The sequence below is a fragment of the Urocitellus parryii genome, chromosome 7 (genome assembly GCF_045843805.1).
Source record: "Urocitellus parryii isolate mUroPar1 chromosome 7, mUroPar1.hap1, whole genome shotgun sequence".
Classification (NCBI taxonomy): domain Eukaryota; kingdom Metazoa; phylum Chordata; class Mammalia; order Rodentia; family Sciuridae; genus Urocitellus; species Urocitellus parryii.
The window spans coordinates 167,990,362-168,134,540 of NC_135537.1; the positions used below are offsets into that span (position 1 = coordinate 167,990,362).

A 144,179-nucleotide genomic window follows, 5' to 3' on the forward strand; every position below is an offset into this window, starting at 1 on the left:
GGGATGAAATTTCAAAAATACTTAGAGGTAAATGTGAATAACAACACAATATATCAAAATTTCTGGGAGACTAAAGGCAATTCTAAGAGAAAAGTTCATTGCAAGGAGCTCATTCACTGAAAGAATATAAAGTCACCAAAAAATAAACTAACATTATATCTCAAAGCCCTTGAAAAGACAAAAATCAACAAGAAAAGCAGTAAATGATTAAAATCAGAGCCAAAATCAATGAAATGAAACAACAAAAAGCAAAAAAAAATGAAACAAAAGTTGGTTTTTTGAATAAATAAATAAAATTGGTAAACTCTTGGCAAACCTAATGATGAGAAAGAAAGAAAACTAAAAAACTAAAGTTTGTGTGTGATGAAAAGGAAATATTACCATAAACAATATTGAAATACAAGTGATAATCAGAAACTATTTTGAATCTATACTCCAGTGAAATAAAAGATCATGAAGACATCAACAAATTTCTAGAGACATATGACTACCATAATTTAATCAAGAGAACATAGAAAATTTAAATAGATAAATTTCCAGCAATGAAATTGAAGATGCCATCAAAAGCCTACCAACAAAGAAAAGCCTTGGACCAGTATGATTCTCAGCTGAGTTCTACCAGACCTTCAAAGAATAACACCAACATTCCTCAAACTATTCCATGAAATAGAAAAGGGGGGAACCCTTCCAAACTCAGTTTATGAAGCTAATATTTTCCTGATATCAAAATCAGAAAAAGACACATCAAGGAAAGAAACTTCAGACCAATATCCCTGATGAACATAGATTCAAAAATTCTTAATAAAGTACTGGCAAATTACATGCAAAAACATAGTGCACCATGATAAGAAGCGTTCTTCCCAGCAATGCAAGGTTGGTTCAACATACAAAACATAATTTATCACATCAATAGACTTAAAAGACAAGAATCACATGATTATCTCAATAGATGCAGAAAAAGCATTTGACAAAATGCAGCATCCATTCATGTTCAAAATACTAGAAAACTAGTGATAGTAGGAACATATTTCAACATTTCAAAAGCTATATATGCTAAACCCAGGGCCAACATCATTCTGATGGAGAAAATTTGAAAGCACTCCCTCTAAAAACTGAACAAGACAAGGGTGCCCTCTTTCACTTCTTCTATTCAATATAGTCCTAGAAACTCTAGCCAGAAAAAAGTTGGGCAGAAGAAAGAAATTAAAGGGATATGAATGGACAGGGGAGCTCAAACTATACCTATTTGCTCAACACATTATTCTATATTTAGAAGACCCAAAAAATTCACCAGAAAGCTTGTTGCCTTTTAGAGAGTTTAATTTTATGGGATTATGCGAGGTTTTTTTAAAAATACTCTTTATGTAACATTTGAAAATTATTTAAACAACTGGAAAATGCTTTATATTATATAGTTAGATACTCCTTTGCTCCTTTTAACCCAGACTATCAAAGGATAAGCAACTTTCATCCTCTGTAGCCAATGGAAAAACTTTACTAAGAAAGAAAATAAGGAAAGTGGTAGTTTGAGAAATTTTTAGAAGAATTGAATACAATAGGTTAAAAAAAAAAAGAAACAAAGGAATGTCAGCATAGTAGAAACTATTGAAAACTGTCTCAGGTGTTAAAAATTGTATAACTTGTCAAACTAATAATTCTTAATTCAGATCTTCAACTTTTATTGGCCAAAAAGAACATATTTATTCAGTAATTCTTTCTGAAATTAGGAAATATATGTACCATTTTATAAGTGTCTATATCACAGTTTGTTTAGCATAAAATATGCTTTGAGTTGGAAGTGTGCTTTGCTTTGTAGCTTCTGGGAAGATCTATAAAAACATATTGCTGAATGGTATAATGTCTTTCAAAGGTGAGTTACAATTTGAGATTTAAGGCTTAAATTATATTTTTAATAATTAGCAACCTACCCTTTATATGAATTAATTTTTAAATTCATCTTCTTTCATGATAAATATATTTTCTTGAGTAACTTTTTTTGTCTTTGTAAAAGGTCTACAATCTCTCATATATTTATTTTAAAATTAAGCCCTCAAAGTATAATTTGACTTATAGGTAGATAGAAAAATGTTAAGACAAAGAAAGGTAGCTTTTCTGAAATTAACAAAAGAAGCAAAGAGAACCAAAAATAATTCCTGCCTATTTTAAGAAAGATTAAGTATTATTTTCAAGTAGAATTAAATCCATTAAGTTTCATTATGGTTTCTCTAATTAGAATATATTTTAGTGCTTCTATTTTTTTCTCCTTTCACTCTTCCTAGTACATTGTCCAAAAATAAAAGGGAATGGAGAATATGAGGAAAAAAATTTAGAAGCCCTACTAAATGCCTGTTGAGAGGAATCTCTGTGCACAGGAACAATGCCTCCTGGTGCTACTAGGCCTTTGGGAAGAAATCAGTAAGATTACTTCCTAAAAAATTTAAAAAGTGTAAATTACCCAAGGTACTTTCCATTTTATAATTTTCTCTGTATTATTATCAACTAAATTGAGTGTCACCTTAAAAATGAAACATTGATTGCCAGAAGCTCCATTTTTCAATTTCTCTTGTAGTCTGTTTTCCCATATGTCAAATGGGAGCATTTTATCTAACTTTTATAATCTCTAAGTCCATGTTTTATAGTTTACATAAATACATTTTCTTTCCAAGCTCCAATTCTTGTTTCAGCTTCACACCATTTTTGACTTAAGTCTTTTCAGATATTATCTGAGGTAATTGATAGAGAGATGTATGTATATAACATTATATACATAATGTTACATATATCTAATATATATCATATATGTAATGTATTATTATTTCTTGTTCCCTGTTTTGATATCTTTGCAGTAGCTTTCTATCTTAAAACAATCTATACTCATAAAGTATCTTCAAGCATGGATAAACCAAGTCTAGAGTAATTTCAACATCACAGAGGAAATTAGTACTAGTTTTCTTAAATTCCTCTGTACTATACATTTCATTGGTTATCTTTACCTCCAGTTGCAAAATTGCTGTATAAACTATTTCCTGGATATAGTTTCACCAAGACAAAGTTTATCCAAAGTCAGTCATTCATGTTTAAAGCAGTATTTGAACTGAAAATTGAGGATGTTTTCCTTTACTCTGAATTTTTTCACTTTAATATGACTAATGTTTCTAATATTTAATATCCTTCTCATATTTTGATAATGTTTTGCATTCTCTGTGCCTTTTTCTAAGGGGGAAAAGTTAAACAAAATAAAGTGAATACTGTTCTAAAAAACTTGGAAATAAAGCTCTCAGAAAAGGAGCTTAAACAGCTAGCAGACTATGTACCAGTTAATGGTGAGTAATAACTGAGGTCATTACTGTGCTTTTCTGCAGAGCTCTTGCTTGTAAATTTACTGCATTGAACTATCTGCATTCACTTGTATCTTACTGAGTTTCTTTCAGATCATTATCTTTTCAAGCAATTCATACATTTCTTTTTCTTTAGGGTCAGTTACTAGAGAATAAATATTACATTACAATTACATTATATTACAATTATATGCCAACATATGTGATAGCTTTATAACATGGTCTACATTAGAGAAAGATCTTCTTTTCTGAGAAGAAAGTGTATTAAGTCATTGATGGATGATATATTCTATATATGTCTGTTAGGTCTAAATTATCAATTTTATTTTTTACTTCTATATCTTCTGTATTTCATTTTTGTTTGGAGGATCTATCCGGTGGCGACAGAGGCATATTAAAGTTACCCAGTATTACTGTGTTGTGGTCTATTTGATTTTGAGAATGGTTTGTTTGAATGTATGTGGATGTTCCATTGTTTGGGACATAAAAGCTATGCCTTTAAAATCCTATTCTTATTCTTAAATATCTATGATTGTTAAGTTTTGTTGATGTGTAATTCCCTTAAGCAGTATGAAATGGCCTTCTTGGTCCCTTCTAATTAACTTTAGCTTAAAGTCTACTTTTTTCTGATATGAGGATAGAAACCCCTGCTTGTTTACGTGATACATTTGAGTAATATATTTTTTCCCACCCTTTTACTTTCAGTCTGTGGCTGTCTTTGCCTATTTGATGAGTCTCTTTGATTCAGCAAATTGTTAGGTCTTGTTTTTAAATCAATCTGCCAGACTGTGTCATTTGATTGATGAGTTTAGGCCATTAATATTCAAGGTTATTATTGAAATATGATTTGTATTCCTGGTCATTGGATTTCTAGTTTTTAATTGAAATTACTTTCTCCTTTGATTGACTATTCCTTTAGTATAGTTCCTGTTTTCACTTTTTTTTTTCATTTCATCTTCCTGAAATATTTTGTTGAGAATGTTCTGTAGTGCAGGCTTTCTAGTTGCAAATTCTTTTAACTTTTGTTTATCATGGAAGGTTTTTTTTATTTCATCTTCAAATCTGAAGCTTAATTCTTCTGGATATAAGATTCTTGGTTGGCATTCATTTTCTTGCAGAGCTTGGTATATTTTATTCTAGGACCTCCTAGCTTTGAGGGTCTGGGTTGAGACATCACCTGAGAGCCAGATTGGTTTTCCCATATATGTAACCTGATTTTTTTTATTGGAGCCTTTAAAATTCTATCCTTATTCTGTATGTTAGGCATTTTCATTATAATGTGCCTTGGTGTGGGCCCATTGTAATTTTGTATTTTGGGGTGTTCTGTAAGCCTCTTGTATTTGATTTTCCATTTCATTTTTTTAGGTTTAAGAAATTTCTCTGATATTAATTCATTGAAAAGATTCTGCATTCCTTTGGTTTGTATCTCTGTGCCTTCATCTGTCCTGAAAAATCTTAAATTTGGTCTTTTCATGTTATCTCGGGATAACGGGTCCCGCCCGTGCTAGGAAGTTCTTTTCATGGTTTCTTAACATCTTCCCTCCATGGTCAACTCTGTTTTCAAGAGTAGATATTTTGTCTTCATTGCCTGAGGTTCTGTCTTCCAAGTGGTCTAGTTTGTTGGTGATGCTTTCTTTTGAATTTTTAATTTGGTAAGTTTTTTCCTTAATTTTGAGGATTCTGCTTGGTTTCTTTTTTCAGAACTTTTGCCTCTTTACTGAAATGATCTTTCACTTCCTACATTTTCTCTCGGTTTTCATTTTCTATACTATACTTTACTTCACAGATAAATTTAACTATGTACATTCTAAACTCTTTCTCTGACATTTCTTCCACTTTGGTGTCAATGGATTCTGTTGTTGGAGTATCTTGGTTTGTTTGGGGTGAGTTGTTCCCTTGCTTTTTTATGTTGTTTGTATGTCTACCCATCTAACAGTATGGATCTGAGACAGTAAAGTTTGTACCCTGTGGTGTACCTTCAGTGTCCCTGAAGGTTTCTAGTACTGCACTGTTTAGAGGGAGACAAATAATAACAACCACCAATACAGCATTAAACCAAATAGTTCCTACTATGATATCTATAATGTTAATCATCACAGTAAACAGAAATGATATGATCAGTTATTGCCTACAATAAAAAAAGCAAGTTTGCAAAAAGGTTTATAATTCAAATGGTAGACAAGAGAATGGAAGTGATATAGACTGTGATAATTATGAGGAAGGAGGAGAGAAGAAGAAAAAATTAAAGGAAGAGTGAAATAGAGAACAATAGAGATTGGCTGTTAGCAGAAGAAAAGAGAGAATCAAAGGGAATTGGTAGGAGAAAATAAAGTTAAGATGAAAAAAAAATTAAAAATAAAAATAAAAGAATACAAAACAAAACTAAAATATACTAATCAAACATCTTGGTTCATAAAAAACTAACCCATAAAAAATAACCGGCTTCAAAAATGCTAGCAATGAGAAAAAACAAATATGAATATGTATCAAATTCTATGTACCATTAAGGTCACAGTTAAACAGAGGAAAAAAATTAAAGATCTTGATGAAAAGCTGAAGGATTCTTTCTATTGGAGTTCAAAAGATTTTTAGTTTCTCTTCTCAGCTGTTTTAGGTGGGATTGTCTGGAGCCTGATGCTCCACCCTCTGGATTGCTGGAGTGAGAGAGATAATCCTGTAGGTGGAATTCCTGGAGGCAGATTTTAGGTTTAGGTGGGCTCCAGACTCTTCACAGAATACCAGTTGGTCTGGAGATTTTAAATCAGCACACCTCCAGTGCTGGTTCATGCTGAAAGACTGTACCCTAGGGATCTCCCCTGGGTTCAACTCTTGTGGTAGGGGACCCAATTCTTAGTCCCTTACCTCAACTTTGGACCCCACATTTCCTGGTTGAGTGTTCAGTCTCCAAAGAATCTCTTCTGCCCTTGCCCTTTTGAGTTCCCAGCCAGATATGTCTCTCCTAGCAAGTCCTACAATCATTTGGATTGGAGGAGGAGGGGTAGAGCCAGAAGGGTTTCCACGACCAGTTGTTCCCTGTATAAACCTCTCTCCATGTTTTATTTTCTCCTGGTTGCTTAAGCACACTCTATCTCATGCAGTGTGTGTTTACTGGGCCTGGATTTCGAGCCAAACTTAGTTTGCCAGGAATCACCCCCTCAGCTGCCAGCCCCCACACAGCGGGCTGCAGAATGGTTCCTTCCTTTGTCCTTCACACACCACCTGGAGAGATGGCAGCTACTTTCTTTCTTTCTTTCTTTCTTTCTTTTTTTAAAATTTTTTAGTTATTGCCGCGTCCCCTCGCCAGCAAAGGAAACACGACACAGGATTCTTCCTTCAGCAGTTTATTCAGGCCTTTGTTTAGACATGTCTTTTAGCTTGTTTCTCTCTACTACTACTACTCCTACTGCTACTCCTACTACTACCCCTACTACTACTCCTACTGCTACTCCTACTACTACCCCTACTACTACTACTACTGCTACGTGCCCCAGCCTTAATAAAGCAGATAAAGCCCCAATGCACAACTGCCTCGTGGATCTTTCTCATAGGGTGTTTTACAGCTATGTGCCAACTCTCCCAAAATAAGGAGTTGTTTATCACAGGCCACGGCGCTTATCAGTGCCATCTTGTAATGGCGGCCACAGTACACAGAAACGGCTCACCACAGTTCCTCCTTTTTTGTTTTACTAAGACAATACAGGCGAGAGTAGAGGTCCTATCCCACTGTGCAGAAGTGGCTGCATATGGTCCAGCCCTAAGGAGGCGCCTTCCCCAGATCCGGCTCCATATCAGCCGACGCCTTTTTTCGTGGGGCGGGGCGTGGACATCCAACCCGCATGCAATAGGACATGCTCTCCTTGAGGTCCACTTCAAGGATCACTCAAGTGCAGTGCCTTGCCTTGCATCCTGTATCGTGATGATGGTAGACGAAGGGGGACAGCTGAGGCTATCTTCGTAGTGCAGACAAAATTAAGTTGGCAACACCCTAAGAGAAAAGCACGGACAGTAGAGAGGGGGAGAAATTCGGTTGTGACATCTGCCATTGTTAGATAAAGGTCAAGACGTTCCCGTGGAGCACATATGTCATGGCCCTGTGAGCTGGCCACCTTGACATGCAGAACAAGGAATTTGGGGCTGGGCCCCGGGGGCCAGGGAAGGCCTGCTACCAGCAAGTCCCCCTCTTTTGTTTTTTGCATGTCAAAGGGAATCAAGTAGCCCCTGTCTTAGGTCGTCCCTGCACTGCTTACCCGTCTCTGGGGAGGCCCCATTCCCCTGGCTTAGGTTGCAGTGCAAGCGTGGAAGTTGCCCGTCACTGGGTACTACAAGATCAGCTCAGGGTGTTGTGGCCAACAGGACATTGTTATGGTAACCGCCTCCATAAACAGGACCCATGACCATCACCATCAAATGGCAGGTGTAGTTGAACCGTAAGATTAGTTAGTAAAGATCCTAGTGCAGAAAGGCAGGGAGGAGAGGTATGCATAGAGGAAAGATATAGTAGAAGTTCCAGCACTAGAAGAGTGACAAAAGAAGGACATGTCGATCCCAGTGCAATGTTATAATAACTTGGGGTGCAACGACCATGTCAAAGGTTTACTGTTTAAGATGCGCAAGCCAGACTTGTGGCGAGTTGCCATTTTCTAAAGCAGCAAGAGCTTGGACGTGCATTGCCTTGTCCCGAGCATTGCGAGCCCTGAGACGACAGAGAAGCCACAAACAAAGAATCACACCAAAGCAACACATAGTACCAAAAATGCCTACTCCCACCCACTCCTTAAAAAAGGAAAAGGCAGATGACAACCAATTGGTAAATTGACCCAAGGTCACTGGATCGACACGGGTGTTATTCAAAACAGCAATCTGAGTTAGTTGAGACTGGATCAAGTTTTCTGCTTCCATGGACCAGGTTCCGGATAGATACTCTCCGATGATGCATGAGGCATTTCTGGAATCATAAAATCTGACAGAGGTTATACATAAATATGCTCGTTGATCAATACAACCCAAATGTACTAGGTCAGACAATTCCTCAACTTGAGCTTGAAGTAACTCTATCCTTTGATTAGCAGCCAAAATCCCAGATAAAATGTGTTGATTAATTCTACTTTGAGATTTAGAAATTACTTGATTGTGTTTTTACTTAAAAGCAAATTTATAGTAAACACATTTATCTCAAATATCTGTAACTGAAAAGGCAGAGTATCTGATAAATGTAAATATAAAACATAAATTATGGGTTTTCTGTTGAAGAAAAACAATTAGGCAAATATATATTAACTAATTAATTAGGCATGTACTAATTAATTTATAGATTAACAAATATAGGTTATCTAAATATCTAAAAAAATATATATATATTAAGAATAAGAACATGACTTATACTTGTATTAACTTTATGTAACCACATGGTCTTAAAATATTTGGATCCATTTTAATTTATTTTTAACTAGGAGTGCACTCTTCTATGTGACGTCACTTGATGTAACTGAAATAAGATCCTTGAGTATACATTTTTATTTTTATAGTTAGCAATGAAAATAAGGATTTTTTGGTCATCACAGGAACTTTGCCGGCTTGTTCCTGTGGCGAGCAAATGCATCCTCATAACCTTCAAAATTAAAAGTAAAATATAAAGAAGCATATTTGATATCTCTCATCAATAGAACATTATTTAGTAACACAACTATAGAGAAAAAGTCAGGTTATTTAACTTAGAACTAGCTTAAATTTAGGACTGTAACATAGAAACCTGTGGAATTAAATTTTGTCTGAAAAAGATATCTTTCATTAGCATTTACAGGTAGGCATTTTTTTAAAAATACAGGCTCTGAGCAGCTCCGGTAGAAATCTGAAACACAGCAGTACAGGTTAGTGGCTGGAAGGCGGGACTAGAAGTCCTGTCTGAGTGACTGTGGAAGAACCAATGAGAATGAAAAGTCCTCCCAGAGCCTTGGACTCCTCCCACATACGGGGGCAGAGCAATGGGCGGATCTATGGGTGGAACATCAGGTATAGAGTCCTCCTCTAGGTTCTCAACTTCCTCCCCAGAACTGGATTTATAACCCTTCTCACAGCAGGCTTTTACATCTGTTGTTTTCCGTTTTTTCTTTCTTATCTTAGTCTTACGTAATTGTTGTAATAACTTGTCCAATTCCTCAGAACTGTCCGAGCTACTTGTGTCCTTGGGAGTTTTTAACTCAGTCAAGTTAAGAGCCTTCTCCTCTGTTTAACTTCAGACTCCCTTGTCTGTTCACCACTTTTACTCCTAATACTTTTTGCTACTTCGCTATGTGACCCCTCCGATTTTTCTTCATGCAACTGCTCAAGAACGGACTGACCTTCGCTCACAGCTTCTTGGCATTTACCATCTGTTATACATCCTCTAATTAACTTCCAAAGTAGTATAACACCATCCTTCAAGATACCCTGCTCACGAGCGAAATCCAGGTCCTTCCCTAATTTGTCCCATCTGGGTCGCCAACTGCCGCGTCCCCTCGCCAGCAAAGGAAACACGACACAGGATTCTTCCTTCAGCAGTTTATTCAGGCCTTTGTTTAGACATGTCTTTTAGCTTGTTTCTCTCTACTACTACTACTCCTACTGCTACTCCTACTACTACCCCTACTACTACTCCTACTGCTACTCCTACTACTACCCCTACTACTACTACTACTGCTACGTGCCCCAGCCTTAATAAAGCAGATAAAGCCCCAATGCACAACTGCCTCGTGGATCTTTCTCATAGGGTGTTTTACAGCTATGTGCCAACTCTCCCAAAATAAGGAGTTGTTTATCACAGGCCACGGCGCTTATCAGTGCCATCTTGTAATGACGGCCACAGTACACAGAAACGGCTCACCACAAGTTATTCCTTTATTTTTATGTGGTGCTGAGGATCGAACCTTGGTCCCGCCTGTGCTAGGCGAGTGCTGTACCACTGAGCCACAATCCCAGGCCTGGCAGCTTCTTTCTTTACATGGTTATTGTACAGCATGTCTTTCAGGTTTGCTGGGCAATGTCCTTGATCTCTATACTCCATACTCAGTCATGTCTCCGGGCCTCCCAAAAATGGGGGTTCCTTTAATTCCCTATTGCTCCACTATGCTCATGGAGGGACCACTCTGGCTGTTGCTTCTGGCCTGTGTCAATGGTTGTATTGCTGGGGGTTTCTTCCTCATTTTATTATATCCAGCCTCCTGAGTCCCTGATCTGCTTTGAATGTTCAGTTTAAAATGCCAGTATAGTCCCCTGCTTTTTTATGTTCCCCCACCTTCCTGAGAAGCTGCCTGTTTGCAGAAGCCAGGAAAGGGACCTGCTCTGTTCTGCCATCTTGAAAACCTGTGAAGTATTACCATCTTTGTGACATTAGTTTTTGCATTTATTTAGGCTGTCTTTAATTTCTTTCAACAGTGTTTTATAGTTTTCAATTTTCAAGGCTTGAACTTGTTTTATGAAATTTATTCCCAAGATTTTATTCTTTTCTATTCTATTATATGTAGAATTTTATAATTTTTATTTTATATTATTCATTGTTTATATACACAAAGCCATTTTTTAACATTGATATTGGATCTTACAACACTATTGAATTTATTTACTGCTCTAATAGTTTTTAACCTGGATTGTTTAGGATTTTCTATATACGTCATTATGTCATCTACAAATAGAAGTATATTTGCATTAGTTAGAGCCTCTAATACATGTTATATAGAGGTTGAGAGGATAGACATTCTTGTTGTCATCCTAGACACTTTATATTAGCCATGACTTTTTGTAGACATTTTTTATGATATTAAGGAAGATAAACAATTTATTCAATATTTTTATTATAAAAGCATATTTATTTTTGTCAAATGCTATTTCTATGTTGATAGATTGACCATGATCACGTGGGTCTTGTACTTTATCTTTTAAATATTGGGTATTTCATTGGCCAATATTCATAGGTTGAACCAACCTTGCAATTTCTAGGCTATAGCCCACTTGGTTGTGGATTATATATAATCCTTTTTATATGTTGTTGCATTCTGTTTGCTTATATTTTGTTTGGGAAACTTACATCTAAATTCATACAGCATATTGGTCTCTAGTTTTTTGTGATTTCTTTGCTTGGTTTTGATATCAGAATAAAATCGCATCATGTAATAAATTGAATAGTATTCCCTCCATTTCTATATTTTGAAGAGTTTGTGAAAGATTGGTTTTAATTCTTTTTTTATGGTTTGGTCAAATTAACCAGCAAATCCATTTGGGTGGATTCTAGGATTTTCCTTGTGTGATGATTTTTGACTACTGATCAATATCTTTCTTATTAGAGATGTATTCAGATTTTCTGTCTCTTCTTGATCCAGCTTTAACAGTTTTGTGTGCATGCCATTTATATTATCTAATTAATTGACAAATAATTTTTCATAATATATCTTTATTATCCTTTTTATTTCTGTATCATCCAGTTGTATGTTGATTATATACTGTACCTGAATGCAATATATGTTAAAATATTTAGAATGAATACCTAAATGTTTTTCTAAACATAATTTTTCCATTACTGGGTGCCTTTTCCCTACCTCTTAAATTATCCCACAGTTTTTTAACTAAATAATTTACATTCTTGCTCAGTATACCTTTCTGAGTCTTTCCTGACTCTATGGGCTACATTTAAGTATATCTAACTCAGTTTACTATTTTCACAAGGCTTTATGCCAGGATGCAAACCTAAACTATGACCTTGTTGATTTTTTGAGAGTTCCTTATTTATCTTTTAATGTCCATTGATTTGGCTTTAGGTCTAGCAAGGAGTAGGTCTATAAAACATATTTAATGGATGAGTAGATGAATGAATAAGTGGGTGAATGAATAAAGAAGTGAAGATTTTAAAAAGCACTCCAAGATTATCATAATAGTTTAAAGAATTTCAAGAAAAAAAATATTGGGAAGGAAGAGAATGATAAAATGTTTGTTACTTTTTGTTTCTTTAATACTATTACCTGAACTTCTTGGCTGTGACAGAGTTTGAATCAATCAACTTGGTCAGAGTTATTGTATAACTACTGTATTTATAATACAGGGTACCATCACAAAAATTAGAAAAGAGATTAGACTCTGCTACAGGATTATACTCCCTGGATTATACTCTGCTATGAAGAAAAGAGTGCCTTTTAATAATATACCATGGCTGGACATGGTGGCACACATCTGTAATCCCAGTTACTCAGGAGGTAAAGAAAGGAGGACAGCAAGTTCAAGGGCAGCTGAGGCAACTTAGCAAGACCATGTCTCAAAAGAGCTGAGAATGTAGCTCAGTGGTAAAATCATCATCATCATCATCATCATCATCATCATCTACTTGGACCAGAGTCAAATAAGTTAATTTGTAGACTTTCTTCCTTTGTAATGTTATTTATGTCTTATTGTATCTTTTCTTATAGTTTCTGGGAAGGTTAATTTTGATGAGTTAATGGATGGAGTAAAAATTGTCACAGGTGAGAAATGAGTTGCTATAAGTTGCTATAAATCCAAGATTTTAATTCTTATCACTAAACAATAATTATCTTGATGATTTCTGTATTCTCATCTTTTACTCTTGTTTTTATCTAATTGTTCAAAGTTTGAACTTGGATTTTACCCATATTTTTTAAATGCAGCTTTTAACAAAATAAACATTTTAACTTTTTTTTCATAATAATATTTTATTCTCTGCAGTAGTATATCTTTCCTACTATGTGCTTTTAAAAAATATCAATTCTAAATTAGCACAGTAAATTATGAAATAAAGTTTTGATTTAAAAATATAGGTAATTTGATAATCTTAATAATAATAAGACCACTGACAAATTGCAGAATTATTTCAATTATTTAAAATTTTCAAAATAAAATTATAAGCTTCATATATTATTATGTGATATATTTGATTAAATCATTATGAAGTAACCTAATTTTGATAGGATTAGAGGAAGAAATCCTCTTTATTTAAATTCCATAAAGTAGTTAGTTAGATGGATCTTGTGCTTTTTTTCATTTAGAAGTTGATATTAACATTGAGTAATTACTGATGATTTTTAAAAAATGTCTTCTAGTCACTAACTCATGACTTCTTCATATATTTTATATTTGTCTTTCTAAATGAAGGTGAAGAAAATACCAGACAAATAAAAAATATTCTAGAAAGTGTGGGGATAGATCTCACAGAGAAAGAATGCACAAAGTTGGTGAAAAATCTACCTGTTGATGGTAAGCATTTCAAATATCAGTATAGCCTTCAAAGTTTAGACCATATTTTTATTTATGGTAACTTTATTGACTCTCATTTTGATAGCCATGGAAACAAATTACCCAAATAAGCCTTATGAAGCAGTCCTATCTGTGCCATGAAACTATTTTCACTTTTAAAAATCAAAATAACGCTTCCACTGATATGTGGAAGCAGATCCACAATAAATGTGCAGAGGGAGGTATAGAAGTTCAGAGGATTAGACAAAGGAGAATTAAGGGAAGGGAGGGGTGATATTAAAAGGAAAGTCAGTGGAATGAATCTGACATAACTTTCCTATGAAGATATAGGGTATTCACCACAGTGAATTCCACCATGTGTACATCCACAAGACTGGGATCCTGATTAGAATAAGATATAGTTCATGCATGTATAATTTTGTCAAAATAAACTCTACTTTCATGTATAACTAAAAAGAACTGATAAAAAGGAAAAAAAATGTTTCCACATTAAAAAAATAAAATGAGACAAGGTAATAAAAAGGAATAGCATTGACTTGAATTTTCCCTCCTCAAGTGAATCACACTGCTCAGAATAAAAAGTTATTTTAGAAAATATTTCCAGTGGATTTCTCTTTAAAATTCTATATTATGGGACTGGGGTTGTGGCTCAGTGGTAGAGCACTTGCCTACCATGTGTGAGGCACTGGGTTTGATCCTCAGCACCACATAAAAATAAATAAAACAAAGGTATTGTGTCCATCCATAACCAAAAATAATTTTAAAAATATTTTAAATGAGTATGCCTTGCTTCCTAATATAGTAATCAATTCTCATTTAGTTCAATATTTGGATCATTATTTCCTATAGCTTTTGTTGTTATTGAGAAGAAAGCTATATACTTTCTTTCCCCATGTCATTAACATTTTCCATCTCTCTAATAATTTCTCTATTACTAGTTTTTAAGCTTTACTGAGATATAAAAAACTGCACTTATGAATGTACACAATTTAATGAGTTGGATACCATCACCATAGTCAAGGAGCTAACAGTATCCATCACTTCCAAAAATGTCTTTGTTTTCTTTAATGTATTGTGTGTGTGTGTGTGTGTGTGTGTGTGTGTGTGTGTGTGTGTGAAAAATATTTAACATGAGGGAGGAGGGGGAGGGGGAGGGGGGGAGGGGGAGGGGGAGGGGGTTTTGGAGTGGGCTTTTATAGGGGAACTCTAAATTCTTGGGAAATCCCATCCAATGAAGGTCAAGGTGGGCAGGGTTTCCAGGACAGGTGAGGTGATTGGGTCCCTGGGTTTGTGGAGAGGCGCGCCTCTACACCAGCACACCCGTACTGGAACCCTAGAAGAACCCTAGAAGAGCGGGGCAGTTTAGCAGCATGGCTGCTGCCTGAAGCCTCATCACCCAGCAGGGGAGTTAACTCAGTCAGGAGCGAGGGTGGTCTCCCACATAATAATACTTGTAGAAATTTCTCTTGATTTGTTTTCAATGAAGCATTTACTTCTCTGACAAATTAAGCAAATACATTTTTTTTCTGCCATTCTGTCAGGTCTCTAAAATTAGTAAACATTATTTTTTTACTAACAATTAAGATTATTTTATGTATCTCCCATTGATTTTATATGGATTGACATCATTTAAACAACTTTTTTTTAGTTTTTTTAATTTTTATTTTATTCTGATGACTTGATACGGTGACCACACATCTTGTATTTTCTGAGAGAGCCCTAATTTCAGATATTTAGTGGATCATCACTATAAGTATGCTAGAACTTATAGTGTTCCCTCCATTTTTGGTTCAGAACATACAGTGGCAGAAATCTTGGAACACCTGTGATTTTTTTTGTTGTTGTTGTTCTTTTTAGATATGCATGACAGTATAGTGTATTTTAACATATCATAAATTTGTATAATCTGTACATCAGGCTTTACAAGTGTGAATATATTTAAAAATTTTCCCCAATAGTCAACATTCTGATCTTTTCAAAGGTGCAAAGATTGATATCAATGAGCTTCAAAATATCCTAGGAACCACGGGGATTGCCCTCACAAAAGAGGAATTCTTAAATCTGCAGAAAACCCTGCCAGTTGATGGAGAGACATAAAAATGCTATTCAGGTTTTTCAGAGAACTTGATTTAGTGGGCTGTGTGAGAATTTTTTTTTTAACTTTTCTATTTAATTTTCTTTGGAAATTGCTAGTAATAGTAAATTCAGCTAGAAGACCTTACAAAAATGTTATACAAATAAAAAATATAGAGGAAAGTCTAGGGGATTGAGAAACTAATTAAAAAGAAAATTAAGAGAAGAAAAAATAAAAGCATGTATTCCAGTCATATAGAAGTTTATAAAATGTTCATGTGTATTTTACATGTTTGAGAACCACTAAGAATGAATTCAGATGACAGGTGTATCACATAGCAAAAAATTTCCATTCTCAAATTTTATTTATATTTGAGGATGACGCAGGAAACATGTGTAAGTAAAAACTTTTAAAAAAATGTCATGGAATATGCACTATTGTTTTTAATAACTTTTTATTTCTGGCATAAATTTTAACTTTTATTATAGATGCTGAAATGGATGGAGTGAAGTCTCTCAAGGGTAAGAAAATAAGAAGGCAGAATTTTCCTAAATTCTTATGGTTTATAATGTTTATATAGTTAGGTTGGGAGTCATGTTTCTCATTTATAAACCATCTCTTACTTAGGCTTTTAAAAAGGAATATATGTAATTTACTAAGTAGTGTCTTAGACATACTTTTGCATAAGGCCACTTTTGAAATTTTCCAAATATAACTACAAAAGTATTTCAGACTTTGGTATTTGAGAGGAAGAATAAAAGTTATATTTTAAATATGGTCAGCAGTAACTGTAATAACTGAAAGTTTTAGAAACATAAATAGGCCTTTATTGTTTAAAAGCATGAACTCAATTAAGACAAATTATTCAATGCTTTTTCAATATTCCAGTATGAGCTTGGCTCGACAAGTTTTAGGGGTACAGATTCTGATGCTAATTTTCCTATTAACTTTATATGTTCTATAGGGCAAATCAAATTGCATTTTTGTGATATTCATATTGTGAATCAAAATAATACCACAAATATATGAACCACACTGAATTTTTAATTTTCATTTTAATATTAGTGCATTCTCATTTAATATAACTATGGTATATAATTATTAAAATAATATTGAGTGTTTTGAATCATTCACTTTTTTATGTTTTTAACTTTTGTCTTTCAAAGGAGAGAAAGTTAATGTCAATAGCATAGACACTGTTCTGAAAAATATGGGAATCAAGCTCACAGAAGCAGAACTTAAAGATCTAGCAGAAAACCTACCAGTTGATGGTAAGCTTTATGGATGATCACTGTGCCTTTTGTTGTATATTCTTATCTACCTGTATAAGAATTTCTAAAATTATTAGTTCTAAAAATTTTTTGTTAAATAAAAACATTTGGAAAAAACAGAAAAGGAAATCTATTACTTCATTTTTAAAAATCTAAAGTCTACTCAAAGGAATTTCTACTTAAAGGAAATAAGGCATATCTTACAGTAAAATTGGCCTCACTATTTGCCGCCAGGGTCCCACCAAAAATGTTTAGGGAACAGAATAAATGTTGATAGAGTAAAAATAGAACCATCAAAAGGAATCATAATCTCAATAATTAATGTTCCCTTTAGCATTTTCACCTATGAGCTTCCAAGTCTGTATCTATCCCAGTCTCTACTCTTTAGTTTCAACCTTGCACATCTATATGCCAAGTATACTTAACCACTTGAATGATCTTTTAGGAACTTGGTCTTTACTTTTTCAAAAAAATCTAAATTCATTACCTTTCATCCCAATTGACTCTTAACTTCTACATTTTCTCCTCAGTTGATTTCAGACCACCCAACACCTGTTTATGCTATAGTATAGGATATGTAAACTATAATGTTAGTTTAAACTATACTATCATTTCCCCTACCATTCTCTTTTTTTTTTTTTTAAATAGGTCTCAACTTAGGGAGAGAAGATAGCCCCTAATTTTTGTAAGACTTTAAAAGAAGGAAATTTAATCTAGAATGGAGATGTCAGGAAAGGCTTATAAAATACTGTGATCCCTAGGCTGTGCAGCTTTACAAAAATTAAAAATTTCCAGGAAAATCATTAGAAAAAGGGCATTCAAAATGGATGTAATAGTATAAGCATAAATTGGAAGTAGTAGTAGTTCTCTCACAGGCCTCATGTGTATTTTTAAAATTTGTTTCTAAATGTGTTTCCTCTACCACTGACTTTATTACAAGTCCCTGTGATCTCTGCTTTGTACAACAGTAATGGCAATGTAATTGTTCTCTTAACATTTAGTCTTTATTTCTCTGTAGTACATTATCCAGTGAGCTGCCAGGGTGATTATCTAAAATCAGACCTAATTAAAAATGATAATCACATTATTTCTCAGTGACTTGTCATGGCCTTTCAGAGACAGTGCAACTGCTTTTCCATGGCATTCTAGGATCTCCAAGATATTCTTTTCCAGGGTCATCTTTTGCTCATTCTTTTGGCAAAATAATCAAATCCCTTAACAGTCTTTATAGTTCTATACATATGTAAGCCATTCTTCTTTTTACTTTTTAAATTATGTTCATGTAATCTTCTCCTCCTAGATGGCTCACATGCTTACTTCACTTGAAAAACTCTCATTTATTCTTGAACTCAGATCTCTTCTTTAGGATTCTGTCTTTCATTCAAATTAAATAACTATTCACTTCTATATTTTTTTGCTATCTTTAGATATTCTTGCCAAAAGTTGTTGCAATCATATATCTATATTTCTTTTCTTCTGGGCATAGTATACAATTTAACTCAAATATGAATGTATTATGTGGCTTTCTGTACTTATTGCCTAATGGAGTGCCTGGCCCTCATATTGTGTGTGCAGGAAATCTGTTGCAATTATTATTGTGTCACTTTCAAATCCACCAAACATTAATTTGGTTAAAAATGATTTTTCCTATTTGTGTCTTTGAGCCAGAGGTTCTTTTCACAATTCTTACAAAACAAAAAAGATAATTGCTTTTGTATTACCCACAGTCAATGGTTCCATTGCAAGACGAACTAAATCCTAGAGTGACTCAACCTATCTAGCTCTATAAATTCACCCATGTGTTCTCACTCTCTAGAGGAGTATATTTCCCACTAGGTAAGCTAAATTGGAATTATTCCCATCAGTCACTACCTTCATTTGAAGCCTCCACTCTGAGACACACAGTACCTGTTGTTGGTATTAGCTCACTGGTTGAACTCATTATCTCATTTTGGTAGGTTTTCTTTTCCATTTCTACCCCAAAATAAAATTTGACAAGGCACTGATTTGCCTTTTTGCAAATCAGTGATAAACCTAGATGCTTATGTCACCTATTTTTGCTTTATGAAGAATTCTTACACCAGCTATAGTCTAGCTAGCTACCATTTTTTTTTATACTGGGGATTGAACTTGGATACGCAACCACTGAGCCACATCCCCAACCCTATTTTGTATTTTATTTAGAGACAGGGTCTCACTGCGTTGATTAGTGCCTTGCTTTTGCTGAGGCTGGCTTTAAACTTGAGCTCTTCCTGCCTCAGCCTCCTGAGCCACTGGGATTACAGGAATGCACCACTGTGCCCTGCAACTGACTACCAATTATAATAATTGTCAGTTTACAAATATATCTTCCTCAATAATCTATGACATACTAAAAACAAGGATACCACTTTTAATGTCTAGCACCTAAAAAGTAATAATAAATTAAATACTACTACCCATTTATGCTTATACTATTACATCCATTTTGAATGCTCTTTTTCTAATGATTTTCCTGGAAATTTTTAATTTTTGTAAAGCTGCACAGCCTAGGGATCACAGTATTTTATAAGCCTTTCCTGATATCTCCATGCTAGATTAAATTTCCTTCTTTTAAAGTCTTACGAAAATTAGGGGCTATCTTCTCTCCTTAAGTTGAGACCTATTTCAAAAAGTATAAACCAAGAGATGATTTAGAAAAAGAGATATAGAATAGCCAAAGCAATTCTGACCAAGAATGAAAATGGAGGCATCATAACACCTAATCTCAAATTATTCTATAGAACCATAGTAACCAAAACAGCATGTTATTGATATTGAAACAGAGATAAAGACCAATGGAATAGAATAGAAAAAGTATTATCATTTTCCCTTTTATCACACAATGACAGGTAGGCTTTATGACTATAGCATAATTGAACAGGGTTATAAACTATGACCAGTATCATAAATAGTTTCTCTAATGTTTACAAAGTAAGGTGAATCTCAACAAATCAGAAGAGTATAATGTCTCTGTATAAACTCCATCATCTAGGACAGAATTTGTATTAAAAATACGTAATAAATATTTTAGACTTTTCAGGCCATATAATCCTCAACTCTTATATTGTTGTACAAAAGCAGGCATAGACAATACATAAGAAAATGAGTGTGTCTGTGTTCCAATAAAACTGGGGAATAGATCAGCAGTAGAGAGCTTGACAAGCATGTGTGATGCCTTGGGTTAGCCCCAGTACTCGGGGGAAAAAAAAACTGTGTTTATGGGTACTAAAATTTGAAATTCATGTAATTTTTATATGACACAAATAATATTTTCTTTTGAATTTTCAATGAGTTAAAAATGAAAATGCAGTATTTAGTTTATGGACAATATAAAAAATAGGTGCTGGACTGGATTTGGTCAATGAAGCATTTATCAACCTCTGGTTAGGGAATAGGAAACGTCTTGCTATTAGAGAATCCCTGAAATCCAGGATTTGTAAAATGAAGTTTGACATGGAGGGCACAATTGCAAAGCATGGACTTTCACAGTTTAGAGACTTCATACCTTAGTTTTCCATGTCTGGTTCATTTAAAAATACTTTTTAATTATACCAGTTTATGGGATATGAGGTGATAATCCAATGCATGTATATAACATATAGTGATCAAATCAGGGTAATTAATATCTTCAGCTCAGTAAACATTTTAAAAATTTTATTAAAACATAATAACTATACATGTATATGAAATACAGTGTGCTATTTCAATACGTGTACCCAGGATAATTAACATTTCCATCTTGTGATCATTCCTTTATGCTTAGAGGCTTTGAGCATCTCTCTTCTAGTTATTCATAAAATGTATAGTACATTGTTGTGAACTACATAGTATGCTCCCTGTTCTATAGAACACTAGAACTTACTGCTTCAATCTAACTGTATTTGGATACCTGTTATATAACATCCCACTGTCTACCCTGTCCCTACCTTTCCAGCTTCTAGTAATCAAATATTTCACGTTCCTATTGACTTTGTTTTGTTTTGCTTTTTGTTTTGATACTGGGGATCGAACCCAGGGGCACTTTACCACTGAGCTACATTCCCAAACTGTTTTTTTTTTTTTTTTTTGAAACAGGGTCTTGCAAAACTGCTGAGACTCTCACTAAATTGATAAGGCTGGCCTTGAACTTGCAGTCCTCCTGCCTTAGCCTCCTGGGTCACTGGGATTATAGGCATATACCACCACATCCAGCTTGTACTAACTTTTTTAGCAGCCACATGTAAGAGAGAACATGTCAAATTTATCTTTCTTCACCTGACTTACTTTACTTTATATAATGTCCTCTAGTTTCATCCATTTGGCTACAAATGATATCATATCATTCTTTTTTATGGCTCAATTATATTCCATTGTACTGCATCATTTATTCTCATTTTTACCTCTTCTTATAGCTAATGAGAAGGTTGACCTTGATAAGTTGATGGATGGAGTGAAAGTTCTTACAGGTAAGAAATTAATACAAATCTAGGGGCTGGGGATATAGCTTGGCTGGTAGAGTGCTTGCCTAGCATGCCCAAGACCCTGGGTTCAATCCCCAGTACCACCAAAAAAAAAAAAAGAGAGAGAGAGAGAGAAAGAAATTAATACAAATATAAGAGTATAAGTTTTATTCAGAATTATATTTTAAAGATTTTTTTATTTTTATATTTTGCCCTTATATCTTTTGTTTGATTAATTTTTAAAATCTAATGCCTTAGAATTATATTTTAGTAATAAAATTTCAGTTCTGTGTTTTGGTTTGCAACTTCTTTGTTGTTTAGATATGACATTAATATATTAATATATGTAGAGAAAAATAACAAATTCTAGATTAAATCAATGAATAGTAAAATAAAGCTTCAATAAAAAATATAGGTGATTTTATTATTAAAGATGTTCAGAAACACTATCTGATACTATAACATAATTATTTGGATAAGTCCTAATAAAATCCTAATTTAACAGGTAATGATACAAGCTCTTTTTCTTGTTCATTGATAGTCCCTACAAGGTTGCAACTGTGTTGTCTTTATTAATATGATATAGATAATTTTACTAATGTTAAAGAAAAGGATGTATTTATATGAATGCTATTGATTGTATATTTACATATATCACACTCTGTCTTTGCTCTTTTTCAAGTGGTAAAGTTCATGTAGAACAAGCTAAGTTTGTTCATATTTTGGAAGTAGGTCATCCTTAAAATTCTCATATGATCCTATTTTGTTTTTCTGAAGGAAGGGGGATTGATTTCAGTGATTTGGAAAAAGTTCTTGGAAACATGGGGATAAAGCTCACAGAAAAAGACTGGCTGAAGCTGCTGAAAAACCTACCAACAGATGGTGAGAATTTCAAATAGTAGTATATATCCTTTAAGGGAACTCAGTGAAAAGTTTTAAAATCATCTCTATATGATCAGGGAAGGAAGAACATGTATCTTAAAATATTAGCACAATCCTATGCTGCCTTAAGAAGTTCTGTATCTGGCTCGGGTTGTAGCTCAGTAGTAGAGCGCTTGCCTAGCATGTGTGAGGCACTGGGTTCGATCCTCAGCACCACATAAAAATAAAAAAATAAAAGGTCCATCAACAACTAAAAAATAAATAAATAAATAAAGGCTGGGGATGTGGCTCAGTGGTTAAATGCCTCTAGGTTCAATTCCTGGTGCCAAAAAAAAAAAAAAAAAAAAAAAGAAGAAGAAGAAGAAGTTCTGTAACAGTTTATAAATTAACAGATGGTAATCATGAATCCTGCCATCAGGGGAAAATATTAATTTTGTATTCCAATTTTTGGAGGCCAAAAATTCAGCTATAAATTTAAGAAACAGAAATTGGGGAGTACTTAATACATGTTAAGAAATAGATCAATTTTTAAAAATTGCAAAGAGAATAATGTTTCATCTTGGAAGTTAGCCAGCTGTAGTATTGCTCTTGGATAGGTGAAAAGTCTGTACTAAGAATTTTCTCTGCTACTTAATTTTATTATCTTAAATTGGATTCAGCTAGTATATATATTCAAAGATATCCCTTTAAAATTATGGATTTTATATTTTATCTGAATGAATCTCCCCGTAATATGTCTGTGACCTAAATATTTTACAGCAGATGGAAAGATCTGTCAAAACAGATTGATGGATGGGTTGAAGTCTCTCAAAGGTGAGTGAGATTCATGATGAAATACAAATGGATTCGAGATCTCTCGAATTATTTGCACTATTCCTTAGTCATTAATTTGTGAATATTGTCACTGGTCACATATATTGATTTTATACTCACTTCCATCCATGGATTAATTTAATTTGCTAAATTTTAAAATATATTTTGTGTCTTAGAAAGAAGTCCCTTAGACTGGGAATTTTTTGTACTTGGGAAAAAGCAACAGAGACCTATATTTTGAAATGTCCAAAAATCATGAGAATTGATTAATGCAGGTAATTTCATCATTGGCATAAGTAATCTGAAGGTTCAGTTAACAAAAATAAACTGTACTTATAGGATAAAATTACATAGATTTGTCAACTTGACTATTGAATTAATTGAATTAATCTAACCGTTTTAAAACTTAATGCTGTGTATATTAGTCCTTGAGACCAGATTTACATGAAGTTTCTATGGTTAAATCCACTATTGATTCTCTTTGTTATTTTTGCCTTATTTATTGGAACTCGGGCCTCAATCTTTACATTGAAAGTGATAATCATAACATAATATTAGAATTAATAACTTTGCCACTTTTTTGATTCCTTAATTTTTATGTATATGCCTGTGTTTTCACAAGAAGGGACAATTGATGTCAGTAAACTGGACACAGTTCTGGGAAATATGGGTATGAAACTCACAGAAAAGGAATTTAAAGATCTGACTCAGAATCTGCCAGTGGATGGTAAGTATTTAAATTTACTGAGCTCCTCAAGAGGAGAGGAACTTGCATGTTATTTGGAATCAAGAAGCCTTTTAGAAAAACTTAAAGGGAAAAAAGGCCTAAAGTAAGAATCAAATTACTCTCCAGTTATTCTCATCAAATATTGTCACTCATCATTACAGTAACTTTTTCCACTGTGTAGTTTAGCTCAAGAAAATCTCTAAGATTGCTGACATATAGGAAAAAAGAATAAAGCAGAAAATGAAGAGGAGAGTAAAAGGTGATGTAAATAAAATAGAATGAAAAAAGAAAGAATAATTATTATGGTAGAAAATTATGAAAATACCACTAGGAATTTTTTTAAGTAAATAATAACAGTCATAATTTCCCCTACAATAGGAAGTTATAAAGGATAGGGAGCAATGAATGTGACTCTCACTTCACTAGAGATGGCAACTACCACAGTGGGAGGAACATTGTGGTCATTCTAGAAAATGTATCATGTTTCCCCTACTTTTGAAACTTTATGGATTCTGATATCTCTGGGCAAGTCTCCATGATTCCATGCTAGTATTCAGGAACTCTTGATTGTTGCCTGAGAGATGAAAACAGTGAGGCTTTTCTTAACTTTCCTATTCACTTTTCAAAAACTGATGAGGAACATGCATATAATTTTTGCTGGCGTGTTTTCTTTGTAGCTAAATGTTATTCTGACCCAAGAAACAGACCTTGTGGCAGAAATTGGTATGCAGGTTTGTTGGGAATGCTTTCAGGACAACACATTTCAGGAATAAGCAAAGCAGGATTGGACAGAGAGGGGTAAAAGTTGAACTGCAGGGTTTAAAAGTTGCTTCAGAAGTCTCAGCTGATTCCACAGAGACTGGGCATTTGTATCCTACATCAACCATCATTAGATACAGGCACCTTCCAGAGGGGAAGGATCTCCCTCACGAGAAGTCAAATCCCAGAGAAGGAATAAGCAGTAAGTACTTCTGGCTGCTGGGAGAATGACTAGGACTACAGTGGAATAGAATCCACTATATTATTTTAATAAATTAATGAGAAAAGTGAATTTAGAAGTGGGACCATCTGCATCCAAGGAAGCAATCTTGATTGAAGGAGTCCTAGATTTGCCCCAGAATAGATTCTTCCTACAGTTCCTAAAAGCTAATAAAATTATAGTTGGTAATTATTTAAACAGTAGAAACTAATCAAGTGAAAATGGTCATTTTGTAATTTATTGTAAAATTTTTATTCCTTTTTGGGATTTTGACCAACTGAATTGTGTGGAGACTTGTGTAAGAAGGGGGAAAATATAAAACAAAAATTTAAACAATTCTCCCTAAGTTACTTGATTCCAACTCTGATATCAATTGAATTGCCGAGGGCTTAGAGCCCTTGAGCACACTCCTCCAGGAATGACTTCCTCATTAGGTGACTGTGTGGAAATTGCTAGATATCTATAGGTAAAAAGGTAAGATCCAGTACCTGAAGGGTAAGATTCATCACCTGAAGACAATAATACAAATCCAGATTGGAATAAACATTTTAATCCTTGTTCCTATCATCTTTCTATCAGTGATACCTATTTATTTTTAGTGACTATGAAAGCTAAAGTAAATTAGCACAAATGCTCCGCACATGATGACTTTCATATGGAAATTCATATTGGTCCAATTTGATTTTCAAGATACAGGTAGGAGAAAAAAGAACCAAAGATTCTTCTTATACATAGAAACAATTAATTATTAAGTGTTATCAACATTTAATGTTTTTATCTGGCTGGCTTTCTGATTCACTGTATATGTTATGTTACCTTTTAATTATTTATATGTCTCAGTTCACTGATATTATAGATTCAATGTTCATAGATATTAAGGTTTCCCACTAATATGAAATTTCTATAAAAGTTTTTTTGTAAAAAGAAAGAGTTTTAATAGTTTTGATGATAAAATAAACATTTATTAGCCATTTTTTCTCTTCCTAAATAACAATAATAGCCAACAATTATATAATGGTTATGTATAAATGGGGCACTATACAAAGATTATTTAATATATTACTTCATCTATTTCTCACAAAACAGTAAAATAGGTACTACTATTGAAATGTTGTTCAAGGGAAGATCTGGAAAATGCACTTTTATGAGCTAAATTTTTCTCTCTGTTGTACTTCCAATTTTGATGTCTATTTTAAAATTGATTTTTATATGCATACCAACACCACCAATAATATTCCCACAGCTAAATCTAGGCTCAGTTTCCATCTTGTTTGATAATCAGTAGCATTTAACACATTTGGTCATTTTCTCCTACATATCACCATTTCTATAGTTTGACATTCAAGAGCCCATGCTTACTTTTTTTCTAGATCACTCCCTGTTCTACTTTTGTCTCCTTTCTGGTTCTTCCTCACCTCTCAAAACATCTCATCTTTCACATATTCCAAGATTAAATCCTGGACCATTTCTCTGTGTGCACACATTCCCTTGATATTCTTAAATAGCTTCATAACTTTAAATGCTATATTTATACTGACAGATCCTAATCGATGTACCTCTCTGATCTGGACCTCTATTCTGAATTCCAGAATCATATATTCACCTGCCTACTTAAACGTATAATAGTATCAAAAATTTACATGTTTAAAACCAAACTCCTAATCTTCTTTACTAATCTGTCTTTTCCATACCAGTAAATGTCAACTCCATCTTTTCTATTGGGTTAGCCAAAATCTTGGAATCATTATGAATCCTGTCTTCTCACACAATACCTTCAATCCTTGAGCTATTAATATTGGCTGTCCCTCCAGAACTGTGACTCATAACCTACATTCCTCACTACCTCTAATACTTTTTTCCTTATTCATGCAACTGCCACTCCTCTGGATTATTATGGTAATCCTCTAACTATTTCACTTAAACCTACCTTTTCCCTTTGTCTCCACATAGTATCCACAATTATCCTGCTAAAATATAAATCACATTATGAAATTCCTGTACTCAAAATACCCAATGGTTCCCCATTTTTCTCAGGGTTGAAGTCAGAGTCCTTACAATGTCCTAGACAGTCTTATATAATTTGCTCAAGCTCTCTGATTCTTCTCCTACTACTTTTCTCTGCTCAGTCCATTTCAGACACACCAGTCTCCAGACATATGAATCAGCCATGCTTCCATCTCAAGCCTTTTTACTTACTCTTAGCTCTGCCTAGAACATTCTTCCCCCAGATATCTACCTGCCTCATTCCTCCACTTTTAAGTCTTCTCAAATGTCACCTCAGTGATACCTTTTGTAACTTTTCTATTTCAATTGCAGCAGTACCCCTTTGCAGCAATCTCTATTGCCATTTCTCAGATTTACTTTTCTTCCTAGCACTTAATACATATAATTTTTTCATTTAATTCATTACTATATCCTTAGTTTTTAAGACAGTGCTAAATGCATAACAGGTCCTCAATAAATATATGTTACACTGGATTAAATTTACTGAGCTTCTGTATATACAAAGCCCATCATTAAGCAATACAATTGGGTAGATTACACCCCAAATTACTTATAGCTGAAGTTTATATTACAAAGTATCAAATAAAGACTATAATGATAAAATAAATTATGAATATTCTGAATAGATAATTTCCAAAATGCAATTAAAACACTGGTATGCAATTTGAACTACTTTTAGGTTTTGTTTCATCAGCATATTAAATGGAAAAAATAAGGTGGGTGTGGTGGTATGTGCCTATAGTCCTAGCTACTTGGGAATCTGAGGCAGGAGGATCACTTAAGCCCCGGAGTTAGGAGACCAGCTTGAACAACATAGTGAGACCCTGTCTCAAAGAAAAAGCAAAAAGAAAATACACTCCAAAGTATCCAAGCAAAAACCCCCCAATTCCCATAGAAAAGACAATCTGAAATTCAACTTTTTTTAATTTTTGTGGTATTGTGGATTGAAAGCAGGACATTCTATATCCCCCAGCCCTTTTTATTTTAATTTTAAGCAGAGTCTTGCCAAATTGCCCAGGTAGGTCTTGAATTTATAATCCTCCTGCCTGAGCCTCCTAAGTAGCTGGGATGGGGTATAACACCACCTTCAACTGAAATTTAATTTTGTCTGCTATAGTATATGACTCAGAAACTTGAAGGTAGAACATCAAAGTAATATTGTTATTATAGACATTTTAGCATATAGGATTTTCTTTCCTTCTCCATAATCTTGAAAGAGATTTTTTTTTAATCAAATGAAATTATAAAAAGAATTCTGCAGCAAGTCTTGGAAAATTAGTATATTCCTTTGATACTTTATATCTTTTTTTAGTATTTATGTCTGTAACTTATATCTTATTTTATAGTTGATGGGAAAGTCACTCTTAAAACAGTGATGGATGAAGTAAAAAAATTCTCAGGTTAGTAAAAATTACTACAAAACCAATATGCTTAAGTATATTGTACTATTTTTAATAGGTTTTGTTTCATCAGCATATTCTAATTACCTAATCACTGTCTTAAAAATATGGAGATTTAATTTATTAATTGAGATACTCTATTGACTACATTTGAACATTAGGTTTTAACAATAGATCAAAGGACTACATCATGATAGCATGTTGTTTTAGTCTGTTATTCATTTTCTAAGAATCTTCAGAGCATTGTTTATCCAAACTTCAGCTATTCACATTATCCTCATAACTGTGAATTACTAATCACACAGTTCAGATCAAATGGTGTACTTCAGGGAATGTGAATGTTTTAGACTACCTACCTATGTTTTTCTAATCACTGGCCAATTATGGAACAAAAATTAATGTCTCCTAGACTTAGGAGATCTTATTCTTCAATAAATTAGGGAAATAATTTCTCTTTAGAGAGAGAAATAGTTTTCTGCCCTTGCATGTTTTTAAATTATAGAAGATTCTTAATAGATTTTCAGACATGAATATTTTATTATTTGAAATCACTAAGTGGGTATTAAAACTCTCAAATGTCTAATATTCTCATGATTTCAAAGGAGAAAAGGTTGATGTAAGTGATCTTCAAAACCTTCTTGGAAACATGGGGATTGAGATAACAGATATGGAATACTCAGAGCTGAAGAAAACCCTCCCAACTGATGGTGAGCCAATATATTTGCTGCTTGGGCCCTACAGAGAGGGGCCTGATTATTCTTTGACCTGAATTATATGTTTTCTTACAGGTGATAGAAAAACCTATCAGAACAGATTGTTGGAAGGTATAAAGACTCTTAGAGGTAAGAAAGAATCATATTGGGGACTGAATTAGAACAAGATATATTCTGTGCTTTCATAATTATGTCAAAATGGATTCTACTGTCATGTATAACTAAAAAGAACCAATAACATAAAATAAAAAGAAAGAATCATATTGAAAAGGCAGACAAATTTGAAATTCTTTTAATTTGATTTAATTTATGTTTTATACATTTAAAAATGTCTCCTATCATGTATATTGCCTCTCTTATATGTTAAAGCACACTCTACTGTCATGATTATTTAAAAAGAACAAATAAAAAAATTTTTAAAATTCTTCTATACATGCTTTGTAGTTTACTATTTTTTATTGTAGTAAAATATGCATAACATAAAATTTATAATTTTAACTATTTTCAAGTGTATAGTTCAGCAGCTTAAAGTATATTCACAATATTGTGCAACCTTTCATTATTTTACAAACAGAAACTGTACATATTAGGAGTTAACTCCCCATTCCCTTCTCTTTCTAGTCCCTGGAAATCTCTATTCTACTTTCTATGCATTTATCTTTTCTAAGCATTTAATGTAAGTGGATACTATTTAATTTTACATGTTAAATTGTAGAGGGAAGTTCCACATTCTCTTAGAATTTCTGAATTTGGGGCAGCACTTGAAATAAATAAAATCTAAATTTGTACAGTAAAAAATGATAAAAGGCTTACTTTTATTCAGAAAATTTAATCAACATCAACATCAACCTGTCTGAACATTAAGTCAACAGTAAAGCTCTCCTATTCATTCATCAAAAGAATTAGATTGCTCATTTTTGTCATATCTTAGAGTTATTATCAATTTGCTCTTATCCTCTCTCTTTTTTAAGGAGGAAAAAATGAAGCTGGTAAATTAGACATAGTTTTGAAAAATATGGGGATGAACTTCACAGAAAAGGAGCTTGAAGATCTAACAAAGAGCCTTCCAGTTGATGGTAAGCATTTCTACTACCATTCAAAGTCAGAATAGCAAGGGCTGGGGATGTACCTCAATAGTAGAGCACTTGCCAAGCATGCATGAGGACTGGGTTCCAACCCTATTACTGAAAGAAAAAAAGAAATATAATGACTAGAAGTATAAATACTGGAGCTACACTGCCTGGGCTTGAATTTGGGCTCTTTTGCTTAATGGCTTATCATCTTAATGTTTCTATGACACACTTTTTTCATCTATGGAAAGGGTTTATTAATAGCACCTAATTTTAGAGTTTTGTGAGAATCAAATTAGACTATTATTATCATTATTATGCCCTTCTGAAGCATAAGTTGTGTAATTACACATTTGAATCTCTTCAGTATGCTTGCTTGACATCAAGCCATTAAAAAAAACAAAACAAACAAAACTTTGAAAAAAACCAAATTAAAATAAAAACAAATTCTTTCTCTTGGCATTTATATCAACATAAAGTTGGTGATTTCTTTCACTGTGAATTTTACACATTGCTGAAGATGTCACCAATCTATAGAGGGGCCAATAAAGAGCAAGAAAACAAGTGGGAGGAGGGTGTAGATGGCAGGACCTGTGGCAGTGGAATGTAAGAGAATTTAAAATAGAAATGAACAAGGGAGAAACAAAGAATACCTAATGAGCATAATGATTAACCTTTCCCACCAAATAGCTTCAATTTTAAAGACATTATGTTTTTTCCAGCCAATATAAAATAGAGGGAAGGGTAAAAAGAAGTAATATAACAACTTTTTTGGTCTCTCATAGACTTTTGTCACAGAGCAAACTACCCATAATTCTGTTCAGTGTGCTTGACATGCTATCTCTCCTAAACTAGAAGGGTTTTCATATCAAGTAGCCAGACTACCTTATCCAAGGTCTAGTACAAGAACTCAGCTCCCTTCTGGTAAGCTAGAATAAGCTCTGATTTTTAAGAAATGTTAAATGTGGTTTAAGTATAACTCTTCACAAGTGATCAACACCTGGAAGGACAAGAACCACAATATGTTGACCTGAAGAGATTAACCTATTAGGTCAAGAAATGTTGCAACCTGTAATATTTCCTACCTGCATTGGGCAAGTCATTTTTTTTCCATCCTTTGTCTTTCTCAAATGCCATTTAGTATTACCTTTGCCATGTCTTACTTTCCATTTGTCAGAAATAAGGGTTTTTTTATAGAAGGCATTCTAAGTTACTCTTATTTTCTCATATTTTCAATCTCCTAACACAATATGTATGATTAGTTTCTTTATTTGGGGGGGTTGCTTGAAATTATAATAATATATAGGAAAACAATTCTAGATGTGGGAAACAAACTCTCACTTTTAAAACCTCTGAGCACAAAATGGATAGTATTAGTCATGTTTTCTCAACAACATAGTTTATATTTCAAATTTGTCTTCTGCTATTAGAGTCACAATAGGTAATTATTCAGGAAATAAGTGAAAGAACAAAAATGTTTTAGATGCTTTGTCTTCCTAAAAAAAATGGGATTCTAATTTAGCAAGCTAAATTAACAGTTTAACTTGGTTCATAATAGCCTTTTGTATATGATAGATGTTCAATGATTTATTAGTTTTTCAAAAGACAGAAAGTCAATGAAATCTTTTCAGTTTAATTATAATATGGGATTCTTACACAGAGAAACAGGGCACCAGGGCATTCAGCAGAAAGCAGCATTTATTAGTGCCAGCATTGGCCCAGCAGTTTTGTATTTTAAAAAAAGCTGCCAGAAGACATCTAGAGCTGTTAAACAAATTTAGCTTAGCAAAGTAGCAGGATACAAGATGTTTTAGTCAGCTTTTTCTCTGCTGTGACTTAAAGACCTGACAAGAACAATTGTGGAGGAGGAAAAGCTTATTTGAGTGCTCACAGTTTCAGAGGTCTCAGTCCATAGACAGTCTGCTCCATTCCTTGGGGATCCAGGTGAGGCAGAACATCATGGCAGAAGACTGTGGTGGAGGGAAGTGGCTCACATGATGATCAGAAAGCAGAGAGAGACTTCACGTGCCAGATACAAAATATATACTCCAAAGACACGCCCTCAATGACCCACCTCCTCTAGCCATATTCTACCTGCCTTCAGTTACCATTCAGGTAATCTCATCAGGGAATTAATTCACTAATTGGATAAAGCTCTAATAACCCAATCATTTGTCCTTTAAACCTTCTTACACTATCTCACACATGAGTTTTTGGGGGACACCTTACATCCAAACTATAAAACAATATCAACATACTTTCCTATACTCCAATAGAGAATCTGCTTTTGAAAAAATAAATTAGGAAAACTATCCTACTCACAGTAACCTGAAAAAAATTACTTGGGAATAAATCTAACCAAGGAGAAATGAAAACTATATAATATTGAAAAGAAAAATGAAAGTAGATCTTGGAAGATGGAAAGATCTCCCATGTTCTTGGATAGGAAGAATTAATATTATCAAAATGGCCATACTATTAAAAGTGTTATACAGATTCAGTATAATTCCCATTAAAATATCAATGATGTTCATCAAAGAACTGGGTAAAAAACAATTCTAAAATTTATGTGGAAGAATAAGAGATCCAGAATAACCAAAGCAATCCTGAACAAGAAGAGTGATGCAGGAGGCATCACAATACCAAATCTCAAATTATTCTACAGAGATATACTAATAAAAACCAGCATGGTATTGGCATCAAAACAGTCATGAAGACCAGTGGAATACTATATAAAATATAGAGATAAATCCTCATAGATTCAGTCATCTGATACTCAATAAAGATGTTAAAAACATATGTTGGAGAAAAGATAGCCTTTAAACAAATTCTTCTGAGTAAACTGGATATCCACATGTAGAAGAATGAAATTTGATCCCTATTTCTCATCCTGCACAAAAGGACACCCAAAGTAAATAAGACATAGAATACATTTTTTTCAAACAAAACAAAAAAAACAAGATCTAAATATATGCTACATACAAGAGATTCAATTCAGTTTTATACTGATATGGTTTGGATATGAGATATTCCCCAAAAGCTCCTGTATTAACGCAGAAATGTCCAGATGTGAAATGATTATGAGAGCTATAACCTAATCAGTCTCTTAGTTTGAATGAACTGATTGTGTGTCAACTGCAGGCAGGTTGGGTATGGCTGGAGGAGATGGTTTGGAGGGTGTGCAGTGGAAGGGATCATCTTCCCTTTTGCCCCTCTCCCCCTCTCTGCTTGCCCACTGCCATAAGATGGGAATCTTTCTTCCTCTGCCACTGCCATTCCACCATGGTGTTCTGCTTCACCTTGGGCCCAAAGTAATAGAGTCAACTGACTAGAGACTGAACCTCTGAAACTGAGCCAAAATAAACGTTTCCTCCTCTAAGTTAATTATTCTTGTCAGGTATTTTGACCAGTTTTTGAAAAACTGACTAACACAGATACACATAAACCAAAAGTGAAGGGATGGAAATATTACATGCAAGTGAAAACCAAAAGAGAGCAGGGATAGCTAAATTTATATCAGACCAAATAGACATTTAAAAAAAAACTATAAAAAGACACAAAAACGGTCACAATATATTGATAAATAGATCACTTTATTAAGAGGATATGGTAATTATAAATATACACATGCACCTAACATTGGACCATCTGTATATGTATAAAATAATATTAATAGTCTGAAGGGAGAAACAGACTGTAACACACAGTACTTTAGCACCCCATTTTGAACAATGGAGAGATCATCTAAACAAAATCAGTAAGGAAACATCAGACTGAAATTACCCTTTGGACCAAATAGACCCAACAGATATTCACAGAACATTCAAAATAACAGCAAAAGAAAATACATTCTTCTTGAGCACAAATGAAACATTCTCCAGGATAAATGACATATTAGGTCATAAAACAAGTTCAAACAGTTTAAGAAGATTGAAACCATATCAAATATCTTTTTTCAACCACAATAGTATAAAACCAGAAATCAATAAACAAAAACAATCTTGGAAAATTTACAAATACATGGAAATTAAAGAAGATGCTCCTGAACAATCAATAGATCAAAGAAAAAATTAAAAGAGAAAAAATATCTTGATGCAAGTGAAAATGGACATAAAAAATACCAAAGCTTTTTGAGATGCACCAAGAGCATTTTCAAAAGAGAAGTTATAACAAAAGATGCCCATATCAAATAAATAAATAAAGGAAAGATTTCAAACAAATAACTTAATGTATATCTCAGTGAGCTCAAAGAAGAAAAACAAAGCCCAAACTTAGTAGGCATATGCCACTGCACCCAGCTATAAAACACTAATGAAAGAAATTGAAGAAGATACAAATTAATAGAAATATATATTGAGTTTCAGAATACGAAGAATTAATAGTTAAAATGTCCATGCTACCCTAAACAAGTTACAAATTCAATGTAATACCTATCGAAACTTCAATGGCATTTTTCACAGAAACATAAAAATAACATCATTCATATGTAACCACAAAAGACCCCAGATAGCCATGGTTATCTTGAGTAAAGCAATCTTGGAAGCATTACACTACCAATTTCAAAATACATTACTAGCTTATCTGAAATTTCCCCGCAATATATATTCTTCATACATGGTTTTTCTGAGCTTATGACATTGACTTTGTGTCTCATTTTTCCCTTTTGTTCATAGCTAATGGAAAAGTTGATCTAAATAAGGTGATGGATGGAGTGAATGCTGTTACAGGTGAGTGAGATGTTAAACATAGAATCCTAATTTTATACAGAATCTATATTTTTCTTTGTTCCTTAATTGCTATGCTAATTTTACCATTTAACTCCTATTTATTTAATGTTTTCTGTACAATAACCCAGAAGTCAGGATTTTCTAGTATATTTTCCACTTGTATATTCCATTTTCCTTATTTTAAGACAGCAAAATTCTACAATAAAATGAAATTAATATTTGGAAAGGATAATAACTAAAAGGAGAGATTTAGGTTCTACATGTTGATATAATTATTAAATAGGCCATTTGCAGTTTGCTAATTGAAAAGAGAGTTATATAACACCCATCTCTTCTTCTTTGCATTAAGAGTTCCATCATTAGTGCAAGCTCTTCAAGAAGCAGACATCAAGGCAGGATTAAGTATGAAGGGACATTATTAAGAGAAATGCCTGTATCAGAGAAAATTGGGAGGGACCTGGGAAAAGCTTGGAGGTGTCAGACTACAAGTCAAGTCTGATTCCAAGTGAAAGAGAGAGGAAGGAAAGGTTTGGTGGGAGCATCCTAAATAACCATACAGTCTAAGGAAGGTCTGGCAAGGCCTTCAAGAAATCCTCTCGAATTCAGCAATTACCTCCCAGAAACAGATTTTCCTTGGTATCTGCTGCACTCAGTCTTGCACTGACCAAGAGAAACCTGCGTAAGATGTGGCCTCAGTGCAAATACAGGGATGAATTTCAAAGAAGAAACCGAGTCTCTTGGTTCTCTGAAGTTGGACATTCTACTGGCATATTCTCATGGTCACCATCGAGAGTGGCCTCTGTTAACAGCCTTTACAAAACAAATTGTGTTTCTGAGAATGACACTCTCTCTGCATAATTGGTCAGGGTTCAGTGGCCATAACTTTTCCTAACCCATATTTATATTGTATAGACATTATAAATTAGTTTCATGATTTTCAACCATTCGTTTACACTTAAATTCCATGTATGTCATTATTATAATCTTTTTGTTAAGGAGATGAGGTTGATATCAATGATGTGAAAACTGTTCTGGAAAACATAGGGATTGAGTTAAAAAACAAAGAATTCACAGAACTGGTGAAAAATCTGCCATTTGATGGTAAGCATTTCAAACACTAATGTAACCAAATAGGCTTCTCTATTTGTGACAATTATCTCCATTTCTGAATACTTCAATAGAAAGTCCAAGGGCCGGGGATGTAGCTAAGTGGTAGAGCATTTGCCTTGCCTGCAGGAGGCCCTAGGTTTTCTTATTAAACACTGGGGGAAAATGACTAAGCCCATCTCAAAAATGAAAACAAAATTAGAATGTCCAAGTATCCTGAGGTGAATCCCTACTTACACACCCTTTCTTTTAGATTGGGAAACAGTAGGCCCTTATGATGAATCACATGAAGAGTCTTAAAAAAACAGAGAAGACTAATCTGAGATTTGTGGAAAGAGGAGAGGGTTCATAGTCTAGATTCTACTGGCATGTATTACTAAAAATAACCAATAAAAAGAAAAAAAAGAAATAAAGCAAAATTTAACAGAAAAAAGAGTTTAGATAGTTGGTAGTTTAAAAGACACAATTGGGTTTTCTTTATCTCTTTCCATGTAGTCCCTGTCAATTAAGGATTCTGTTCTCTTCTTAAGATCAGCAGGCTTAACTGGAAATTTTAACTGGTTGTACACTTCAGAAACAAGGAGATTGTGACCATTTATTGATTGGGTTATTTGGGTTTTTTGGTGTTAAGTTTTTTGAGTTCTTGCTCTATCGAAGGAGTAGATGGCAAAAATGTTCTCATATACTGTTGGTTCTCTCTTCATACTCTTGTTTTCCTTTGCTGTGACAAAGCTTTTTAATTTGATACTATCCAACTTGTTTAATTTTATCTCTTGGGCTTTAGAAGTCTTGTTAAGGAAGACAATTCCTGAGCTGATATTTTGGAGTGTTGGGCCTAAATTCTCTTCTAGCAGTTGCAGTGTTTCTGGTCTCATTCCTATGTCTTTAATCCACTCTGAGTTGACTTTTGTTAGGGTAAGATTTGGACTTAAGTTTCATTCTATTACATATGGATTTCCACTTTTCCCAGCACCATTTTTTAAAAAGGCAGTCTTTTCTTTAATGTATGTATTTGATACCTTTGTCTAGAATCATATAACTGTATTTAAGTGGGTTTTTCTCTGTGTCTTCAATTCTTTTCCATAGATCTTGATGCTTGTTTTCATGCCAATTTTTATCATGCTGAGTTTTGCTACTCCAGCTTTGTAATATGATTTGAGGTCCAGTATTGTAATGCTTCCTGTTTTGCTTTTCTTGCTAAGAATTCCTTTGGCTATTCTGGGTCTCATATTAAATGAATTCCTTAACTACTTTTTCTAATTCTGTGAAAAACATTATTGGAATTTTGTTGGGAATTGCACTGCATGCGTATATTGCCTTTAGTAGTATGGCTATTTTGACAATATTAATTCAGCCTATCTAAGAACATGGGAAGTTGTCCCATATTCTAAGGTCTTCTTCAATTCTTTCTTAGGTGTCCTATAGTTTTCATTGCAGAGGTCCTTCACCTCTTTTATTAGATTGATTTCCAAGTATTTTATTTTACTTTATTTTTGAAGTTATTATGAATGGGATAGTTTTCCTAATTTCTATTTCAGCAGATTTATTATTGGAATATAGAAATGCAATTAATGTATGAGTGTTGACCTTGAATCCTGCTACTTTGCTGAATTTATGAGCTCTAGAAGTCTTCTGGTGAAGTATTTTGGATCTTCTAAATATATAATGATGAAGTCAGCAAACAGATAATTTGAGCTCTTCTTTTCCTATTTGTTTCCCTTTAAATTTCTTCTCTTGCCTAATTGTTTTGTCTAGAGTTTCAAGGACTATGTTGAATAGGAGTGGTAAAAGTGGGCATCCTTATCATGTCTCTGTTTTTAGAGGAAATTCTTTCAGTTTTTCTCCATTCAGAATAATGTCAGCCTTTGGTTTGTCAGATGTAGCCTTTACAATGTTGAGGTAAGTTCCTTCTATTCTTCATTTTTCTAGTGTTTCTGTTTTTGTTGTTGTTTTGGTACTCGGAATTAAACCCAGGGCACTTACCATTCAGCCACACCCCCAGCCTTTTAAATATTTTATATAGAAACAGTCTTACTGAGTTGCTATGGACCTTTCTGTGTTGATGAGGCTGGCTTTGAACTATGGATCCTCCTGCCTGAGTCTCCCAAACTCCTGGGATTACAGGCGTGTGTCACCATGCGAATGTGTTTCAAATGCTTTTTCTGCATCTATTGAGATAATCATGTGATTCTTATCCTTCAGTCTACTTATGTGATGAGTTACATTTATTGATTTCTGTATATTGAACCAACCTTGTATTCCTGGGTTGAAACCTACTTGATCATGGTGCACTATATTTTTAATGTGTTTTTATATGAAGATTGCCATTATATTATTAAGAATCTGTGCATCTATATTCATCAAGGATATTGGTCTGAAGTTCTCATTCCTAGATGTGTCTTTGTCTGGTTTTAGTGTCAGGATGATACTGGTTTCATAGGATGAGTTTGACAGTGTTCCCTCCTTTTCTATTTCAATCAACATTTTGAGGAGGATTGGTATTAATTTTTTTTTTTAAATATCTGGTAGAACTTGGCTAAGAATCCATCTGGTCTGGGCTTTCTTTGTTGGAAGGCTTTGGATAGCTGCTTCAATTTCATTCCTTGAAATTAATGTTTTTTAAATCTCCATGGTGTAATTTAGGTAGGATATACGTCTCTAGGAATCTGTCGCTATCTTCAAGATATTTCTAACTTATTGAAGTATAAGTTTCAAAATAGTTTCTGATGATCCTCTGAATTTCAGTAGTATCTGTGGTGATATTTTCTTTTTTATCTTGGATTTTGTTAATGTGAGGGTTTTTTTCCTCTTTATTTTGCTTAAGTTTGACTTAGGGTTTATCAATATTGTTTATCATTTCAAAAGACCAATTCTTTTTTATCATTGATCTTTTGTATTTATTTTATTCTCAATTTCACTGAGTTTGACTCTGCTTTTAATTATTTTCTGTCTTCTGCTGATTTTGCTTTTGGTTTCTTCTTTATCTAGAGCCTTGAGATATAATCTTAGATTATTTATTTGGTGTCTTTCTATTCTTTTAATGGTATGAATTTTTCCTTATACAGTTTAATTCTAAGAACTGTTTATATTTCTACCTTGATTTCTTCTTCCATTCATCATTTAAAAGTGTATTATTTAATCTCCAGGTAGAATGGTTTTCTTTTTTTCCTTATCATTGATTTCTAATTTCATTCCATCATAAATGCAAGGCATCTCCATTTTTTGTATTTGTTAATATTTTCTTTGTGACTTAAAATATGGTCTACTTTAGAAATTGTTCCATGTGCTGCTAAGAAGAAAGTGAATTCAAACATTAATGGATGAAATATTCTATAAATGTCTGTTAAGTCCATATTATTAATTGCATTTTTTAGTTCTGTAGAATCTTAGTTTGTATCAGGATCATCTATCCAGTGATTAGAGAGGTATGTAAAAGTCACCCAGAATTATTGTAATGTGATTTTATTTGATTCTTAATGTTGAAATGTTGAGAAGAGGTTTGTTTTAGTTTTAGTTTTTGTTTTTTGATGTATGTAGATACTCCATTGTTTGGAGCATAAATATTTATGATCATTATAATTTGTTTATGTGTGATTTCCTTTAAGCAGTATGATATGAATTTTAATGTTTATTATTATTCAATTATTACACAAAATTGAAGGAGAAGGGACAGTCCCAAATAATTTTTATGAAGCTAATATAACCGTGATATCAACCAGACAAGGATGTATCAAGGAAAGAAAATTTCAGACCAATATCCCTGATGAACATATATGCAAAAACCCTAAATAAAATATTAGCAAACTGCATTCAAAATCACATCAAGAAAATAATATACCGTGATCAAGTGGGTTTCATTCCAGGGATGTAAGGTTGATTCAACACATGGCAAATAAATATGATTCGTCACTTATACAGAATTAAGAACAAAAATCACATGATCATCTCAATAGATGCAGAAAAGGCCTTTGATAAACTCCAACACCCATTTGTGTTTTTAAAGAGAAACTAGGTATCGAATGTACTTACCTCAATCGACATCTTAAGGCCATTTATGAGAAACCCAAAGCCAATATCATATTAAAAAGAGAAAAAGTAAAAGCATTTCCACCAAATTTGGAAAAAAATAAGGCTGTACACTCCTATTTGATATATTCCTTGAAATATTAGCCAGAGAAATCAGGCAAGAAAAGGAAATTAAAGGGATACAAATAAGAAAAGACGTCAAATTATCACTGTTTGCCAATGACATGATCCTATTATCTAGAAGATCCAAAAAACTCCACCAGAAGACTTCTAGAGCTTATAAATGAATTTAGCAAAGTAGCAGGATACAAGGTCAAAACCTGTAAATAATAGCTTTCCTATATTCCAACAGTGATTCAGTTGAAGAAGAAATCTGGAAAACCACCCTCTTCACAATAGCCTTAAAAAATAAATAAATAAACCCGGGAATTAATCTAACTAAGGATGTAAAAGTGCTCTACAATGAAAATTATACAACACTGAAGAAAAAATTAAAGAGTACCTTAGAAAATGGAACAACATCCCATGTTCTTAGACAAGCCAAAATGGGCATACTACCAGAAACAATGTACAGATTCAATGCAATCCCCATCAAAATATAAATGACATTCTTCACAGAATTAGAAAAAAAAAACAATTCTTAAATTCATTTGGAAGAATAAGAGATCCAGAATAGCCCAAGCAATACTAAGCAAGAAAAGTGAAGCAGGAGTCATCACAATACCTGATCTGAAATTATACTACAGATCTGTGGTAACAAAAACAGTATGGTATTAGCACTAAAAGGTACATGAAGACCAATGGGACAGAATAGAAGACACAATGACAAACCCACAAACCTATAGCTATCTGATATTTGTCAAGAGTGCCAAAAAATATATCTTGGAGAAAAGACAGCCTTTTTAAAAAATGATACTGGGAAAACTGGATATCTATATGTAGAAAAATGAAATTAGACCCCCTATCTTTCATCCTGCAGAAAACTCAAATCAAAATGAGTCAAAGACTTAGAGATTAGACCAGAAACCTTACAACTACTAGAAAAAAACATGGGGTCAACACTCTGTTGTACAGGTGCTGGCATAGACTTCCTTAACACGACCCCCAAAGTTTAAGAAAGGAAACCAATAATCAAGAAGTGTGTTGCCATCAACCAAAAAACTTCTGCACAGGTAAGGAAATGATTAAGAGTGTGAAGAGAGAGCCTAAAGAATAGGAGAAAATCTTGGCCAGCCACTCCTACAATAGAGGATTAATATCTCAAATATACAGAGAACTCAACTTAATGCCAAAAATAAATTAATAAATAACCCAATAAATAAATAGGCAAAAGAACTAAACAAACTTCTCAATAGAAGGAACACAAAAGGCCAATAAACACATGCAAAAATGTTCAACATCTTTTCCATTTGTACAGGGATAACACACTATATTAAATATATAAGGTCTTCTCTATGTGGGTTTGATTACAGAAACTAATCAAGTATTCTCTAAATTTTTTTAAAGAGAGAGAGAGAAATTTTTTAATATTTATTTTTTAGTTTTCGGTGGACACAACATCTTTATTTTATTTTTATGTGGTGCTGAGGAGCGAACCCAGGGCCCCGCACATGCCAGGCGAGCGCGATACCGCTTGAGCCAATCCCCAGCCCCTAAGTATTTTCTAAATTTAAAAAATTCAACATCTCTAGTGAGCATTGAAATGCAAATCAAAACTACACTAAAATATCATCTTACTCCAGTCAGAATGGCAATGATCAAGAATACAAACAATAAATGCTTGTGAGATTGTGGGGAGGAAGGAACACTTGTACGTTGTTGGTGAGACTGCAGACTAGTGCAACCACTCTGGAAAGCAGTTTGGAGATTCCTCAAAAAAATAGGGGTGGAACTACCATATGACCAGCTGTGCCACTTATGAATATTTTCCCAAAAGATCAAAAATTGGCATACTGCAGTGACACAGCCACATCAATGTTTATAGCAGCAAAACTCACAAAAGCTAAATTATGGAATCAACCCAGATCCCAGACGCCCATCAATAGATGAGTGGATTAAGAAATTGTGGGGGGGGGGGAAATACACACACACACACACACACACACACTCTGTCTCTCTCTCACACACACACATATACAGTGTAGTTCTACTTAGTCATAAAAAAATAATGAAATTATGACATTTGCTGGTAAATGGATAGAAATGGGGAATATCAGGCTAAGTAAAATTAGCCAAACTCAGAAACCCAAAGGTCAAATGTTTTCTCTCATATATTTCTTAACCAAGTTGTCTAGAATATTTCTGCTTCCCGCTCACCAAGTCCAATCATCAGTGTAAAAGGGTTAATAATAAATGTAAAGAAAAAAAACATTCACCAGATCAATAGCTACATATACCAAAGGTCAAGAGAGAGAGATGGAGTCTCACCGGTAATAAAGCCATATCTACAATAATAGTGGCAATTGGAATGACTCCTAATTAAGTTTATCATAAGCAATTGTCATTGTCCAAGATCTGTTTTCTACATGGATTAAATAAGCAAATTGAATGGGAATATGATAGAAATCACTACCCTTGCATATTTCAAATTCTTTATTAGGGAAATTACCTCTGATTCCCCTCCAAAAATTTGCTACTGTTTTTGGTTTATAATTTTGGTAAGTAAAATATTTCTATTGGGGGGCTGGGGATGTGGCTCAAGCGGTAGCACGCTCGCCTGGCATGCGTGCGGCCCGGATTCGATCCTCAGCACCACATACCAACAAAGATGTTGTGTCCATCGAGAACTAAAAATTAAATATTAAAAATTCTCTCTCTCTCTCTCTCTCTCTCTCTCTCTCTCTCTCTCTCTCTCTCTCTCTCTCCTCTCTCACTCTCTCTTAAAAAAAAATATTTCTATTGGATCTGTCTTATCATAATAGCACTCACCTCACAGACCCAAGAACCTTTGAGGGAATTCACTCAGTAGCTCAGTATCTCTTTTCCAATTCTATATTTGGAATTGGAGAAACAACCACAAGATTAGTTTAATGATCCTCCAGACCTATTATGTGATAGAACCAAGCCAAAGAACCATGATCACAATCACCTTAAATTCCATAAACCACTACACTGGATGGCAAGCCACAGTAAAATTTGGGGTCTCTTGGAATTAGTGTCCATTCAGAGCCAATGTACAATACTTCCCAAAAGGTCTGCTTCTAAGCCAGGTGGCCATACTGCTCTCCCCCTGCCCTGGGAAGCAGCTCCTCCCACCCACACTTAATCTCTGAACATAACTAGAAATGGCACTCTGGGTAGCTGGACCCAGAGACCTAGGGAAACAGATAAGAGGCCCCATCCAACAAACAAGACCCTGGGAAGCAGCCAAGCAGTGACTCACCCACCAAACCTGCAGGAAGCAGCTTCTTCCTTTGGCCTCAAGAAGCAGTCGAATGGCCCATTCTCAGAAAGTTAACCCATTGAGGCCCTGAGGAGCATATGCTTGACCTGGCCTCTGCACCTTTGGCCTTAGGAAGTAGTTGGGCTAACATTCCTTACCAGGTCAGCACTCAGAGGTCCTGAAGAGTCACTTATGCAACCCTCAAACAGACAGGTCCCCTCTCTGAGCCACTGGTGTGGCACAACCCCCATGTAGCCCTAGGACACTGACAGGCACTCCACCCTGACACCAGACATGTAGTACCACACCCATCTAGGCCTACCAGAGTGACAGTGCCTTCATATGACCCACAGAAACTGATGGGCAGGTACACTACACCCAGAGCTGCCAGTAAACCCACCCACCTAATAGAGCTGCATCCCAGCTAGTAAAGCAATCCCACAATCCCTGCTTCCTGGCCACTGAGATACCTGCAGCCCTCATGAACCGTGATTATAGCTGAAGTAATTACACAGACTCTAAAGTGTCCAACTGACACCAAACCCCAGTGCAGCATATTCAACCTAGGACACATCAAAAGAAAGTATTTTATTACAAAAACTACCTGTTTTAGTCAACTTTTTCATTATTGTGACCAAAAGAACTGATGAAATTTTAGAGGAAGAAAAGCTTATTTGGCACTCATGGTTTCAGAGGTTTCAATCCACAGAAGGCCAAGGTGAGGCAGAACATCAAGGTGGAAGGGTGTGGAGGAGAAAAGCAGCTCAGGACATGACAATCAGAAAGCAGAGGTAGTGTTCACCATTGATCAGGTTCAAAATATAAACCCCAAAGTCATATCCGTAGTGACCCACCTCCTCCAGCCACACCCTACCTACTTATAGTTACCACCTAGTTAATCCATTCAAATGGATTAATGCATTGATTAGGTTATTATTTCACCTCTAAACTTTCTTGCATCGTATTACACATCAGCTTTTGGGGTTGCCTCATATCTAAGCCATAATAACTACCCTATAATTATTAGAGGCAATTGACCCACCAAATGCACCAATACCAATGTAAGGACACAAAAAGCATGAAAAACAGAAGGTAATGTGTTGCCTCCCAACAAGCACAATGACTCTCTAGAAATAAACCTCAAATAAAAGAAAAATCAACAAATTTCTTGACAAGGTTTTTTTTTTAAATAAAAAAACATATTTTAAGGAAACTTAACAAAATATAAAAGAATACAAACAAGTTAACTAAATTACAAAGGTAATTCATGATATAAATGAGAAATTAAGCAGTTGTAGAACTGACTCAAGATTTAGGAATTGATTAGGGGGCTATGACTCTTGTTATTCAAGTCTTGCTTATATTCATCTACCTAATTTTATTTTGTTTGGCTTGGTTTAGCTTTTTTTTTTTCTTATTCAGTTCAAGCAAGATTTTAGAAGGCTGTCCCTCTGTCATCTGTTTCACCTGCAGGGACACTGTGATCATTTAATCAATACTAAATATCTCTATAAGTTGAACCATTCTGATTAGTGCTTTGATTTTTTCTGCCTATTGTAGTAACTACAACCATCTTTTCTTTGGCAACTAAATGCCACCATGTGACACCTACCAGCCCCCAATTCCATTACCCACATTGAATTCAGAGAACTCAGTTCACTGTTAGCATTTTTCACCATCATATCTAGTCTACAAAGCATAGCCTAAAGAGCTTGTCAAGGATATTGGAAATCTAATGAATGTATCCAGGGGTCATAAAACTACAGGCTGTTGTCAATCCAGACTCCAATGACTGTTTTGCAAATAAAGATAAAATATTATTGGAATACAGCCACTCTTTTTTGTGTATGTACTATTTGCAGCTGCCTTTATACCATAATGGCAGTGGTGAGTAGTTGCTCCAGAGACATTAAAGCCCGAAGCCACACCTACAGCCTTGCTCTAGACCTTCCCAGGGAACACAGAAGGTGAATTAGTAGGTCATACATGACAAATCCACCCCAGTATTCTGATCTCCATAGACTTTTAGATAAATTCCTTTAAAGCTAGGCTGTCCAGTATGCTAGCCATCAGCACATATAGCTCTGAGCACTTATGTGGCTACTCCAAATTGATAAGTTCTTCAAATGTTAAGGTACACTCTAGGTCTCAAAGACCTAGCACAAAAATATATGAAATAGCTGATTAGTAATTTTTCTACTGGTTACATGTTGAAATGATAATTTGTTAAATACATTGTATTAAGTAAGATATATCATTAAAATTTATTTCACTTGTCTTTATTTTTTAATGTGGCTTCTAAAAAATTAAAACTGTATATATGACTCACATTTATAAATTACCTGTAGTTATATAGCACTGCTATATAATATACCAACTTAATTTAGTACAAATCACTTTTGGGTCCAGGTTTCAGCCAAATAACTGAGCAAACTGTTAAGAGCCTTTCCTAAAAATTTGAGTTAAGGGCTGGGGATGTGGCTCCAGTAGTAGCGCATTCACCTGGTATGCACAGGGCACTGGGTTCGATCCTAAGCACCACATAAAAATAAAATAAAGATGTTGTGTCCACTAAAAACTAGAAAATAAATATTAAAAATTCTCTCTCTTAAAAAAATTTGAGTTAACACAAATAATTCAGAATCTCTGCTTGTAAGTAAATTCATACCATCAAATTAGGCTCAATCCAATAACACATTTTTCCCACCTCAATACATCACTCTTTAGATCCATTCTGTTTATATAAATTAGCAAAATTTTACAGTTCTTTTGAAGCATACTGCAATTCCTACAAGTCAGACTTTGTACCTCACTACCAGCAGCCAGTTGGAAACTTGACTCTGATTATAGGTATAGAAGAAATGAAGGGTTTTGAGGATAAATCCTGAAGATCATCAGTCCTCTGCAAACCCTACCTCAGGGGAGACCATTACATGCTTTTTAGACAAGAGAAAACTAAGCTGTTCAGAAAGGAGAAGGAAGAGGTCTTCTACCAATGCATAAACTTGGCAAGATTTAGAGGTATAGTGTCCAGACTTCATCAGAATCTGCCTATAACTTGCCATCCTAAATTTCAGGATCCCAAACACCCTACAAGTTTGGAAATTCAATTTGAATTAAAATTCAGGATTAAACTTTGGGTTTTGCTTTTAGAAGTTTCAGTCTTATGCTTCTAGGAAATAAGGTTTTCTTTTTAGTCTGATGATAGAAAGTTTCAATTCCCTTATCCAGACCTTGACCTAGTGAAAAAGTCTATGAAGTCTATGAAGGTTGGTTCTTCTGTATATGTTGTTCCCCCTGATGTCACTGAAGATCAACAGGACCAGCAATGGAGAAGAAAAACTGGACATAAAGTAAATAAGAATGAAGACAAAAATGGAATTCATAATGATAAACTCCCATCTCTTGCCGCTTCCAACCCCAGTGTAAAAGAGTTACCCACAGAAGAAACTGAAACCTGTTGTAATGAAGCTGCACATATGATTGATCCAGGACTCAAAGAAGCCAAAGAAGGAGACCTGACAAAAGTTAGAAAAGCTGCAGGCCCCATTCTAACAGAGGTGAACCAGTAGATAGGCAGTGACATATGAGCAAGCTGTGGTTCAACTTGACACCCAGTACCACCTTTCAGAGTGCAGTGACTGCTGCTTCACTTTTGTTTTCCAAATTTCAGGTTTCTCTATGGAAAACTACCTCAGAACTAACTATACAGGAAAGGGGATTCTTGAAAATGGAGTTTCAACATAGTAAATTGATGAAATACAAAACCATCACAGCCATTAAAGATAGTAATAATTAAATCATTCATGCAAAATATTGGAATAATGCACTTTTTTTCATGTTCCACACTCTTTTCTAAGGGGGGGAGGTTTATGTAAATAACCTGGACACTACTCTACAAAGACTGGGAATCAAACTCACAAAAGAGGAACTTGCAAACCTGTCAGAAAGGCTACAAGCTGATGGTAAGCAATATAGATATCCTCAGGGCATCTTTAGATCTTTGCATTATATCTAATGTGTTTAAAAATAGATTTATCCGGTGACAGATACATATTAGAAAAATTGAAACACAGCTCAATATTAAAGTAAGAATAAATCTTGGATCTTTATTACAATTAATTCAAACTCAGTATATCTGTCTATTCCTACAAATCGCTGAGTGTGCGTGCTGTCAGGACCCTAAAAGATCTACATCACCTCTCCCTTTTTCTTTTTTTATTCCTTGTATTTTGGTTTATTTTGCTAAGGGTTTATTAATTTGTTTATCCTTTCAAAGAACAAACTCTTTGTCTTGTTGATCCTTTGGGTTTTTTTTTTTAAATCTTCAATTTCATTGGTTTCAGCTCTAGGAGAGAGGTCAATGAAGTAGAGGAAGGGAATTGAGGGGAAGTGAAGAGGAGGAGTAAGGAGGGTAGCATGAATCTGACTTAACTTTCCTATGTACGTATATGAATATACTGCAGTGAGTATCACCTCCATGTATAACCACCAGGCACTAATTAAAAAAAAACTATAAATAAATAGAAAGATCAGTAAGAAGGGAATGGAGTGGGGGAGAGAAAGGAGAAGTACTGGTGTCTGGATTAGAGCAAATTATATTTTATGCTTATTTAATTACATCAAAATGAACCCAAATATTATGTGTAACTAAAAGGAACTAATAAAAAAAGATGGACATTAATTAAGAAAGCAAATTATAGGCATATAAGAAACTATAGAGACATCAACAGGCTCTTTCTTCTATCCATTCCTCTTTGTACTGAAATATTCCCTCTAAAGTAAATTTGAAGATTCTGATCATGGCACACGAGACTTTCTTTCAAGTTCCGTCTGCCTCTCTGGTATCATATCTTCTTTTTTTTTTTTAATTCCTCCTCAAGTCATATTGAAATATTTGTAATTCCACATAGACAGTTTTATATCCCTAGACTGTTCTATTTTCTCAACTTCTCTTCCATGTTAAATCTCTTCTATCCCTTTATAACTGCTACTAACACATTAAATAATTCATGCTTCACTTCCTTCAAGGATATATTAGTGGTACCAGCCTTAGCTGTGTATTGATGACTAAAATTAAATTACCAAAATACCTAGTCAACTCCAGTGGTATCTTTGACCATAGTTTATAAAGTCTTTCAAAATATGGTGGAAAGTACACTTTTTCTGATTCAGGTAAAGTTACTTGTATTTAAGGTCATAAGAGATAAACTTAGGTTAAATGAAGATAACCTTAATTCCTTGAGATCTAGGAGTTTAATAAATATATGTCAAAGTAAGATATAAGGAATTTTATGGAATTTTCCCCATAAAATATGTATCTTATTTGTTTTTTGAACTTATGACATTATCTTCATTGAACCTTTTCTTGTAGCTAAGTTGATTAGGGAAAGTTGATCTGAAAGAGATAATGGATGGAATAAAAGCTATTACAGGTGAGTGAGAAATTATGAACCTAAGATGTTCATAATTTATAGTAATTGTATTTTATCCTCATTCCTAAATTGCCATGATAATTATGGCATTTACCTCTTCATTTATTAAATTTTTAAAACCAATTATGGGGGAGATCAGTATGTTTTCATTGATATTTTTTGCTGTTTTCTTCTTAGAGCCACCAAACTCTATATTACTAAAATAATAATAGATGAAGTAAACCTTTGATAAAGGCCTTAGATATATTTATAAAGATGACACTAACAGATCTCACTTTAGTTGATACAAATATTTGAATGGCATTTATAATATTCTAATTAATTAGTTACATAAAGAGGACTTCATTGAATGTAGAGTTGTCCTTCACTATCATTATGAGTATGCCTTCTTTTATTAGCATTTAGGAATCAAATTACTTTTGTGAATGTCATAGTCATTGAGTCATTGTAGTTGCAGAGATCTGATTGGCCTCTGTTGTTCATCTAGTACTTACTCATGGAAAGTAGTTATAGATTATTTTTCCCTACTTGGAATAATTAAATGAATTTTTAAATTCTTTTTTATTGATTTTTTAAAAATAAATGACAGTGAAATGCATTAAAATTCTTATTACACTTATACAGCACAATTTTTCATATCTCTGGTTGTATATAAAGTATGTTGACTCCAATTTATGTCTTCATACATGCACTTTGGATAATGATGTCTATCACATTCCACCATCCTTTGTAATCCTCTGCCCCCTCCCTTTCCTTCCCACCCCTCTGCCCTATCTGAATTTAAATTCTTATATCTAATGATATTTATTTTTCTTTTTTTATATAAGAACATGATTTTTATCTTTTAATTTTATTTTATTGATTCTTCTTAGTTATTATGACAATAGACTCAATATTTATGAAATTATACAAGCATAGGATTTATCTTATTCTAATTAGGACCCCAATCTTGTGGGTAGGCATGGTTGTAGGGTTCACTTAGGTATTTTCATATGTGTATCTAGGAAAATTATGTTAGATTTATTCTACTGTATTTCCTATTCCTAGCCACTCTCCTAGCCAATCTTACTGGAGTGAGATGGTATCTTAGGGTGGTTTTGATTTGCATTTCCCTGACTGCTAGAGATGGTGAGCATTTTTTCATGTACTTGTTGATTGATTGTATGTCCTCCTCTGAGAAGTGTCTGTTCAGGTCCTTGGCCCATTTGTTGATTGGGTTATTTGTTATCTTATTGTCTAATTTTTTGAGTTCTTTGTATATTCTGGATATTAGGGCTCTATCTGAAGTGTGAGGAGTAAAAATTTGTTCCCATGATGTAGGCTCCCTATTTACCTCTCTTATTGTTTCTCTTGCTGAGAAAACACTTTTCAGTTTAAGAAAGTCCCATTTGTTGATTCTTGCTGTTAACTCTTGTGCTATAGGTGTCCTATTAAGGAATTTGGAGCCCGACCCCACAATATGTAGATCTGAGCCAACTTTTTCTTCTATCAGACGCAGAGTCTCTGATTTGATATCTAGCTCCTTGATCCACTTTGAGTTAACTTTTGTGCATGGCGAGAGGAGGGGATTCAGTTTCATTTTGTTTCATATGGATTTCCAGTTTTCCCAACACCGTTTGTTGAAGATGCTATCCTTCCCTCATTGCATGCTTTTAGCTCCTTTATCAAATATAAGATAGTTGTAGCTTTCGGATTAGTCTCTGTATCCTCTATTCTGTACCATTGGTCCACCCGCCTGTTTTGGTACGAGTACCATGCTGTTTTTGTTACTATTGCTCTGTAATATAGTTTGAAATCTGGTGTCGCTATACCGCCTGATTCACACTTCCTGCTTAGAATTGCTTTTGCTATTCTGGGTCTTTTATTTTTCCATATGAATTTCATGATTGCTTTATCTATTTCTACAAGAAATGCCTTTGGGATTTTGATTAGCATTGCATTAAACCTATAGAGAGCTTTTGGTAATATCGCCATTTTGATGATGTTAGTTCTGCCTATCCATGAACAGGGTATATTTTTCCATCTTCTAAGATCTTCTTCTACTTCTCTTTTTAGGGTTCTGTAGTTTTCATTGTATAAATCTTTCACCTCTTTTGTTAGGGTGAGGGTTTCCCTATGGCATAATATATGGTCTGTTTTTGAGAAGGATCTATGTGCTGCTGAGAAAAAAGTATATCCATTTAATGATGGTTGATATATTCTATATATGTCAGTTAACTCTAGGTTATTGATTGTGGCACTGAGTTCTATAGTTTCTTTATTCAACTTTTGTTTGGAGGATCTGTCCAATGGTGAGAGAGGTGTGTTGAAGTCACCCATAATTATTGTGTTGTGGTCTATTTGATTCTTGAACTTGAGGAGAGTTTGTTTTATGAATGTCGCAGCACCATTATTTGGTGCATAAATATTGATAATTGTTATGTCTTGTTGGTGAATGGTTCCTTTTAACAGTATATAATGTCCTTCCTTATCCCTTTTGATTAACTTAGTCTTAAAGTCGATTTTATTCGATATGAGGATGGCCACCCCTGCTTGCTTACGAGGACCGTGTGCGTAGTATATTTTTTCCCAACCTTTCACCTTCAGCCTGTGTATGTCTTTTCCAATCAGATGTGTCTCCTGGGGGCAACATATTGCTGGATTTGTTTTTTTAATCCATGTTACCAGCCTATGTCGCTTTATTGGAGAGTTTAAGCCATTAACGTTTAGAGTTACTATTGATATATGGTTTGTACTGCCAGCCATGTTTGATTATTTATCTTTTTTTTTTAATTTAGTTTGTTTCTCCATGATTAGCTTTCCCCCCGCCCTCTGTCATTACCGAGGCACTTCCCACTGATGGTTTTGGTTGTTGTTTTTCATTCTTCCTCATGTAGTGTTTTGCTCAAGACACTTTACAATGCTGGTTTTCTGGCTGCAAATTCTTTTAGCTTTTGTTTATCATGAAAGATTTTTATTTCGTTGTCGTACCTGAAGCTTAATTTTGCTGGATACAGAATTCTTGGTTGGCATCCATTGTCTTTCAGTGTTTGAGATACGTTGTTCCAGGATCTTCTCGCTTTCAGCGTCTGTGATGAAAAATCCGTTGTTAACCTTATTGGTTTACCCCTGAATGTAATCTTCCTCCTTTCTCTTATAGCTTTTAATATTTTCTCTTTGTTCTGTATATTGGATATCTTCATAACAATGTGTCTTGGCGTTGGTCTACTGTGATTTTGTATGCTCAGTGTCCTGTATGCATCTACAATTTGTATATCCGTTTCCTTTTTTATTTCTTGAAAGTTTTCTGTAATTATTTCATTCAGCAGGTTACTCATTCCCTTGGTTTGAATCTCTGTACCTTCCTCTATCCCGATGACTCGTAAGTTTGTTTTTTTTATGTTATCCCATATCTCTTGGATGTTTTTCTCGTGATTTTTTACCAGCCTTTCTGAGTTGGCTAGACTCTTTTCAAGATGATATATTTTGTCTTCATTATCTGATGTTCTGGCTTCTACTTGCTCCACTCTGTTAGTGATACTCTCAATTGAGTTTTTAATTTGGTTTATCGTTTCCTTCATTTCTAGAATTATTGTTTGATTTTTTTTTATAATCTCTATCTCCTGATAAAGATGCTTAACTTCTTCTTTTATCTGTTTATGTAATTCATTTTCAATGTGTTCTTTCACTGTTTGGATTTGCTGACTCGTATCCTCTTTAAGGTTCCATTCTATCTGTCTAAGTTATTCCTTGAGTTCTTTATATGGCCATTTTTCTGATGACTCTAGGTCCTCCTGAATATTTAGGCTGTCCTTCATTGTTTGTACTCCTTTCCTTCCATGCTTTTTTATGCTGCTCATGTTACTTCTAGTTCTGTTTGACTGCTGAGTTACTGTTTACTCTTATAAATTTATTTGATGCTTGGGAGGAAAGATATTAGAAGGGCAGGGAAGAAGTCACTAAAGAGAATGAGAGTAGGCAGGTAGAATTCAAGGAAGGGGGAATAAGAAAATTGAAAAGAAATGAAAAGACAAAAGAAAAAATAGAAAATAAATAAAGAAAGAAAAAGAATTTAAAATAATAATAATAATAAAATGAAAATGAAAGTTTAAAAAAATAATAATAATAATAAAATTTAAAAATTTTAAAAAATTGAAAACATTTTTTAAAAAGTTAAAGAACAACAACAAAAAATAAAAATGAAAGAAAGAAAAAAAATACTAATAAATGCAGTCATAGAGTTCCATTAACTTCTCTTCCAGTAGGTGGAGCTGTGCCCACTGGGCCAAGCTTCTCTTCTCAATAGGTGGGAACCAATCACTGTGCAGCAGCTCTTCCTCCCAGACTGGGCGGGTCTCCAATCCTGAGTGCCTAGGGCCTTCTCTTGCGTTTCCTCAAGCCAGGCCCCGCTCACCTGTGATGCTCAACACAATACTGGCTACACGCCAGGTCTGCTGCTCCTGGGAGCCCTGTTTTCATGAATGCCTGGGCATACTCTCCCTGTTTGCCTCCCTCAGACCCTAAGTTTGTAGAGCTTGGGGCTGAGAACCCCCAGCGAATTTGCTTGCCCTCCGGTAGCTGGTGCAAGGGATCTCAGTTGTCAGCACTGATGGGAGCGGTAGCCGGGTTTTCCGCGCCGAGAGTCCCATGCCACTCCTGATTCCCTCGGTCTGGCTATCGCGCTCACGAGAGAGCTGGGGGGGGGCCCTTATGGGAGAGCTGTGAGGGGCCCTTAAGGTTTCCCTGCTGTGTGGAGAGGGAAGGCTAGGGGATTACACACCTGTCGCTGCTGGTTTCAGTGAAGTTATCTCTTCCACCCGTGATGTCAGTTCTCTGCCATGGTGGTATCCCATGCAAATGGTGACCGTTTGTTCCCTTTGCTGGGTGACCAATGCAACCTGTGGGTCCTGACTGTCTCTCCCAAGCCCCGTTTCAATCCTGTGGCCACTGCCTATGAAGGCTCAGTTGGCTTTAACCTCTGTAAGTTCAGAGGGGCGGACCAGTTATTTCAGCGGGATCGTTAGTGCTGAGTCACGAGACGCAGGTGAACCGGAGCTTGAATGCAGCCGATCCAGGCTCAGTGTGTGTTCTGAGAGGCCCAGACTGTTCGCCTCAGATCCACGTCAGCTCAGCATTGCCTAGTGATCCTGAGAAAACAGCATTTAGACAGTTTAAGTCTCCCTATGCCTGCGCAGCTGAAGGGGTCAGCCATGTTGGATCCCTTAGATTTTAAATTGTCACTCATTTTATCAGCTGTTCCATTTTGCTCAGCGGGTCAGCGGCTCACTCCCGTGCTTCACCAGTCTTTAATTAAAACAGTATATATAGAGAAAATCTGAGTAAAAAGCTTTTAAATTATCAAATTAACATCTCCACTGTTTTCATCATGTAATTTTTACTTTTGAAATTAAAATACTTCTTGAAGAAATTTTTATATAATTACCTTTTTAAATTAATTTACTAGATTATATTCTGGAACTTATCCCACTATTTTTAGGAGGAACTTATTTATATTAAAAAGTATTTGATTTAACATATTCATTGATTCTATAGTTCAAAATGTTTTCTTTTTACTTTAGTCTTCAATCTGAAAATTAGAATGGTGCTGATCATTATAAAGTAACTTTTTGTGTTAAGAATGATTACAGCTCTCTGAAATAATGATACATACTCAATATCCTATTTTCAAAGGTGAGAAGATTGATTCTCATGATCTAAAAAATTTTCTGGGAAACATTGGTATTGAGCTCACAGATAAGGAACAAGAGAAGTTGCTGAAAGCGTTGCCAGTTGATGGTGAGCCATACAAGTTCTCTGGAGTTTTGTGGTTCTTTGTGAAAAACTTTCATAATTTCTAAAATATGATGATATTTTTAAAACTACAATTTAAGCTAAATACAAAAATTATCAGTGCCACTTAGAGTTTATTTTAGAGGCCAAATGTACCATCCACCACCCAGTTGTGCTCTAGCAGTGGGATAGGTTGTCAAGAAACTAAATAAGATGGGCTGGGGTTGTGGCTCAGTGATAGAGCATTTGCCTAGCATGTTTGAGGCACTGGGTTCGCTTCTCAGCACCACATAAAAAATAGATAAATAAAATAAAGATGTTGTGTCTATTACAACCAAAAATATTTTTTAAAAAAAACTAAATAAGACACCCAGAGATGAGATATCAGGGTTTATTGAGAAATGCTTATGGGGGAAGCCAGTTACAACAAGCTGGATGGATGTTTTGCGGATGATCCAGTGGGCACCAAGCTGGGCAAGTGTATCTCTGCTACTTGCAGTGCCTCTGGTACCTCACCAGGAAGTAGTATCTCCTATCTCTCCCCACACTTTCTCCTGGGGGTAAGCCACAGTCCTCTGGTTTGGACCAATTGCCACAGGGAGAGGGGTTTTACAGGTGAGATTATGGAAGTAATGACATCACCAGCATTAGCTTGCTTACTTTGCTGGTATGATCAGTATCCCAAGGAGAACTGTTCTGGCATACATGCAAAGGCAACTTTCTACACATAACATAACTTTCTACACATAACTTCTACACATAATCTTGCTGTAGTTCCCAGCATGAAGGAAAGTCAGTGTTCTAATTTACTTAGGCATCAGCTGTCATATTCTACAGTTACAATTTCCTCATCTCTCAAATATTAAGAGAATATCACCTAAGCTAGTACATCCATTTTCACCTGTATTTCTTTCCAATTAATTCATCACAAGTGAACATTTTAGCAATTTTAATGATACAGTATGTCAGGTTATCATCACTTTACTTCACATCAAATCTTTGTTATCATCTATCCAGCAATGCAAATATCACCTTATAATCTGCTTCCTAGCACCACTTCCAGTTCTCAGAAGCAGATCTTGGGACTAGGATTCACTTATTACAGAAATGCTACTGAAAGAAACTTATAGAAGTATAACAGAAATGGAAAGAGGCCAAGTAAAAACCCAACATAGTCCTGACAGCTTCAGACTGATTTTATTGAAGACCTCTGGACAAATCTGAAGAAGGACATTCCCATTGGACTTTCATACTCTCCTTCCCATTATTCTTTGGCCAACCCTGACATTTCTTCTTTGCTTTCTATATGTAAGTGAAGCAGTCTTCAGTAACACAAGGGCAGTCTTCCACATAAAAACTTCAGATGCTAGCTATTGGGAGCAAACCCACACTAAAGGTGAGAGTGCTCAAAATCATAAATAAGTATCTGAGGGGATCAACACAGAGCACAGGGATTACAAAGAGTAAGAAATTCTATATTTTCCTTTTATTCTGGTAGGAAATCTATCATTAAGTCAGGAGATCTGAGACCAAAAAACTGGAATGGTTGTATAGTACAGAAGAAAGAAAAAGGAGAATAGGAAAAGAAAGAGATAACTGTTTCATCTTGATAATGTGTCAATTTGTACATAAATTAACTTTTTTAATTGAATCTAAAAATTGTTTCTAAATTGAGAGTAAGTTGAACAAATTTTAGAGAAATCATTAGGACAAATAATTAAAATGTCACCTTTTTTGATGTCTGAGTGTATCATCACATCATTTTATCCATGATATTGAAGCATTTCTTAAATCTGCCAGTTCAATAAAAAGTTGGATGTATTGTTGGTTATTTATATTTATATGTGTGATCCCCAGGAATGTTGTTAGGTTACAAAAGCAAAATATAGAATCATCAATATAGAATACTACATGTTATGTAATGACAGAATAAAACAAATAGTAAACATTTGATAAATGGAATAAAACAAATCTTAGTTCCTAATAGGCTAGTTTGTATTTTTGTACTATATTCCTTTTTTTATTTATTTTATTCAATGATTTTTTACTGTTTATATTGAAAAGCATAATCATGATTTATAGAAATTATTTTTTAATGTGGAGAAGATATTTTTAAGCTAGGATTAATGAGCAATTATGAGGACCTTTAATGGACTACAGCACATCCTCTAAAATCTTAGTGCACAGTTTATAAATATACATATATACACTTTGTGGATATGTAAGATTTATAGTTTTCCTCCAACTTTCAAAAGTTATGTGTCTCAAAAAACAGAAAACTTTAGAAATGACTTTTTTGGAGTCCCTAATTTTTCTTCATAGACCTGTCTCTTTCTGATTAGGTAAGGTTGACAGAACAAACCTGAATACCATTCTAAGCAACATGGGAATCAATCTTACTGATAAGGAACTTGAAGATCTAATACAAAACCTACCAGTCAGTGGTGAGCATGTTGGATACTATTGACTTTGGGGCTTTCTTTTTTATGTTACTTTAGCAAAGGAATAAGAGAGCTTTTTATAGGGAAAATGTTAAGTTTGGATAAGACAGTGACTGTGACAAATTGGAAATGGAGTATTCTGGGCCCTAGTGGCATGATCAATAAAGGAGTCTTCCAAATTTTGAGGATGAAATCTGGCCATAGAAAATATCCACTTTTGAATTAAGATATATTCAATGTTTGTATAAATATATCAGAATGGATTCTATTGTCATGTATAACTGAAAAGAACAAATAAGAATTTTAAAAATAAAATAGTCTTTATTACAACAAAAAAGAGAAAATATCCATTTTTGAATCTCATCTTTTTGTTATCAGATACAAGATTTCTATTTTATGAAGTAAAGTCAAAGATGCATTTTTGAAATAAGTCTTGTTTTCAATATTTAAGTTTTTCATTATATTATGCTCTTAACATATTCCGAGTAAATATTTGATGAGTGTCTATTTGAATTTCTTAGCAAAAATATCTAGTATACTTATTAAGTATTATTGCAGCATTGTAATCAGAGGAGTAGATGGGAGAAGAAGAGTGCTCTTCTATTTTATATCACTTTATGAGTTATGTTTTTGTGTTATAGCGAATAATAAAATGGATTTAAAAACTTTGGAGGATGAAGTGAAAGCTTTTACTGGTAAGAATTTGTTATAAATGATTTCTAATAAGTAGTAATTTATGCTAAAACTTTAAATATTATTTCCCCATATTAGTTGATTATAAATTCACATATTCTCAGTATTCATTTTCATAAAATATTTGTATCTAGTGAGAAACAGTTTAATATAACACTATCTGGATTTTGTAAGTAAAGCAAAAGGATTATTTCTTTTTTTAAATAGGAAATTTCTTTTTTTATACTCATTGGATTGCTTATTGTGTATGTGGGTAAAAATATATAAACCAAGACATAAAGCAAATGTTTCAAGCTTAAAAAATAACTCCTATTATTGAAGAACTTCTGAAAATAATCTCATAGTTTTCTTTTTTTGTGTTTTTTTCCATGTTTTTATTGGTGTATTATAGTTGTACATATTGATGGAATTTGTTGTTATGTATTCATACATGCACACAGTATAACAACATAATTGAGCCAATATTACTCCCAGCATTTTTCTCCTCTCTACCTGCCTCCCACCTTGGTCCCTTTCCTCTACTGATCTCCCTTTGATTTTTAAGATAACCACCCTCCACTTTATTTTCCTTTTTCTTCTCTAGCTTTCACATATGAGAGAAAATACACAGACCCTTAACTTTCTGAGTTGAACTTATTTTATTTAACATGATGGTCTCTACTTCCATCCATTTTCCTGCAAATGACATAATTTCATTTTCATTTATGGCTGAATAAAATTCCATTATGTATATACACTACATTTTCTTTATCTATTCATCCATTGATGGACACCTAGGCTGATTCCAAAGTTTGGCTATTGTGAATTGTGCTGCTATAAACATGTGTACGCAAATATCACTATACTAAGATGATTTTAATTCTTCATGATAAATACCAAGAAATGGTATAGCTGGGTCATATGGTGGTTCCATGCATAATCTTTTGAGGAGCCTCCATACTGATATCCATAGTAGTTGTACTAATTTACAGAAAAGGACTATGTCTTACATTCTTTGATTTTTTTTCAATAATTTTTTTCAATAAAATGATGCCACTAACGTTTACTAGTATTATAATAGTACTTACTAGACCCCAAAACTAGATGGATCCAGTTAAAACATGGTGACGCATTAAAGGGATCAAAGTAATCCAAGTAGAATTGCCAATAGCTAGTCATATAATTTTAAGGAAAATGTCCCATTTTGTTAATTGTGTACTTTATTATACTAACCTCCCTAATCTCTGAATAATTATATGACCACATTTTCTTCTATACTGTCTGGTGTTATTTCTAGTATTAGGAATACATTTTATTTACAAATATCAAGGGACAAATTTTATTTTCAACTTATCATTTGACTATTTTATCAGAAATTCTTTTTCTCTTCATTTTTCTATTAAAGAAAAGGCTATAGCAGCATAAGTATACTTCTAGATCATTTGAAATAATTAGATTATTCCCTAATATTTTACCTATGGGTATTCCATCTTTTTTTAAGGAGAAAAGATTGCTTCTACTGATTTACAAAATATTCTAAAAGGCATGGGAATTGAGATTTCACATGAAGAGCAAACCCAAATGCTGAAAACATTGCCTGTAGACAGTAAGCCACAGAAATGTCATCTGCCTTCCAGGGAACTTGACTTAATGGGTTGCTGTGAACAATTCTCAATCTTTTAATAGTACATTTTCATCTAAAAAAATTCCAGAAATTAATAGAAAGGCACTTCTGACTTGAAAATAAATTGTCATTACATCTTCAAACACCATTTGAGGGTCATCAGTATGTCATCATGTAGTTATCTAGTTAATTATTCCCTTCAATTGGTATTAAATTTTTAATATGAGCAATAAAAAACTAAAAAGAGAGAAACAGAACAACAGGGTAAAAAAAAAGAAAGACATATTTTTGTATATTTTTAGTGTTGGGTCATGGAAGAATTAAACTAATAAATGTCTCTAGTACCAAAAAATGTATAGATTTGTCACTATGGAAAATATTTCCATTTAAGATATATAAATATTGTGTGACTATAAAATGCATTAATTTTTAAGGCAAATCTTGCTGCAGTCATATAGTTTGTAATGTTTTGGTGAATCTCCATGTCAATTTTCCAGAGGTCTGAATTGAATCTTTACTTGCAGCTCATGAAAAGGTGTTTAAAAACAGAGTGTGGAAAGATGTGAGAGCTAATAAAAGTGAGTAGGAAGCACAATGAGAAGGCTTAAGATTTATAATAATAGAATACAGTACCTTAATTTGCTTCTTGTAGCCCATTGCACTTTTCCTAGTGATAACCTTTACTTTTTCTCAGAAGGAAGTTTTTGACTATCCTATATTTTTAAACTTTCTCAGAAAAATAAAACATTTACATGAACAGAAATAAAAGATATACAGATGGAAAGAAGGAATAGTAAGATAGGAAGAGAAAAAGGAAAATTTGTTTGTTTTAATTTGACCAGGAAAAGAATATGAGAGTAAGAATTTGTGGAGATTATTGATCAGTGTTCTTTACTATTCAAGTACTTAACCCCCTATCCCAACCAATTTTTTCATGGGTGGGAGAATACAAGATCTAATTCTAACTCTGCTTTTAACCTTCTTGAGAGTTGGATAAATCTATTATGGTTTTGTTCTGTTCTTGAGAATATGAAGAGTTAATACTAGGTAATGCAGTCATTCTCTCTTTCTTGTTTTCATTTTTCCTTTTTTCTCTCCTTTAATTTACTTTCTTTTAAATTTGTCACTGTTACAAGTTACAGAACAATATGTGTAATATTATTAATTTTTAAAAGATATATAATATATTTTTATAAACATATGAAAAGTCCTGAAGAATATCTACCAAACTGTTAGCAATACTGGAATATTGTATCTAACATGACAAGAGGAAAAAAAGAGGAACATTTATTTTTTTTGTATACTTATGTTTTTTAATTTATTATATAAAGTATGTTTTAAATTATAACTTTTTGAAATTCGATTCTTTTTTAATTTAAAATGCATACAGACAATGTGATGAAATGATTAAACTTTAGCTGAGTTCTTATCCAGCATTTAATCAAGGAATCACTAAATCAATCACTTAAGTAATTAGTTCCTATCAAACATTCCACATTGCTTAACACTAATCTCTGACCAATACATGGTAATACAAAATTATAGTCTTTATAGATATTGAGGAAGATGCATAATTTCAAGAAGTAAGTGAAAGCAATGTTGGAGGACTATTCAAGTTAGGCACCAAAAATATGGACATTATAGAACAGGTAATAATTGGAGAAAAAAATCTATATGAATAATGACATGATAGGCTATTCAAAATAGCACAGTTTGGGACCTCAAAAGACTTACAGAAACTCTGGGGGGAAACTCATTCATTTTTTGTGTGTGTTTTGTTTAAAGTTTCAAAAGATTCTGTGCTATACAATAATAAAATGAGAATATCATACACCAACACAGTTTTAAAAGTCATCATTTATTCATTTTTATACTAAGAATTATGGAGTACACATAATTATAATCTGAATTTTCTTGAAAATAAGAGAAAATTAAGCTTATTTTCCACGTATCAGCAAAAACATTCAACCTTTGGCTTTTTGGGACTGGCTTATTTCATTTAGCATGGTAGTCTCCAGATCCAACCATTTTCTGGCAACTAAAAAGAACCAATATAAATAAATAAATAAATATAACATGAAGTTAACTTTAAAAAATAATAGTTATTTAGATGATTTGCATTTTATTCTTGTCACACTTTTAAAGAACTCTTTAGTCATTGTTTACTATTAAATCTTGATCTTCATTTCAACTGGAATTTTTTTGATTGGTCATCTGGTTAACAATAAATCTTATATAAAAATAGATCTCCTGGGGCTGGGGATGTGGCTCAAGCCGTAGCGCGCTCTCCTGGCATGCGTGCGGCCCAGGTTCGATCCTCTGCACCACATACCAACAAACATGTTGTGTCCGCCGAGAACTAAGAAATAAATATTTAAAAATTCTCTCTCTCTCTCTCTCTCTCTCTCTCTCTCTCTCTCTCTCTCTCTCTCTCTCTCCTCTCTAAAAAAAAATAGATCTCCTATGTGTCTTTTTCTGAATCTATATTATTATTTTCTTCTGAATAAACTTTGCAGGTTATGAGAAAGTTACTCTGAAAAAACTGTTGGATAAAGTAGAAGCTACTTTAGGTAAGGAAGGAGTTACCAAATATATATGATTCTGTTTTTTTTCTATCAACTGCTTTTATTTTTCTTGAATTAAACATCTTTTAAGAAAATAAGTAGTAAAAATATATGTGGCTTTATATAAAAAGGACAAAGACCCATTAATTTTAAGACAAGGTTGGGCCTTTTAAAATTTGAAGGAAAAAAATAATGCTTGAGTGAAAGAATAATATGTATTTTAAAGGATGCTCAAACTATAAAATACTTCATTTGAGAAGAACAAGAAATAATTCTATATCTTAACAGACTGAGAATACCAGAGTTCCTTTAAATTTTTCTGTTAAAGCTTTTTTTTAAGTGAAAAATCCAAGTTCATTCTTATTCAGCCTCATAATTATCTTCAGACATGAATATTGAAAAAATCCTATGTATAAACACTTAAAAGAATACTTTTTACACATTAAATTGGCAATTTGAAGATCACATATAAAATAAGCATATTATTTGTAAGTATAAATAAATGTTATCAAATTCTCATATTTTAAATATGATTCTCATTCTTTTCACATATTTTACATTTTTTCCTGTTTTTCAATTCCTTTTTGAATTGTGCTATTTTTAAATAAAATGACTATAGTTTCAATTTTCTAGACATTCACTTTGGCTTATCATAATGTTTTAGCAATAAAACATAGCATCACCTTTTTTTAAAAGCCCTATAGTACTTTCCAAATTTTCCAAAGACATTTTAGTAAAAAAAACACATGTTAATGCAACAAATAATGGCTAAAGTTTTATTTCCCATGGGTAATCTCTCACAATAGAAAATTATGAGAATCTATTGCCATGTACTGTCAGGTGTTCTTTCTATTATTTTTTAAAATAATAATTTTCTGCCAAAACTATAGACAAGACTCATTAGATGTATTGTGAATGGATAGTTGAGGCCAATAGTTAAACAGTACTAGAAGATTTAATTATTATTTAGAATAATTAGGTAGTTATTTTAAAATCTCATGTGTTACCCTTTTCTATTGGAAGGAGAGGAAATTTATATCGATGATGTGGAAACAGTTCTAGGAAACATGGGAATAGAGCTCACAGATGCAGAACTCTCAGAACTGGTGAATAATCTTCTAGTTAATGGTAAGGATTTCAAGTAAAAATGTGATCTTTAAGGATTGTTTATAATAAAAATATAAAAAGTTCTAAATTAGCTTTATCTGATTGCCAAAATAATCTATGACTTGCATTACATAATTTTAAATGATTTTAGTACAGGTCAAAGCCCCCCTAATCCAAACACCAAAATGCTCCAAAATCCAAAATTTTTTAAGTAACAACATCATGGCACAAGTGCAAAAATTCACACCTGACTTCTTGTGATAAGTTTCAGTCAAAATTTAGGCAACTAAAAATACTGTATAAAATTACCTTCAGCCTATGTGTATAAGGTGCATATGAAACAAATGAATTTTGTGTTTAGACTTGGGTGTAATCCTCAAGGTAACTCATTATGTATATGCAAATATTCCAAAATCCAAAAAAAAAAATCCAGAATCCAAAATACTTTTATTCCCAGACATTTTGGATAAAGGGATATTTAACCTATCTTTAAAAGATCATTGTGCTATTTAAATTTTAGTTTGAAAATCAACAGTTATGTCATCATTATTTCATCAAGGCTTAGTTATGTCTTTTTATTACTTTTGATTCTACTGAAAGATATAAAATTTATGAGAGAGTGATTTAATAGGGAACAATGAAAATATTACAAAAGAAAATGAAAAGTACATGGCAGCATGTTAAGAGTGTCCATTTTAACTATATTACTGAAGTTAACTTCCCCAAACTCCATATAATTTCATGATTTGTCAGTAAATCTGAAAATTTCTAAGGCAATTCACAAAGTACATCTTTCTGAAATTACTAGTTTTGTATGTCTATGAAACTTTGCACTGCTCTTCTGTGATCTGAGTAATACTTTTTCTTACAGATGGAAAAGTCTATCGGAACAGGTTGCTGAACGGTATAAAGTTTCTTAAAGGTGAGGGAGAAACAAAGTGGAGATTAGTCTGGGATCATCATGTTTGTCATTTATACTATAATTAAAGTGTGAATCCTGCCACCTCACACTTAGATTATTATTTTTGTTTCTTTTATACATTAATCTGTACTTCAGGATATTGCTTCTTAATATGATGTAACTTGAAAAGAATGCCCATGCTTTCTTGGTACATCCCAGAATTTTCAGAAGAAATCATCAGAGCCCAGATTGTACAGCAAAAAGTAAAGGGAAGATTAGAACATCTTGTATTGATTTATTCAGCAGCACACTACTGATCCAACATTTGGGCCAAAACTAAAAAGACTCCAAGGGAATGGAGGGACCTATGAATGAGACAGACAGGAAGCATGCCAAAAAGAGAGTCCTGACTAAGCTGGGCTCCCACTCCTTTATCATCCCACACCACAATCATATCTGCCAAATCACACACTACTTGTACTACTCTTAATAACTTTATCTGAATTAACTTAGTTTTTAACTTAAGTAGCGTGTTTTTTAATGGGAATGGCAATCCAACATCCTTTAACATAACTAGGAGTTAATTGTAAAAATAAACACCATGAAACAAGACAGTTGGAAACGTTGAGTTTATTGTCACCTTGCTGCAATTCTACTAGATATGCTTATAAAGATTAAAACAACAAGCTCTATCTAGTTCTAACTTTGTTATTGATTCTTGTCTTTTTCTTATATTTCTCTCTTTTCATAAGGAGGGAAAATTGATACTGGTAAAGTGGATACAGTTTTGCAAAATATGGGCATGAACCTCACTGAAAAGGAGCTTAAAGATCTAACACAAAACCTGACAGTAGATGGTAAGAATTTTAGATATTACAGACCCCTCAAAAAAACTATTCTTATAAGTGTATTTTATAATAATTATTAAATTTAAATTTAATTAAATTCTTATTTAACATTAAGGAGACATTCTAAAAACCTTAAAGGAAAAATTCAGGTCCAAAGGAATAATATATTCTATCTCTTCCTGGCCTTCATATCCATTTAGCTCTCTCACTCTCTCTCAGGTGTGTGTGTGTGTGTGTGTGTGTGTGTGTGTGTTTTCAAACTTTTCTAATTTTCTCTATAGGATAGAGGTAAGTGATAAGTATTGCTTAAATTCCTGGCCACATCTTTGACTGCATTCACTAATACGTTACATCAGTATTTATTTTTAAAAGCATTTACTTTCATCTTTCATGTTGTTTTCATCTTAGTATGACTAGAATAGACATGCTCAACCTGAAAAGTCATCTAAGTTAATGAGTATCTATTTTTCACTCTCATATGGGTCCTTTGAAGAAGTTTATGGCAGACAACTTAGACCATCTCCTGTCCTTTTTCATTTCCCCTGATGTTGGCATATATACTTTTTATCAACCTTTTTTAAGCATGGTGGTAAAATCTGGACCCAGTTTTAGGTTTGAGAGCAATGAAATAAACTATACCTGTAGTCTACTTCTACCTGAGTGTTTTCAAGCCGTATTGGCTTATGAAAAAAATACAGATGAAATTTGGGTTTTTAAAAGTTGCCAATTATTTCCTGGGATCATACTTTTCTTGAAATTTAGGGGTAAGGAGTGATTTATTGTAGACAGAATTATAGAGTTTCTAAAACTCTTAGCAAAAATGTCTTCACTTTATTAATAGCACCTAAATCTTGCTCTAGTTTATAACTATTCTTAATAACACATTAAGTAAGATATTTGTTTAACAATTACTAAGAATCAATGAAACATTACCAGAGCCACTAGTAGACCAAATAATAACCAGAAAGAGGAAATTTTAGTTGGCAAAGTTATGAGTTTGGGAGAAGGCTCTGAAAGGATACAATAAATCAGAGAAATAGAAAAAAAATGCGAGTGGTATATAATAATTGGTATAAGACCCAAAATTATCTGAGAAAGATAACGATAATGCTCCTTCAGCCACTTCAAAAAGAAGTTAAAAATGGAATGGAAACTTGTAAAGATAATGGGTTAAATGCAGATACTCCTTTATGTGTGTTTAAGCTATTTTAATACATATGAAATTGATTTTTATATTTCCTTTTTAATTGATCCATTTATCATTAAGAAATACCCTTGTGTACTTCTAGTAATACTTCTTAACTCAAACACTACTTTGTCCAATATTACCAGTGTTATTAGCTTTCCTGTTTGCATGACATATCTCCACCACTCCAAAAAAATTCCTTTATGCCTGATCAAATCCCTCTCACCCAACAAGCAATCAGTATTCTGATTTGTCCCACAGATTAGTTCTACTCATACCAAGATTTATACATGTAATCATAATTTGCACTCTTTTGTATAAATCCTTTCTCTCAATTTTCTAATACTGCATAATACTATAAAATTTAGTGTCATAAAGCAACTATTTATTATGATTACAGATTCTATAGGTCCGGAATTTAGACCTAACATAGACATGGGAATGGTTAATATCTGATCCATATATTTGAAGGCTTTGCTAGAAAATTCAAATGGTGTTTGATATTGGGGTTTATAATCCTGAAGGAACATTCACTCATTTCTAAAAAGCCTTGAGGAGGGCTTTCTGTGTGGGTTCACTGCTTGGGCTAGTTTAGGCTTCCTCACATCATAGTTCCAAGTTCAAGCATTCTAACAAAGAGAGGTTAAAAACCTTTTCATAATATAATCTCAAAAGTTGCATGCATCACTTGCACCAAATGTTTGTCAAAGCAGTTGCAAGACCCTTTATTTAGAGAATGAATGAAAAAGGAAAATTTTAATAATTCTACCCTCCAATGATAATCCATAATTTTATCACCATAAACTTTCCCTTATACACTTCCCTTATGTGTTTATGTTCTGTGCTTGTATAGAAAAGAATGAATGCAAGTTTTGAACATTATGCTACGAAATTGGTCAGAGGAGGCAAAGTAAAGCTTGTCTTTGGCCCTCTTCTCATAGACACAGAACCTCAACCTGTGCTTTATTCTTAAGTAATTTTTTTTGCTCTCTATGCCTACATTTCCCAACAAGTATGACCAAAAAAAAAATTGTGATATGTCTCCAAAAGTCTCATTGTGTTTCAAAAAAGAATTTAAGATTGATTTAAGGAACTTTATGTGAGTATACATAAAATGAATTTTAATAAGAAAATACAAACTTTAATTCTGGGTACCCATACTTATATTTTTCAAGTTCAAAAAAAAATATTATTCAGAAAGACACACAAGTTGGGCATAGTAGCACAAACCTGTAATCCCAGATACTTGGACTAGACATAAGTACAATGATTTTTTCACACTTATGTAACTTTTTCCCCAATTTCTAATGTATCATTTGTATTTCTAAGAAAAAAAAAGAGTATAGATTTCAGTTACCTGAGAATGATAACAGAAATACCTATATCAACATATGTACAACCTCAAGACCTGCTAATATTTCTGTCTTTTGATACTGAACATTCAGAACTCCTCCCAGACTTCAGAGGTACATGGATTACAAAGTTCTACTTGAGAATTTACAAAACTACACTTATAAGAGACATAGAGAAAGTCTAATATATACATTTAGAAAAAAATAAGTGTAAAAAATAAAGTCTGATTCTTGTCTGAAAAAGAAATTATCTATGTCACATTCTCAACCAGAATGCTGCTACATGCAGTGTCTAAGAATGACATAGGGTACCTCTAGCAAACTACTCTCTAGGAAGGGAGAAGAATCAAACAATAGGGAGAAGAAAATGTGTGGGAGGAGAGATCAGACGAAGGGATATAAAAGGCATTTGATAGGTTTTTCTTAATTCTACAAACTATATGTGCTCATATTTGAATTAACCTTCCCTCAATAAAGAGGATATTTCTACTTTATGTGTACTACTTTCTGCGTGATATATTACCTTGTATAGCCTCCATAACCTAAAGGTATCACTAAACATTTTTCATGCTTTCATAACCTGCCACAAATTTTTCTTGTTTTTAAAATAGTACAGAGTTGGCTTCTCTGGCTAGACCAAACCAAATCAGATATAAGAAACCAGGCTGTTATGTCCATCATCTTTCTCCTAAGAGTTAATCTCATCATGTTTTAAAAAACTACCTAACATTTTGAAGGGCAAAAAATGAATAAATGATAAATGAATAGTCTTGATTTCAATTCTGATTCTAGTGCTTTTAATTTTTTTGCTTTTGGAGTTTAATACATTAAGGAGGCAAAAGAAGAAATATGAATTAAGATAACTTCAACATTTTCTTCAGTTTCCCACTCTCTGGGGAGAAAATAAGATAAACTATACTCCTCCTATTTCACTTTGTGTAACTTCAGAAATTTATATGATCTTGACTCTTTTTTTAATTTTTTTTTGGTTGTAGTTAGACACAATACCTTTATTTCACTTATTTATTTTTATGTGGTGCTGAGGATCAAACCCAGGGCCTTGCACGTGCTAGGCGAGCGCTCTACTGCTGAGCCACAACCCCAGCCCCGCCCCCCCATCTTGACTCTTAATCTTGTCTTTAAGCAAAAAGAACAGTGTCTCTACAGAAGCTGATAAAAGCTCCCAGTTCTATTAAAGGTGAGTGTGAAACCTGATGTGAAGGCGTTATGAAGACAGGGGTTAGTACTTTGACTTATAGCTTTTAATCCCACAGTTGTTTTCCCTAATGGTTTTGTTGGTTTCTACCCTCTGTCTACTAATCCATAGGTGATTGGACACGGTTAGTTCTCAAAAGTTTTTCTAAGTTCCTTTTGCCTTTTGCCATACGACACAGCATCATATTGATTATTAGGTTTCTTATATTGTTTTCTAGTGGCTTCACTTGCTACTTTTTTTTAGCTTCTAATCACAGTGCGGTTTACAAAGTAGGTGTTCCTGGTTCTGCCATTAAAGAAACAAAACTTTAGTCTCTTTAGCAATAAAATGAAAAGGATGAATGTGGCTGATAATCTATTACTTCTCTTTTAGCTTTAAAAAATTCTAGGACTAGAGGGGTACTGGGGATTGAACCCTGTGGTGCCGTACACTGAGCTGCATTCCCACCCCTTTTTATTTTTTATTTTGAGGCAGAGTGTCACTAAGTCACTGAGGCTGGCCTTGCAGTCCTCCTGTGTCAGCCTCCTGGGTTTCTGGGACTACAGGCATGAGCCTGGCTGAGTCTACACTTAAATTTTTGTTTGATTTTTCAAATTTTTCCAAAGCATATTTGCAGAGATATTAAATTGTGAGGCTACTGTAATAACAATAGTTTCTGGATTATCTCAGTAATCTGTACAAATAAATGAGAATGTTTACATTCAATACAACTAACATAGTGTTTGACTGAATACATTCAAGAAGTAAAACAGAAGTTTGTTAGCTCTATTGAGAAACTGGCTTATAAGTTATATCTAACCCCAGATCCTCCTGCTTTTTTCACATTTAAAATGATAAAATTTTGATTATGTGCCTATTATGTGGATATCTTGACATAACCAAAAATTCATACACACTAGGATTTTGTCATTTAATGTTTTTTAAAAATTATACGAAGAATACCTTTTTAGGTGGCTAAAGAGAGTAATAATTGGTATCAGTGAAAAGAGAAGTTTATATAAGAACAGGGCTATTTTACTACATTTAATATCTCTTAGTTTGAATGTGTAATAAATGACTTTAACCAGTGGTGCCGCCCCTGACCAGCACAGGCAACTGAACTTAAGATCACTCGTGTGAATTTGCAGGGACACCAAATAAAACACAGACACAATTTCCCTTTACACAAGCTTCAGGACAGCTTCCCTGCTCTCCGCCTCAGGCTCCCTAAAAGGGAGAGCAAGAGAAAGTTAAGAGAGGCTAAAGAGGGAGAAGGAGCACGTTTGGAAGTGAGCTTTTATTGGGGGGACTCTGTTCTTAGAAAGTTCTATCCAAAAAAAGGGCAGAAGGGGCAGGACTACAAGGGATAGGTGAGTGTAACTCAACCCTAGGGGCACATCCCACAAAGAAGAACCCTTACTATCACAGAGAATGCAGTGGTTGGTCAGAATCTGAGGCATCAGGACTGGAAGGGTGTGGTCATTCATTGTGGCTCTCCACACAGTGGTTTTATGCAATAATTAAATAAAATTTTCTGAAGATTAAACTGTGAAGTGTATCATCCCTCATCTAATTTTGTAATACAAAGTAACATCCTTCCTACTTTTCTTTATCTCATAATTTATTTTTCTGCATGGTACATGATCAAATAAGCTTAAACCAAAATGTGCAATAAAGTTGAGTCTTTAGATAGTATCTAGTACATTATTAAGAAAGATTATTTCTATATTTTAAATGTTTTTGTTCATGTAGAAATCAGTTTAAATCTGTTTAAAAGACAGATGACTATATTTTAAATTTTGAGTATTAAATTCATAATGTCATTCTTACTGTTTTATCCTTACCATTTTGCAGTGTTTTTAGAAAATAGTAACTTACTAGCATTATTTTGTTTTTACTGTGTAAACATTGTAATAAATATTAAATTCTTAAAAAATAAAATAAAATTCTAGGATTAACTTGCAGCTGAAAGGAAACTATCAAAATGAAAATACAGCGTACAGAATGGGAAAAAAATAGTTGGAAATTATATACTGACAAGGACTTAGTATCTAAAATATATAAAGATCCTTATAACTCAACAATAAAGAGACAAATACAGATATTTCCCCTTTTCCACAGTTGTATTTTCTGTAGCTCCAGTTGCCTATAGTCAATTGTAGTCCAAAGTATTAAATGGAAAATTCCAGAAATAAGCAAGATGTAGTTGCACACACCTATAACCCAGTAACTCCAGGATACTGATAAAGGAGGATCACAAGTTCAATGCCAGCCTGGGAAACTTTGTGAGCTCCTGTCTCAAAATAAGTTTAAAAAGGGCTGGGGATGGCCACATCAGGGTTTATAGAACCATAATTCACAACAGCTAAATTATGGAATCAACCCAGATACCTGTCAGTAGATGAATAGATTAAGAAATTATTGTATACTATATACATAAGTATATATACATACATATGTATATATGTATATTGAATTTTTGGAAATATATACACAAAAGTTTGAAATTATGGCATTTTCTGGTAATTGGATGAAAATGGAGAATCTCATGCATGCTAAGTAAAATAAACCAAATTCAGAAACTCAAAGCTCAAATGTTTTCTCTCATATGCACAAGCTAGAATAAAATAAAGGAAAAGGGAAGAGAAGGATAAGGTAACATAAAGATAAAGGGAAGATCAGTAACGTGAAAGAAGGAAATTGAGAGACAGAATGGAGGGATGGGTAAGGAGAGATAATGGCAGAATGAATTTTTTAAAAATCATGTTATATGCATAAGTAAATATATGACAAGGAACTTCATTTTTATGCAAAGGTAGAAAGAACCAATCAAATATAAATAAATAGATGAGTAGGAAGTCCAGTAGAGCAGAGGAAGAAAAATGGGACGGGGAGGAGGACAGAAGGGAAAAGGCAGGATAATGAAAGAAATTGAATCCCATGCATGTGTGAGTTTGTCGGGATGAACCCAATTACTATGAATAACTATAAAGTTCTAATAAAAACAATTTTAAATAAAAAAAGTACTCAAAACTAAAAAAGAAAAGAAAGAAAAGTAAGTTTAAGACCAGCCTCAGAAACTTATTCTTACTGTGTCTCAAAATAAAAAAGTAAAAAAGGCTGGGATGTGGCTCAGTGGTTTAAGTACCCCTAGTTTAACCCCAGTATATATAAAAAAAGACTAATATCATATGATTCCACTTATATGAGATATCTAGAGTAGGTATGATAATTGCCAGGGGTTGGTAGAAGTGGGAAATGGGGAGATGTTATTTAATGAATATAAACTTGCAGTTTTTCAAGATGAAAACATTCCATACATTGGTTGCGCAACAAAGTGAATATACTTAATGATAGTAAGTCATACACTTAAAAATTGGTAAGATGGTAAATTCTATGTGATATGTATTCTACCACAGTTAAAGGTAAATCATAATTTTAAAATTTTACTTCTAGCTGAGTGCAGTAACACTCGCCTATAATACTAGGTACTTAGAAGGCTGAGGCAGGAGGATCACTTCAGCCCAGGAATTTGAGGCCGTCTGGGAATTATGGTGATCCCTATCTCTAAAAACAAATATAAAATTTTACTTCTCACCAACCGAATCAGATAGGAACTGTCATTATCCCTATTTTAAATCTTGGTAGCCTTTAACATAGTGAGCCCTTAATAAAAATATTTGTTGAATTAATTTATAAATTAAACCTTCTCATTCTTTCCTTTTGTGTTCCTGACCAGAATGAGAGGCTTAGTGGCAGTGAAGCCTGGGGCACTTTTGAAAGCCCCACTCTATCACTAGCTAAACCTTGGGTGCCATTGGCTTTGTTTAGCCATAACAGACTAAAGACACTCCTACTCTTGTGCTGGACAATTTGCAATGCCACAAGACCAGTCAGATAATGAATATCAAGATTTCTGCTTAACACAATCTTTGCTTCAATTACTCTTGTTAAGTCATTTTTCCTACTAATATTAAAAACCACAGTCTATGAGGGTTTGATTTTCCCCCCTCTTTCTAGGCTTAAACAATTAAATGGTTTTTAATCACCATTCAGTCAAGGTACCTGGAAAAAAAATGTTTTACTCGAACAACTTTCAACTAATGAAAATATATTAATACAGTATTTAAAACTAAAAAAACTTCCCCTTCCCTGAAATCTCAACAATGTCAAAATGTTCTGATTCTGTAGCTCACACTGTCACACACCCCAAGGGTGTGCTGAATGAACCACACTGAAAACACTAACTCTCTGTTAACACTCTAACACTGAAAGAAATTGGTGGCTCATTCTCCCCCTGGGCCTGAGACTGAGCATTGAATGAGGTCACAGTTGTATGATGGAACAAACCCTTTATTGGATTCTTCATCTGATTGAAGTCCCAAAGTAGTTAGTAGCCCAGCTTAAAAGTAGTAGATATCAGGATTTTTATGATTCTAGGCTGAGTCCTTTTTTAAAAAAAAACAGCTATTATCTCTATAAGAGATTGAAGATTCTTTTTTTAAGTAATGATTATTTTGAGCCATGAGGATGATTTCACAGCACCTTTCAAGTGCCTAAATTGTTGAGCATCTCCAGCGTTCCAGCTCTGTGGTAGGTTCCTAGATTCTGAACATATGTAATTGAGTGGTGTAGAAACAACTGCTTTCCAGGTTCTGAGGTGAAGACCTGGGAAAAATCAATTCTAACCCAACATTCAGAAACCTTTTCATAGTTTAAAATTAGTATTATTGTTTGTTATTCCTAAGTTAGGAACCCAGTTTACTTGTCAATGAACCACTTGATACACTCTATTGGAGCAATAAAAATAATAAAGGGAAAAGCCCTACCCCTAGCTCCTGGACCACAGGCCCTGTGTCTCAAATTATGCAGAAATGGAAAGGGAGGACTAGGGAGGCCATAGCAGTGAAGAGGCCATACAAGAGGATCTAAGGTAGCAAACAGCACTGTATTCCTTACCTGCTCCTACTTTTAAGAAAGACCAGTGAGTTCAAAAGAACCGACAGGGCAGTGATATGTGTTCCAGTAAAAAACCCTGGGAAAATCTACTTACTACCAGACAGATATCTAAAAACAGAAATAAGTAGGCAAATATTTTAGAAATGGTGTAAATATTTTATTCTTTGTCAATTATGCATGAAATGTTTTTGTTGCATAAATAAATTTTGTCTTTAAATAACTTCTTCCACATAGTTCTAAGATACTTTATCTGCATCAGTGTGACCCCATTTTTATTATTTACTATGTACAACTTGATGGTTTGAGATGATAGATAGATAGATAGATAGATAGATATAGATATAGATATATCCACATTGTGAAATAGTTTTACCATCCAGCATTAATATATCCAATGCCTTACGTTACTGTTGGCAGAAGAGTAAGAACATTTAGGATGTACTTTCTTAGCAAATTTCAAGTATACAGTACAGTGTTATTACCTATAGTCACCATGTTACAGCATCAGTACTCATTTTGTGTAAGAAACTTTGTACCTCTTGACCAATATCTCATAGCCCCCTTCTCCCAGCATTATACTCTCTGCTTTCATATAACTATGTTAGATTCCACATATAATTAAGAACATAACAGTATTTGTCTTTATGTAGCTGGTTTATTTCTCTTAATGTTTGTTTGTTTGGAACTGGGAATCGAACCCAGAGGGCTTTTACCACTGAAAGACATCCCCAGACCATTTTTTGTTTATTTTTTATTTTATGACAGGTCTCACTGAGTTGCTTAGGGCCTCACTAACTTGCTGAGTTAGCCTTGAGCATGCAATCCTTCTGCCTCAGCCTCCTGAGTCAGTTGGATTACAGATGTTCACCACTGCACCTGGTAACATTTTTTTAAAAATATTTTTGGTTGTAGTGGACACAATATATTTTATTTATTTTTTTTATGTGGTGCCGAGAGTCGAACCCAGTGCCTCAAACATGCTAGGCAAGCACTCTACCACTAAGCCACAACCCCAGCCCAGCATTTATTTTTACACAGCATCAGAATGATAGTATTTGAAAGGGGAAGCAATGGCAAGAAGTTTTGCTTAGAAATCTAGTGACATCAAAGGGACCCTTCCACATCCCCTCAACTTTGCACATAACTCTAGTACCATTCCTTAAAGCTCTAGATTTTTCAAATGCCAGGCCTTGAGCTAGGAAAGTTGCAATAGAATATATATAATATGTGAGTTGATTCCTAATTATATCTTCTGAATTCCAGACGGAGTCACTGGCCAAATGGCAGTTTCAGAAGTTAATCCAAAACTTAAGCTGAATCCTTTAAAAGTACCTGGGTTCCACAGCAAGAGGTAGGTAATTAAAGTATTAATATGTGATATATTATTAAGTGATAACTATATTAAATACCCATAGAGGCTATGACTAGACAAGTTAGAATGCTCTTCAAGTATCTGTTCTGTGGCAAATTTAGGTATAAAGCAAAATTTCTGAATTAAAGACAGAGATTATTTTGTTCTCTTTTTGAGATATTGGGGATTGAATGTTAAGCAAGCATTCTACTACTGAGCTACATCCTCAACCCCTTAAATCTCATTAAGTTACCCAGTAGCCTCAAACTTATGATCCTATTCTATTAGCCTCCTGAGAAATTAGGATTACAGGTATGCATCACTGTGCCTGACAACCGAAAGATTATGTGTATGTATGTATATATGGAGGGAGTGTGAGATGGGGTGTTACTGGGGTGTGAACCCAGGGGTACTTTACCACTGAGATACATCCCCAGTCCTTTTTTTTTTTTTCTGAATAGTGAAATAGGGCTTCATGAAGTTGCCAAGGCTGACCTTGAACTTGAACTTGTGATCTTTCTGCCTCAGACCCTCCCAGTTGCTAGGATTACCATGCTTGATTGAGAAAGATTTTTTTTTTTATGAGAAGAAAAAGACAATTTTGGGGGGTGGGGGAGGTTCAGGGGATTTAACTCAGGGACACTTAACCACTGAGCCACATCCCCAGCCCTTTTTTGTATTTTATTTAGAGACAGGGTCTCATTGAGTTTCTTAGAGCCTTGCTAAATTGCTAAGGCTGGCTTTGAACTTGCTGTCCTCCTGTGTCAGCCTCCTGAGCCACTGGGATTATAGGTATATGCCACTGTACTGGGCCAAATATTCTTTTAGACTGGAGAAACAGTTATCCTTCCTACTTTCCTAGATGAAAATCTATTTTCTGTTAGGACATAGAATGTCATAGAGGGATCAAGGAGTTATAAGTTATTCATTAAGGTATTTTGAGTGCCAATTTAAAGAATAAGTGTAAAACATCATGCCTGGCATGATGGCGCAGCCTGTAATCCCAGTGACTTGGAAGGCTGAGACAGGGGGATCATGAGTTCAAAGCCAGCCTCAGCAACTTGGTGAAGCCCTGTTTCTAAATAAAAAATATTAAAAAAGGGCATCAGGATGTGGCTCAGTGGTTAAGCATCCCTGGGTTCAATCCCTGGTACCAAAAATAAATAAATAAAAAGATCATAAAGAAGAATTAACTCCTAAGCAAGTCAAAATATAGAGAAAAGAGTACACACTACAAATATAACCAGTAAAATGAGATCTGATAAAATAGGTTTTTCTGAGTCAGCTATTAACAAATTTCAATAAACATCCACCAATGACTAAAAATAAGAGAAGCAAAAATTTGTAATCCCAGTAGCTCAAGAAGCTGAGACAGGAGGATCACAAGTTCAAAATTTAGCAAGGCCTCAATCAACTTACAAAGACCCTGTCCCAAAATAAAATAAAAAATAAAAATAAAAGGTTTGGTTAAGTGACCCTGGGTTCAATACCAGTACAAAAAAAAAATTTATACTGCCTGGCATTACACTTTCCTCTGAATTCTTAAGAATATTATATCTCTGCGTCTGCTGCATCTTTTTACATCATCTGACAGAAATATGTTTATATTTAGGGGTTGGGGTTGTAGTTCAGCTGTAGAGCACTTACCTTGTACTTGTGAGGCACTGTTTGATCCTCAGCACCACAAAAATAAATAAATAAATAAATAAAGCTATTGTGTCCATCTACAACTAAAAAAATAATAAAAAAATAATAGTTTATAAAATAATCTAAGAGTCTTTAGAAGTTCAAGTAGATGATAAAAAGAAAACATCAGAAGAAATCAATATTGCCAGGTGTGGCAGTGTACACCTAAAATCCCACCTACTTAGGAGGCTGAGGCTGGAGGATCACAAGTTTGAGACCAGTCTGAACACCCTAATGAGACCCTGTCTCAAAATTTAAAAAGGGCTAGGGATATTGCTCAGTGGTACAGTTTTAACTACCAGGACTGCCAAAAAACAAAAACAAAACAAAACAACCTTATCACAGCCAGGATGGGTGTAGTTCCGTGGGAGAGCCCTTACCTAGCAGAGGCCCTACACTTGATCTCCAGTGATGCAAATAAATAAATAAATAAATAAAAGCTGGTCACTTTCTTTTCTCCCAGGTCCCTCTTTGAAATGAGTTGAATCTGATAAATACAGGACACTAAATAATAATTTTATTTTTTATTATTTTTTTTCTCATTTCAATATTTTTTCTTTCCCAGCAGAAATAGTTTTATTTGGACCCAGAGCTGGAGAATGAGACTAGGACCTGAGATAATATATTGAGCTAAGGAGTAGATATTAGCTTACAAAAGGGCAGTCAGAGCTCATCAGCCAAATGGACTCTACTTCCCAGCAGCCTTGCTGTTCGTGCAATCAATAAAAGGACTGCTGGGAAATATATATGCCACTAAATCACCCCAGTGATTTTTCATCATAGAAAAATTTCCATAAACCCTCCAAACTACACATATTACAAAAGGAAATTTTAAAATATCACATTTTACAGAATTTAAACTTTTCTTCAGCATCTAGCTCAGAGGTCTCACCAACTTCAAAATATAGCTTTCCACTGAACTCTTCAACCATATAAATAAGATCTATCAAGCAATGAGAAGGCTATCTTTGCTAGCCAATGGCAATTCTCTTCCCAATTCAGCTTCCCTGAGCTAAGGCTCAGGTGGGGCAGGCTAGGAAGCACATTGGTTAATAAAACATAGCAGCTGAAACTTGATGGGACAGCAGAACTGGTGAGACTTGAGAGGAGGGTCCAGGTTCTGTATTCAGTCAGAGTCACTGCTGGAAGAGGAGGGATGCTTGCATGCTTGTGGTGTTTGTGCATCTTTTCTTCCACATCTTCTTGTCCATAATCATTCCTGGGCCTACCATGCCAGGAGCCATGTGGTTCACAGGAGGCATAACAGGAACAGATGGTGGGTGTGAAGGAGAGTAGGGACCTGAGGGTTGGTGTCCTGGCAGAGAATAAGGGGACCCATGTGGAGGAAAACTTGGCATTTCCTGGGGAGCTTCTAGGGGAGTGGGACAGAGACCAGGAGGAAAGGCCAGATTGTCAGGTGGTGGATGTGGTGGATGGATGCCCAAGATTGGAACCTCCAGGGTTACCTGACATTGGAGGATATGGATTTGGCCCTGAGTGCCCAGCACTGGGATTCTCCATATTCAGGTATTTCCCCCAGCCAGGTCACCTCCCCGCAGCTGCCAGGGCTTAATCTGTCCTCCTCTAGTCTCTCATTTCCCTTTTTTAACTTCTTTTTATAAAACTACCAAAACCAAGTGATTCCATAGTTTTTAAACTTTCGGTTCTCAGTCTTAAATAAAATAAATTTTAAAAAGTATAGTTTTATTTTATTATTAATTTACATTTAATTAATTGTTTAATTTACCATACTTACAAGTCCAGATTTACACAATAATTTCTATATTCCTAAATAAATTACTGCAAATCTATGCAAACTGTTCCCAAAATATTAACATTCTCTCTCCTTTTCCATATTTTATTTTCCCAAGGAAATGAAAGGTCAAAACAGAGTCCCAAACTTTCCAAAAGGTTTTATAACTCTATATCTTTTTCTGTATATTTCTGACATGTGGTAAAAAATACAATCTGGCCGGGTTGTGGCTCAGCAGTAGAACGCTCGCCTCGCACGTGCAAGATCCTGGGTTCAATCCTCAGCACCATATAAAAAAATAAACAAGTGAAATAAAGATGTTGTGTCCAACTACAACTAAAAAAATAAATATTTAAAAAAATACAATCTGGCAATAATGGATGCAAAGTTTTCTCTATACGGATACTCATCACAACATTACTTTTACTGGTTACAAAGTTAAAAAAAACTTTTATTTATAACAACATGAATAGTTAAAGGTTTATAATCTTGAGCTTTTGAATCATACAAACTTAAATCTCAGGTCTGTCCCACCTCTGTGTGACTTTGGATAAGTTATTTAATTCCTTTGAGCCTCAATTTCCTGTTCTAGAAATGGATGAAATCAGATTTTTTTTCCTATGAGCCAAGCACTCATCAAAAATAATTTGATGAATTAACATCAGATTATTTATTTTTCTTACACAAAATAAGGACAAGGAAACTTCACTATTTCGCCAGTTGAGAATGGCTGTTCTCCCTCCAATCCAGATTTCTCTTAGAGGACCAGATGTGTCAGCTTGGTTTGATTAACTCCATGTTGTTGTTCCCCCCCACCCCAGAATATTGTCTCTGTTGAAAAACTGGCTTCACAAAGAAGGTGACAGCAGGAAAATTTCAGAATCCAAAGCTTAAAATAAGTCTTGGGCAGTGTGGGGTTATTTTCTGTCTCTGGGGGTGATCATCCGGTGTCCAAGGCCTGGGGACAGAGGCAAAGTCCCCAGCCGCCCATCTAGGAGATGTCACTCTCAGTAGCGTCTGGTGTCCTGACCTGTGCTCGCCCAGGATGATGGTGGGTAAGGAGCAGCAGGTCACAGGGGCCTCCTGACCCTCTGGGAGACAGAGCTCTCCCTGGGCAGACCCTGGGACTGAGGGTCAGCAGCCAGGGGAGAATCAACGACTATCCCCGCCTGTGGTCCCTGAGGTCCTGGTGCAGGGATGCAGGAGGCAGCTAGTGTCACAAGACGTCCCTGTCCCCAGCCAGGCCGGGCGCCTGGCTAAGCAAGGAGAAAAACGGTGTCCCTCCTCAGGGCCTGGTCCCTGCGCCTGGTCTCACTTCCTCCCGGCACCTCCTGGAAGGGGAGGAAAGTAACACCCAGGGGAAGGATGGGAAGTGAGGCCACCATCACATTCAAGTTCAGGGTGCGACAGCTCAGTCTGCCCCCCAACAGGCCCCATATTCCGCTCCTCTTCATGGACCATGTCCCTTCTGAGAGTCACGCCCTGCCCTTTATAGGCACAAGGACCCAGAAGTTCCAGAGACACATCCATGTTTAGGCCCTCGGATCCGGAAGTGCCTCAAGTGTCCATGTTTAGGCTCCCGGATCCGGAAGTTCCAAAGGTGCACGTCCACCTGGATCCAGAAGTTCCTCGGGCACACATCCATGTTTAGGCCGTAGCATCTGGAAGTGCCTCAGGTGCACATCCATGTTTAGGCTCTAGGACCGGAAGTTCCTCAGGTGTTCATGTTTAGGCCCCCAGATCCGGAAGTTCCTCAGGCATCCATATTTAGGCCCACGGATCCAGAGGTTCCTCAGGCATCCATGTTTAGGTTCTGGGATCCAGAAGTTCCTCAGGCATCTATGTTTAGGCCCCCGGATCCAGAAGTTCCTCAGGTGCACGTCCTATTTTAGGCCCCCAGATCTGGAAGTTCCTCAGGTGCACGTCCATCTTTGGGCTCTCAGATCCGGAAGTTTCTCAGTCCTCCATGTTTAGGCCGTAGCATCCAGAAGTTCCTCAATGTCCATGTTTAAGGCCCCACCCCCCGTCCGGAAGTTCCTCAGGCATCCATGTTTAGGCCCCAGGATCCAGAAGTTCCTCAGGCACATGTTCATGTTTAAGCCCCCGGATCTGGAAGTTCCTCAGTCCTCCATGTTTAGGCCATAGCATCCGGAAGTTCCTCAGGCACACGTACATGTTTAGAATCCAAAAGTTCCTTTGGTGCATGTCCATGTTGAGACTCTAGGATCTGGAAGTTCCTCAGGTGTCCATGTTTAGGCCCCCAGGGTCCGGAAGTTCCTCAGGTGCGTGTCCATATTTAGGCTCTAGGATCCGGAATTTCCTCAGTCCTCCATGTTTAGGCTGTAGCATCCGGAAGTTCCTCAGGTGTACACCCATGTTTAAGTTAAATCAGATTTTTTTAAAGAAGGTGAGGATGATTTGCAATTATAGGACCGAGGTGCATATTTCAGTGGCCAACATTTACTTACTGTCTATACTGCAACTGTTAGCAAGTGACAATAACTGGTCCCTTTAGGTACTGTGACTCTGGATAAATTGTGATACTTTCAGTCATTCCATTCAGCAAAAAAAAAGTCAAAGAAGATTGACTTTTGCTGGTTTCATATATGTATTAAGTCTTTATCTTTTTATGTATCTTTTCAGGGGTAATAATTTACCAGAACATCTTCAACACAAAGAAAAGTTGAGCCCTTCACAAATAGAAGGTAATGAGAATCATCCTAGAAATTAAAGGATAAACAACAGGCTCTTAATATATCTGATCCTTTCTTCTTTAATAGAGATATGAGATTTGAAGGGCTGTCTACACTACCCCATCACTAAGACAGAAAAAATTAAATTAAAAAACTTTTTGTAGGGGATGGGAATATAGCTCAATTGTAGAGTACTTGCCTAGCTTTTTGTGGGATTGGAGAGGAACTGCTTTCAAATTGGCATCTCTGTAGAATTTAAAAATTCCTGACCAAATATTTTTATTCAAAGGAGAACTTGTGGGGAGTGGAAAAGAACAAATTCAAGGTCAAATGTAAATCAAGCTATGGAAAAATATAAGCACAGCTGAAGTTCCAAGGATTTCTCAGAGAAGAATTATAATAATAAAATGAGCTACAGTGTCTATAATTCATTCATCCAAACAACAAATACCTATTTTAAACCAACAATGTCCAGGCATGAGAAACACAATAAAATAAGTTAGACATGGTCCCTGCCTTAATAGAAAGTGTAACAGGGAAGACCAATGGTTAAACCATGAATTTGTTGAATGAATCATTTAAAGTGCAATATGATATGTGTTGTGATATGGAAGTATACAGTCTTATAGAAGCATAAAAGGAAGTGTCCTGACTTGGTCTCATGAAGGGAAGGGGAGTCCCAGAGAAAGCTGAATGGTAAGTAGGAATAAATTGGGCAAAGAACAGAGAGAGGAGCATTTCAGGTAGAAAGAACAGATCTATAAATGCCCAGAGAAAAGGGAGAGCATTTTACAGTAGAAAAGCTAGAAGAATTTCAGCTATTTGGGAGGCTTGGGCAGGAAGATTGTAAATTCAAGGCCAGTCTTAGCAACTTAGTGATACCCTGTCTCAAAAAATTTTTAAAAAGCTGGGGTTATAGCTCAATGATAGAGTATCACTGTGTTCAATCCCCAGTACCACAAAAGATAAAATAACAACTAAAAGTCAAGCATGGCTGACTTTGGGTTTGGGGAAAGATAATGCTTCACCCCTCTAAATTTGGAAACAATTGAAAAATTGACCCAGGAGTCAGAAGCAATCAAAAAATCACCTCTAGCTGAGCATGGTGTCACATGTCTATAATCCCAGCAATTTGGGAGGCTGAAGTAGGAGTATTGCTAGTTCAAAGCCAGCCTCAGCAATTTAGCGAGTCCCTGAGCAATTTAGCAAGACCCTGTTTCTAAATAAAATACAAAAAGGGGCTGGAGATGTGGCTCAGTGGTTAAGTACCCCTGAGTACCGAAAAAAATCACCTCTAACTGGGTGTGGTGGTGCATGCCTGTAATCCCAGCGACTTGGGAAGCTGAGGCAGGAAGATTGCAAGTTCAAAAACAATCTCAGCTAAAGTTCTTTAATGTTGGAAAAAAAACAGTCTCAGCAATTTAGTGAGGTCCTGAGCAACTCAGCGAGACCCTCTCTCTAAATAAAATATAAAAACAGGCTGGGGATGTAGCTCAGTGGTTAAGAAAGCATCCTTGGGTTCTGTCTCTAGTACCAAAAAAATTTTTTTTAAATCACCTTTATTGCTGAGAAAGCTGGTTTGGAAAATGAAGGACTGTCAATATCAGATTTGCATTTCTGCATGTTAATTGTAATACTAATAAATTTATGATTATTGTAGTGTCATTCCTCACAGCTTTTCTGAGAAGTAGATGTATTCATTCTACATGCATTTATTGAATACCTCAAAGTCCCCAAAATCTCCCATCCTTGCTCTCAAATGATATCCTTACTTCCTACTTCTCTGCAGAAAACTGAAGCAATCAGAAAAAAATTTTCACTCTCACCTTCATATCTACTTCCCTACCAGCATCTGTACCCACATACTCTACTTTCCAAAACAACTAGAGCAACATAACTAAACAATATAGAATTAGATTATAACTCAAAGAATAAAATAAACATCCATGAGTCCATAATGATAAAAATAAATGATTGAGGGGCTGAGGCTGCGGCTCAGAGGAAGAGCGCTCACCTAGCACACATGGGGCACTGGGTTCAATCCTCAGCACCACATAAAAATAAAATAAAGGTATTGTGTCCATCTATAACTAAAAAAATACATATTTAAAATAAATAAATAAATAAATAAATAATTGGATTTTAATACAAAGACGACACAAATGGCCAAGTCAGTTGTACTAAAGGGAGAAATGAGGTCACTATGTATTTTTAATACATTTTTAAGTTATTGATAGCTATTTATTTATTTATTTATTTATATGCAGTGCTGAGGATAAAACCCAGTGCCTCACACATGCTAGGCAAACACTCTACCATTGAGCCACAACCCTAGCCCCCACAATGTATTTTTAAGGAGAAGTAACAGTGTATTTGTATGATAATATCTATTATAATAGTGAAAATTTGCTGTTGGAGACAGGGACCTTTTAGAGGGTTATATCTGTGAATATGAGAGAGGGGATAAATTATAATCTACAATAGAGGTAACTGGATCTAGATAAAAGTATAAATTTCAGGTCTAGGGATGTAGCTCAGTGATAGATCACTTTCCTACTATGTGTGAGGTCCTGAGTTTAATTCCCAATTACAAAAAAAAAAAAGTATAAAGTTCATTTGTGGAATAGGGAAGAAATCAGAGTATTATTACTTATAAAGGTAGACAGGTAGAAAAGAAGGTAGGAAGGCCAGGCACAGTGGTGCACCCCTATAATCCCAGCAGCTCAGGAGGCTGAGGCAGGAGGATCACAAGTTCAAAGGCAGGCTCAGAACTTAGTGAGGCACTAAGCAACTCAGTAAGACCCTGTCTGTAAATAAAATATAAAAAAGGGATGGGGATATAACTCAGTGGTAAAGTGCTCCTGGTTCAATTCCCATTACCTAAAAGAAAGGAAAGGAAGGGAGAGAGAAAGGAAGGAAAAGAAGGTGGGAGTCTTGTCAAAATTCTATTTGTCTCTTTTTCTCAATCCCCGATCCAGCATTACTTTTTCTTTTTTTCATGGTATAGACCACCTTCTAAAATAGTATCTAATTTACCTACTTATTTTATTTATATGAGGACAAAAACGTTTGTGTATTTCATGCTGGAGTGTATCCTAAGCACTTAGAGCACAGTACCTGGCACACAGAAAGCATAAATATTTGCTAAATTGCGTGAATGCCTACAACATGATAAAGAGGCTGTGAGAAGATAGAGATTAGTCAGAAATGGTTTGATTCCAGCTCTAGAAAAGCTTACCTTTTGTCAAGGGAGATAGGTGTTATCTTTTCATACAGTTACAAGGTAAGTATCATTATCTTATAGGATTAATCACTTCTTGTACATAGAGATGCTGAGACATGAATGTATATGAAATGCATTCTATTCTGTCGCCATTTGGAATATACTTTGATCTGGATTTATTTCTTCATTCACTAATTTTAGAAAACACATACCTAATTTGGCTTCAATTGGTGCTTTGAGTATTTCTTTGAAAAACACTTTAGATATGTATAACACATACATATACATATTCAATTTGGGTCCAACTTTGTGTATTAGTTTTCTACTGCTACCATAACAAGTTATCACAAATTTCACAGCATAAAACAGCAGGTTGTACAGGTCAGAAGTCCAGATAGGCTTGACTGGCTTCTCTCCTGCAGGTCTTAGAGGTTCCAAATTCAGGGGTGGAGACAGGCATGTTAGTACACACCTGTCATCACAGAGACTCCAGAGATTGAGGCAGAAACATGGAAAGTTTGAGGCTAGCCTGGGCAATTTAGTAAGACCTGTCTGAAAATAAAAAATAATAAGCAGCACCATGGTAGAGCACCCCTGGGTTCAATTGCCAGTATTGGAAGGAAGAAAGGAAGGAAAGCAGGGAAAGGAACAAGAAGAAAATAAACAAACTTAGGTGTTATCCAGCCTGGGCTCTTATTTGGGAGAATATCTTTTTTTTTCTTTTACATTACTGGGAATCAAACCCAGGATCTCTGGCATGCTAGGCAAGCTCTCTACCACTGAGTTGCCTCCCCAGCCCTTATGTGGGGATTCTTATTTGGAAAGTCCAGAGAATCTGCTTCCAATCTCATTCAGATTTGTGGCATAACTGAGTTCTTTGCAGTTGCATAGCTGAGGTCCCAGTTTTCTTGCTGCCAGTCAACCAGGAGACTCAGCCCCTTAAGGCTACCTATGTTGTATACCATGTTGCTCCCCATAACCTATCTTCAAACAAGCAATGGTGGGAGAAATCTTCTCATGCCCTGAATTTCTTTTTCTGCCACATCTGTCTTGCTTCTAGCTCTATGATGAGTTTATATAATTAGATTGGGCCCAATATCTTTACTGAAAGGAAGGAAGGAAGGGAGGGAGGGAGGAAAGAGGGAAGGAAAGAATATATTCAATATATTTTTTGGATTATCTCAGATAATCCTAAATAACCTATCTCAATTATATCTGCAAAGTCCCTTTTACCATATAAAGTAATTTATTCATAGGTTCCAGAGATTCGGGCATGGACTTCTTTGGAAGGCTATCTCACATACCAATTAGCTTGTTCTACTTCAAATCCCTAGGAAGGGCAGTATCAGGTATCAGAAATGTCTATTAAAAGCCAGGTGAGGTAGTATAGGACTATAATCCCAGTGACTTGGGGGGCTGAGGCAGGATGATCACACATGTAAGGCCAGCCTGGGCAACTCAGTGTGGCTCTAAACTACTTAGCAAGGTCTCAAAATAAAGAGGGCTGGGGAGGCAGATGCAGTGGTGCATGCCTGTAATCCCAACAGCTTGGGAGGTTGAGGCAGGAGGATTACAAGTTCAAAACAGCCTCAGCAAAAGCAAGGCGCTAAGCAACTCAGTGAGACCCTGTCTCTAACTAAAATACAAAATAGGATTGCGGATGTGGCTCAGTGGTCAAGTGCCCTTGAATGCAATTCCCAGTACCCCTCAAAAAGTGGGGTGGAGCTGGGGATGTAATTTAGAAGTAAAGCTCTCCTCAGTATCCCTCCCTCCAAAAGTATTAAATGCCTATTTTTCTCAGTACTTCTCTAGAACATGATCTCCAGCTGTATTATCTGTTCTAGTCTTATTAGCATAGGTATTTCTTCCTAAATAACTGCCGTAACTTAATTCCATTCTCCAGCCTTCCATCATGCCTACAACTTCTTCAGCAAGGATAAAACTGGCTGTATTGATTTACATGGAATGATGTGCACTTTAGCTAAATTGGGAATGAATGTAACCAAGCATGATATCTATAATGAATTAAAATGTGCTGATATTGATCGTGAGTATTTTAATTTCTCATTACCTTCTCATAAAAGACTTCTAAAACACTTTTACAAATACATATTTTTGCTGGGCACAGTGGCATATGCCTGTAAATGCCAGCAACTCAGGAGACTGAGGCAGGAGGAGCATGAGTTCAAAGCCAGCCTCAGCAACTTAGTGAGGCCCTAAGCAACTCAGCAAGACCCTGTCTCTAAATAAAATACAAAAAGGGCTGGGGATGGGGGGCAGGGGGTGCCTGGGGTTGTGGCTTGGCGGTAGTGCACTTGCCTAGCATGTGAGAGGCTCTGAGTTTGATCCTCAGCACCACATAGAAATAAACAAATAAAGATATTTTGCCCAACTATAACTAAAAATATATTTTTTTAAAAAAGGGCTGGGGATATGGCTAAGTGGTTAAGCACCCCGGGGTTCAATCCCTGGTACCAAAAATAAACTATTTGAGGTGTTTGGCATTCACTGGAGGTCTTGGAATATATCCTCTGCAGATAAAGGGGACTACTGTATATGAGTTTATTTCCCTGTAAAGATATCATTGAGGTATATGTGTGTGTATGTGTGTGTGTGTGTGTGTGTGTGTGTGTGTGTGTGTATATATATATATATATATATATATATATATATATATATATATATTATGAAATCAAATTAATCCTCAGAACTATTCTTTGAGAAATCCTGTGTGGAAACTGAGTGACTATCTCAATATCAAATTCAGGTTATCTTTCATGATGTTCATTTTGGAAGATACCTTGAAATCACAAATACAAAAACATGAACAATTTAAAAACTGACATGATGCCCAGAAAATCCAAGCCCTTTGTTTCCATTTAAGTTATAAAGTATGAATCCTGTTTGCATCATTAGGGTCTACCTACACTGAGTTTTAAATGACAGAGTTTTTTTTATATTTTTAAAGCATCAAGATCATGTTTTTAATAGCAAGGATATTGGAATGATGTGCATTTTAGCTAAATTGGGAATGAATAGTGGAAGGAGACAGTCATCATTATACAAAATTCATGTATGAAGATGTGAATTTCGTGTCAACATACCTTATATACAAACAAAGATTTGAGAAATTGTGGTATAAAGGTGTATTAAGAATTGCAATGCAAAAAAATTATGAATGTAATGCACTCCTCTATTGTGATGTAAGAAATAATAATAAAAAAGATCATGTTTTTATTAAAAATCCTGACCTAGTGATTAGTAGTTCAAGCTGATACATTGTGTGAAAAATATATTCAGCACATTATCTCCTCTCACCTCACTGAGCTCACCCACTGTCAGTGCCCACTCAGTCAGCATTAGTTCCACATGTGATTCAATGTCACCAGTTAAGGTATCACTTGTTTCCACTAACTATGCATAATTTTTCTATTCTTCCTAGGAAGCATACACACATCCACTTTAATAGCACTATCTTTAATTTTAGAAGAAATGGGCTAAAGCTTGGCTATTTTATAGTAGAATAGGGCTGGATATGGAATGGGATATTGGGTAGATTCCTTGTAAAAATGGCAAAACTCTGGACGAGGAGTGAATGGACAGGCCCGCAGCGGTTGGGAGCCCTGGCTGAGTGTTTATAGCATCTCTCCAGCCCTAAAATGCTCTGTGGTTTTGTTTATTTTATTTTAACTTTTGTGGTGCTGGGGATTGAACCTGGGGCCTTGTGCATGTAAGGCAAGCACTCTATCAACTGAGCTATATCCCCAGTTCAAAATGCTCTGATTTTAAGTATTAAGTGGTCCAGAGTGCTTTAACTTTTACACTCAATATGTACTCTAATAATTTCAATACATCTTATTCTTGTTCTGAGCTTATATTTCTGTTGCAGGAGACGGGAAGGTGAACTTCTCTGACTTCATAAAGGTGCTAACAGATAAGAACCGCTTCCTCAAAGCTGTAGGTGAGCAGAGGTGTTCCTGACAGTTGTTCCTGAATAGATGGCAGTTGGGTAGCCCACTACATGTAAACATTATTCACTTAGGCCTCCAATGTGGAGACAAATCAGAAAGCTGTACTTTGAGGATATGATTTATTTTTGTACTGCTTCTCCAAAACAATATTTGCTAAACAAATTGATACTTTAAGTTTTTGGTTTTTTTTTTTACTATTTTCTTTTTTCTTCTTCTTCTTCTCCTTTTTTTTTTTTTTTTTTTTTTTTGTGTGTGTGTGTGTGTGGTGGTGGTGGTGGTGGTGGTGGTGGTGGTGGTCATCTGGTACTGGGGATTGAACCAGGGGTGCTGTGCCACTGAGTTATACCTCCAGTTTTTATTTTTCATTCTAGACAAATTCTCACTAAGTTGCCCAAGGCTGGCTTCAAACTTGGAATTCTCTTAACCTCAGCCTTCCACTTATCTGGGATTATAGATGTGCAGCACCATGCCCAAACCCAGTTTTAGAATTTTAATTTAAATAATCATGCAGGTACTGGTATTGTCTAAAGACCTACTTCACATGATACTGCCCTTTAGTTTCCAATGAGAACCTTCAGGAAGTAACAAGGGTAGAAAATTTTAGTCTCATTTCATAGTGTTTTAATTACTTACTGAGGATGTGCACTACTTTCAGAGGCATTCCTTTTACAAAAGAAAAAAACATTTCTTTAGAAAAAGAAACATGCTCTCATGAAGATTTGGGGCATAGATAATAGGGTCTTTTATATGCTTGCTTGTTTTACTTTTTAGTACTAGGGATTAAACCCAGAGTACTTTACCACTGAGCTACATCCCCAGTTTTGGGTTTTGTTGTTGTTGTTTTGTTTTGTTTTGCTAAGTTGCTAAGGTTGATTTCAAATTTATGATCCTCAAAGTTGCTGGGGTTACATACATGTGCCACAGTGCCTGGCTGATAATATACTGTTCTTTAAAAAATACCTCCTTTATGGGGGTAGGAAAGATGGTAGAATGATGTAAATATCATTACCGTAGGCACATTTATGATTGCACGGTGGTACATCTCTACTTCATGTAGAACCAGAGAATTCAAATGCTGCGCCCCATTTATGTATAATGAATTGATATGCATTCTGCTGTCATGTACAACTAAGTAGAACAAATAAAAAATAATAAATTTATAAATATACCTCTTAGCTAGGCATGGTGGCACATGCCTGCAATCCCAGCAGGTCTGAGGCAAGAGGATGGCAAATTTAAGGCTATCCTTATCAACTTATAATACCTTGCCTCAAAGGAAAAAAAAAAAAAGGCTGTGGATATAGCTCAGTGGTTGAGCACCCTAGGTTCACTGGTACCAAAAAAAAAAAAAGAAAAAAGAAAGAAAGAAAGAAATATCTTCACTCTGATGATGCCTCTACCCTTGTGAAAGTCTGCTTGTGTTTAAGAGCATTTTCTCACACAAGGCTATACATGCTCTATTGGTATACTTGAAATATTGTTATTTGTACTCTCACGGTTTATTTAGGAACTTAACAACCTTCCTTGGAAAATCTAATCACTTTTCATATCTTGTTTTCTAGGATAAATACATTCCAAATTCCAAATATTGCACACAGTTTTGAAAACAGGCCCATTCCTAAATTATGAATTGTCCTTAAGATAAAGAGTTAAGATAAAGATAAAAGTTACTGTTTGCAAATACTTTGATAGTAGTGGGAGTTTTCCTGCAAACCAGAGATAAATTTATCAAAAAATTATTTGCCTAGAAGAACAAAACAGTAGTTCATAGCATACAGTTCATGCTTATGTTGAAAGTATTACTATATTTACTTAGAAGTCATTGAACTAAAAGTGTTTTTATATTTGGGGATTACTCTGGTCAAGTAATCAAAATTAACTTTCTTGGGCTGGGGATGTGGCTCAAGCGGTAGCGTGCTCGCCTGGCATGCGTGCGGCCCGGGTTCGATCCTCAGCACCACATACAAACAACGATGTTGTGTCTGCCAAAAAATGAAAAATAAATATTAAAATTCTCTCTCTCCTCTCTCTCTCTCCCTCTCCTCTCTCTCTCTCTCTCTAAAAAAAAAAATGTGTTCCTTCCTTTCTCTCTTCTCTACTTTCTAAAAAAAAAAAATTAACTTTCTACCAATTAGAACAAAATTTTAATGATTACTATATCTCTAATCCCTTACAAGAAATACTCAGTAAAAAGATTATCTGTAGGGCTTGGGTTGTGGCTCAGTGGTAGAGTGCTTGCCTAGCATGTGTGAGTCACTGGATTCGATTCTAGGCATCACATATAAATAAATAAATAAATAAATAAATAAATGTCCATTGACAGCTAAAAAAATATTTTTTTAAAAATATTATCTATTATATTACTTTTTGATGAATGATTTGTTCAGAATGCATTTTGAAATCTGTTTCCTTTTCCATAGTTCCAGAAAAGGAAACCTATTTAGATTTAACTGACAACCCGGGGATCCTATTATTTGAAATCCTATCAAAGCTTGTAGAGACTTCAGCCCTACCCAGAAAGGCTATAATGGAAATAGTACGGTAAGTGGCAAGGAAAGAGACAAAAGAACAACCTTCTCAGAAGCACTTATAAGGATATCTTACTAACATCCTACTCCACAAGGTCTGGCCCAAAACATAGGAGAAAGGTATCTAAGCAAATGGTCATGTGCCACAAAATTTCTGCCTAGCTCTGTCTGAAACTGCAAGGCTGAGCTCAGACAAACCAGGACCCTGCTGTGGGCCTAAGACATCCAAAAAAGTTCAGACGCCAGAGAATCCCAGAAGAATAAGACTTATTCAGGGATGATTTTTTTTTTTTTTTTTTTTGGTACTGGGAATTTAAACCAGGGTGCTTTACCACTGAGCTTCATCCCCAGCCCTTTTCATTTTGAGACATAGTCTTGCTAAGTTGGTTAGGGTCTCACTAAATTACAGAAGTTGGCCTTAAATTTACTATCTTCCTATCTCAGCCTACAGATTTGCTGAGATTTAAGGTGTGCAGAAATGATTTAAAATGGCTTCAAAATCCAGTGGGGAATACAAGACACTCCCATACCCACTAGACTTTGAGAGGTGTAATAAGTTCAGATTTCCCAACATACTGCATGGGGCCAGAATTAGAATTGAGTATAAAGGATGAGAAGAAAACATTCTCACAGCCAAGTGTAATAATTTATTCCAGCAAATAGCACTAAAAACAAATTTCTTCAATCTATTTTTATCATTGTAATATAGAAATTAAATGTTCCCATTATCAATATGTTAAATTCACGTTCTACAAAGTTTTCTGGTATCACACTTAAGACTTAAAAATATAGAATACTACCAAAAATGGTAAAAATATTCTTATGCCTCTAAATAGGAAGCCTGTATTATCCTCTCTCTTCATCAGATGTTGAACAGAGAAGGGCACACAAAATTCTACTTTTCATTTCATTCAAGTTCAAAGACCTTTTTTTTATTTGTGGGAGGATACTGGGGATTAAACTCAGGGTACTCTAGCTCTGAGCTATATCCCCAGCCCTTTTCTATTTTGAGTCAGGTTCTCCCTAAGTTGTCCAGGCTGGCCTGGAACTTGCAATACTTCTGCCTCAGCCTCCTGAGTGGCTAGGATTACAGACATGTGCCACTGCACCTTGTATTATTAATTTAATTTAGTTATTTAGAGATAATTTAATAAATATATATATTAAATTTCTGCTGTTGGTACACAAATTTGGCACTTAACCTCTCAGCCTCAATTTCCTCATCCATAAAATTAGGAAGATAATAATACCTGCCTTAAAGGGAAGTTGTGGGAATGATATGTGAAAACACATGATATGTGAAGTGCTTAGCACATTACAAAGTTCCATAAATGTCATATTATGTGGAAATAATTACATTAAGCATAGAATATTCATATCATTGATTTTAAATCCTCGCCTCCCTAATGAGAATATACTATCATCCCAATTTTTATAATGAAAAAACAGCCAGGTGCAGTGGTGCACACCTATAATCCCAGCAACTCAGGAGGCTAAGGCAAGAGGACCGAAAATTCAAAACCGACCTCAGCAACTTAATGAGGCCCTATGCAACTTAGCAAGACTTTATCTCAAAAGAAAAAAAATAAAAGAGCTGGGGATGTGGCTAAGTGGTTAAACACCTCTGAGTTCAATCCCTGGTGTGATTAAAACAAACCCTGAAGTATAGGCCAGTTAAATAACTTGCCCAGGAGAAAGTGATGCTTGGATTTTAGCAGCCTGATTAGGAACCCAAGCTTTTTTTTCTATACCCTATGCTTCCTCTCACACCCAGTAAGTATAGAGGAAATGTTAGCCGATGTTAGTGTTTTTATTGAAATTGGATTGGGGTTGTTATTTATCTGGTTATCTTATTTGGTAGTTAATTATGTGATCATCTCTTTATTGTCTGGTTCCTAAGGAGATTAAAATTGTTTAAAACAATTCCTAAGGGGAAACTTAGAAAGGAAACTCCAATCAGACATCACCAACATGGACCACAGCTGAAGAAACTAGATGGACATTACACTAAAGCATCCATCTAGAACCACAGTCAACATAGTATATCCAATTGACAGACACTTCAGCACATAGCACCAGCAAAAAAGTCTTACTACAAAGCCACTCTACAAAATTGGTAAAGACAACTGCCTTGCCAGATTCACCAGAAGCGTGAAAGATAAGGTAACATGACACCTCCAAAGAAACACAATAACTCTTTGGCAACAGGCCTCAAAGAAAAGGAAATGAATGAGCTTCCTGACAATTCAAAAGAATGAATTTCAGAAAACAATGAAATTTAAGAGAATACAGATAGACAATCCAACAGAATTATATGATATAAATGAGTAATTCAGCAAAAAGATATAAACCATTTTTTTAAAAGCCAATAAACAAACAAATAAAATATTTAAAAGAACCAGTTAGAGCTGGGCATAGTGGCATATAATCCTAGCTACTCAGGAGGCTGAGGCAGGAGGATTACAAGTGTGAGGCTAGCCTAGTGTCATGATGGGCAAAAGGTGTGACTTATGCAGTTGAGGGGGAGAAATAAAGAATGTCCATGCACTTCTGCCCTAGTCAATCCTTTATTCACTCAAATCATCAACACAATTTCACTCTACAGGTTCTTAATCAAGAAAACAACAATCCATAATGTTAGGCACTGCAATAGACATAATCAATTCACATAAAATAATTCTAGATTAATTAATTCACATCAAACAATTCTAGATCAATTATTCTAAGCACTGCAAACACTTAATCAGGACAGGCTCAAGACAGACATTCCCTCTGCATGCTAAATTCAAGTGTCAGATCAAAAGTCTTAAGCCTTGGGGTTTAAGTCCAGCAGATGCACACTTAGACCAAGGTGATCAGGTCAGGAACCAAAGCAGGTTTCTCCTGGGGTGGAGCTGATGGCTGGTTGAGGAGAGGGTCCTAGGGAGAAGTTGTGACTCTCACCAGGGTCAAGATATGGCTGAGAGTTTGAGAGTGGTAAGGAAAATGCAGAGGATCAGCCACCATAAAAATTGTTGGAATGCCAGTCCAGGTCCTAATCAGGCTCTCAGTATGAGGGCATTAGTGTCGTCTAGCTATCTGTTCATTTGCTCTATTATTTATACCAAATTTGGGGGCTGTGAACCCCCCCCTTTCAATCATTATCAGCTGCCACTGGGTCTCAGTGACATCATTTACCCTGGGGTTAAAACATGGTCTGGTGGTCCCCACCCTGATCTTTTTGCCTTTCCCTCTTATTGGTAAGGACAGCCAGACAGAGGCTTCACTCTGAGTTTATCAGGGTCGGGGAGAAGTGACTTGTTTGTGCCTGAGAGCCATACTGGAGGGCTCCATTAGGCATGCCTGGTGAGATTGCAGGTTTCAAAATAGAGTTTTTAAAATGGTGTTGCTTAGGCCTAGGCCTAAGGCCATCCCCACACCTAGGCAACTTAGTGAAACCCTGTATTAAAGTAAAAATTTTTAAAGGACTAGGAAAATAAATAAATTGAGTTATGAATGCTACTCAAGTGGTAGAACACTCCTGGGTTCAATCCTCAGTACTATTTAAAAAAAAAAAAAAAAACAGAATGCAAAGTTGGTTGTGGTGGCACACACTGTCAGGAGGGGGCAAAATTGCATCAAATGCAGTCGAGGGGAGAAATAAAGAATGTCCATGCGCTTCCGCCCTTTTCAATGCTTTATTCACTCAAATTACTCAATACAGTTTCACTCTACAGGTTCTTAATCAAGAAAATGACAATCCTTTATACTAGGCACTGCAATAGACATAATCCATTCACAGCAAACAATTCTAGATTAATTCTAAGTACTTCAAAAACACTTAATCATGACAGGTGACAGACATTCCCTCTCCATGCTAAGTTCAAAAGTCTCAAGCCTTAGGCTTTATGTCCAGCAGATGCACACTCACTTAGACCGAGGTGATAGGGTCTGGAACCAAGGCAGGCTTTTCCTGGCATGGAGTGGACAACTAGTTGAGGAGAGGATCCTAGGGAGAAGTTGCGGCTCTCACCAAGGTCCAGACCAGGCAGTAGAGTTGGAGAGCAGTGAAGATCATGCAAAGGATCAGGAACCAAGGACAAGTAATGGGATGTCAAGTCCTCATCAGGCTCTCTAGCTCAAGTGCATCCTTGTTTTGGCTGGCTGAATCCCTTTCATCAGCTCTATTATTTATACTAAATTTTGAGGCTTTTGACCCCCTTTCAATCCTATCAGCTACCATGGGATTTCTCCATGACATTTGGTCTGGTGGTCTCCACCCTGATCTTCTTGCCTTTCCCTCTTATCAGGCCAGGACAGCCTGCCAGGGGCTTCACTCTGTTTATCAGGGTGAGGGGAAGTAACTTGTTTGAGGTCATACTGGAGGGCTCTGTGGGTGTGCCTGGGGAGACTGCAGGTTTCAAACTGGAGTTTTAAAATGGAGTTGCTTAGGCTCAGGCCTAAGGCCATCCTCACACACACCTGGAATCCTAAAAACTCTGGAGGCTGAGGCAGGTAGGTGGTTTGTGAGTTCTAGGTCAACCTAAGCAACCTGGCAAGGCCCTAAGCAGCTTAGTGAGACCCTGTCTCAAAATTAAAAATAAAAAGAGCTGGGGATGTGGCTCATTGGTAAAGCACCCCTGGGTTCAATCTCTAGTGTCAAAAGAAAAATAAAAAGCCAGTCACAACTCTTAATGATAAAGAACTCAATAAATGGTATAAAAAAATAGTTAAGTGACTTAACAGCAGAATTGGTCAAGCAGAAGAATTTCTGAGAAGACAGGTCTTTTGAAATGATTCAGATTTTTAAAAAAGAAAGAAGAAGAAAAATTGAAAAGTATGAAGCAAGCCTTAGAGACTTCAGAGATACTATCAAGCAAGAAAACTCGGGCATTATGACTGTTCCAGGAGAAGAAAAGGGAAAAGGCATAGAAAAGAAATTTTTTTAAAAAATAATTGGTGAAAACTTTCCAAATCTTAAGATATGGACATCCAGGTCCAGGAAGCTCAAAGGATCTCTAATTGTAAGGAAAGGTGGAAGAGCTCCATAAACTCAACAAGCCGAGATTTTATTAGCAGGACAGTCGCAGAAGAGAAGGAGGTTTTGAGAGAGAGAGAGAGAGAGAGAGAGAGAGAGAGAGAGAGAGAGAGAGAGGGAGGAGAGAGAGAGAGAGAGAGAAAGAGAGCGGGAGAGTAAGAGAGTAAGAGTGCGAGCACGAACAGGGTGTTGATACTTATGGGCTTAACAAAGGATGAGGAGGAGCAAGGCGAGTGGGCTGTTCTTCATTGGCTGAGAGTTTGCGCCACTTCAGGGATTAGAGGTGCATCATTCAAAGTTCGAGCCATTCACAGGGATTGGAGGTGACGGTTCACACACCATTTAGTGCGTCATGGACCTGAGCTCCCAGAAGAGAAGCACTCTGGGCGCCATCTTTACCAACACTAATAGATTCAACCATGACTCTAAGACATGTTAGAGTCAGACTGTCAAAGTACAAGACAGAGAATTCTAAAGACAACAAGAGAAAAACATCAAGTCACATATAAGGGAATCCCCATTAGATTAACAACAGACTTCTCTGTAAATATCTTACAGGCCAGGAAAGAATGGAATGATTTATTCAAAGTGCTGAAAGTAAATAATACTATACACAACAAAGCAATCCTTCAGAAATTATAGAGAAATAAAAATTTCCAAGACAAAAACTGGGTATTAAATTACCAAATTAAAACACATAAACTGTCTGAATGGATTAAAAAAACTAGACCCAAGGATAATACTGCCTAAAAGAAATTGACTTAGCCAGTAAAGACCCACATACAGTAAAAATGAAAGAATGGAAAGAGATATACTATGCAAATGGAAACCAAAAGTTAGTAAGAGTATCTATACTTAAAAAAAAAAGAAGTCATTATATAAAAATAAGTAAATAAGGTCATTCTATACTGATAAAGGAATCAATAAATGTAAATATATATGCACCCAAGCTGGAAGCACCCAATTATATGAAACAAACATGATTAGATTTAGATATAAAAGAAAAGAGAGATTCTATTTCAATAATAGGGATTTCAACATATCATTCCATCAATAACAGATCATCCAGACAAAAAGATCAACAAAGAAACATCAGACTTAAACTATGCTGTGGACCAAATGATCCTAACAGATATTTTCAGAACCTTTCGTCCAACAGCTACAGAAAACATTCTTCTCATCAGCATGTAGAACATTCTCCAGCATATGTGTTAGGCCACAAAATAAGTCTCAAAAATTCAAAAATATTGCATATATTCTCTGCAGGAAATAAAAATAAAAATCAACAAAAAGAAACTTTAGAAATTGTAAAAATATATGAAAATTAAACAATATTCTCTCTCAGTACTAGGGAATTGAACTCAAGAGTACTCTATCATTAACCTACATACTTAGCACTTTTTTAAAATTTTATTTTATTTATTCTAATTAGTGATGTATGACAGCAGAATGCAAGTCAATTCATGTTACACAAATAGAGCACAATTTTTCATGTCTCTAGTTGTACACAAAGTAGAGTCACGCCACTCATGTTCTTATGGTAATGATGTCCATCTCATTCCACTGTCTTTCCTACCACCATGCCCACTCCCTTCCTCTCCTTCCCCTTTGCCCTATCTAAAGTCTATTCCTCCCATGCTCCCCCACCCCATCCCATTATGAATCAGCATCCTTATATTAGAGAAGACATTCTGCATTTGTTTTTTGGGGATTGGCTTACTTTACCTAGCATTATATTCTCCAACTCCATCCATTTACCTGCAAGTGCTATGATTTTATTCTCTTTTAATGCTGAGTAATATTCCATTGTATATATATATATATATATATATATATATATATATATATATATATATAGCATGTTTTCTTTATCCATTCATCTACTGAAGGGCATCTAGGTTGGATCCACAATTTAGCTACTGTGAATTGTGCTGCTATAAACATTGATGTGGCTGTGTCCCTGTAGTGTATTGTGTTTCTTTAAAAATATTTTTTAGTTTTAGTTGGACACAATACCTTTATTTTATGTGGTTCTGAGGGTCAAACCCAGGGCCTTGCATGTGCTAGGCAAGTGCTCTACTGCTGAGCCACAATCCCAGCCCTATAGTATGCTGTTTTTAAGTCCTTTTGGGTAAAAACCCAGAAAGGGATAGCTGGGTCAAATGATGGTTTCATTCCAAGTTTTCCAAGGAATCTCTATATTGCTTTCCATATTGGTTGCACCAATTTGCAGTCCCACCAGCAATGTAAGAGTGTCCCCATATCCTCACCAACACATATTATTGTTTTTATTCTTAATAGCTGCCATTCTGACTGGAGTGAGATGAAATCTTAAGAGTAGTTTTGATTTGCATTTCTCTAAATCCTCCCTTTTAATTTTTATTTCGAGACAGGATCTCACTAAATTGCTGAAGCTAGCCTCCAACTTGTGATCCTCCTGCCTCAGTATCCAGAGCACTGGGATTACAGTGTGTACCACCATATCCAGTTGTCAATGGCCTTAAGTATTTATTTTTCTACATAAGACCATGAAGTCTTGGAGAAGAGGAAGGAAACCAAAGTTGAAGAACTACAGATATAAAATAGTCAAATGGCCTATGGAAGCTGGGTGCAGTAGCACACACCTATAATCCCAGCTACTCGGGAGGTTGAGGCAGGAAGATCACAAGTTCAAAGTCAGTCTAGGCAATTTGATAAGGCCCTCAGCAACTTACTGAGACCCTGTCTCAAAATTTTAAAATAAAAGGTCACTTTTATTTTAAAATAAAAAGCACTTCTAGGTACAATCCCCAGAACCAAAAAAAAAAAAAAAAAAAGGGAAAGGGTCCGTGAAAAGTATCAGAATATTCTTAAATGTCACAGGACTAGACACTCAAATATTATTGAATGATTATGCAAAATAAATTTACTCAGCATATGTAACTTATAATTAATAACTTTTTCTTTTTGTCCTATAACTCTTTTTATCCACTTCTGAACTACTTTTTCTTTTTTTAAAGCTATTTCCGAAGAAAATTCCAGGAGGCCAGTGGAGAAATATTGTGGAATCCCCATTCTAGGGAATATGGAAAAAGGAGATTTATGCCAGATATGTGCACACCTCCAAGCTCAAGCACCGCTGCCTTTGCTAATGCTGCTCGGGTTGCAATAATGAAAGAAAAGGATTTATTTAAATTTCTTGAAGAGCTCAAAAGTAAGAGCCATTTGTTCCCTCCCCACTTTTTAAAAGTATTTATTTATATGACTACTCAGAAATAAAACCTAGAGGCCAAGAGCAGGGCCTGAGACTCTTCTGAATTACTGCTCTCTGTCACACAAATACCATTTGGATGCACAGGTATCCCTCACCTGAGTCTTCAGATTCCTGGGTGAAGCCTAAAGTCTGCAGATGGGTGTGGAGTAGAAACAGGAAAGTGAAGGAGGGCCCATGACCAGTGAGAGAAGAATAGGGAAAAAGCAAAATAGGCACCACATTTGTCTTTTATGGGAACGTCTTACGTTGTTAGTGATACCATTTTTGTTTTTATCTTTTTAGGATGCAATTTCCATTCAGATAGCCCATATTCAAAAATACCCATCTTTCCATTGTTTCCTAATGTGGATGGGGTGGTGATGGGAAAGCCATTCAGAGACACACAAAAATTAGAAATGCTAAGGAGAAAGGAGCCTCTGAATTTCTTTGAGGACTATTTTTTCCATAAAAGAGACTGGAAAACACAGGTGAGATTTAGGTTATGTCACATTAGCTAATTTAAATCTTACATTTTTAAGTACCAATTTAACAGAACTAATAACATGCTTTTTATTTTTAGTCATTATATTTCAAACCAGATTCCATAACCACGTTCCTAAATATAAGCCCAGATGTAGATACTTCATTTAATTTCAACAAATTGTTAAGACTTACTGAAAAATGACCATCCTAAATTTGGGGTTGGGATATAGAATTCAAGAATAATAACACTAGAAGGCCTGAAGTCTATCTCCACTGCTCCCCCACTGTGTCAGGGATTTGAAGCTATATTTTGGACTCCCTTGACCATCTCAAGACTGTAGTTGGCCAGACACCATGGGATGAGAGGACCAGGTCCACACAAATTAAGCAATGGTGTGAGGAGAGGGACCATTCTGACCTTGACCCAGAATCCCAGCTGTACCTCTGGCCCTGCTTTAAGCTCTATTGTCTCTAACGTATTTTTCCCTGAAAATTTTGTCCTCATTAGTTTTAAGGTCACAGGTAAATATGCTCATGTTTTCAGAGGTATTCTCTCAGGAAGCTCTGGCCTTACCCCAGATTGGTTGCAGTTCTCCCTGCTTGAACAAAAGAATTAAGATTTGTCTAGAAACCAGCCCAGGCTATAGGGGCATATATTGAATTCCAGAGGTCCATGCCTGGTTCACCTCATTATGAAATCACTAGAAGGCCCTTCAAACATAGGGTTTTTATGTGATTCTGGAGGGATATCACTGTCAAAAATTACCTTGAGGTCAGACTTTTACTTTATCTCCCCAAACAAAGTCACACCCAGGCACATGTCACTGATAAGATGGAAATAAGAGGACACTCATCCCTCTTTAAATTTATGTGCCAAGGGGCTGAGGTTGTAGCTCAATGATAGAGCACTTGCCTAACATGTGTGAGGCACTGGGTTAGATCCTCAGCACTAAATTAAATAAAGGTATAAAAAAATTCCACTATAAAAAATTATGTCCTAACATTGAGTCACCCCTCTCCCATTATTTTTATCATCAGTTTCTCCAACTAGAATATAAAGTTCATGTAGACAAGAACCTTATTTCTTTTGCTAAGTATCTCTAGCACTTAAAACAAAGCCTGGCCTTTTTTTTTTTTTTTTTTTTTTTTGGTCTGATTTGGTGCTAAGAATCAAACCCAGAGCCTCAAACATGCTAAGTATATATACTCTACCACTGAGCTACACTCCTAGCCCCTTTGGATGAAAGAAAATTATAACACAAATAGTTTGTTTTTTGAGGGCATCCTATGTGTTAATAATTTTAATAGAGAAAGCACCAATGGCTTGCTATATTGTCACCTGGCTTCTACTTTTGTCCTTTTCAATCTGTTCTCTATACACTAACCAAAATGGCTCTGTTAAATTGAGCTTGAAATCTGCTCCCTCAGAGATTAAAAACAAAATCTTTATGACAATTTAGATCCTACAAAATCTAAATCTAAGCCTTTCAATAACTTCAACCACTAGTAGCTATTTGCATTTAAATTAATAAATCCTGTTCTTCTGTCCTTCTAACCACATTTCAAATGCTCAGTAACCATATGTGGCAAATGGACATCATATTAGATGGCACAAAAATAGGACATTTCCATCACTGTGAAAAGTTCTATTGGACATCACCGACTTAGACCCTCCCTGCAGATCCAACGATCTCTCTTACCACTGCTCACCTTCCAGCGCACTTCACTCTACCTGCAATGTCTCATTACTGTGCCTTACATATCAGACTTGCTTCCATCTCACTCTAGCTTTGTTCTTCCCTCTGCTTGAATGCTGTTACCTAGATATCTGCATAGCTCTCTCCCTTGCCTCTTTCAGGTCTTGTCTCAAATGTCATTTCAGAATGCCTTCTCTAGCAATCATATTAAAATGACAATCCCCACATTGTTAATGTGCAAGTGCCACTTAATTGTTCACTTCAGATGGATAATTTTATTTTATATGAATTTTCATCTCAATAAATTTAACATGTATTTAAATAAAATCACACCTCTAATGGTGCACACCTCTAATCCTAATAACTCAGGAGGCTGAGATTGGAGGATCACAAGTTGAAGGCCAGCCTCAGAAGTTGGTGAGAGAACCTAAGCAATGTGGGGAGACCTTGTCCCCCCAAAATAAAATAAAATAATTAGGCCAGGTGTAGTGGTGCACTCCTGTAATCCCATTGGCTTTGGAGGCTGAGGCTGGAGGACTGTGAGTTCACAGCCAGTCTCATCAACTCAGCAACTAAAATATAAAAAAGGGTTGTGGATGTGGCTCAATGTTAAGTGACCCTGGGTTCAATCCCTGGTACAGAAAAAAATTTTAATCAAAGAAATAAAAAATCTACAACTTCCAATATCCCCATCCCCTTCCCTGATTTTCTCCATAACATTTATTACCAGCTAATATATTACATACTTCATGTAATAGGTCACATATTTTACATATATATGTATATTACATCTACATCCACTTTATCTAATATTTATGTCCATATATATTATACTTCATCTAATATGCTATAAGATATAAATTTACATTTATAATAATAGAATATATGTATAAATATATAGTATGTTAAATAATGTATATATACATTATGAGATCTCATGTACTGTGTGGTAGATCTATTCTAATATACTATAACATCTAATCTACTGTATACTTGTAAATGTTAATTGGAACCAGGAAATGGGATTTTCAAGTTTTAGAATGAAAGTAATGGAGCTATATGAACACTCCCCCACCCATCCAGCTGTTCTTCATTGCCCAACCCACTCACAGATTCCCCATGAGAACATAAAAATACTGGATGATATTAAATTAAATTAAATGGCAAACATTACAAAATGTATTTGGCAGGTCACAGCAGTGCACACCTATAATCTCAGCTACTCAGGAGGCTGAGGCAGAAGGATTATAGGTTAGAGGCCATCCTTGGCAATTTAGCAAGACTCTATATCTAATAAAAACAAAAAAGGACTGGGTATGTAGCTCACTGGGGTTCAATTCCCAGTACAATAAATAAAGTATTCAAATCAAGGAAAATTCTCAAGTTTCAGAAAGCAAGAGAGAGCTGGCACAGTGGTGCACACCTGTAATCCCAGTGCCTTGGGAGGCTGAGGTTAGAAGGATCTCAAATTCAAGGCCAACCTTAGCAACTTAGCAAGACTCTGTCTCAAAATAAAAATAAAAAGGACTGGGGATATAGCTCAGTGGTAAGCTCTCCTAGGTTCAATTACCAGTAGCAATAAATACATAAGTTTTAAAAAATGAAAAATAAAAACAAAATGCAAGAGAGAACCTAAAGCCAGAATGACAAGCTCATAAAGTGGCCCTGGGAGTGGCCAGGGAGGGGAGGCAGGTAGAGAACATGGCTCCAGGCCCTCATGTCTAGGGGCTAGGGTAGGGGGAACCATCCAGGATGAGGAAATATGTACCCCTAGAGATAAGCTGGCAATTGAGACCTTTACAAAAAAACAAATTTTGGAAGGGCTGCCCTCTCAGAGAAAAGAGAAGTAAAAAATTCTACAGAGGCATAAATTTGATTTGCCAAAGCTCTGAATGGAAAAGCAAGTATTTTGTGATAAATTTCAAAGTTGAGATTGTGAAATACATGGATATGCTATCTGAATTTATAATTTCCATATTTGATGAAATCTCTAAGCTTTAAAATTATCCTAAAAACTGTTTTTAGGGTCTGGGGATGTAGTTCAGCAGTAGAGTGCTTTCCCAGCATGAGGCCTTGAGTTTGATCTCCAGCACTGAAGTAAAATTATATATATATATATATATATATATATATATATATATAAATTTAAAAACTGACTTCAGACTATAGCTACCTTGAGAAGTCTGCCAGACACAAACATATCCAAATCCTAGGAATCTCATGGTACACACACACACACACACACACACACACAATTCTTTGGAAGATAGGCAACAATTACAGTCATACAAGGAAATAATCTATTCTGAAAAAGTCAGCAATAAAATAAATAGGAGTAGCATTACAATAATTCAATATAACAGAGTTAATGTCTAAAACACTATTAAAGTAAATACTACTTTTTTCTGGGTCTGATGGTACCTACCTATAATCCCAGAGACTCGGGAGGCAGAGGCAGAAAGAATTCAAGTTAAAGGCCAGCCTCAGCAACTTAGCAAGGCCCTAACAATTTAGTGAGACCCTCTCTCAAAATAAAAATAAAAGGGGCTGGGGATGTGGCTCAGTGGTAAAGAACACTTGGCTTCAATTCCCAGTACCAATAATAATAATAATAATAAATTATTATTATTATTATTATTATTATTATTATTAAATTAAATCTACTCTCTTTAAATAATTAAAGAGAAATTTCAAAAAGAATAGAAAACCTAATTGGGGGTGGGGGCTGTATACAGAATGGGGGAAGAGGGCTCATTTGAAAAGAACCAAATGGAACTACTAGAGATGAAAAATACAGCATTCAGGGGCTGGGATTGTGATAGAGCACTCACCTAGCACATGTGAGGCCCTGGATTCGATCCTCAGCACCACATAAAAATAGATAAATAAAATAAAGATATTGTATCTAACTACAATTTAAAAATGAATATATTTTTAAAATACAGCATTTAGTTAAAAAATAAACAGTAGATTATTTATAGTAAGAAGACTGTGAACTGGAAGACAGAGCTGAGGAACTTACCTAAACTGCAACACAAAGAAAAACTAAAGGAAAAGATAATAAACATGAAGGGTAACATGAGCAATTCCAACAGAATACAAAAAGAGCTCCAAAAGGAAAAAAATGGAGTGGAGAAGAATCAATATTTGAATAGATAATGGCTGAGAATTACATAAATTCTGATGATTATCTAAAGTGATGAAAAAATTGAATTCTTAGATTAAAGAAAACACTCTGGAGCAAGGTACATAAATGTAAAACCAACTTGAAACACTGCAGTGAAATTAAAAATCATGGGAAAAAAAACACTTTAAAAGCAACCATAGGGCCGGGGTTGTGGCTCAGTGGTAGAGTGCTGTATGAGGTACTGGTTTGATCCTCAGCACCACATAAAAATAAACAAATAAAATAAAGGTATTGTGTCCATCTACAACTAAAATATATATTTTTTTAAAAAAGCAACCATAGAGGACTGGAGATTTGGCTCTGTGGTAGAACACCTGCCTGGCATGCATAGGGTCCTGATTTCAATTCCTAGCAACACACACACACAAAGGCATTTCAAGACAGCAATAACAGAACATTAAACCAAATGCAGGGCATTCCTAAGTGTGACCCCTATATAATTGTACAGATCACATGTCCACGAAGCTGGCCCTTAGAGAAAGGAAAAGTGAAGGGATAAGATCCCAGGAAGGACCAGGCATGATGGTTCATGCCTGTAATCCCACAGCTGAGACAGGAGGATCTCAAGTTCAAGACCAGCCTCAACAATTTAGCCATGCCCTAAACAACTTAGCAAGACCCTGTCTCAAAATAAGAAAGAAAAAGGGCTGGGGATGTGGCTCAGTAGTTCAGCACCTCTGGGTTCAATCCCAGATACCAAAAAACAAACAAACAAACAAAAAAAACCCAGGAAGGAACAAATAGAGAATACAGGATTGAGTTTGCCCTAGGAAATCAGGAAAAACATTCTCATATAAAAGGAAAAGATGAAAAAATAGTTAAAGGATGGAGAAATCATAGGGTAGGCAGAAGAGTTAAGAGAATTCATGTTAGATAGCTTTAAAGAGACAAGATCAGCCAGGCATGTTGGCATACAATTAATTCTGGCTACTCAGGAGGCTGAGGATCACAAGTTTGAGGCCAGCCTGAGCAATTTAGTAAGACTCTACCACCAAATTAAAAATAAAAATGGCTGGGGATGTAGCTCAGTGGTAGAGCAGTTGCCTAGCACATGCAAAGCCCTGGGTTTAATCTCCAATACCATAAACAAACAGAAAAAGAGCCAAAATCATCAGTTGAGAAAGTTTGAAGATCTGGCTTCCAGCAGCCACTATGATAAGAGTGGATGAAGAAAGAGAATGTCAAGCAGTACTAAAGGCCTGGACAGGACTACATGACAAGACATTTTCAAAAAGAGCAAGCAGTATATGTAATTTTCACTAGCAATTGTTCAATAGCACAGTACAGGGGAAATAGCCATGGATTGCCTGTCAGAAGTCTGGAAGTAATAGAGGTGGTACTCTGTGGAGGGTACCTTCATTTTGGGTGCTTGTAATAGCTTGGGACGTTTGGCTCAAGATGGAGTTGGCTCCTCTTTATTCTCCATATCTAGTCAATAAGCCATCTGATCTGTATTTCTCTTATGAATAGGTTTTGTCATTATTAAAGAACCTTTACTAAATATCCAATTTACATTTGGCACTATTCTAGGGGCTCCAACACAACTGACAAATAGTTAACAATAACCTTATAAATCATATGCAAATTCTCTCATACTGAAATATATTTTTGTTTATTATATATTTATGTATGTATAATTCAAACTAAAATGTATTACTAATCTTCTTTTTTAAATGTACATAAAGGCAGCAAACATAAAGCCTGTGAACATTTCTTCAAACTATTCAGATGACATCCTTGCCATCAATCAAATACTCAAGAAAAAGCACAGATGGACAGTGGCTGATGCAGCTGCTATTAAACAGCACGTGAGTATTCATAGTTGAATGCCTTCCCAGCCACATTAACAAAAATATTTTCCATTTCAATACTCTCCCATAAACCCAAGAGCATTTTTATCTGCTCCCTGTCTTTAAAATGAAACAAGATAGAAAGATGATCATGGTGATATACATATGTAATCCCAGCAACTTGAGAGGCTGAGTCAGGAGGAGCATGGGTTCAAGGACAGTCTGGGCAACTTTGCAAGACTCTGTCTCAAAATAAAACATAAAAAGGACAAGGGATGTAGCTCAATGGTAGAGCACCCTTGGGTTCAATTCCTAGTACAAAAAAAATTAAAATGAAACACGATGGTTTCTCATTTGTATCCACTGTAATGATAATATTTTTTGCTCTATAATCAAACAGATTCAAATGTTAAATGTTAGGATTCATCCTGGTAATCACCTAAATAGGTATACCTAGTATCGGTTCTATAACATTCATTTGTTTCATGATAGAAATATCAAACAAATTAAGGTAATAAATCCACTGTCACCATGAGTGATGTACTCAGAATTGAGATGAATGAAAGCATCATCATTATAGCAACTAACAATGTTAACAATAGCTTAAAGGTACTTTGCAAGTGCTAGACACAGCACTATACAAATATTCTACAAGTGCTCTACAGGTACTGATTCATTTAATTATCACAACAACTCTTTGAGACAAGTACTGTTATTATTCCTTGTCATTTTACAGATGTGCATAAAAAGGTTAAGGCACTAAATTAGTAAGGAACAGATTAAGGATTATAAACATGGGGAGAGTGGCTCCAGAATAAACACTTTTAACAACTCTATGCTTCCTGTCTAGTTTTATGTCCTAACTTTTAGCAATTTATATACCCCACAGAAAAAGAGCAGGATATAATTATTTTTTGCCACTTCTTTTCTGCATTTTGTGTGTGTGTGTTTGGGCCATACTAGGAATTGAACCCAGAAGCTCTCTACCAAAGAGCTACATCCCCACTTCTTTTTATTTTTTTGAGACAGAGACTCACTAAGTTGCCAAGGTTGACCTTGAATTTGTGATCCTATTGCCTCAGCCTCCTGTCCCTCTGCACTTGATACTAACAATCAAGCTCTCCTTGACTTGGGTTGGGATAAATGAACTCTGTGTGTTCTGTAGTACACGCCACAGAAACAGAGGAGCGAGCTCCCAACAGTCTCATCGTGGTACACACGCACACTAGAGTAAAAGGAAGCTGCATATAGCTAGAGGCCTCCATCCCTGGGGCACCAACTGCCTCAAGGGCTAAGAAGCTTGAGATCAAATAGTTTGGCATCCTTGTAATACAGTCACAGCAGAACACTGGCATCTCTGTATCAGGTAAAGGAATAGCTAGAGTGACATTCTTTGAGCTATTTCAATCTACCTTCCTTGTTTTAGCCATCACCCGTATAATGATTCTTAAATTTGTCCCAAGCCTAGACTTTTTTCCTGTACTTTGTCTCAATGATCTACTTGAAAAAAGTTCCACCTCTATGCTGTCTCATAGCACATAAAATTCAACATGCTCTAACCGCTTCTCATCTTCTGCAGCAAACTGGCTCTACCTAGGAATTCTGCATCTCAGTTGTTGATACAGAATCCACTCAATCACTGAAGCTTTAACGTCAGGAACTATCCTTAATTTTTGCATTTTTCCTCATTCCACACATCTACCAGTCACCAAACCCATCCTCTCATTCTGGGGAATTTTTGAAATCTGTCTTCATCCCATCCCTATTACCTCTGCCTTAGTTGAGGCCCTCCACAGGTCTCACCTGTATAACAGCCTCCAAGCCCACTATCCTTAGCCATGTAGCTGCTCCCCTCCAACCAATCTCAACACAGCTACCAATGATCTAACATGAAGATCCAACCAGGTCACAATCCTGCTAAAATGCGAAGGCTTCCCTCTCAGCCATGGCAGCCTTTTTCAATTTTCTACTAAACACACTGAAGGATTTATTTCATTACAACATGATTTTCACAAGGAAATGACTCTTCCCACCCATACTGAATCACTGATTTATAAGATTAAGTTTTAAGAGTCTGCTGATTCTCCATTGTCACTCCATCCCTCCCACATTTTTTTCCGGTATTGGGGATTGAACCCAGAGGCATTCTACTACTGAACAACATCCACAGCCTTTTTATTTTTCACCTGAGGCAACGTCTTGCTAAGTTGCCAAGGCTGGCCTTCAACTTGTACTCCTCTTGCCTCAGCCTCTGGAGTCACTGGGATCACAGGCGTGCATCACCATGACCAGCTTTCCCTCCCACTTTCAATGTGACACTCCAGCAATACCAAAGTGCCTGAATCCTCTGATCAATTCCAGAATGCTGACTGTATTTCAGCCTTTGTTTATTCTGTCTCCCCCCTAGAACACCTTCCCATCACCACTCACTCCCTCAATATTACCAGATACTTAAGGACTTAGCTTAACTCTTTTCCCTGGTTCTCCTGTTTTAGGAGATATAATTGGTACTCAATTCAACCTGTCTCCATCCCATACTTCTCCTTATTTTAGTCCATTATATTTTTATAAAAGTTCTTATTATCTCATTATTCCTAAGCAACACATTTTGATTGTCCAGCAACTCTTAGCTCAAATGTCCTTAAGAGGCACTACCTAATGTACAGACTCAATGATTCTCAAATACATAACTCTTGGGCTACTATGATTGTGGTCCACAGGTCAAAGATATTTGGGAGTAACTACAGTAAACTATGTTCTCATTGCAGGTAAAGAGAGCTACAGAAAACTATAATTTAGGAGTTGCCCTTGCACATCGGAAAGAAATGTTAAATCTCTGGCAGAAGATACGAGGGGATCTGATTGGAATAGACACTAACAATGAGTCCTTTTATGACACCTTTTCTACTTATACATGGTCCTGGAATGTTTGCCAAGAATTACTTTCTCCTAAGGACTTACGGTTATATGATGCCTACACCAATAAAAATTTCCCATTTAACTCCGGATTCTCTTCCGGATCGGATGTCAGTGAATGTGACAGAGAGACAGGAAGAAAAAGAAAACGGAAAGGTTTTAGAGTGTTTCAACAATGAAATTTCTACATTTCCTAAACAACTCATCAAAAACTACTTTTTCAGTTATCAAAATTATGATTTCTTGCTTTTGTCTAGTACATTCTTAGCAGCTGGAAATTTTGCCATCTTTTGGATTCTGACCAGTAAAAATCTTTAAGTCATAAAATGGTTTCCTTTCCTAAATCTTTATAAGTAGATGCCACAGTTAGTTCCAGCTACACTCTGCTGCCCCCACCTGGCATAAAACTGCCAGGGCCTCAGCAGGAAAGTTCAAAAAACAGGTAAGCATCTGAGTGAACGACTATAAAAGGGAACTAGTTTTTTTTTAAATTGCTTTTATTTTTAAAATACATGACAGCAGAATGCATCACAATTCTTATTAGGCATATAGAGCACATTTTTAATATCTCTGTATATAAAGTATGTTCACACCAATTCGTGTCTTCATACATGTACTTTGGATAATGATGTCCATCACATTCCTCCATCATTGCTAACCCCCTGACCCTCCTTTCCCCTCCCACCCCTCTGCCCTATCTAAAGTTCATCAATTCCTCCCATTGCTCCCTCTCCCTACCCAACTATGAGTCAGTCGCCTTATATCAGAGAAAACATTCGCCATTTTTTTTAATATACTTTTAGTTGTAGATGGCACAGTACCTTTATTTTATTTACTTATATTTATGTGGTGCTGATGATAGAACCCAGTGCCTCACACATGCTAGGCAAGTGTTATACCACTAAACTACAACCCCAGGCCAGGGACTAGGTTTTCAAATGTACATGGAAGTGGTTAGAGGCAGTGCATGACAATAACCCTTCCATTTCAGGGAATAATGTCACCACCCCCCCCCCAGAGGAATGGTGATTAAATTTAGATGTTCCCAAGTGTCCTTAGCCACACACCTGTCTCTTGGCTTGCTCCTACCCATAGCTGATCTCATCTATTACCTTTGCTACTAAAGAACATATCTAATGAAGAAACAAATATATAACTATAATACAAGTTATTGGGAAGACTGTAATTTTTATTGTGGTAAAATGAACATTACATAAGGGCTGGAGTTGTTCTCAGTAGTAGAGCACTTGCCTAGCATGAGAGAGGCACTGGGTTTGAACCTCAGCACCACATTAAAAAATAAATAAAATAAAGGTATTGTGTCCATGTATAACTAAAAATATTTTTTAAATGTACATTACGTAAAATTTCCTATTTTAATAATGTTTAAATGTGTATCATCATATCGGTTACATTTTTATTCTTCCTAGTTCCACTCATTTCCCCCTCTTTTGGTAACAGAGATTGAACCAAGGGGCACTCAACTACTGAGCCACATCCCCAATCTGTTTTTTGCTTTTGAGACAGGTCTTGCTAAGTGGCTGATGCTGCCTTTGAACTTGCAATCCCTCTGCCTCAGCCTCCTAAGCTACTGGAGGTATGTGCCACCATGCTCAGCTCTACTCTTATAATTCTTAGAGCATTTTTTTCCCCTATGGTTCTTGAGAACTGATCATAGACAATTTTGGGATTGTACCAACATTAATCAACTTTTTTTTTTTTTTTTGGTAGCTGGGATTGAACTCAAGGGCACTTCACCACTGAGCCATATCCCCAACCCCTTTTATTTTTTAAAACATGGTCTCACTAAGTTGTATAGGGCCTTGCTAAGTTGCTGAGGTGGTCTCAGACTTTCAATCCTCCTGTCTCAGTCTCCCAAATCCAAATTACAGGTGTGAGTCACCATACCCAGTTTATACTAACCTTTTAATATACAGTCAAGATAGCAAAAGTGTTGTTTCCAAAGCTAATTCTGGCCTAAAAATGTAAGGGAAGAGATCCTCTATTTGTAAGAATTATCCAAGAGAATGATTTGCAGGTGTGTGGCTAATCCACCCCAATCATCATATGGTACAAATGCTCCCCCACCATGCCACCCAGTGTTGGGGACCTAACCCAGGGCCTCAGGCATGTTAGTCAAGTTCTCTACCACTGAGCTACCTCCTCAGCCCCATACAATCAATTTAATAAAAGGCAGAGATTATCTAATGAAGAAACAAATATATAACTATAATACAAGTTATTGGGAAGACTGTAATTTATTAATTATTAATAATAAATTTTTATTTTTATTATTATTTATCTTTATACATTCTCAGTTTGGAGTTAATAAATGGAAAGAGGGAGCTAAAGCTAATACTCTGAATATTACAGTTGCTTTAAATTTATGTAGATCATGATCAGTCATGAATCATTTGCAAGATAATTCCTATTTGTGGGTTTGTTTTTTTTTTTAATTTTAAGTTGTTGATGAAACTTTATTTATATGCAGTGCTGAGAATTGAACCCAGTGCCTCACACATGTTAGGTAAGCACTCTGCCACTGAGCTACATTTCTAGCCCCTAGAGGTTTCTTGAACAGTAGCCAGGTTCATATTTACTGAAAAAGATGCAAGACCAAAAAAACTAAACACTAATCTAGAACAAATGTGGGGTTTTTTGTTTTTGTTTGTTTTGTTTTTGGTACTGGGGATTGAACCCAAGTTTGCTGTAACACTGAGCTATACCCCCAGCCACTTTAGTTTCTCTGTGTGTGTGTGTTAGTTACCAGGACTTCACACTAGTCAAGAGCTCTACCACTAAGCTACATCCCCAACCCTTTTTATTTTATTTTGAAACTAAATTGCCCAGCTGTCCTCAAATTTACAATCATCCTGCCTTAACCTTGTGATTTACTGGGATTACAAGCATGAGCCACCATTCCCAGGTAGAACTAATGCTTTTTACATCATTAGTCTAGAAAAATATGATCCAGAAAAGGGGAAAGACATGTTTAATACTGATAAGGACAGTGGATTATAACGTAAAATTATAAAATTCCAGGAAAAAGTAGTGAAGGTGTAAGGGTCCGGCGAAACGTCGGAGTAAGAGACCACAAGAGACTCTCTTATGCAACAGCAGAAGGGTGGGTTTATTTGGAGACCAACATGCTGGGGCCCGAGCTCTCTATAGCAAAGAGAGAGAGAGCCCTGAGAACAGCTTGAGCAGAGCTTATATACTTTCCCTGGAGAGGGCAGCGAGAGAAGTTACATTTTGTAGTTTGGCAGTTGGGGACAGCTCATTCTGGGAACAAGATTAGCAGACAGTCCACAGTTGGGGACAGCACATTCTGGGAACAAGATTAGCAAACAGTTCTTAAGATTTCAACAGTGTTTTGTTAAGCATATAGAGAAACGGAGTGACAAGTACCTATTTTATTAACCTTTCAAAGGTAGTGAAGACCTCCCAAAACAATTATAAAAATAGCATTAAAATAATTGTGCTCCCCCAAATATTAAAAAATCTAAATATATTTGCAAGCCAGGCATAGTAGCACATAACTGTAGTCCCAGTTAGTCCGGAGGCTGAGGCAGGAGGATTGCTTCAGCCCACAAGTTCAAAGCTAATAATCCCAGAAGCTCAGAAGGCTGAGACAGGAGGATCACAGGTTCAAAACCAGCCTCAGCAACTTAGCAAGGCCCTAAGCAAATCAGTGAGACCCTGTCTCTAAATAAAATATAAAAAGGGGCTGGGGATGGTGTTCAGTGGTTAGTGTTCCTGGGTCCAATCCCTGGTACCAAAAAAACCCAAAACAACAATAACAAAAAAAACAAACAAACAAAACAAGTTCAAGGCTAGCCTTGGCAACATAGCAAAACCACATCTCAAAAAATACTAAAGAAGCTGAGCATAGTGGTGCATGCCTATAATACCAGCAACTTGGGAGCTTAAGGCAGAAGCTTAAGCCTAGGCAGCTTAGTAAGACCTTGTCTCAAAATAAGAAGACATAAAGACTGGGGATGCATCTCAGTGGTACAGTGCCCAGGAGTTTAGTCCTCAGTACCATAAAAAATAAAGTTGTTAAACCAGGTTTTACAATTACCTAGGGCTACTAGAAGAATGATCTGGCTCTGTGAAACTTAAACAGAGCAAATTAGGACATCAGGATCCTTCCCCAGTCATTCTTCCCCAGAGCTCATGCTTAAACAGCCCAAAATTCTGACACGAACTGAAAGAAAAGCGTGAAATAATTAATTATCCTTGTCCTGGGTTAACACATAAGGAACAGGAGTTATTAACCTTCTTCACAAGCTTTGAACCCATAACACTAGCTGAGCTAGAAGAGTTCTCATTACTCACCACCAGAGGGACCCTTAGCTCCTCTGAAATAGTGTTCTCAATACAGTCACACAGAACTCCCAGCGTGTATTCCAAACTTCTTCTGAACAATTATTTCAGATTCTTCAAAAGATTCTGTTGTACAAGCCAACCAAAGATAATTCTATAAAATTGAGTTGAGGATATTTTAAAACATCTTACAAAAAAGACCCAAACTGTTGAATATTTTAAATGACTAATTATTGGAACTTATAGAATACCTGCCAACAAATACAGAAAAGGAGCTCTCTGCAAGAAAATATGTGGTGGATCTATCCCCAAATGCATCTACCTGTAGAGCCACGACTCCGCCAACATGATTGTGTCCCTCTCACAGCTAACTTAAACAGTGCAAGTGGTATAATTCTAAACCATCAGATTGACCTTGGTCAGATCCCCAACTTGCTAGACTAGATTTTAGGCTCCTAATGAGTTTATGTAAAACAGAAAAAAAAAATGAAATGCCTTTATTCGATGGTAAATTTAGACACTTTTTTTTGGAAATAAATGGCCTTACATTTGTCTGCTAAATTAAAATGGTCTTTTAAAGTACAGAAAAAAAAAAAAAGGAGAAAATATGGAAACCAGGCGTGGTGGAGTGTGCTTGTAATCCCAGTGACTCAGGAGGCTGAGACAGAAGGATCACAAGTTCAAAGCCAAGTCTTAGTGAGGCTCTGAGCAATTTAAGGAGACCCTATCTCAAAGTTAAAATTTTTTAAAAATGGGGGTGGGAGGTGGCTGTGAATGTAGCCCAGTGGTAAACGCCCCTGGATTTAATCCCTTGTACGAAAAAGAAAACAAGAAAAGATATGCAGTGGAACTGTGGAATGGAAACCCTAACAGCTTTTGATGAGGGTAGAAAAATAGCCCTTAGATGAAAGAAGATGATGTCAAAAATAAATTTAATTCAGCCACCTTATCTGCAAACAGCTGGCCTTGAGAATTTGTATTTTGTATTTTGGAATGGAGCTTCTGTTCAAAACGCTTCAGAAGTCCATGAAAATAACAAAAGTACTTTGTCTTCAAACAAGGTATATTATGTTCTTGAGTATCTTATCTTCTCTTTTTTAATCAATCCATGTCTTTTTCTTCATGGATAGAGAGCGCGTTGGGTTTGTTTCCGCTTCTTTAATGGGAAAAGTATTCTCTCTCTCCTTAGTTTTACCTATACAAAGAATCTGCAATAGAATACCAATGTACCATGTCTAGCACTGCACTAATTAAATAACCCTTTCCTAGGTGGTAGTGATTACACTTCTCTTGAAAGTCTTCTCAACCAGATAGATAGGGAAATTCTGTACCGGAGATTGAACCCAAGGCCTTCCTGCTGATCTACATCTCCAGTCCTTCAGAAACAGGATCTCATTCAACTGCCCTGGCTGGTCTCCTCCCATCTCAGACTCCCCAGAAAATGGGATTACAGCGTGCTATCGCCATGCCGGGCCTTATTTTATATTGACATCCTATTTCTAGACTCTTGTGAATCAACTCGTAGTAGTTCTGGAAATAGAAATGTAAGCTGAAAATGTATTAATACTACAGACTATTGGTATGTGAGTATTACGGTCCCCCACGCCTACCCCTGAAGGGGACTGAACCCAAGCCCTAGATCTTGGCTGTATTAAACCAGGCTACAGATTGTTTAAAAAAAAAAAAAAAAAAAAAAAGCTGCTGATGGCGGAGGTGGCGCTGGCTTGTCATTCCAGTTATTCCGCGGCTTGCTACCTTCCTCAGTTCTCCGGCTATCAGCTCCACAGTGAGGCCACGTATCCTCACTAGAGTGATTCAAGATTTTTCCTCACAACTTAACTGGGGAACCTGGTAGGACCCCAGCACTGAACTGGGGCTCAAGAGAGATGTCTCCCACTTTCTTCACACCCTGCCCGCCCCCCAGCAACCCGTCGGGAAGAACTACTCCGCTCGCACCCTTTCCGCCAGCTTCCTTTCGCCTACTCGTTGGCCGCCCCGCCTCCCTCTTTTCCCGCCCAGGTCCCGGGCGTCCAGGAAGGGGCGTGGCCCACAGGGGTTCTCGCGTTACGGAAAGAAGGCATTTCCGGCTCCGGTACCATGGCCGACTCGTGTCCTGAAGGTGTGTCGGCCGCCTTGGGCGGGAAGAGGCAACAGTTCGGCAGCCGGTTCTTGAGCGACCCAGCGCGCGTCTTCCACCACAATGCCTGGTAACTGCCCTGCCCCTCGTCCGGCCTGCGGCTCGCCCCCGTCCCGCCGCTCCGAGCGCTTGGAGAAGCCCCTGACCACAGGCCACTAGTACAACTGCCCTGGCCGTGGCGCGCTCCTCCCGGGAAGACGGGCTTCCCGGCCGGCGACTGACCCTGCCCGCAGCTGAGATGAGAGGCCCCTAAGCTGCCTGTTTGGTTTTCCCAGGGACGATGTGGAGTGGTCAGAAGAGCAGGCCGCTGCGGCAGAGAGGAAAGTGCAGGAGAACAGCTCTCAGCGGGTGTGCCCAGAGAAACAAGGTGCGCCCGGGCTGGCGTCGGTGGTTGGTATCTCAGCCAGTGTGCTAGAGAACGTGCCTTGCGGAGAGGCCAGCGAACCGCAGCTGCCAAGGTCCTTGGTTACTGGCCTGATGAAGAACTCGGGAGTAGACGGGAGGGGGAGGGAGGAACAAGAAGGGAAAAGGCGCTTTTTAACCTAGCCTTATTGGGGGCATAGAGCATGTTAACTTTAGGGTTTCTTGTGGTTTTTTTTTTTACTTGGGGGAGGACAACTTATTCTAGCAATTGAGTTTTTAACCTTGTTGACTAGTACTATATTGATGTGGTTAATCTTTGGAAACTATATATAGTACATTATCTTAGTGAATGTACTTTCTTCATGATTTACATGGTGCTTGAGAGTTGCCATTGAAGCTAGATTTAAGTGAACAGATTTTAAATATTGTTGGGAAGGAGTAACAGCTAGTATTTATGTATCTTTTTTTAAGAGAGAGAATTTTTTTTAATATTTATTTTTTAGTTTTCGGCGGATACAACATCTTTGATCGAACCTGTGCCTTAGGCAGCCAGGCGAGCGCGCTACCACTTGAGCCACATCCCCAGCCCTGTATCTTTTCCTTATGGGATGGGTTTAAGGACTTAGAGCTTCTCAAGGAAAGACGCATGAAGAAGAATACAGAAGTCTGGCCAAGGGAAAACAGGTCCCTCCTTGGAGAGTAGGCAAAATTAACCTAGAGACTAGTTGGTCCTATGTCCTAAGAGACAATTGATGGTCCAACTAGAAATTTGAGAGTAATGCCCACTAAAAGAGTTCTGTACAATAATAAAAATATTCCAATTACAAATTATTCACCCAGCATAGTTTGACAGGCTAGGTAAAGCAAGGTAGAGTTAAAGGGATTTTGAAAATCATGTAGTACACTTCATCTTTATACAGTTACAGAAAGTTTAGCTGAGTGCAGCAGTGTGCACCTGTTATCCCACTGCTTAGGAGGATCACTTGAGCCCAGGAGTTCAAGGCCAACCTGGGAAACATAGGAAGATCCTGTCTCAAAAAGAAGGGGGCGGGAAAGAAGCTTGGACTACAGGACATTAAGTGTTTTCCCAGAGGTAAGCTGTCAGTAATATAAGTGAAGGGACTAAAATCCAATTCCTTACTTTAAAAAAAAAAAAAAAAAACTCCCTACACAAGTTGGGACTTTGTATTGGCAAAGAAGTAAACAAATCTGAGACTGCCTTAATCACTTTAAATGTTTTTAACTTTTTCTTTTTTGTCTTGCAACCTATATTGGCCTCAAACTTGCAATCCTTCTTCCTTAGCCTCCTGAGTAGCTGGGATTACAGGCATGAGCCACCATGCCCAGCTTCAGTTCACATTTCTTCCTTTAGTCTCTTTGGTTCCTCAAAACCCTTCTCACCTACAGACATTTTTATGTTGTCTATTTTGAGCCTTGTTTCATTTTTAGTTACTAGTAATATTGAATTCGTATCTGGACTTCACATTCTAAAGAACCAGAGAGAGAGTGACATATTTAACAAAGATCTGCTGATTACATAGGTAGCCATTGAGTTTACTTGAACAACCCAAGATCCTGGGACATTTAGTTTGTAAAATAAAATATTTAGAGGGGAAAGTAGCTGCCCACAAATACTAAAAAGTTGTTATTTTGGCCCCAAGAAACAATAGGATCTTTTTACTAAAAGTGATTGGACAGATATTTGCTTGTGTGTGTGTGTGTGATGCTAGGGATTTGCTTAATTTTAGAATTTTCCAATACTCAGTAGCCATCCAGAGACATGAAAGGAGAATGATAGGTAGGAAGTTCCCTGTGTGATGGTTCCAACAAAATTAAACTCCCTGGGAATGACAAATCAGGGGGATTTGGGTATAATAATAACAGAACTAAATTACCTCGAGTGCCTTCAGCTCTGTGACTATGGCTCTACGTGTGGTTACTTTTAGTGTAAAATGATAATTAGTGAAGCAGGATAATTGATATTAGATAATATAAAATATTTGAGACCTGACTCAAAATTCTTTCTTGACTCTTTACAGTTGATTATGAAGTCAATGCCCATAAATACTGGAATGACTTCTACAAAATTCATGAAAATGGATTTTTCAAGGATAGACACTGGCTTTTTACTGAATTCCCCGAACTGGCACCTAGCCAAAATCAAAATCACTTGAAGGATTTAATGTTGGAGAACAAAAGGAATGAAATCTCTGCATGTAGAAGCAGTGAAGATGGACATGGATTAACAGTGGGAGAACAACACAAGTGTTCTTCTAGCACCCTTGAACATACAGCACAGGTGTTTTCTGTGGAGGAGACTGTAACACAGAAACTCAGTCACCTGGAAATTTGTGCTGATGAGTTTCCTGGATCCTCAGCCACTTACCGAATACTTGAGGTAACTTCCTTTAGGTTCCTGTTAGTGGACTTAGTGAAGCTGTCACATTGTGTACACAAAATAAAATAGAAAGCCTTACCACAAAAATGACTCTTATCTGATGAAGTTGACTAAACTTGACCCTTATATTGGCCTGGAATTGCCTGTATTTTTTGAACTGGAAAGATGTTTAGATGGGTATTATAATAGAATTTCACAACAAAGGAAATATACAGTCCACTGAAAGCTAATTCTGGAGCTGGTTGGCCTTGCAGTTGAGTCCTGTGGTGTGACTTTGTGTGTGTGTGTATGTTGCTAGGGACTGAACCCAAGGCCTGTACAAGTTAGGCAAGTGCTTTACCACTGAGCTACACCCCTACCCCCTCTCTGGAGAGATTTTGGACAAGTTCCTGTGCTTCCCAGAGTGTTGGGATTTGTTGCCTCTTGGCCTCCTCATTGTTAGGAAGATTGAGATAATGTACATAAACATACCAGAATAGTGTCTGGCATGTAGTAAGCCCTTAGTATCAGTATATGCTTGCTGTTTTTATTGCCACAGGCAGTGCTGTATTTAAGACAAAGTTAATAATGTATCCTTTTCAATTCAGTCTGTTTTTCCAGTAATAGTACAGTGGAACTCAGTAGGAAAATATTTTTATCGATGGGACATTTGCTAGGACTTAAGAAGTAAAGATAGCAAGATGTGATGATACAAGCCTGTAATCCCAGCTATTAGGGAGCCTAAGGTAGGAGAATCAGAAGTTAAAGGCCATCTAGGGTAACTTAAAAATAATTGTTTTAAAATAAAAGGATCAGGGGATATATCTCACTGGTAGAACACTTGCCTAACATTCATGAAACCCCAAGTTCCATTCCTAATACTGTTAAAAAATAAATAAGGTAGCCTATGCCCATATTCTAAACCAGCTCCCTTCTAATGAAAGCCCTTCTAATAAAATGTCTTTTATGGCTACATCTTTAAGAAGATCAAGATTAAATAATGTAATGGGTACTGTTAAGCTCTAGTCACTATACCTTCCCTTGTACAATTAGCAAAGTTATTTATTGATTATTTAGCTTTAGAGAGTTAATGGTTTTGTGAATATTATTAATAGCTTCTATGACTAATAGCTCATTTCTATCTCTAGGTTGGTTGTGGTGTGGGAAATACAGTCTTTCCAATCTTACAAACTAACAAGTAAGTGTATTGTCAAGTGTAACTATATGGCAGCAAAGAGGACAAAGGTTGGAGGTCCCTTGTTCTTTTAGAACTCTTATTGTATTAAACTGTCAGCAATGGTTATCCAGAAACATGGATTACAAGGAATTTAGGTTTCAACATTCTCCATTTGTGAGTTGTTTCATTTAATTTGATGTGTAAGCTACCTTTGTCATGGGGGAAACTAGATTTAAAAACCTGTTATAGTGTTAATATATAGTGCTTTCTAAGATGCTTAGAACATGTTCATTAATCTATTTCTCTGCCTTCCTGACCTCTGTAACAATCACTAGATTATCATTAATCCCTGAGTAGAGTTGAGAAAGCTGACCTATCTCCATTTCTGATATAAACTCAAATATTGCTGTACTCAGAACAATTCTCACACAAGATGTGTGTGCTGTTTTCCACATACTGACCAAATCTCCAACTCCAGCTGTGTTCTTGTAATTCAATTCTGATACTGTCTACCTGGAGTTAGCGTCAGATTCCAAAAGACTGCACCCCCCACTTCAAATGCCAGTTGCAAATATGGGCTTTCCACATTTTTTCCTGTGCATTATGAATCTGGGAACCCACAACATCCTCCTTGGTTTTGGTAATTTCTTAGAGTAGATCACAGAACTCGGGGAAATATTTTATTTACATTTACCTGTTCACTATAAAAGATATTATAAAGTGTACAGATGTACAGCCAAATGAAGACATATAGGGTGAGACCTGAAAATCCTGAGTTTCAGAACAGCCCCAATGGAATTATGGGATGTATCTCTTCCTCCCATACACCCCCAGCCTGTGGATGTGTTCACCAACCCAGTAGCTCAGCAAGAATCATCCCCACCTACCCTCCATCAGGAATCTTTATAGAGCTTAATATCCTTCCCCTATTCCCTTCCTGGCAGGTTGGTAGGGAGCTGAAAGTTAGAGCCCTCTAAATCACTTGATTGAGACAGTAGATAAGTAGGTTTGGGTTTTTGTTTGTTGGTTGGTTTGGGGTTTTTTGTGGGAGTTTTTTGGTATGGTTTTTTGGTACCAGGAATTTAACCCAGGGGTGCTTCACCTGTGTGTGTGTGTGTGTGTGTGTGTGTGTTTATTTGTTTGTTTAATTATTTATTTATTTTTGGTGCTGGGAATTGAATCCAGGGCCTTGTGCATGTGGGCCAAGCACTCTATCAACTGAGCTACATCCCCAGCCATTTTTCATTTTTGAGACAGGGTCTTATTAAGTTGCTTAGGGTCTTGCTAAATTTCTTGAGGCTAGCCGTCCACAAATCAACTTCTTGCCTTAGCCTCCCAAGTTGCTGTAATTACAGGTCTTCACCACTGTGATTGACTAATCACTTGATCTTTTTGGCTACCTAGGGGCTCTACTCTAACTTTAGCATAAATTCAGTGTGATCCCAAAGAGACTTATTACAAATAACATGAAACATTCCTACCACTCACAGAATTCCCATAGTTTTAGAAACTCGCTTAGAATCAAACTACATCTGTTACACAACTATTCTCAAGCCACAGGTGGAAATGACATTCTAATTCCATATTTTCCAGTAAACCCATTGTTTCTCAAAGGTTCTATTTAATAATTTGCCAACTTACTAACAGGATTTAGTGACACATTAACCTCATTAAAAACATGTATCTTGGGTTGGGGATGTGGCTCAAGTGGTAGCACGCTCGCCTGGCATGCGTGCAGCCCGGGTTCAATCCTCAGCACCACATACAAACAAAGATGTTGTGCCCGCCAAAAACTAAATAAATAAATAAATAAATAAATAAAAATTCTCTCTCTTAAAAAAACGTATATCTTGGAGTTGAGGTTGTGGCTCAGTGGTAGAATGCTTGCCTAGCATGCGTGAGGCACTGGGTTTGATCCTCAGCACCACATAAAAATAAAAAAGACAGGGCTGGGGTTGTGGCTCAGCGGTAGAGCGCTTGCTTTGAACGTGTGAGACCCTGGGTTCAATCCTCAGCTAAGTGAAATAAAGGTATTGTGTCCAAATACAGCTAAAAAATAAATATTTAAAAAATTAAATAAAAAGACAATAAAGTTCATCAACAACTAAAAAAAAATATTTTAAAAAACATATATCTTATTGTTAGGAATTGATAAGAAAACTTATCATGACACACTGTTGGTAATCCACTTCAAATACAAGTAAAACTTTCCTCAATAATTATGGCCTTGGGCTGGGGTTGTGGCTCAGTGGTAGAGCCCTCACCTCTCACGTTTGCGGCCCTGGGTTCGATCCTCGAACCACATAAAAGTAAATAAATAAAGGTATTGTGTCCAACTACAACTAAAAAATAAATATTTAATAATAACAACAATAATTATGGCCTTGCTGGGCGCAGTCATGCATGCCTGTAATCCCAGCAGCTCAGGAGGCTGAGGTAGGAGGATAAATTTAAAGTCAGCCTCAACTTTGCAAGAACCTAACTCTAAATAAAATATTTTTAAAAAGGACTCAATAGTTAAGTGCCCTGGGTTCAATCCCTGGTACCAAAAAAAAAGGAATAAACACAGGGATTTTATCTTGTTCTTTTTTGCCCCAATATCTAGGATGATGTCAAGCAAAGTAGACTTTCAGCATTTGACGAAGGAATTAAGTATAAGATGTAATCTCTGTCTTCACACCATTCACTGTGTAGTGGAGCCAGCTTGTAGGCACAGATGTATTCCTAGCTTGGAGAAAGTTCTAAGGAAGCTTAGCAGGAAGGCTGCCATCAGGCCCAGCTTGATTTGAAGGCAAAGTAATATTTTTAATAAATATGTGTTGTAACTAATAGGTACGGTTTCTTTGAATGAATGGTACAGTACTCTGCCACTTGATACTTTATCTGCTACAAGAAAGAAAATAAACACAGTCTATTTTGCAGTCTAATTTTTCTGTTTGTTTTCTTTTTTCTGCCCGTTTCAGTGACCCAGGCCTCTTTGTTTACTGTTGTGATTTTTCTTCCACAGCTGTGGAACTAGTCCAGGTAAGTGCAGTGGCTCATATCAGGATTTTTCACTTACTAAATAAAGGGGTTCGCTATGTTTTGGCACTATGGCCTAAATAAAAGATTTAGTGAAACAGCCTGGTTAAGAGCCAGGTATACTAAATACTGAATCTGCCACTCACCAACTGTAGAATTTAGAACAGGGCTCTTCACCTTTCCAAACCTATGTTCACCAGAATGACCGTCCCAATTCTAAAATCCCAGAAATAGTCTGATTTATTCAGCCCTGCTTAGAAATCTACTCACCCTGTCTGATTCAGCTGTGATCAATGGGGAACTAAGTCACATTTCTGGGAAAAAGGGACATGGTTAGGTGCAGTGACTCACATCTGTAATCCCAGAAACTGAGGTAGCTAAGGTAGGAAGATTACAAGTTCAAGGCCACTCTGGGCCACTAATTTAGATCCCGTCTTAAAAAGCAAAAAGGGCTGGAGATGTAGCTCAGTGGTAGAACACCCCTAGGATCAATCCCTAGTACCATAAAAAAGAAAAAGAAGAAACATGGATGGGGAAAATACCCTAGGGTTTGAACTAAGGGGTGCCCTTAACACTGAGCTACATTCCCAGCCCCTTTTTATTTTTTATTTTGAGACAGGGTCTTGCTAAGGTGCTGAGGCTGGCCTTGAATTTGTGACTCCTACCTCAGTCTCCCAAGTTGCTGGGATTACAGGCATATACCACCACTATTTCCAGCTTGGAAATAGTTAATCTTGTGGCTCAAGATCACTTAAATATACTTTGTCTTTCTTCTTATGAGTTTTTTGGTCTCTTGATTTTCTTGGCATTCTCCAGTCCCCAGATCTAACTTCATACCTGACTGGTGTGACAGTGCATCAGAATAAAGAATAAAAGTAGTCAGAAATGCTCCTTTTAAAAGCATCAGTTTGGGGACTGGGGGTTATGGCTCAGCAGTAGAGTACTCATGTAGCTTGTGCAAGGCCCTGGGTTCAATCCTCAGCACTGCATAATTAATTAATTAATTAATCAATAATCAAAGGTATTGTGCCCAATTACAACTAAAAAATTAAAAATATATAATTAATAATTTTTTAAAAGCACCAGTTTGGATTGCACAGGATCTTCCCTATCTGTTTTACTGGAAGTAGGTTCCTCTGCTGGAAGTAATAGCAGCGACAAGCTGATCTCAAGTTATGCTCACTTATTCTGACCCATTTCTTTCTCCGCCTGTGTGCAGACAAATTCAGAGTATGACTCTTCTCGTTGTTTTGCTTTTGTTCATGATTTCTGTGATGAAGATCAGAATTATCCAGTGCCTGGGGACAGTGTTGATGTCATCATTCTCATATTTGTTCTTTCAGCAGTTCTTCCAGACAAGTAAGTTTGTTGGTTGGTTGGTTGATTTTTTGTTTTGTTTTGGACTGGGAGTTCAACGCAGGGCCTCACGCATGCAAGGCAAGCACTCTACCACTGAGCTCTCCCCCAGCCCTTTTTATTTTGTTTTGAAACAGGATCTTGCTAAGTTACCCAGACTGACTTTACTCGAGATTCTCCTACTTCTTCCTCCCAAATAGCTGAGATTACAGGTGTGCAACCCTGTGCCTGGCTCAGACAAGTAAATTTTAGGTCCTTTAACTAGTAGTCTAGCAAAAAGAAAGTTTTGGTCAGAAACCTTAAATTAAAAGTTCTAAAATTAAGAAGGTTTTTTAATGTTCTAATGGACATGAAGAAGCCATACCATCTGTGATTGATTTGTTTGTTTGACACCAGTGCTTAAATACTAAGCCACATCCCCAGCCCTTTTTATTTTTTATTTTGAAACAGGGTCTCACTATGTTACCCAGGGCTTCACTGAGTTGCTGAGGCTGGCTTTTAGAACTTGTGGTCCTCCTGCCTCAGACTCCTGAGTTGCTGGCGTCACAGGCATGCACCACCAGACCTGGCTCAGAAATTGTAAGTTTTTAAGGAAAGGACTTCATTTAACAAACAAAAACAGTCTCAGCAGGCACAGAGGCATGCACTTATAATACCAGTTTCTCAGAAGACTGAGGCAACAGGATCACATGTTCAAGACCAGCCTCAGCTCAGCAACTTAGTGAGACTGTGTTTCAAATACATATACATATACATATGTATATTTTTTGTTGGTTTGTTTGTTTTTGTCGGGGGGGTACTGCAGATTGAACCTGGGATACTTAACCACTGAGCCACATCTCCAGTTCTTTTGAGATAGGGTCTTGCTAAGTTGCTTAGGTCCTTGATACTTTGCTGAGGCTGGTCTTGAACTTGGAATCCTCCTGCCTCAAACCTCCTGAGTTGCTGGGATTTACAGGCATGTGCCACCACACCTGACTCAAAATTTAAACAAGAATTGGGACAGGGCTGGGTGGGGTTGTGGCTCAGTGGTAGAGCACTTGCCTAGCACGTGTGAGGCAATGGGTTTGATCTCTGTCACTACATAAAAATAAATAAAATAAAGGTACTATGTCCATCTACAACTAAAAAAAAAAAATTGAGATGTAGTTCAGTGATAAAGTGTCCCCTGAGTTCAGTCCCCAATTGGAGGGAGGGAGGCCACTGGGGACAGTTTTTTCATTGAAAGATCTCAAGTCTAATGGGGTAGTATATGACTTGCTAGCAGTCCCCACATTGTTTGGTCAGGGTTCCCAAAGAGCCACAGGAGTATAGAGCACAACAGTCAGGCACTGTGGCTCACACTTATAATCTCTGGAGGCTGGGGCAGGAAGATAGCAAGTTCAAAGCCAGCCTCAGCAATTTAGTGAAAGAGACCCTTCCTCAAAATAAAAGCTAAAAACAGCTGGGGATATAGCTCAGTGGTAAAGTGTCCCTGGGTTCAATCCCCAGTACTACAAAAAATGAGTAGAGTAGGGTGGCAGTCCCAGGCCCAGGATAAAGTAAGCCAGGTGGAGAATATGGAACTTTGCTCACTACAGAGCCCTATGGCAAAGCAGGCTTTCCTTGAGCTTCTTTAACTGAAGCAGAGGCAGAGGAGCTATAATTTCAGGGTTGATGTGTCCAAGTTAGGAAGTCCACAGGCTTTTAGGGATATGCGGCAGGGAAAAGGAGCCCTTTTCCTAAGGAGGCCTAATCTTTCTTTCCTTCTTCCCCTCAGGATGCAAAAAGCTATCAATAGGCTGAGCAGACTTCTGAAGCCTGGAGGAATGATGCTTTTGCGAGATTATGGTCGCTATGACATGGCCCAGCTGCGGTTTAAAAAAGGTATTTTGCCATTATTATTAAATGGTGTTTTTTTGTTTATTTGTTTTATTTTTGTTTTGGGGGGTTTTGTTATTGTAGAAGATGGGCACAATACCTTTATTTTATTTTTTATGTGCTGCTGAGGACCAAACCCAGTGCCTCACACAAGCGAGGCACGCTCCACCACTGAGCTACCATCAGACTAGACCTAGAGGTCAGTGGAAGGAGACTTCAGAATTAGAGCCCAGTTTGTAAGCCACTTGATACATAACAAGGAAAGGGATGATGTTTACAAAAACTTTGAATAAGAGTTTTGTACAATCTGGGTTTTAGGTCTTTTAAACCAAAATAACTACTTTAAAAGAGCTATGCTTAGATATTTGATTACATAAATAACATTAAATTTAGTATGATCAAAGATGCCATTGAAAAATTAGAAGAGGCTGGGTTCAGAGCTACAAGCTTGTAATCTGAGCTACCCAGGAGGCTGAGGCAGGAGGATAGCAAATTCAAGGCCAGCCTGGGCAATGTAGCAAGAACCTGTCTCAAAATAAAAATGACTGGGGATATCACTCAGTGGTAGAGCACTTCCCTAGTGTGTACCAGGCTCTGGGTTCCATACCTAGCATTGAATTTTTTTCTCTTAATTAGAAGACAAATGAAAAATTGAGTAGATGTATTTCTAGAACATATAATAGATATACTCATATCTATGCTCGTCAAAAGGCTGTCATGAGATTGATAAGGAAAAGATCAGTGACCCACCCAAAAAACAGGCAGTTCACAGAAGAGCATATCTAAATGGCCAGTAAACAAAACTTAGAGGAACTATTAATAAAGAGATAATTGTTTCTAACCCTCTCATTGGCTAGTTCAAAGAAAGGTATGTGCTTATTATTATTTTTTTTTATTTTCAGTACTGGGAATTGAACCCAGAGGTATTTTACCCCTGTGCCATCTGCCCAGCCTTTTTTACTTTTTATTTTGAAAAAGGTTTCACTAAGTTGCTTAGGGCCATGTTTAGCTGCTGAAGCTGGCCTTGAACTCAGCAACTAAGCAAGGCCCTAAGCAACTTATGGAGACTCTGTCTCAAATAAAAAGTAAAGCTAGTTGTGGTGGCACACTTGTGCGATCCGAGCAGCTCAGGAGGCTGAGGCAGGAAGATAGCAAGTTTGAAGCCTGCCTCAGCAATTTAATGAGACCCTGTGTCAAAAAATAAAAAGGGATGGGGATGTGGCTCAGTGATTAAGTGCTGGGTTCAATCCCCCATACCAAAAAATAAAGATGGTGCTGTTAACTTAATCTGGGGCTTGGGGAATGATTAAAAACAAAAACAACCCCCCCAAAATAAATATATATATATATATATATATATATATATATATATATTGTTTTCATTAGCTAAGTCTAGCATACAGAGCTAAGAATTACATGTTCCCTAGACTGGAAATCCATATACAACAAAATGAAATTAAACCTCTCTCACCATGCATAAAACTTAACTCAAAAAGGATCAAGGACCTAGGAATTAAACCAGAGACTCTGCTTCTAATAGAAGAAAAAGTAGGCCCTAATCTTTATCATGTGGGATTAGGCCCCCACTTCCTTAACAAGACTCCTATAACGCAAGAATTAAAACCAAGAATCAATAAATGGAATGGAATCAAACTAAAAAGTTTCTTCTCAGCAAAAGAAACAATCTGTGAAGTGAACAGAGAGCTTATATCCTGGGAGCAAATTTTTACCCCTCACACATCAGGTAGAGCACTAATCTCTAGGGTATACAAAGAACTCAGAAAGCTAAGCACCAAAAAAACAAATAACCCAATCAACAAATGGCCCAAGGACCTGAACAGACACTTCTCAGAAGAGGTATACAATCAATCAACAAATATAAGAAAAAATGCTCAGTATCTCTAGTGATTAGAGAAATGCAAATTAAAACTAAACAATAAGTGTTGGCAAGGATGTGGGGGAAAAGATACACTCATACATTGCTGGTGGGACTGCAAATTTTTGCAGCCAATATGGAAAGCAGTATGGAGATTCCCTCGAAATCTGGGAATGGAACCACCATTTGACCCAGCTATCCCTCTCCTTGGACTATACCCAAATCACTTAAAAGCAGCATACTACAGGGGCACAGCCACATCAATGTTTATAGCAGCACAATTCACAATAGCTAAACTGTGGAGCCAACCTAGGTGCCCTTCAGTGGATGAATGGATAAAAAAAATGTGGAAATTTACTCACAATGGAAATTTACTCAGCAATAAAAAAGAATAAATTATCATGGCATTTGCAGGTAAATGGATGGCATTGGAGAAGATATGCTAAGTGAAGTTAGCCAATCCCAAAAACAAATGCCAAATGTTTTCTCTGATATAAGGAGGCTGATTCATAGTGGGGTAGGGAAGGGGAGCATGGGAGGAATGGGTGAATTCTAGATAGGGAAGAGAGGTGGGAGGGAAAGGGAGGGGGGCAGGGGGTTAGCAATGATGGAGGAATGTGATGGACATCATTGTCCAAAGTACATGTATGAAGACACAAATTGGGTGTCAATATGCTTTATATAAACAGAGATATGAAAAATTGTGGTATATATGTATAATAAGAATTGAAATGCATTCTGCTGTCATTTTTTTAATTAAAATAAAAATTACATGTTCCCTGATAAACTTGCAGCCCCCCTGCCTTAACTTCCTGAATTGCTGGAATTTTACATGTGAGTTTTCATGCCCTGGTGAGAAATCAACGTGTTGATGCACATTTGATTAGCAGTGTATTTAAAAAGTGCTTTGAAGTGTGTCTGATTTTTACCATGTCCCTCCACAGGTCAGTGTTTATCTGAAAATTTCTATGTGAGAGGTGATGGAACCAGAGTTTACTTCTTCACACAAGGTATGAAAAAGATGATCTGTATTTCTTCTAAAGGTCTCCAAGATGCCAGATATGTGCTTCATTATACTTTGAGAAGAAGATTGGCTTGGCCCCTCTTAGCTTTTGGACAGTGTTTCTCCAGCAGTTCTCCACCCCACTTATGCTGGCCTTCAGTCCATTACTTTGCGCTTTCTTTCTGTCACTTTATCCAAAATGGAAACTTACTTGTTTTGCAAGATTCACTTCTAGCTGGGCACAGCATCTGAGGCAGGAGGATTGTAAGCTTGACAAGATTAGCCTCCATAACTTAGTGAGAACCTGCCTCAAAATAAACACAACTGGGCTGGAGCTGTGGCTCAGCAGTAGATTGCTCACCTTGCACGTGCAAGACCCTGGGTTTGATCCTCAGCACCACATAAAAATAAATAAGTGGAATAAAGGTATTGGTACAACTAAAAAATAAATATTAAAAAAAAATAAAAACAACTGAAGATGTAGCTCAGCAGAAGAGAGCTTGCCTAAATTCAGTCCCCAGTAGTGGAAAAGACAAGACTCATTTTCAGGCCAGCCTGCTTTGCCTTTGACACTGGGCTGTACTTGAGGTGCAGCTACTTCAGTGAGTCATTTCCTCTGAGCTCCAAGTATTACCTGGAACTGCTTTCCTCTTATCTGCTCTGTATGCAGGCATCTTCCTTCACCAGTATTTTATGAATATTCTGTTCATGAGCCCTTTCTAAGGTCACACACATACTTTGAGTTTTTAGATGAAGTGATTAAATCTCTCCCCTAAAAAAAGTTGCTTTGATGTACACATATACAGGTTGTTGGGGTTTTGGTTGTTTTTTGGGTTTTTTGTTTGTTTTGTTTTGTTTTGGATATGGGGGATTGAACCCAGGGGTGCTTAATCACCAAGCTACATACCCAAGCCTTTTTTAATATGTTATTTAGGCACAGGGTCTCTCAAAGTTACTTAGGGTCTAGCTAAGTTGCAGAGGCTGGTTTTGAACTTGAGATCCTCCTGCCTCAGCCTCCTGAGCCACTGTAATTTCAGGAGTGCACCAATACACCCAGCTTTTAGATTTAATTTTAAGGTGCTCATAAAGCCCTGGACACCAAATATAAAGCAAAGAATTTTTTAAAATCCTGTCCTGTAACTTTTGGCTTAAAAACCCCTCCCCATCATCTGACTCTGAAAAGATCTTCCTCTGGGTTTCACACTGCCCTTCCCATGAAGTTTGGCTTCCCCAGCCTGAACATGCACTTGCTGTTACTAAGCCATCACTGGGTGAGTAACAGAACTATGCTGTTGGAGCCACCTAAAATGCATAATGACAGCAACTCTCACAGCCCATTTAATATGGGAGGTAGTCAGCAAAATACTTTTCTTCAGGGGAAAATACATAAACATCTTTTCTTTCCAAACCAGATGAACTGGACACACTTTTCACTACTGCCGGACTAGAAAAGGTACAGAATCTGGTGGATCGTCGATTGCAAGTGAACCGAGGGAAACAGCTGATAATGTACCGAGTTTGGATTCAGTGCAAATACCGCAAGCCTCTTCTGTCCACCACCAGCTGAAAGGCACCTGTTCCTGATACAGCACGAGCTCGTTGTTTTGGGAGTTTTCTAAAAAGTACATCTGAAGTGCTGGTTTCTTGATGTTGGACAACTCAAGAATTTAAACAAAGATTGGATGCAGTGGCACACACCTGTAATCCCAGCAATTTGGGAAGCTGAAATAAGAGGATCACAAGTTCAAAGCCAGCCTCAGCAATTTGTGAGACCCTTGGCAACTTAGCAAGACTTTATCTCAAAATTAAGAAAAAGGACTTGGCTGGGTGTGGTGGTGCATGCCTGCAATCCCAACAACTTGGAAGGCTGAGGCAGGAGGATGGCAAGTTCAAACCCAGCCTTAGCAACTCAGTAAAACTCTTGTCTCTAATAAAGTGTAAAAAAGGACTGGGATGTGGTTTGGTGGTTAAGTGCCCCTGGTTTCAATCCCTGGTACCAAAAGGAAAGAAAGGTCTGGGGATGTCACTCAGTGGTAGAGCACTTGCCTAGAGGATGGGAAACCCTGGGTTCTGTCCTCAGCACCACAACAAATAAATTCAAATTCAAGCTCTCAATAATTGGATTCAAGCCCTGGGAAAAATTATTTTAATCAATTTACACAATCATGTTTATAAAGCCCATTAACATACTTTTCTCAAGTTCTTTCACTGAGTTCTGTATTGCCATGTTGCAACTAGTAATTGAGATTTTTTTTAAAATTTTTTTTATTAGTTGCTCAAAACATTACAATGATCTTGACATATCATACATTTGATTCAAATGGGGTACGTAATCTTAATCTTATTTTTCCATGTGTACAGATTGCAGGATCACATTGATTATATAGCCACGTTTATACATAGGGCCATACTAGTGTCTATTGTATTGTGCTGCTCTTCCTATCCCCCCTCCCCTCCCCTCTTTCTACCCAATCTACTGTGACACATTTCTCTCTCATTTTTCTTCCCCCCTCACACCATCTTATATGTAATTTTGCATAACAATGAGGGTCTTCTACCATCTTCCGTGCAATTCCCCTTCTCTCCCATTCCCACTCACTCTTGTCCCTATTTAATGGTAATCATCTTCTCATGCTCTTTCTCCCTGCTCTGTTTTGAGTTGCCCCCCTTATATCAAAGAAGACATTCTGCATTTGTTTTTTAGGGATTGGCTAGCCTCACTTAGCATAATCTGCTCTAATGCCATCCATTTCCCTGCAAATGCCATGATTTTGTTGTTTTATAATGCTGAGTAATATTCCATTTTGTATAAATGCCACTTTTTTTTATCCATTCATCTGTTGAAGGGCATCTGGGTTGGTTCCACAGTCTAGCTATTGTGAATTGTGCTGCTATGAACATTGATGTAGCTGTGTCCCTGTTGTATGCTCTTTTTAGGCTTTTGGGTATAGTCCGAGAAGGGGAATAGCTGGGTCAAATGGTGGTTCCATTCCCAGATTTCCAAGGAATCTCCATACTGCTTTCCAAATTGGCTGAACCAATTTGCAGTCCCACCAGCAATGTACAAGTGTACCCTTTTCCCCACATCCTCGCCAGCACTTGTTATTGTTTGACTTCATAATGGCTGCCATTCTTACTGGAGTGAGATGGTGTCTTAGAGTGGTTTTAATTTGCATTTCTCTGATTGCTAGAGATGGTGAGCATTTTTTCATGTATTTATTGATTGATTGTATATCCTCTGAGAAGTGTCTGTTCAGATCCTTGGCCCATTTGTTGATTGGGTTATTTGTTTTCTTGTTTAATTATTTGAGTTCTTTGTATACTCTGGAGATTAGAGCTCTGTCTGAAGTGTGAGGGGTAAATATTTGTTCCCAGGATGTATGCTCCCTATTTACCTCTCTTATTGTTTCTCTTGCTGAGAAAAATCTTTTTACTTTGAGTATGTCCCATTTGTTGATTCTTGATTTTAACTCTTGTGCTATAGGTGTCCTATTAAGGAATTTGGAGCCCGACCCCATGAGATGGAGATTAGGGCCAACTTTTTCTTCTGTTAGATGCAAAGTTTCTGGTTTGATTCCTAGCTCCTTGATCCATTTTGAGTTAACTTTTGTGCAAGGTGAGAGAAAGGGATTCAATTTCATTTTGTTGCATATGGATTTCCAGTTCTCCCAGCATCTTTTGTTGAAGATGCTATCCTTTCTCCATTGCATGCTTTTAGCACCTTTGTCTAATAAAGGTAGTTGTAATTTTGTGGATTGGTCTCTGTGTCCTCTATTCTGTACCATTAGTCTACCTGCCTGTTTTGGTACCAGTACCATGCTGTTTTTGTTACTATTGCTCTGTAATATAGTTTAAAATCTGGTATCATTATACCGCCAGTTTCACTCTTCCTGTTTAGAATTGCTTTTGCTATTCCGGGTCTTTTATTTTTCCAGATGAATTTCATGATTGCTTTTTCTATTTCTGCGAGGAATGCCGTTGGGATTTTGATTGGCATTGCATTAAACCTATAGAGTACTTTTGGTAATATGGCCATTTTAATGATATTAGTTCTGCCTATCCATGAACAAGGTATATCTTTCCACCTTCTAAGGTCTTCTTCTATTTCTCTCTTTCAGGTTCTGTAGTTTTCACCTCTTTTGTTAGGTTGATTCTCAAGTTTTTTTTTTTTTTTTTTGAGGATATTGTGAATGGGGTGGTTGTTCTCATTACCATTTCAAAGTATTTGTCACTGATATACAGGAATGCCTTTGATTTATGCTTGTTGATTTTATATCCTGCCACTTTGCTGAATTCATTTGACTAGCTCTAGAAGTTTCTTGGTAGAACCTTTTGGGTCTGCTAGGTATAGGATCATGTCATCCGAAAATAGTGATAATTTGAGTTCTTCTTTTCCTATCTTTATGCCTTTAATTTCTTTCGTCTGTCTAATTGCTCTGGCCAGTGTTTCGAGAACTATGTTGAACAGAAGTGGTGAGAGAGGGCATCCCTGTCTTGTTCCAGATTTCAGAGGGAATGCCTTCAATTTTTCTCCGTTCAGAATGATGCTAGCCTGAGGCTTAGCATAGATAGCTTTTACAATATTGAGGTATGTTCCTGTTATCCCTAGTTTTTCTAGAGTTTTAAACATAAAGGGATGCTGTACTTTGTCGAATGCTTTTTCTGCATCTATCGAGATGATCATATGGTTCTTATCTTTAAGTCTATTGATGTGGTGAATAACATTTATTGATTTTCATATATTGAACCAGCCTTGCATCCCAGGGATGAATCCTACTTGATCATGATGCACGATCTTTTTGATGTGTTTCTGTATGCCATTTGCCAGAATTTTATTGAGGATTTTTGCATCTATGTTCATTAGAGATGTTGGTCTGTAGTTTTCTTTCTTTGAAGTCTTTGTCTGGTTTATGAGTCAGGGTGATGTTGACCTCGTAGAATGAATTTGGAAGTTCTCCCTCTTTTTCTATTTCCTGAAATAGCTTGAAAAGTATTGGTATTAGTTCTTCTTTAAAGATTTTGTAAAACTCTGCTGTATACTCATCCGGTCCTGGGCTTTTCTTGGTTGGTAGTCTTTTGATGGCTTCTTCTATTTCCTCAATTGATATTGGTCTGTTTAGGTTGTGTATGTCCTCCTGACTCAATCTGGGCAGATCATATGACTTAAGAAATTTATCGATGTCTTCACTATCTTCTATTTTATTGGAGTATAAAGTTTCAAAATAATTTCTAATTATCTGTTGTATTTCTGTAGTGTCTGTTGTGATATTGCCTTTTTCATCCCGTATGCTAGTAATTTGAGCTCTCTCTCTTCTTCTCTTCGTTAGCATGGCTAAGGGTCTGTCGATCTTATTTTTTTAAAGAACCAACTTTTAGTTTTGTCAATTTTTTCAATTGTTTCTTTTGTTTCAGTTTAATTGATTTCAGCTCTGATTTTAATTATTTCTTGCCTTCTACTTTTGCTATTGTTTTGCTCTTCTTTTTCTAGGGTTTTGAGACGAAGTGTGAGATCATTTATTTGTTGGTTTTTTCTTTTTTTAAGGAATGAACTCCAAGCAATGAATTTTCCTCTTAGAAATGCTTTCATTGTGTCCCATAGATTCTGATATGTTGTGTCTGTTTTCATTTATCTCTAAGAATTTTTTAATTTCCTCTTTGATGTCTTCTGTAACTCATTGATCATTCAGTAACATATTATTCATTCTCCAAGTGATATAGGATTTTTCCTTTCTTCTTTTATTGTTGATTTCCAGTTTTATTCCATTATGATCAGATAAGATGCATGGTATTGTCTCTACTCCTTTATAATTTCTAAGAGTTGCCCTGTGACATAATATATGGTCTATTTTTTAGAAGGATCCATGTGCTGCTGAGAAAAAAAGTGTAACCGCTTGATGTTGGGTGGTATATTCTATATATGTCAATTAAGTCTAGGTTATTAATTGTATTATTGAGTTCTATAGTTTCTTCATTCAACTTTTGTTTGGAAGATCTGTCCAGTGGTGAGAGAGGTGTATTGAAGTCTCCCATAATTATTGTATTGTGGTCTATTTGACTCTTGAACTTGAGAAGAGTTTGTTTGATGAACATAGCTGCATTGTTTGGGGCATATATATTTATGATTGTTATGTCTTGTTGGTATATGGTTCCCTTGAGCTGTATGTAGTGTCCTTCTTTATCCCTTTTGATTAACTTTGGCTTGAAATCTATTTTATCTGATATGAGTATGGACACTCCTGCTTGCTTCCAAGGTCCATATGAGTGATATGATTTTTCCCAACCTTTCACCTTCAATCTATATATGTCTTTTTCTATCGGATGCGTCTCCTGTAGGCAGCATATTGTTGGATCTTTTTTTTTTTTTTTTTTTTTTTGATCCATTCTACTAGCCTGTGTCTCTTGATTGGTGAGTTTAAGCCATTGACATTTAGGTTTACTGTTGAGATATGGTTTGTACTTCCAGCCATATTTGTTTATTTATGTTACTTAACATGTTTTGTTTTTCCTCTTTGATTATTTTTTCCTTTACTGTACTACCTCCCGCTGTTGGTTTTCATTGTTAAAAATTGGTTTCATTTTTTAAAAATTTTTTTAGTTATATATGGATATAATATTTTTGTTTATTTTTATGTGCTGCTGAGGATCGAGCCCAGTGCCTCACATGTGCGAGGCAAGTGCTCTGCCACTGAGCCATAACCCAGCCCCTTGAGATTTTTTTTTTAATAACTGAAACTTTTTTTTTTTTTAAAGAGAGAGCGAGAGAGGGGGGGGAGAGAGAGAGAGAGAGAGAATCTTTTATTATTTATTTTTTAGTTCTTGGCGGACACAACATCTTTGTTGGTATGTGGTGCTGAGGATGGAACCCAGGCCGCACGCATGCCAGGCGAGCGCGCTACCGCTGAGCCACATCTCCAGCCCTAACTGAAACTTTTTAATAACTGAAATTTTATACATAGGAATTACGATTTAAAAAGCCAGTGCATGGAGGTATGCACCTGTAATCCCAGCGACCCTGGAGGCTGAGGCAGGAGTATTGCAAGTTCAAGCCAGCCTCAACAATTTAGTCAAGCCCTGAGCAATTTTAATGAAACCCCGTCTCAAAATAAAATGAAGGGCTAAGCATGTGGTTCAATGGTAAAGCACCAGTAGGTTCAATCCCCAGTATAAAACAATAAAAAGCTGGCCAGGTGCAGTGGTACATGCCAGTAATCCCAGCAGTTCAGGAGGCTGAAGCAGGAGGATTACAGATTCAAAGCCAGCCTCATCAACTTGTGCAAGGCCCTACGCAACTTAGATTATGTCTCAAAAATTTTTTTAAAAAACTGGGTACTTGGCTCAGTAGTAAAGCTCCCCTGGATCAATCCCCAATACCAAATAAATAAATCTAAAAGTCAGAGCAAGCACGGTAGCACATGCCACTAATGCTAGCTCCCCCAGAGACTGAAGCAGGAAGGTCAGCCTGGGCAATTTAGCCAGGCTCTGTCTCAAAACTTAAAAAACGGGTAAGGGGATAGCTTAGTGGCAAAGTATTTCTGAGTTCAGTCCCCAACATGTACAAAAATAAATCTTAGTTCCCTGGACTTTAAGCCCTGTTGCCCCTCTGGTCTGTATCTAAAGAATTGAAAGCACTGGCCAGACTTGGGCATACACCTCTAGTCTCAGGTACTAGGAAGGCTGTCTGTGGTTCATAATCAGCCTAAGCAATTTTAAAAGGCTGGGTGTGGTGACACACCCCTGTAATTCCAGTTGTTCTGGAGGCTGGGGCAGGAGAATTGTAAATTCAAGCCCAGTCTGGGCAACTTAGCATAGTCCTATCTCAAAATGAAAAAGTAAGTTGCAAGGAGAATGTCCCACTTCCCTGTGTTTTTTAATGTGTAATGTCTATAACTGGAGAGATTATATTACATAATACAGGCATCAAAAGTAGAAGCACATGGTAACATCACTACCAACTACAGACCATTCACATTTTCTCAATAATGTCCTTACCACATAAAAGCTCATTGTGTTACATTTAATAGTTCTATCTCGATCTCCTTTAGCCTGGAACAATTCTTCAGGCTCACTCCCTTAACCTTGACATTGTAAGACTACAGGCTGTTATATAAACTGTAAGATTTGTTGGTGTTTCCTCATGATTTGGTTCAGATTATGCATTTGGGGCAGTTATATCAAATGATGTTGTATTCCTTTAATTGGTTTAGGTGATAATTTCCCTATTGGTGATGTCACTTAAACTATGTGATGTCTGCTGGGTCCCTGTTTTAATCAGCTTTTGTGTTGCTGTGACCAAAATACCCACCAAGAACAACTCAGAGGAGAAATCATTTATTGAGTGCTCATGATTTCAGAAGTCTCAGTCCATAGCTGGCTGTAGGCCCAACATAGGCAGCACATCATGGTAGAAGGGCTGCTTGCCTCATGGCAGGGTCAGGAAACAGGGCAAGAGGCCACAGGAAAAAAGCACTTCTAGAGCATGTCTCCAGCCATGCCCCACTTGCCTACTAGAATGGACTTTCCAGGTTATAGCTCTCCTAATTAATGTTTCACCTTTGAATATATATAAATAGGACCTTTTGACAGATATCTCATATGTAAACCGTAAAAGTCCCTGTCTATAAAGTTACTAATAAGTGTTCTGTAGGAAAATGCTTTGAGCCAGGCACAGGGACTTGGGAGGCTGAGACTAGAGAACCGCAAGTTCTATGCAGTCCTCAGCAATTTATCAAAATCCTGTCTCAAAAAGTCCTGGGAATGTGGCTCATTCCTTAAGGGCCTCTGGGCTCAATCACTGGTAACAAAAAAACAAAATGAGATTATAAATACCCTGTTCCTCATCAAATGTAAACCCCCCAGTTTCTTGGCTGAATTACTACTACAATGGTTGCCAAGTAATGAGTCCTAATCCCACTGTTGCTTCCACGTCTATTGGTTGGCATTCTAATGTAAGGAAGAGATTTCTTCACTCACTCACCTCAATATGGTCTTATATTTTTTTGTTTTGTTCATTGCTATTATTTTAATAACTCATATTGTTCGGATTTGGCGGCGGCTCCTTCAAACTGGCATCTGAGATCTGTTGAGATGTCCCTTTGAGCACTTAAAACACACATTTTTCCAGGCTCATCTTGTCCTTTACTCCAGTCTGGAAACGGACATTGTTCCCAAGGAGTCCTGGTCTCGTGTGAGGTCTTTAGAAACTGAGCACTAACAGCATCCTTATTGCTACTGTGTTCTGCTCCCAGGCCATTCAGTAGATAGAGCTGGGATGTGTGTGGATACATACATACATCTTTACATTAAAATGTATTGAAAACAGTTCAAGTCAATACCTTTGATTCTAATCCAATTCCACAAGATTTATTCCTCTCCCTTTCAATACTTCCAACTCCCTTTTCCAACCGCTCCTTTGATCCTCGGTGTCTTTATCTGCTGGGTCAGTCCTTCCTGTATCACCACTCTCCTTTTGCCATTGCCCACACATGGATGCCCTCTTCACCTAAGCTCTGACACTCCACATCAAACCACTGCTGCCACTCACAATGCCCTGGGTCCAGTGTCCCTGCAGGGCCACCACCACCCTCCCGCCCTTGTGCCAATATCCACCTTGCTTGAGTCCACAAAATGGGTTTTAAAGGTGGAAGGAACAGAGTTCCCATCTTTTCCATTACTCGATTTGAAAGAAAGATCAAGGCTTGCCGTCAGAGAAAATGCCCGTTTATTGAGGCAGCTCTGCATATTATAGAGCCGGAGTAGGTCTGACGGTTGAAACAGTTTAACTGTTTAACGGTTTTGACAGCTGGCATGGGGTGCTTTCTGATTGGAGGGTAAGGATCATGTGAGTCAGCAGGACTCACCATTGGATGGCGATGGGGAAGTTCTGATTGGTGGGTAAGGATCATGTGAGTTAGCAGGGCTCACCATTGGATGGCTCTTCTCAGGGGATGGGGAGGTTAGGCTTTGGAGCTGGGACTCCCAACACCCCCCCTCTTTGTTGTTATTAAGTGAGAGTGGGTGTCGACTCATTCTGGCTGCTTCCTGCTGAGATGGGTGGTGTGGGAGAAAGAGGAGGGAAGTAAGGAACCCCCACAGGAGGGCAGAGAAGACCGGTATCAACGAAGGTTCCTTACCATCACAGATCCATGATGATGTCAGTCCATTCGGCATAGGTCTCGACTGGAGGTATTATCAGTAGCCAGGAGTTGATAATTCCTGAGGAGAAGCTGGTTAAAAGCTTGATTAGAAATTTTACCCACCTGAGTCTGAATAAACTTTATGATAGGGAGGAGGAATAGGCACAGGGAGTTTTTATAGCCCAAATCTAATGGGGTCTCTGGGTCTGCAAGCTGCCTTGTTGGCATAAAGGGGGGTTAAGTGTTCAGCCTTGAGTGGGCTTGGGTGTTTGGGCTTGAAGCAAACAGGTGATAAAGAAACAGACAGAGGGTTTAAGAAGCCAGGCCATCCTGCAGCTAACTTTGGCATGCCCTGCAGACCAGCCTGTCCTGCACCTATCACCCTCAATTCCACTCTTCATTCCTAGTCCAATCTAGCTCCCTCCCCTCTCTATTAAGCCTGCTCTTCAAACTTTCTCCTACCTGGGTGTACCAGCTTGCTTCTCTCTTTGCCTTTCTCGAAGGCAACCAAGGGAGGATGGTGGCCCATTGTTACCATATTTCCCTTTGAGAGCAGTCTGATCTCTCCAGGGTTTATGTGAAACACCTCAACTTTAATACTGATACTTGAAATTCTTATGAAACTGGGAGGATAAACAAAATACACATGTTCCTTCTTAGGCCCAGAAGGCAACTGGTAAAGTGCTCTCTTATGATCACACTTATTCAGGGGTCACCATGCTCTGGACACCTAAGTGGTTTGTCAGAAGGACAACACACAACGGTCCCACTACTGGCCAGATTCAAGCAAGTAGGGGGGTGTCTGGCTGGAGGGGGTCCTTAGGGTCACTTGCCTTGAATCTTCAGACCTAGGGCAAAGAGAGGACCCAATAGGGGCCAGAAATGAGGGGGAGCATTGACAAGAGTACTTAATGATAGGTGATGATCGTTGGCTCTTCTGATGAAGGTGTAGGAGTTCTGGGCTTAAGCCTGGAAATATGAATCCATGGGCTAAGTTGGTTATTAGGTAGTTTCAGTTTGGCCACTGAGGGTGTGCACATAATCACCTGAGCAGGGCCCTTCCATTTTGTTTTTAGAGAGCGCTTTTCCCCAGTGGGCAATAGTAAACAAGTTGACCAGGTGTTAAGGAGGTAGGGTTTTGAGAGAGACTGGGGTCAGGAAGGAGCCAGTCTTGATAGCACCAGGGTTCCAAGCGTAGATGGAAGAGGAGGGGCAAGGCATAGGTTTGGGAGATGGGTAGGGGTTCTGTAGGCAATCCGAGAGGAATGAGGGGATGGCTGTACATGACTTTGAAAGGTGAGAGATTAGAAGGCTTTTTTGGCAAGGCCCTAATGGCAATAAAGCCAAGGGGAGCAGCTTTACTCAGTCCAGGCTTGATTCCATGGTGAGCTTGGTGAGGGTCTCTTTAAGGGACCAATTGGTCCTTTCAACCTTTCTGGAAGCCTGGGGGCGGTAAGGACAATGGAAATGCCAAGGGAGTCATAGCACGTGAGCCAGTCCCTGAGTTATCTGTGAGGTGAATTCTGGGCCATTATCTGATTGGATAGAAGTGGGCATCCCAAAACGGGGGATTATGTGAGTAAGCAATAGATTAACTACCATAGAGGCCCATTTGTTAGAAGTGGGAAAGGCTTCAACCCATCCTGAAAAAGTATCTACCAATTCAAGAAGATATTTTGTTTTTTACATGTTGGTGAAATCAATCTGCCAGTCTGCAGCCGGGCTATGACTGTGGGCCTGATGAGAAGGGAAAGGTTTAGGTTTTATATAGCGGCTTGCCAAGGAGGGAGAAATTAGGAATCCAGGTCCTGAAGTACCCAGCCAAACCCAAGAAGGTATTGGTTTTCTGGCAGATCTGACAAGCAGAAGTGATCTGTTGTAGGAGGGTCTTGTCGCGTGGGAAAGGATGAAAAAGGAGTGAAGGAAAGTAGTAAGACTCTGGATTATAATGGAATAGAGAGTGAAGAAACTGGAAGAGTTGTTGGGGATCTTTGGGCCAATCCCCGGTGGTAACGAAGAGTAGCGGAGAGGAGGTAAAGCTCTGTGGGGCGGCTGATCTAGCCACTTGATCGGCCTTGGAATTCCCCATAGTAGTAAGGGAGGAGTCAGTTTGGTGGGCCTTGCAATGGATTATTCCCAGTTGGGAAGGCAGCCTGGAGGCTCATAGTAGGTCAGAAATAAGTGTGGAATTAATGACTGCCATCCCTCTGGTGGACAATAGCCCCCTTTCTTTCCAAATGGCTGCATGGGAGATCAGGATATGGAAGACGTATTTGTAATCTGTATTTAGTGTGTTGAGAGCCACAGCCGAAGGGGCCCCAGCAAATTTCCAGGTGCCAGCAAACTTCCAGCTGCCAGCTGATGATTGGCTCACAGCGGCCCCAGCAAACTTCTAGCTGCCAACTGATTGGCTCCTCTGCGGTGATGCTCATTGGGTTGTTTCCCTGCCCTTTCAGACTACGGAGCTGCTCATCGGTGGACTTTTTTTTTTTCCAAAAGAAATGAACTTTATTTTTAGAACACACACATCAAACCACACAGCTCTTCAGGAAAACCTTCAGAGCCCAACTGCCACCACCGGCTTCCCACAAGCCTCTCCACCTCCCCCACTCCTCCTGCTCTTGAGGCTGATTGGCTGGGTCACGTGGGCGGAGCCAAAAAAGTCCCCCAGTCGGGAGTTTGATCTGGGGCAGAAAGTGGCCCTGGAGGGTGATTGGGATTAACTCCGTGAGTTTCATCCGAATGGGCTCTGGCAAGTTCCCAGACTCTGGTATGTTCCTCAAGAAGGAGAGTATTAGCCAATAACATATATATATATATATCTTGGTGAGTGAGGCTATAAGCCTGGAGGACCCATTGAAACTAATGTAAGTGGTGGTATCTGTGTTGAATGAGTCCAACCTTTGCTTGAGTTGCATGAGGTCATTCATAGAGAATGGGACATGTAAAGGGGCCATGGTTTGTGGGACTAGGGAGCGGGACCTAGTTTGGGGGGGGACTAAAGGTGTCAGAGGGAGCACGGGGAGGTCGGTTGGGAGGGGGTTCATCTGCCGGATCGAAAGAAGGGTCAGTGGGGTCGTTAAGGTAAGAGCATAGGTCCGGGTAAGAACGAAGAAGAGAAAAAGCCTCAACATAGGGGATCTCCTTCCACTTTTTCGAGCGCTCGAAGAAGTTAAACAGATCTCTGAGAATTGCGGGATCTAGGGATCCTCCTGGGGGCCATTGACTTTGATTGTCTAATTGATAGTAAGGCCAATCTTGTGTGCAGAATTTCATGAGAGTCTTGGGATTTATATCAGGAGTGAGGGATAGCCGATCGAGATTAGCCAGGAGGCATTTTAAGGGGGAGTCTGCAGGGAGGGAAGAAGAGGCCCCTATAATGGTCCCTAAGAAGGAAGTGGGAAAGTGGGAAGGATCCAGACCGGAACAGAATTGGATGAGCCTCCTCACAGGTGTCCCCACAAGGAGAGCTCAACCAATATGACTCAGGAGAGTTGTCACTCAAGAGTCCAGCCGGCAGGCCCAGAAAGGCCGGAAGTCATAGACCATCTGGCACCAGGCTTTTCGGTATTTTTAGTCGAGGAGAGGGACAAGGGTGGTTAGAGAGAGAGAGAGAGAGAGAGAGAGAGGAGTGCCTGTTCTTCCACCCCTCAGGACCTCCCGCTCATGAACCGGGTTCCAGAGAGTCCACCATGGTCGTGAAGGTCGTGCTGGGGTGGGGTGTGTTCTCTCCTACAGACTGGGCGTCAGAGGTTGCCGGAAGATCACAGTTAAAGCCCCTGCGTAGCCCGTCTGAAGTTGGATACCCAATAGGGGAACTCACCTCCTGAAGAGCCGGTGTTGTGAGCACTCAAAAGAGTGGACAAGGATGGCAAGCCTTGAGAGAGGGGGCCCTTGAGCAGCGAGGAATTCCCCTTCCCGGGTTTCAGCACCAGTGAAAGAACCATCAAGGCTTGCCGTCAGAGAAAATGCCCGTTTATTGAGGCAGCTCTGCATATTTATAGAGCCCGGGTGGTCTGACAGTTGAAACAGTTTAACAGCTGTTTTGGCAGCTGGCATGGGTGCTTTCTGATTGGTGGGTAAGGATCATGTGAGTCAGCAGGATTCACCATTGGACGGCTCTTCTCGGGGGATGGGAAAGTTGTGATTGGTGGGTAAGGATCATGGGAGTTGGCAGGGCTTACCATTGGACGGCACTTCTGGGGGGATGGGGAGGTTAGTCTTTGGAGCTGGGGCGACTCCCAACAGAATTAAAACTGGAAAAACTTACAGGATGGTATTTATCTTTTGAGGTGAATAGAGATGTATCAATCTAAATGATCCACTTCAGTGGACTATGCTTTGACATCTCTAAAGTATTTCAAACAACTGGGACAGTTTTTATTCCTGCTTCCTGACACCTGGCTTGGGCTTTGGGCTTGGAAAAGATGAGCTTTTTCCTGTCCCTGCTCCTTTTTATTCCCTGCCATCTGCTAAGCTTTCTGACCTTTCATCCACCAGGCCAAGTAGAACTTTGGGAGGGACTTTGCAAGGAGCTTCAGCCTTAGGATCACCAAGAGTAGGCAGAAGAGGGTGGCACACATGCTGGGTGGGTTACAGAATGGCCTCAGCACCACTGGGAGAAATGCACTGGACTTATCAGTCTGACTCTTCTACCCTAACACTGGGGATTGAACCCAGGGAGGCTCTACCACTGAGCTGTATCCCCAGCCCTTTTTATTTTTATTGTTTTTAATATTTATTTTTTATATGGACACAACACAATGCCTTTATTTTTATGTGGTGCTGAGGATCGAACCCGGGTCCCGCCCATGCTAGGTGAGCACTCTACCACTGAGCCACAATCCCAGCCCCCGCTTTTTATTTTTTATTTTGACCTTGTCTCACTAAGTTGCCAAGGCTGCCTAGAACTTGAAGTCCTCCTGACTCAGATTCCCAAGTATAGGATTACAGGGGTGAACCACTGCACCCCACTCCAATATTCTTAATGGAAGAAAGGTCCTCTATTGAGCTGGGAAGATAGCCCCAGGTGTGAGGCTGCTCAGGAAGTGTGTGTGTGTGTGTGTGTGTGTGTGTGTGTGTGTGTGTGTTTTAATTTTTTTCTTTTAGTTGTCAGTGGACCTTTATTTATATGTGGTGCTGAGAATCGAACCCAGTGCCTCACACATGCCAGACAAGCGCTCTACCACTGAGCTACAAACCCAGCCCCATGTTGTATGGTTTTGATGCAAGTATAATAGAGAAGTGTTTCTGAAACTGCCTTATCTTCCTAAGCTAAGCTGTGGCAGTCTGGCTGAGGAGATAAATTCAACGTTTGAAAACTGAGAGAGTTTAATTTGGGATTGGCACGGTGGAGCTGTTGGAGTGAAGCCATGTTCCCAAAGGCCATGCCCAGAGTTAGGGTGTAACCCTGATCACTCCTAAGAGTGTGGGTCTCATACAACAAAGGTGATTCATCTCCTGGTTTCCAGCCAGGCGTGGTGGCGCACACCTATAATCCTAGCAGCTTGGGAGGCTGAGACAGGTGTATCGCAAGTTCAAAGCCAACCTCAGCAATGTTGAGGTGCTAAGCAACTCATTGAGACCCTGTCTCTAAATAAAATATAAAGTAGGCTGGGGATATGGCTCAGTGGTCAAGAGCCTCTGAGTTCAATCCCCAGTAACCCCCCAACCCTGAAAAAAAAAAAAAAACTCTCCCCATCTCTTGGACTTGCATGTTTCAATCTTGAGCATGGTCTCCATTAATGCTTTTCAGTGTGTCTCCTAT

General features: G+C 36.8%; 2 protein-coding genes and 1 pseudogene across 3 annotated transcripts; 2 read left to right on the forward strand and 1 right to left on the reverse strand.

Moving 5' to 3' along the window:
• The first annotated feature begins 48,613 nt into the window (after positions 1-48,613).
• On the forward strand, positions 48,614-108,962 carry Efcab3 (EF-hand calcium binding domain 3). Its single transcript, XM_077801287.1, has 17 exons — positions 48,614-48,638; positions 54,309-54,413; positions 57,490-57,543; positions 61,661-61,714; positions 62,732-62,836; positions 63,687-63,737; positions 64,469-64,573; positions 68,247-68,300; positions 74,520-74,607; positions 80,690-80,751; positions 85,866-86,009; positions 87,852-87,923; positions 90,354-90,474; positions 98,478-98,671; positions 99,014-99,198; positions 105,763-105,885; positions 108,636-108,962. The coding sequence occupies exons 1-17, from the start codon at positions 48,614-48,616 to the stop codon at positions 108,960-108,962; spliced, it is 1,869 nt and encodes a 622-aa protein (XP_077657413.1).
• Positions 77,420-77,814, reverse strand: LOC113178083 (proline-rich protein 13 pseudogene; annotated as a pseudogene).
• A 6,244-nt stretch (positions 108,963-115,206) lies between the features above and the next one.
• On the forward strand, positions 115,207-130,611 carry Mettl2a (methyltransferase 2A, tRNA N3-cytidine). 2 transcript variants are annotated; one of them, XM_077800637.1, is made up of 9 exons: positions 115,207-115,316; positions 115,522-115,613; positions 117,649-118,007; positions 119,135-119,184; positions 122,127-122,187; positions 123,404-123,543; positions 125,300-125,406; positions 128,221-128,286; positions 129,692-130,610. In XM_077800637.1, the coding sequence occupies exons 1-9, from the start codon at positions 115,207-115,209 to the stop codon at positions 129,844-129,846; spliced, it is 1,140 nt and encodes a 379-aa protein (XP_077656763.1). In that variant the 3' UTR covers positions 129,847-130,610. The 2 variants fall into 2 exon arrangements, with proteins under 2 accessions (XP_077656763.1, XP_077656764.1); XM_077800638.1 differs by lacking the exon at positions 115,522-115,613 and having other exon boundaries at positions 115,235-115,316; positions 129,692-130,611.
• The last annotated feature ends 13,568 nt before the right edge of the window (positions 130,612-144,179 follow it).

Excerpts from the sequence above, each read along its gene's own strand:
- Efcab3 (XM_077801287.1), top strand. The coding sequence starts at position 48,614 with ATGGATGGAATAAAAGCTATTACAG. Across the intron at positions 80,752-85,865 it reads GAGCCCTTCACAAATAGAAG|CCTTCCATCATGCCTACAAC; the intron begins GTAATGAGAATC and ends TCCATTCTCCAG. Across the intron at positions 87,924-90,353 it reads CCGCTTCCTCAAAGCTGTAG|TTCCAGAAAAGGAAACCTAT; the intron begins GTGAGCAGAGGT and ends CCTTTTCCATAG.
- Mettl2a (XM_077800637.1), top strand. The coding sequence starts at position 115,207 with ATGGCCGACTCGTGTCCTGAAGGTGTGTCGGCCGCCTTGGGCGGGAAG. Across the intron at positions 118,008-119,134 it reads CCACTTACCGAATACTTGAG|GTTGGTTGTGGTGTGGGAAA; the intron begins GTAACTTCCTTT and ends TTCTATCTCTAG. Across the intron at positions 128,287-129,691 it reads AGTTTACTTCTTCACACAAG|ATGAACTGGACACACTTTTC; the intron begins GTATGAAAAAGA and ends TTTCCAAACCAG.